We start from the raw sequence: 117,112 nt of genomic DNA on the forward strand, positions 1-117,112 counted from the left end.
ATAAATGATACCTAGTGTGCACGAAATGTAATGCTTAACAGTACAGATCGTTGGACCAAGTATGCCAAGTAGTTACTTTTTGTTTCATAGTGATTTTAAAAGGGAATTTTTCAAAGACAGAACTAAACATTTTAATGAAATAAGAAGTGATGAAAAGGATGGCATCACCATGAACCTAGCTGCACTCCATAAAAGCAATCATTATAATTTAAATAAATTATCTCATAAAATGTGTTTAGATAAACTTCTGTATCCTTAAAGAGCGTCTCATAAATAATATTTTTAATAAATCGTAGATAATATTTTTAATAAATTATTAATAATATTCTTAATCCATGACTATCTGGTCAAATGAATGACAAAGTACAAAAAAAAATCACCCTAACAGTTTTTAAAATTGAAATGAGTTTTTAAAAAATTCAATAAAAATGCTTGTTTTTCTGATTTTAAATTGTATTAAATAAATCATTTGACTCAAAAATCATTCATTTCTCATTTACGTTTGCCTTTAAAGACGCCAGGGGATTCGAACTCGAGTGTTAGACCTCCCCGAGTCCGAAAAACATATTTTTTGGAATGATGTCTGCCTTTCTGTGAAGACAGACATAATTTTAAAAAAAATGTCTGATGCTGTGATAAGACTGTAAAATACATGTAGTCCGTAAGACTACAAACACGAGGACTCGAAAATGTTTTCATAAGTAGCCGGATAAAATGTGGTATATGGACTTTTCAGAAAAGGCGTAGATTTTTATGACATGTTAACTCAATCCATTCAGGAGGAGTCTGCCTGTAAGAAGGCAAGTGAACATGATAGCATCGAAATGCGAAGAAGTAGCCTGATGGAATGGGATACGCAGGCTTAGATCTATATAAGATTTGAAAACGAATAGGTCAGGGAATGGACCGTATGTTGGTCCATCTATCTTTGGCATGCATTGAATGGAAAGAGTCAATAACGTTACAAATGTAGTAAATGAAATTGAATTCGCAGTTTTATATTTCTTTCAAGTTTCCACCCAGATGCTGGACTCTCTGTCCGTCTGTGAATCCGGAGGCATGTAAAGGAAATAATAATAATAATAAAAAAAAAACATTTGAGTCATTGGGATCTGCCGACTAGAAGGATCGTTCCATGCCACATTTTAGTTTTAGTAGATTGGATCATAGGCGTCGAAAATGAATATTCCACATTTTATGTATGAACCGCATTCCATCGCACAGTAGATTCTGTAAAGACGACAGGCTCATGGCAAAATGGATATTTCGTAACTGCTCTTCGCTAGTGCCATGCAATTAGAATGCATAAATACAGATTTTCTTTAACATGTTCGAAGCGCACCATTCTTATATGTTTTCCGAAATGGAAAGTCTGAGTATTCTCGGCCCTCAAGGTACACAATTTTAACCGATATTGGGAGAGGGGGGGGGGGATGATAAACTTATATTAGAGAAATGATGCGAGAAACGTTGGGGAAGATCGTACTTACTCATTTATGATTTAAAATCTTTTCTTATAATAAAGATGAATGCGTGTGCGTTTTGTTGCTCTGCAGGCCAGACCGTTCGGCTTATAGCTACAAAACTTGGCACATATATACTTTGAAGTGAGTAAACGCGAACCTCGAGGTGATTTTAAAAAAAAATTTAATGAATTAAAATTGAAGTGAACTTTTGTCAACATCTTTCCATTATAACTTTCGAAAGTATTACAACAGAGAAATGGTTTTTATGTGATCTTAAAGTTTAAAAAATGACCTTTTCAAAGATACTAATGTTTTAATTTATAAATCAAGTTTATATTTTTAATAAATTAAAAATATTTTAACCTTATTAACCAACAATTTATTTTGCATAAAATAAAATTTTACCTGCGCGAGTGCATTAGGCGAGAATGGAAAAAAAATTAACTTTTATCAACGTGTTGCTATCATATTGAAGAAAGCTCAAAATAAAAAATAAGTTAACTGTTATTGTAAATGAAATCTAGAAAAGTGTCATTTTCAGCACGTTTCTGTATGAAATGAAATAAATATGAAGTATGATATTTTCTAAACAAGTAAATGCAAGGAAATGTTTTCTATAATCTTCCAACTTCAATATTATTAATTTAATAAGTCGGTTTTATTTAAGGCATACATGATTTTATACATACAGGGTATCCACTCTAAAACGAGGTTCAACAGCTAATTAGTTATCTTTTGGTAATAGGAATGCATCTGCTAACAAAATCGTTTAATTGAAATAAATAATATTTTTTTATACCACTTGATTCAAGAAACGTTCTGACGAATTAAGGAATTAAAAATTTTTTTTATATAGATCCTCTACACTGTGAATCATATTTAACGTTCTTCAGGCACTAATATTTTAAATAAAAAGAATTGCACTCGAATCCACTAAATAAATCATTAAAACTTACTAATTAAAAAAAAAATCTGAATATTAATATTCTATAAAAAAATGGATCATTTTAAACCATTTCATGGACCATCTCAAAGAAGATACGCCAATCAGCTCGCAGGGTTTCTCATGGCTGATTGTCTTAAGATTATGAAAATGTTGATTGTTCTAAAATTGTAATATTCAAAACTTCATAAATCGGTCAGATTTGATGGCAGAAGATAGAAAATGTTTATTCATTTCTGTAGAAGTTGGAGCGTCAAGAACATTTTGCAGAATATGATTCCTTAAGACGAAAGAATTGTATAAATTTTAGATTTCATAATTTATAGAGCGAAAAAATCGAATATTATTATTGACGTCATTTAAATCCTTTTGAAACAAAAACTAAAAACTGAATTTTATGATGAATCAGAGAAATCTTTGTTGAATAATTATTTGAGATATTGCATAGATTATGAAAATTATTCTACAGTGCGTGCGCATAAGACTTCGACACCAAGAGACTCTGATTCAAAACTCACATTTAAAAAAACATGCTTGGTTTCGGTAAAAAAAAAAAAAAATGTTTTTTTTTTATATTAATTGCAGTTTAGTCATTTCCTCTTTAATTTAAAATTTAAATTTTACGGAGGTTGATAGAAAATTTAGGAGAGATACATAGTACAATGAACAGGCTCTTAAGGCCGCCATAGTAGTAGAAGTGAATTATATTTCTATCAAAATTTGTATCTTAAAATATTTTAATGAAGAAGTTATTAAGTGACCAATCTATTAAGTGAAGCTATTAAGATATTTAAATGAAAATTGTAGCAAGCATTGACAATGGTGAACTGGCTGGTCGCCAAAGGCGGCTAGTTAATTTAATAAAATAGAATACTTAAACAGAGCAAAATGGATGTAAAAAAGCACCATATTTAATATAATATATTCTGAGCCTTTAAACGATCCATGAGATAACTTGATTATCTATGTTATCTAGATCTGTTCTATTATGAAACTTTATTAAGTGTTATTTAGAATATGCGGTTCAAACATATTTTCGTGGTGACCTTGAATTTTCAGATAAAGTTTATTCGAATATTTAAAAAGATGATGAAATAAAAAAAGAAGCGGAAATTAAACTCGATTGCATGGCACATTTCACTGATTTGTTTCAAAAGTAGATGATTGAACTGTTCTTGCTTACTAATACTGAATAAGATAATGATTGTCGAAACGATATCACTCTACACTTTCCCTAAATTCATACACTAGACGGATGCAGTCATTTAAATATTGACGCAGTAGGAAAAAGGATGATGGAGTCATCCAGTCCCTCTGTAAGTATATCTTAATTGCATTTTGAATAATATTATCTGTCCAATTTGAATGCAAACAATCGTATTCATAAAAAATGTAAAAATTGAATTCATTGTGCACTAGTGCAGTGTAGAAACAAAGCTTTTTAGGAAAGTAAATACAATATTTCAACGTTTTATCTGTTCTTATGAATAAAATGTCACGGATAGATTTTAATGACTACCACACTATCACTGCATACAAAGAAATGAATAGTTTTAATCATAATTTGAACACTGGCAAAAGCACGAAACTGAAAAAAATGTGATGAAGAAATGAAATGAATTTAAATTTTATTACCGCTATAAAATACGTAGTTATAAACTGCATTTACATCTTGATACATTTAAAAAAATTTTCCAAGAAAATTGCAATACTGAAACATAGTATTACAAGTGTCAATATGTGAATTTCAACCTAGTACTACGATTACAATGTATGAATTTTAAGTGGTGTCAAAATAGACGCATCAAGAAGTAATAAAACCTAATAAAACTACAAGTTGTAGGATTTTTTAATGACGTCAGACCTCCTTGAACTTAGAATATGAATGCCTTAAATGATATTCTTACGTCTAATGAACGTTTTTGATGAGGAGAATGTTGCGAGCGAAAAGAGATCGCAGCAAATCGCAAACTTTCAAATTTCTTTTTAAGATGTAGAAACTTCCAGATTTCAGCATACTGCTGAAAATGTATCGAATCATATGTTATGCGATTTATTAATAACATCAAACGGAATTCAATAAAATTAAATGGTTCATAAAGCTCTGCTGCCACCAGAATTGAAAATTATTCAAGGAAGATATTTTTCGAAATAAATTTTTGATCTCCTTAATGAAAGTGGACAAAAAATTTATTCACTCAGCCGCTTTGTAGATGAACATATCACTTTCAACCACTAAAAGAGTCCCACCTCGTAATTGAGAATGAGAATCTTCCGGCATGGTGGTTGGTTCCTCGCCACCCTTGTAGGACACGAAAAGGTGGGGGTGTAGCTCCTCCCATCGATGGCGGAATGTACTTCCTTAAGGAAGGGTTGTACTGTGACCGGTGACCGGTAAAGACAAATGATAATCTTAAACTGCTAACACTCATATTAAACACTTAGGACAGGTTTAATACGCAAAAATTTGTGCTTAAATTTGTGTGTTTTCGCATATACAGGGAATAAATGTAAAGTATAATTTGGATCAAAAAATTATTACTGAATAATTTATCTAATAATGCTTCATACCTGAATTTTTTCATCGTATGCGATATTATAATAATTACAATTATGACAGGTAAATCCTATGAAATGTGAAGCATTTGTGAGAAATATTGAGCACATGAACAAGCATTGAACAAACACAAATGATCCTTTTTCTTGTTACGAAATACGGAGTTAAGTTAGGCATTTAATTATAAAGAAAAATAATTTGGCAAAGTATGCCTGTAAAATTAATGATTAAAAATTTTATAAATTATTTGTTCGAAAATAAAATTCCCCCTTTTTTTGACTTCTTATATTCTGTAAATGACATTCTGTGAGGAGCAGACAAGTAAAAATTCCAGTTTCCTATATGGACAAGGATTATCCTCCACATTTAAATGCATAGTCTATTAATAAAAGATTGTGGCAGCAGATTATATATATATATATATATATATATATATATATATATATATATATATATATATATATATATATATATATATATATATATATATATATATATATATATATATATATATATATATATTGAAATTTGTGAAAAATGCATCATTTTAGGAACAATGCAGAAAACTTATTGGAATGGAAAAACTAAAATTTTGCTTGCTTACATAAATGAGTTTTGTACTTTGACTTCTGTCCAAATTTAAGTGTGTCACCGATTAAAACTTTTAAAACTCTAATTCTGAATTTTTTTAGAAAATTATTTTTTAATAATAAATGTACGTACTAATACATGCTATTGTTGTCGTTTCTAATGGCACTTGTCATAGATAAGCTCATTGACTTTAGAAGTCAGTGATTTTAAGCCGAGGGTACGTATCTTGTTTTTCTTGTAGCGCCATCTAGGGCCAAGAGTATGACTTAGCTACATACACGTCACAACTCTTTTTACGGGGCGGACGGGGTTCGAATTCGCAACATAACGCGAATCCTACGACCTACCACACAGGTTATCCCAGTTTGCGTACTAATATATGGAATACTTTATTTTTTTAAGACAAAATAAGTTTAAATCAATATATTATATTATTTTTTAAGATGGGTTAACGAAGATTATTAAGAAAAAAAAGGGTGTTGCCTTCGGAAATGTTTGAAAATGTTTCTTTTTTTTCAATATGTATACAGTTACGCATGACATTTTTATTTCAGAAATCTTTAAAAAAATGCCTGTTTGAAATGACAGATAGCCAATGATCCTCACTTCTCCTTTTCGGTGAGAAAGCACCTATTTGTCCAACATGTCACACCAATAATAATGTGAAGCATATTTTAGTTGAGTGTTCATCATTTAATTCTTATCGCCAGAACTTCTTTCATTTGTCTTCAAGTCATCTTGCTTGACTTGGTGTGTGAGAAACACCACCCAAATATTTTTTAACTTTTTAAAGGCTGTTAGTTTTTTTAAATACGCATTTAATACTTTTTAACCTCGTTCATTATTTCTTGCATTGCAGCATGCAATTCGTATTTCCAAATCATTGCACATATTTTATTCACTAAATATTAAATTTTATAAAGTCACTGTTGTACACATATTCACAGTGTTTTAATATTGCTTATAAATCTATTTTTATATGGCCAGATGTCAAACCATTTGTTTGGAGCAGTATGGCCAAGGATGGCTCTGGTGCCAAAAAACCAAACCGAAATCTAAAACCCCACTTGTGAATTGTAATATGTTACAATACGTTGTATTTTTTGTTTAAAATTCAACTTATCCTACAACTGAAGGATTCACGAGCCGAAGGAAAGGGTTTTCTAAAGAAATATAGCTTTCATTTGCTTGAATGGAACGGCACAGTATGAAGTGCACTCTTTCTAGCTAGAGTATTTGGAAAAGGGTTGATATAAATGGTTAATATTTACAACCATTTTATAATATTATATATAAATGGCACTTATGACTCTATTTTCTTCTAGAAAATCTGCGTTTTCTCAAAACGAAGTTTTCCTTTATTATTTTCACGAATAAAATAAAAACCAAGATACACAGATTCTGGAATATGCATATTTTTTTTTTTTCATTTAGAGAAACTAACTTGCACGAAACAGGCGACAAATGTAACTTTTTAAAGAATCTGTAAATTTAAAATGATTGCATGATTCATTGACGAAGACGACAAACAAAATTGTCCCGATTCTCATTCTGATATCAGATGTTGTATGCAGAAGAACATTCATTACTTGCAAATACTCAACACACTGCCTTCTTTTTATTTACGTTTTGCTGATTATTTTATTCCAACATCCCGACAAACCATTTGAGGGATTATTTTTTAGTTCCACGCCACTCCAAACTCTAATTATAATCTTTCATTGCAATTGGGTCTTGTTGGGTTGGCGGGAAGGGGAGGTTGAATGTTTTAAACTTTAAAACTGATTTACTGTTTCCAAACAATTCTAACTAATAAAGAATGAAATAAGATGAACAGATATCTTGAATACTCTCAATGAACGTCCACTCAGCTACTTCCCCGAGTGGAATGTAACCATTGTTTCGTCGCATGATAGGTTAAGACGTTTTTCTAACATAAGATATGCCTTATTTCAAATTGCTAAATTCTTTTATTTAATTAGTTCTCTTATTCACCATTAAATTTACAACCTTAGTCGTATAAGCGCATAATGTACTAATGTATTTGGACACAAAAAACCCAACATGCATCTTTTCATTAGGAGCAAATCTATTTAAAATGACCTACAGGACAAACACCAAAATAACACCAACAATTTTTTCAAAAGCACAGTCCTCGTATTTTCCCCCCTCCTGCTCCTACTAAGCATTATTGAGGAGGAAAGTTGGAATTAAATAATCGTAATAAAAAAAAACATTGTTGAGTAATATGCCTGTCAGTCAATCAGTACATTTAATTTCTTCAACATTAATGAAACTATGCTCGAGAGTTAAATAATCAAGCAATTATAAAATCAATTGTTAACAAAAAAGTCTACAAACACATCTGAAATTATATTTTAAAACGTGATGACCGATAAATCGAAATGCATGATTCTTTCAGAGTGGCCGCCGAGAATACAAGCGCAATTCAAAACTTTCACAGAAATAACTGTTAGAACTTCTCATTCAAACTCTTTTTAAAGTGGCTTCAAATAGTGATAAATCTGACAATTGACGAGCAGGTTCAACATAACTTCATTACATTTTTTTTTAGACTATTGAAAAATTAATATTTTTTATTGATATATTATTATGAACCCGTCCTCGTTTAATATACGACATGCACTTTTCATTAACAATACTAAAAGTGAAAATTTATATACCTATGATCTTTGTACGGCTGAAATGCGTTTTGGATTGTAGGAACTTGTAACTCAAAGCGATTTTTCAAAACTTTTAGGTGAGGTTTAACTAATTCGAAAATGAAGTGTCATTTCACTTGTCTTGGTAAAATTTACACATAATTACACATAAATATTTGTTATACCGCCTGAAAATGTAAGAAAAGTCTTTTCAATAATATATATATATGTAAGCCTTATTTTGTTTAAAGCAGAATGTAGGTTGGAAGACATTGAAGAGACATTTTACCTTTTAAAATTCATTTTAAGGTATCCCGGGAAGCCAATTTATTGACAAACAAGCAAAAATTTATTTACGCGGACAGAACACGTCCACAACAGCGCGGCACAAAAGTAGAAGTAAGGAAGGAGCGAAACAAATGATCACTAGTCTTATAGAACATGGGATTTCCGGCCACGTGTCAATTCAACACTCGTGTTCACCTTGGCAAGAGAACTGATGGCGCAGTCATTTTTACACAGCTTCAGTTGAATTAAAATTGGAATGAGACCAGGAAATAAGAGAATATTTTAGACTGACACTAACATGGGCCGATTTAGGCAAAAATTTAAGAAATTAAAAGAAATTAATTTGGATTAAATTAGATATTAAAATATCATTACATATATATATATATATATATATATATATATATATATATATATATATATATATATATATATATATATATATATATCTTTAGTTTTCGATGTTGAAATTTAAATTCGGCTTGTTTCATTTTTTCATTTTGAAATTTATATTAAATTAATCGGTGTGATTTAAAAATTATATTTAAAATTCGTGTTTATAAATATTTACACACATATTATAATATGCTGGGTGTGGCGTAAATTCGTGCAAACTTCAAAAAATCATAATAAAAAAAGTAATGCTCTAAAAAAATTGCGGTTTGCGGGAATATGTTCAGACAGCCTTTGGATATCGTTTTTCCATTAAAAAATGTATTTAAAAATGACCGATAGATGGCTCTCACACGGTCATATCGAGATGGTTTATGCAAATCAGTTAAACAGAGCACAGTAACATTATAGTACATTTTATTTTAAAGCAAAAGATGCTTAACATGACCGCCACCACAAGGTATTAAGCAAGTGAGGCGCGTAACTACGCTATTACAGCTGCGTGTAACATGTCGGCATCAATGCCACTAATGGCCAATTGAATGGCACCTTTCAGTTCCATCAAAGTGGCAGGAGAGCCCCGGTAGACACGAGACTTCAGGTATCCCCACAACCAAAAGTCCGCTGGAGAAAGACCTGGTGATCGTGAGAGCCACTCATTCTTACATCCTATGCTTATCACTCTATCCTCAGTGAATGTGTCTAGGAGGAACGTCTGAACGGAACTAGCAACGTGGGGCGGGGCACCATCCTGAATGAAGATGACGGAAGATAACGCACGTTTTTCCTGCAAAGCAGGCATAACGTGATCTCGCAAAAGCCTAAGACAGTCTTCTGCAGTGACGGAACAGGTTTTCCAACCGGATACAGGACAACGCTCTTCAAAAAAGAAAGGGTCGAGAATGAAGGACACAGTGAAACTGCACCAAACAATCACATGTGGAGAATGTAGTGGTTTGGCCGTGTACGCACGAGGGTTTGATGCTGCCTAGATACGACTGTTTTGTGTATTGACGTCACCATGCAATGAAAAGTGGGCTTCATCTTTCCACATGATGTTCAGTAACCATTGTGGGTCACGCTCCATTTGTGTGAGCCCCCATGTTGCAAAGGCTTGTCTTTTCTCGCAATCTGCCGGCAACAACTGGTGAAATGCCTCTATCTTGTACGGATGCAGTTTCAAGATTTCGTGCAGAATGCGTCGGATCGACCTTTCCGGAATTCCTGTTACTTTACCAGCTTCACGTGCATTGGAACTCCCCGTTGAAGTCTCGGATGCCACATCTCTCATGACCCTTTGAACAATAGGGACGCGGTCAGTGCTGACGGTTGGTCTGCCACTTCGTGGACGATCCTCTAATCTTCCCGTTTCCTCAAAACGGCGAACTACATTCAAAATCCCATTCAATGAAATTGGATTTTTCTTCGCCTTAATTCTTTTCACCGTCCGTAACTGTCGCAATGCTTTAGTCGCGGATTCACCGTTCTTATAGTTATTCACCGTTCTATAAATACTCAGGGCAATTTTGCAAAGAAGAGGCTTAATAATATTTAATAATATTTGTAATAATATAATATTAATAATATTTGTTTTCACTTTTGATTTCCACTTCCAAGGACATGTGCCTTGATGACATTTCTGTCATTTTCCCGTTTTTTTTTTTTTTTTTTTTTTTTTTTTTTTTGATAAATCCATTTACGAAGTGCTAAAAATAATTCCGCCGTATTGTTAGATAAAATCTTTTAACTGATATTTTAATATGAAATTATATTCTTAAGTTCCATGAAATAAGGGCAGAGGTATTAGCAAGAGCTAGAAATTTTTGATTAGCTTTAAATAAAATGAAAACAACAAACCAACACTGAATAAGTATAATCATGACCCCCCCCCCCCAAATGAATGGTACGTACAGAAAAATCACGTAAGTTGATTCAAATTGTTACAATAATATAAGTGAAGTTAAATTATTGAATATTACGAAATATATCCTAACACCGATTCCATTTTTCTGAAGTGAATCATTTGAATAAAAGCACTGATTTATTTGAAAAGAATTACATTCTAAATTTAAATATTTTCGATATTCTGTGTAGTAGCATATAGTTTCTTAGATGTACGTTATCATTTTTTGATCGAAAACGATTTCAAATGTGATATTTACATTTTTTTTATTAAAATGTTTCAATGATAATTTTGAAAGTTTAGATTTGGTCACTCCAAATACATGGATGAAAAAATGGCACACCCGTGTAGCTTTGTTATTTACTTTCGCATTTTCAAAAAATTGGAGTCAATTGTAACGAATCAATGAAACAAGTTTGTTCCAATGAATAAACTCATTCATCGAGTTAAATCTCCACATTTTTCTGTAATAGAGAGGAGACTTTTCAATCATTCGATTGAAATGTTTCATCATACATACCTTTTTATACATACTACAAGTGACCATACCTTATCATACATAGCATGAAAAAAATGAAAGGGAAAAAAATCAGTCCTATTCAAATAATTCATTTTTCATAATGCTTTCTCTTGATTTATGTCATGAACAAGCATCGTCAAAAGTGACAACAGCACATTTAAAGTGTGAAGTAAAGTATTAAGTTTCAAATATTTCTTCCAACAGAATTTGTTACATTATTTTGTTTGTCAATGCTAAATGAATTTACACAAGGTGAGTTATATAGCAAGTTTACATTATTATCATTTTTCAATATATTTTTTCTATGAAACTGTCCAGGGTAGAAAGATAAGATTTTCATCCAACCATAAAATCAGTTCACAGAGAAAAACAGCGTGACCTATCTGGCTTTGAGATATTGCTTTCACATATATACTCCAGAATATAGAGATGGCCTGCGCTTTGACATACTCTCTCGGAGACTACTGAATAATCACTGATTTTAGTATAAAAGTCATACATTAAAATTCCTCCTTCAATATCGTTCTGTTTCAGTATCATCACATTCCAATCCGCATCCATAAACCTCTCCGAATATTTGCCATCCGATGGAACTCGAATTTCAAACATATCGGCCATTCTAACAATAAAAATACATGTGAAATTTTCTTTACCTATTTCATGGTTTGATTTTTGTCACAAGGCTCCTTCTTTAGGCTGTTCGCCCCTAAGACCGAAAGGCACAATTCTAATTTTGAGAGACATGACCGAAACACTGCTTTACTTTTCGTTGTTTATGAGAAGTTTGAAAATCCTAACCACAGAACTGGTTTTAAAAATTGTCATTTCATACGCACTCTTATGACTTCTAAATGCACCATGAAGGGTTGCCTATCGTGTAACGCTCTTCATTTTTGTCTGAAATGAAGAAATATCGTTTCCTTGCCCATTCCTTGTGAGTCTGCTACTATGAATGATCTACGCCTATATGAATATATTTTTTTGTAATTAAGACAATAAATGTTATGTAACGACACATTTCATTCACTGTATCTTTTATGTATATTTTTAAACGAAAAGAGCTAGTGCAATAATATTAGTGAAATGAAATTTCTAAGCTCCGGTAAGTAAAATGATAATAAAATCAAGTAAGTAATGATAATAAAATCAAGTAAGTAATGATAATAAAATCAAGTAAGTAATGATAATAAAATCAAGTTAGTAAGTGAAATGATAATAAAATCTAAGCAATTAACATCATTACTATAGCAGTATTGTTATTTTTTTACCAAAATAAATGCCAAAACGAAAAGAAATGAGAAATTCTTTGAAAACATAAATAACATAAGCAGAGATTTATCGAAATGTCGGAAAATAAGAGAAAAGTGTTAATTAAAGCAAAAAGTGTTAAAAACCTTTCCAATCAGTGCTTTTACTTGGAAATTCTTATACGGATTTCTTTGACAAGTGTGGATTTAGAGAAGGAATCTTTGATATCTCTGGAAGGAATGCTGCAGGCGTTAGGGATTTTTATTCTGCAACTTAAATTTTAAGAACAGTATTAGTCATTCACTTTTGAGAGCACATTGTTGGAAATTTATATCAATAAAATTATAAATGTTCATTTATTCAAAATCTTAAATCTTCGAAAGTTCTTCACCAATGAAAAACCTTACACTTTTGAAATTTTGCCATAAATGTTGCATTCTAGCATGCGTATGTTTTTATATACTATTTGTATAGATGTCATACCTGTGACAGGTAAAATGACGGCAATGTTTCTGATTTAAGATTCCATTTCAATGTTTCCGATTGCATTGTCAAATTGAATCTTCATAAATTTCGACTTATTTTCATTTTTTTAATTATCTCCTGCAATATTGCGTTGAAGTGGAGCTGTGTTATTTACCATAGCGTTCATTTAGTGAATAAAGTTTTTCTTTTTTCATTGTTTTCTATTCCTTTTTCTTTCTCAACTATTTTTCTTACTTCTCAGTGCAACTAGTGATGAAATTAAACTGTATCGATGATTTTCATTTGGATTCAAATTATATCGGGAAATTGACCTCTTCGGAGTGATTTCTTTGCGATTGAAAATTTTCATTTTTCATTCCGTTGGAATTGAGTTGTGTCAATTGATCTCCATTTGATTTGACATATTTCACTTTTTTGGTTTCTTAATTCGTATTTTTAGCACCTTTTAAAGTGTTACAATTTTTCTATGCTTTTTTAAATAACTTTTTTTTTCAGTGCAATCAATCTGCTTTAGTTCATCAAAGTTATGCTTCTTAGAAAATCAAACTTAGATCGTTGTACTCGTGGAACTGAAGCAGTGTGGCGAGTTATTGCAAATCAAATTGGGAAAGAATGGATATGAGGGAACGATCGAAAAAGTCAAATAGCTTAAATACGTAACAAGGTAATAACAGCGCGACTTGCACGGTTGAGAGCGCTGCGATCTTGTGTTGCAACTTCAGATCTGTTTCATTCTCAACAGAATAAACGTGGCATTCTAAGAGTGGCTGAAAGCGACAGAGAGAAGCAGTAGACCATCATCAAACAAGCTTTCGTGCATCACGATACAATCCAGTTGATGATTACAGTTTGAACCGGTATGTTCACATCGGCACTGAGGCTGAAATGTGCTTTAATTGCATGGCTCTAAAATGTAAGGGAGAAACGAAAGAAATGTGTTGCTTCGTCAGAATTATTATAAAATTATTAAAAATTAAACTGCCTGAACATAGAGAAAAGCTAGAGTTGTTAAAAGCTTTGCTTGTCGGATATAGCACAGAATGAACGTATTTCCTATCTACCACCAGGGAATATAACGCATATTTCTAAATGACGTCGTTCGGAGCAGAGCTCGCAACAGCTAAACTTATACCTACTTTTAAAGTGATGGAACAAATATATAGAAAAACCAGTTCCCTGATGAGTTCACAGACGATCAACATAAATTCCTAAAAATATATTTCATCGGTGATGGCAATAATGAATCGAATGCACAATGCAGAATTTCTATGAACATAAAAAGATCTCCCTTTCTCCAAATACAAGAGCTTCTTTTAAAAAAAAAGGCCTGTTTAGTGCGTTTATTGAAACGATTCCATTTCATACACACAAGTTTGTTATATGGACAAAACAGCAGCTGAGGAACATGTGCTAAGATTCAATGCTTCAATTATGGACGAAGTGGCAATTGCGGCGATTATTATACTCGGAGACAACCTAGAGTTCTTGTTCTTCATTGCAAAAATGATCAATTGACAAAAGTCCTTAAAAGTTAAATTTAAGCAATCCTTAACTGCAAATTCTTCGATCGACACCAGCAGACGAAATAAATGCTAGTCAGAAATACTCTCATTTGTGTCGAAATTAACTACAAATATGCGTATCCAACTGCTATGGGATCGATCAGCTGAAGTGTTCTCATATGAGTTGCTGGAAATTAAGAAACAAAAAGTGCCAGTTGATATGATTAGACGAATTGAGACGAAATTTCATTGCTTTATAAATTCTGAAATTTGTGACATCAAAAGAAGACTGATTCAAAAAGGTATTTCCCAGTATTCAAACCACACGGTTAACCACGAGCTGTTCCTGTGGCCAGGAACAAAGACGCCTACGAACTTAACAGTATTATTCAGTCTAACTTTCAAAGCAAGGTAGTCAAATTCAAGTACGTCGACACTGTTGAGGAAGCAGGTGAAGCGGTTAATTATTCAACCGAATTTTTATGGATTCATACTCGATTTGTCAAGAATGCTACCAGATATTTTACAATTGCAAATTGGGGTGCCAATTATCATATTGCGAAACATCTACCAACAAATCGGCTTTGCAAGGCAGGCGGTTTACAGTAAAAATATTAATGAGCGACATCGTTGAAACAATAATCTTGATGGGACGTTTCAAAGATGAAGATGTCTTTACTCCCCGCTTATGGTTTAAGCTGATGTGCCATTTCAATTGAAGAGATCGCAACTAAAAATTCTGTTGGCATTTGCTGTCGCCATATAAAAGAAAACACAAGGCTAGCTAGCCCTTAGAATGTCTAATTTCAATTTGGACATGGACGGAACTTTTCACATGGAAAATTATACGTTGCTTGTTCTAGTGTCAGCAACTGAAACAATTCATATATCTTCATAGACAATGGAATACCGAAAAGTATTGTATATTCATAAGTATTCTGATACTAAACATATTAGAAACGCGTGTTCTCTCTTTTCTTTTTCATTTAATCAAAATGAATCATAGCAACGTTAGTAATTAAAAAATGTGGGATTTGGATCAGTAAGTAAGAAAAAATTTAGCCATGTTACTTTATTTTAAAAGTAAGATGAGCTAATTTACGAGGAAAAGTAGGACATTATTTATGATTAAAATTAGATTATGAAATATCATTATGTATATATAAATATATACCCCTACAGAATGATGAACAGTAACATCTAATCTTCTGAAACCAACTTGGAAATGGGTAATGAAATCTTAATCAGAGCAAGACAGTAAACGTCCGTTTTATCTAAACAAAATTTTAATAATATATTTCAAGCTGCCATGTAGCTCGAGCCCAAAACTATTTCGGACAAGCTATCAAAATTTATAGAGGCCGCATCCAAACAATTTTAGTAATTAAAGATTTAATCAAAATCATAACCTCTATTTCCGGAAGTGATTTCCATCTTCTCCCAGTTGAATTTTCACACAAGGTATTATAAATATCTGTCAATAAGCTCAAATATGCCTCTTTCGAAAACCCCACTTTCTTCCCATAATAGCGAATTTGGCATCTCCAAGCACACCATAATAGCGAATTTGGCATCTCCAAGCACAGGAGCTCTTCATAAAATCCCGAAATAAGATAAATTCCTTCTTTTGAGGTGTCTGGCCAATACATGGACAATTACTTGTGTCTGGACACATCTTATCTTTACCAAGTCTAGCTATCTTGGACAATGTATCTAATCCTCACACTTCACTTCATAATGTAACTGACACAGATTCTGCACGTTCTATTACATCTGCAGATACTGGAAAGAAACTTGATTAACCGAGAGGAAATGTGGGCCCAGTTCGAGTCAAACAGGCTAATGGAACATTCCAGTTAACACAGATTTGTGATATTTATTCGAAAATTGGCCAAATAAACAAAAAAGTAAAACTATGTCAATAAAAAATCCTTTATACTATATGATCACAAGTATCCCAGACTGTAGTTTATATAAATTAGTTATAGGTTGAAATGAAAATAAAATTTCGAGAAATAAAAAATATCTTTACAAATATGCATACCAACAATAAAAGTCTTTATATTTGGCAGAAAATACTAGTGACAATCAGGATAAGGTAGTGAATACCTCAGAGCAGCGATTCTCAACCTGTGGGGTGCGCCCCTAGGGGGGGGCGAGCACACTAGAGAGGGGACGCAAGAATATCCACGAAAAAATATTATTTTAAAAGATTGATTAACTGACTGAAAGTAAAGCCCACATACACATAAAAAACAAAATACATTTCGACATATTTAATAACTTATTAAAGTAAAACAACTTACTAAATCAAAACTTACTTAATCAAAACTTTCGAAATTAAAACAAATTTAATAATTATTAGTGACATCCTGGGGCCTGTCTTGCAGAGCAAAGTTATTCAAAGGAAGGCTTAATATTAGAAATAGCCATTCTCAGTTCTGCGGAGATTTATATTTTGTCTCCAAGTAGACACAGCAGAAAATTCAGTTTCACAAAGGAAGGATGTTGAAAATGGTAATAGAATGCGAAATGCCCTTGTCTTTAGTGCAATTAAAATCATCCTCTACTCCTGCCCAAAATTCAAATAGTGATTTGTTACTAAATTGTCTTCTAGTTTCGCCACTTGTCGTGAGGTCTGTGAATTTTTCTTCCTCATCAATTGAGAGTTCTTCAGGAATCTTATGAAATGGATTCCTAACTCACTCGTAACTTGCTATCAGTTTGTCGTTAGCAAGAAAATACATTTTAAAATTCTTTGCCAGCATGGCTAAATGATTTTCAGTGGTTACAAAAGCAACTTTTACATGCTCTTCTTCAGCCTTGTAAGTTTTAGTATAATCATCCACATTTGCAAACATTGTCAGATTTCTTTGCTTAAAATTTTTGCTCCCCAATTCCACTTTTCCACAAAAAGAATAAACTTTACCACTCGTATCCAATTTATGTGTATTTGTTCCTTGGAGGTGAAGATTCAAGTTTATTGAAATTGAGCTATTTGGTATGTCGACCAAGTAGCTCAATTTCATCACAAATAAACCATCGCGAAAATTCTTGGCCTCCGGTCTGTTTTCTTCTTCTAGGAAAATGGCGATTTCTTCTCTTAATTTATAAACACGTTGCAAACATTCCACACGTGATGACCATCTTGCCTCGCAATAAAATAGTAAAGCTGAATGTACTGAACCCATGTCTTTGCAAAGTGCGTAAAAGATTCTCGATTTCAGGGGGTCTCATTTTTATATAATTTACTATGGACACAACCGTAGTTAACACAATATTCAGACTAGGACTCATTTCTTTCGAAGCCAAAACTTCTCTGTGGATCATGCAATGTGTCCATACGCACTGAGGCGATTTTTGTTTTACAAGTGCTTGTATTTCTTGGAATCTTCCAGACATTGAACAAGCACCATCGGTGCATATTACTACGCAATTTTTCCATTCTATGTTTGCCTAGTTCATAAAATCATTTAAAATAGTAAATAATGCGATGACTTTTGTTTTGAGTTCTATGGTTTGCAGAAAAGTAGTTCTTCTACTACTGATAAATCACAAAATCGAACATAGGCAATTAAATGAGCATCTTTATTACTATCGGCTGTTTCATCAAGCTGTATTGAAAACAATTTGTCGCAACTTCGAGAAAAGCTGATACTGTACATCTTCAGCTATATCACCAATTCGACGAGCAACAGTATCATTTGAAACCGGTACGGACTGAAATTGTTTTGAAAAATTATCTCCAAACATAGTTTCTACAATCTCACTTTCTGCTGGTAAAATAAGCTCTTCACCGATGGTGTGAGGTTTTTTACATCTAGCTATTTTATATGAAACTTTGTAAGATGTAATAAAAGCTTTTTTATTCACAGACAAAATTTCTTTAAAAAATGATTTTTGCTTTTTATATGATTTTAGTTTCAATTTGAAGAATTTTCTGGGTTTGTTGACGTACTCACTATGAAGCGTTTCCAAATGTCGTTTAAGTTTATTAGGTTCCATGCTGTCTGCGGCCAATATTTTGAGCAAATGATACACATGGGCCTTTCTTCTTCATTTACTTCAGTACTGGTAAACCCAAAATTTAAGCATTCTTGAGAATATTTTCTTGATTTTATTTTCAGAACCATGCTCGTCTGTGTACTTGTTGATGCTTGACTGTCGTCTAATGCTCGCTTACTTCTGCTAAAAAAATTTATCCACGAGTCTGCATAAATCTGCTGCCGTAAATATTTAATATGGTGAATTGCAATTAACACGAAAACATATATAACATACACATTCACGATATATTCGATAGCGATAGAAGGATCCACTCGAATGAGACTGGCTGGAATTGAAACTTGCGTTATCAAACATTTTCCTTCTTCCTGTGAGAAAACATCTGCTCATGCTCGAGACGGCATCGGACGTGTGGATTCTCTTCCACAAATATTATTTATTTTTTTCTCTTTTGTTTAGCCAGACTTCTGTTTTATTTCTTTTATTATTCGAAAAAATATATTCCCAGTTTCTAAATTTAGCTCACCCCGTCTAGGTTAACTTTCATTAACGAATTTTCCTACTTTATTATTCTTTTAACGTTATCTCCCTGTTTGGCTTTCATTTCAAATATAATATTTAAATTTTCCCCGCTTTCATTCGCTTCGTCTGTTCACTGCCCGCTTTGCAAAATGCCAGATGTGGTTTCTCGCCAATGTTGGCTCGCTTTTACTCTTTTTTTTTTTTTTTTTTTTTTGGCAGTTAGTTAAAAATAATTTAAAAATAGATTACAAAATGCACAATATACATTATCGCTGTATACTTTTTATTGTAATCTGGGGGGGGCGAAATGAAAATTATGATTGAAAACTGGGCCTCGAATACTGAAAGTTTAAGAAACGCTGCCTCCAAACTATTACTATTTATCTCTTGTTATCTATTATTACTATCTATTGTTACTATTCATCTCTTGCTCCGTGTTAACTCTTGATTCAGAATATTCACATGTTTTTGAATAAAAAATAAATAAATAAATTAATTAATTAATTAATAGATTAATAAATAAGTATGATTTTTGCAGAATCTTATTGGAGTCCCCTGGATTAATTTTAAAGCTGATTTGCCGATTTCACGAAAGGCTTATAGACCTTTAGCTACCTATGAAATTGAGATAGATAATCAGATTAAAAAATTGTTTTATGCAGTGTTAGTAAAAGAATCCACTAGTAATTATTCTGTAACTTTAGCATATAAAAGAGATGAAACTAGCAAAGTCTTTTCTTGATTAGCTATCGTAAGATTAATTCTCTGCGAAAAGGGAAAGGAATAGGGTGAAATTTGACAGAGAACCTCTTCCTAAAATAAATAAGTATCTAGACAAATTAAGTAATGCTAAAGTTTTTCATCCTTGGACCTTGTGTCTGGCTATTGGCACATACTTTTACATGAGCAAAATTAACCGTCATTTCCTTTTGTAGCTACTAAATGTTTACTCAAATTTCAAGCACTATCTTTGGGCTTTAAAAGTGACCTGCAATATCCAATAGAACTATTCGCATAATTTTAAATAAATTTTAAAATTGCCATGCTATTATTTTGATGATGTAATGGTATTTACTAATTTATTACAGGAACATTATGATCATTGCAAGTATATCTTCCAAATTTGTGAGAAAGAAAACATTAAGCTAAAATTTTCTAAAATTTCTTGCTCAAGAATAGATTAATTTCGTGGGATATGAAGTCAAAGAAGGATGTTTTCTCTTGATGATCACAATAATGAAAGTATAAAAAAAATCACAACTTTCAAAAAATGTATAATTCTTAACAAAAAAAAAAAAAAAAAAAAAATTAAGGGGAAGCTTATTTCTTTGGTCTTTACAATTAACCATATTTGATAATGAAGTTAAATATTTAAAAACAACAGCTAAGGTTAAATATGTTATCGAAGCTTTCCAGTATCCTGTACATTTATTGTATTTGAAAGAGAAAGAACATTATCAAAATTTAGATAATTTGGATAACATTAATTATAAAAATAATCATTTTGTACTTAAAAAGAAAAATCGGTTCAAAATAGTCGTATCTTTTTCTCTTAGGAAAAAAGTCTTACAACAATCTCATGAACAATTGAGGCGTCTAGGCATTCAAAAGATGATAAATCTAATTGCTCCCCAGCATTATTGGCCTCATATTACTCAAGATATTTCAATTTTAGCCAAATATTGTGATGTTTGCCAATTAAATACAAAGAAAAGGTAAAAAAGATTTGACATTTTACAGGCTGTGTACCGATTTCACTCCACCCTTCTCAGATCGTCTCTTTGAATGTGTTTCTGTCGATATTGTTAGTGGATTTAATTATTATAACTCAACAAGAAAAAATTATTCGTAGTAATTGATCCTGCAACTAAATGCATCTAGACATTCCTTTCCGAAAATTAAAATTCTGAAGCTTAGTTCAATATATTAAAAAAGGTTTTTCAAATTCAGATACTTTTCAAATTATTTAATGACAAAATTATGGCTTTTATTCATCCAAATTCAAATATTCCCTCACAAATGACAGCACCATGCATCTGTTAACCACTTCAAATCACCTGCAAATTAAGGGGAAATATGAATGAGAAATTCAGTCAATAATAACTAGATTAAAGTGCAAGTAAATTCTTCTACTATAATTATTCGGAGTTAGAGTTAAGTTAATTTGTGTTTTATGCCTCAAAATTCACTTTTTGCAAAGCTGTGCCACACTCATGGTAATAAAATATTTGTATCAATTTATAATAAAATAGAAACATTGGATGTCTGCTGAATTGAAAATGTAAGGAATAAAAAATAAGGAAATGTAAAGCATGAAAATGTATCAGACATAAAAAAAAGCACATCAATGATGTAAGGTGAGGGCAGTACGGGAAAGCATGGCTAAAGGTTATAAAGAGATTGTCCAAAATAACGGAAAAGCCTCACTGAAAGCAATGACTTTCATATGTGATAGTATAGGATTAAATTAAATGCGTAACTATCAATGTTTTTGTGCTACATTGTTGCTTCTAGTATCAAGGGTATGCGAGTGAATTGTACATCATTGTCTGCTTAGTTTTTGTTTCGGGTGACGCTAAAATGGAGACTTGTCGAAGTTCCAAAGAAGGCAGATAGTGGGAGCCCGTCTGGTTGGTGCATCGATAACAACAGTGACACAGCTGTTGGGGGCAACAATAAACACAGTGTAAAAGGACATGACAGCATACAACAATCACGGCAAAACAGCATATGCTAGAGGAACTGTGTAAGAAAAACAAGTGGCAGACGGACATTAAAGAGGATTGTAACCACCAAAAGAAAGACCACGGCAGCAAAAATAACTGCTTAGCAGAATGAACATCTATAGAACTCAGTATCAACCCATACCGTTTGAAGGGAATTGCATAAGCAAAATATTTTGGCAGGACTGCGATTGCAAAATGCCTTGGGACAGATGTAAATCGGAAATGAAGAGTGCAATGGTGCAAGAACCATAACATCTGGACTGCAGATCAATGGAAACATGACTTGTTTTCCAATAAATCCAGTTTCTCCCTATTCTCCTCTATGGGACGAGTGAATTTCTGCAGAAGTCTATAACTTAGACTACCTTCTCCCTATAGTGAAGCATAGGGATGGATCCGTAATGCCTTGGGGCTTCACCTTTTGGTTTGGAGTAAATCCTTTGTCTCCTTACATGGACAGGTCACTAGCAATTACTATGTCCCTTTTTTGGCTCGCCAACTGCATTCTACGGAGCAGACAATGTTTCCGTCTGTAAATTGCACCTACCAAGAAAATAATTCCCAAAAAATAATTACCCGAGAAAATAATTCATTAGAGTCGAACTGTTCAATAATGGTTTCAGGAACATGAGGACTCGGTTACACAACTTACGTGGCCCGTCCAATGATCGGAGTTGGATATCATAAACCCCTTGTGGTCTGTTTTGGAAGAAGGAGTGAGATCCCGCATCCTTCTCCTGCGTCTCTCCGGGAATTAGAGCAGTTTCTGAATAGGAATGGTACAACATCCCCCTTATCATCATACAGAACTTGCATATGTTCATCTCAAGAAGGATTCAAGTGTTTTTAACTGCCAAGTGTTCAAGGATTCAAGTGTTTTTTCCCCACATCCTTTTAGGGGAAAATACTTCTTTTTTGTATAGGGTTCCTTTATTTTGGACAACCCCATCCATGCCCACCCACAATAAAAATTCATTCTTATCACATTAAACTGTGATTTTAGTGTCTTTCAATAAAAATATTATTATCCCCAGTATAAAAAAAATGTAAAGGTAGTCAACGCATAAATGAATTTTCAATAAAAGCAAATAGTCTAAAATAGTATTAATATTTAAAACAAAAAGAGTTACATTCAAGACACTTCTCTGAGGGGCTCCTTCAACCTGTACAAAAACACCAGACAATTTTGATCCCAATTTATCTCTGAAAATCCTTAACTTCAATAAATTTTGGATAAAGATTGGCAAGTTTCTTTTTCAATTACAAGGGTATAGGTCCTTCAAGATGCCAAAGCGTCAAGCTGTGTCATAGGCTTTTGCAATATCAAAGAAAATAGCCACTAAATATTTTCTAAGGAGAAAAGCATTTCACACATCAGTTTCCAGATTTAAGAGATTGTCCATAGTTGATCTTCTCGCCTGAATGATTAACATTTTGTTATGTTCCAAATAATAACAAGTAAGCGATTAACAATTATTCTATCAGTTTGCCTAAACAATTAGTCTATAATTAGGAAGGTCCGAAGGAATATTGCCAAGTTTCGGTAAAGTATGACGGTTGCTTTTTGCCAAATAATGGGAAAATATTGTTCTTTCCAAATTCTATTATACAAGAAGAGTAAGTTTTTAAGAGAAGATGTTTAAGTATATTAAAACTTATCAGATCCAAGTGTAGACTTGCCTACACTATTGAGGCAATTTTTAATTCATAGAGTGTTAATGGTTGTTATACAAAGCATCTGTTGCAGTTTGAAATTCTTTTTTCATTTAATTTTCATTGTTTTGAAAGGTTAACTATTATTTATGTGAACGAACGCCGAAGCTATCGAGTTACCTATATTTCATTACAGGAGCACGATTTTTAACAAGGTTGGAATTGTATGATACATGTTCAAAATTTTTTAACCCTATTCCAAAGTTTCTTGCTGTATAATGAAGTTCTGATGGAGCTCAGATATTTCTCCCATGAATCCCTTTTGCTACCTTATTGAATCCGTCTAAATTTGACTTTTGCTTTTTTAAAGTGAATGAAATTTTCAGTCGTGGGATACCTACAGAACGTATCCCAGGCTTTTCTTTGCATCTTATATGATATCTGCAATCATTTTTCCACCACACCTTGAGCTGCTTCCTAAATTTTGTAGATTTTTTAGGAATCGTAGCATTCGCCGCAGTTATCAAAAGCTGTGTAATTTTGACAACTGTTGTATCTATATTAAAGTTATTCACCATTTCCTCTGTAATATTGGCTAATGAAGTGAATTTGGTCTACTTGGCTGTATCATATTTATATCTTGGAGACGACTGATGATGTCTATTATCGTATAATACCAAAGGAAAATGGTCACTGCCATGTAAATCATTATCTATTTGTAAAGTAAAAAAGAGGTAAAGGAATGGAGAACGTATTGCTAGATCAAGTACATAAAACTTTTTGTCGGTGAATGAAAACAAGTCTAATCAATAACTGAAAATAAGTCTGTTAAATTGCTAATGGTTATAATCGTCCAAAACCTGTTCTCTCTGCCGACCTCTGCTGTTAGTGTTATTGTTTCCCTAAGATGATTGTATCCATTAAGATCACCTAGAATAATGAAGAGTTCAGGCAGTTGGGAAACTAGATTAGACTGATCAATGTATCTGTTTGATGGTAAGTAAAGACAGCAAACAATAATTAGAGAGTGCTTGTGGATTCGAGCTGCAACAGCTTGCAGTGAAGTGTTCAGGACTAATGGCCATGAAAGCACAGAATTTGAAATAAAGGGAGCGACTTTTTCTGAATTTACCTACATTTTCGCCAACATTGGCTTCATGGAGAGCATTATAGTCAAGTAATAAAAGATATCACAAGATTTTAAAAACCTCTCTTGCATAGCAATGCAAGAAGGTTGATAAGAATTATTCAAGATCAGAATTTTCCTGATTCCCCCCCCCCCCACGACTCCCATAAAATGAATGTAACCATAGTCTGAAACCAGAGAAAGAAGAAATAGGGAGAAAAAACGAGAATGATAACTGTTCTTTGGACAGAGTGGTGGAATAACACTCTTGGACATTCAATTATCCTCAGATGAGGGCATTTTGAGAGAACCATCATCATATCTTACTTTTTCTATACTATTGGATCATTTTATAAAATCTTAAAATGATAACGTTTGTTTTTTTAAATGTTTGTATGAATCATTATTTTTCTTGGCGGAATCGACCAAAGTTTGTCTTCTTCTCCTCAATTTCATTCTTTTTTTTTTTTTTTTTTTTGCTTATACAAGTTTTTAGAAGATGTACTTGGGAAAGAATTTCTAATTTCCGATAAAGACGAATATCCGAAAGCAGGCCAAGTAGAAAAATCTGCTGCTCAAACATTGTATTGGATGGTGACGAAGTTTGAGAGGATATAATAGAAACATCAGTAGGCTGGGGCAAATTACTTTTCATAGATTGAATTTTTTCTTAGTTGGCGCGAATACTCTTCAATCTCAATAATTTTGACATGCTAGGATAAAAATAACATCATCATCCGCCAAAGTAACATATTTTGGCAAGAGTTATTTCAGTCTGCGTATCTGTAGATGCGATGGAAGAGTTTAGAGTAGATGTGTAAGATTTGTCACTTGTTGAGGTTCTACTGGTGACTCTTTTACGAGCTTCAGAAAATAGATTTTGTTTATTCTCACATTTTGGGTTTTTCTCTTTTGAATCATCGTCGACAGAATTTAGAGAAAGTTGGTGAGTTCCACTGCAATGAATGCATTTTGGAGAGGATATGGAACATATTCCACTTTCATTCCGAATTTCAGAGCATTGAGCTCCTGTCTATTTACTTCGTCAACTTTGTACGGTGTGACCAAATTTTTGACATTTGTAGCAGCTTAATGGGTTTGTAATAAATGGTCGAGCAATTGTAATATACGATTTTATATGATTTGGAGAGGACAGATTGATTAAATGTTAATTTGATGCATTGTTGTAAGGAGCATCTCATCCCATTTAATTTTAATTCTTTCCACTACTCTGACGTTTTGTGATTTCAAAGCTTCTAAAACTCTCTTTGAGAGACAACTTTGCAGCTCCCTTTGAGAGACAATGCCATGAGAAAGATTCAGATAATTATGCGGAGAGACTGATACTTCATGCCTTCCGAGGATTTTTAATTGCAGAATTTTATTAGCCTCATCAACTGATGAAGCTTTAACAAGAAGGTCCCCAGTAAAACGTTTTTGATATATTTTGAATTAAAAGCCATATTGACAATAGTTTTGTGAATCAAGATAAGGGACATAGTTTTCAGTGTATCAGAAAGAGATTTAACAGTAAAAAAAACGAGAATAATCTAGACCCTGATACTCAGAAAAAGTACCCATGCAATTAGAACAAAAGTTTGAATCCCAATGGCGCCACCCACCACCGAACCCAACAGGGAAAGGCATTTGTCGGCTCTGGGCATTCCCAGCCTCGTGATTCACCTTGGTGCTAGGCATGACGTATGCGCTGAGAGCTACTTCCGGGAACATTGACCACCCTTAATGCCGAACCGCGGAAGTTGACCACTTATGATCGCCTTACTCAAAACAGCCATATGCCGGGATACCGGCCGATTGATAACCAGGGATCTAAATGCACCACCTGTCTAAAGGTTCACCATACATGGCCAACACGTGGGGGGTATATTGCTATCCGTGAGAAGTTATCAGCAAACAGAGAGGTAGCAGCGGTCTACCATCAAGGGAAGAAAATAGAAAGCAAAAACTCAAATGGAGGAAAAACTGAGAAAAAGAACAGACTCTAGCGTACCTCGGGGCGTGAAGTCAAACATACTCTTGAGGAGAAAATTTCTTGGACTTGATTTTTAGAACAAGTAATGATTGAATATAATTTAACACCCCATTCTATTACAAAATGTCCACCTGAATATCTGTTATTTGGAACTTTACACCTTATTTTCTTCCCTTCATTTAAAAGTTTACTATTTTACTCTAACTTGATAATTTTGGTGAGTAAAATTTCTTATTTAAGGACACATTACGGATAGGCATAAAATAGAGACCTTCAACCAACCATCTTCACTAGAGACCTTCACTGAGTGAAAACTATCTGCAGAAAAGACTATTTCCAGTACTCATTTTATTTTATTTATATTTTATCTTTCTAAGCTTCTAAGGGTCTTTTAAATTTACAAAAATTTTTTACAACTCATAATAATAATTTTATATCTGTTCTTGTTTAAAATTATTTTTACCTTATTGTAAAGGTAAGGGAGCTTTGGATATCACTTTTAATATACATTTAAATTAAAAATTAAAAGCATCACTGCGAAATAAGTTGTGCGTCGAAGGGTCTCGGCGCATTGAAACGTCCTGTGGTGGAGACAGAGTTGTAATATCTCTTAATCTATCCTAAAATCCTAATTCATTTCTTACCTTAAATTAGTTTATATTGCTTTATTCTAAACTTTTCTCTTATTTCCTAATCCAAATTCCACATTTTTATTTAATTATTTTCAATATGCGTTGCTCTATAAAGCAGGTGAGAATTCAAGAGAAGGGATAAAAATCCCTATGTCGGCAGCATGTAAAACCCGCGGCATAAAGTAAAAAACACATGTCAACTATAAGAATCTTAAAAAAAAAATGCATTGTGGGAAAATAATTTAATACTTTTCTCTTGTGCGAACGGATGTGTTTCCACATATAACCCTTGCCCTTCAGTATGAAAATAAAAAGAAGTTCGATTTCTAATTTGACTTCTTGTCTGCAACTCTTCTGTAAAAATGATGTGACAGATTATTATGACGTCGTTTAAGTATTTATATTTCATTTGACGGGAGAATAGGGATAAAAAAGGTAAAGTAAAGCTTTAATGAAAACAAAATTATTTGTTAATTAATTTTAGATATATCGCTTATAGCAACACTAATGAATATCTTTCCAGTTAGTATACATTTTTCGAGTCACTGTCATTTTTCATCTCTCGGCGACCAATCGTCTTATTACCGAAGCATGACGCGTGTAAACTCTGCATTGATTTTTTAAAATAGTAATGGGGCGTCCAGCGATAGCAGACGAAGGAAAAATGGGAAGAAAGACAGAGCGAGAATCTGCGAATTTGAAAAGAAAACCTCATAGTGCAGCTGCTACGTTGACGGCAAAACATAAAAAATGGAATCAATATTTAGATAGTTGAGATACGAGAAAGAATGTTCTCATTGTGAGGTTTTAAGTTCTTTATCTAAAGTAGGCGGATCGGCAAATATAAGTTGTCATCCTTTCTTTCAACTCCTTCCGGCTTTCTGCCTGCAGAGCTACGCTTAAAGCTAAGCTGCATTTTAATGTTGCTAAGAAATGTGTGCGTGAATGATAGGCTTTGCAATGGTTCTTGGTTCGTGGTCAGAAAGTGTAAGCGTTTAATTTTGCCTGAGGAGAAGTGGACAGGTCCCAACAAAGGACAATTGTTCATATACCACGTATTACTGCTCATTCAAAGAAGGATGCAGATGTGCCATTATATTGAAAAGATTGTAATTTCCAGTGAGACTAACACTCGTCATGATCATCAATAAGTAACAACGTCTGAGTTTTGACAAGGTTGGTCTGATAATTGATGATCAAAATTCAATTTTTCACATGGTTAATTGTATGTAGCATTGGCCAGAGCAGACCTAGATCTGGAATTAGAATCCAGGAAGAAGTAGGCAGGATTTAAAATATTGTTTTTAAAAGTGCTCATCGTAAAAATTAAAACAACAACAACAACCCATAAAATATTATATTAGTAAAAATCTTTTAATGGTTTTAATCCAGTTTTTATTTAATCTGTTTAAAAGTTTTTAATTTCATGTTTTAATTCTTCATTTCTACCAAAAAAAATTATGATGAGATTTCTATTGAATTTAATTAATACTAAGATCTTTTTTTTTAATTTGTAATTGGAATTTTTGTTCATGACATTTCTAAAACAGTTTGTTTCCATTTACTTCTGCAGTCTGGAGGAAGGAAATTAATTTCTCAGGAAATCCCATTAACCTGATTAGAGTAAAATATCCTAGTTAGCGAGAGAAAGTAAATAGGAGGTGAAGCCCCTTATTTGTGGGAATTAAAAAAAAAAGGCCCAACGAGTTTCTCGACTTTCAGCATCCAGCCAGTGTCAAACATTTTCCAAGTAGAACTTCATTAAGGCTTTTTTTTTTAACAAAATAATGAATGATTTATATACAACTTAATAGACCAGATATCTCAGAGCTAGGACGAGCGATGTCGTATGGCTTAACATTTAGTTGCTCCACTTGTGCAACATGATTAAATAGAGCGAAAGACTGATCTTCAAATGTGATAGTTCTACATCAAACTTCCAAAATCTCAACAGACAAATACAACATGAAGACACTTGAAGCGCATATTTTTCTCCTTTCTGGTCATGATACAATGAAAATATGCATATTTTCCTTTATTGTTTGTAATAATATTAATATTATACAGGACTTAATCGTTTTCTTGCATCAAATAAAATTAAGCAATGAAAGCTCATTTACTGATACTATTGTTTTCATTTTACATTGTTGTAGTTCTTGGTATTGCTCGCATATAGATTCCGGTGGCTGGAAAAGTCATGACTCCTTGGCATATCACAGGTAGAGGGTCAATAGTCTTTTCACACGCTTCAAATCTGAACTTTTTAATCAATCTAAATATTGCGAGTTTTGCTTCTGCTAGAGCAAATCTCGCCGCTATGCAATTTCTCCTGCCGATTCCAAACGGCATGTAGGCCATGGTATTCAGGGATGCTTTGTTTTCGGGCGAAAAACGATCCGGATCAAACTTCCACGGGTCTGGCCACAGATCTGGATCGTGATGGATGTCCCAAACTGGAGCTTCCACGATAGCTCCTTTCGGTATTGTTACTGATCCTACCTGGTAGTCTCTAATACACTCTCGAATTACAAAACCTGTAATTGGAGGATATAATCGAAGAGATTCTGTTAAAACTTGGTTGAGATACTGAAGATCTGCAAAAGATAAAAACTAAAATTTAGTACACAACTTCTGAGAAAAATCATGATTAAAAACATGTAATAAATTGTTTAGGAATATTCTTCACATTAAAACATTTTTGTTATGCGATTTTTGCAAAGTTAGTTTCACTTTTATTTTTGGTTAAGTAATGCATTGTTCCTCTGAGTAATTATTTTTCGTTTTATGATGGTCAAAAGACAACCCCTTGCATCAGAGACACGAGCTTGTCACGTTTACAGTCTTTCTATTCGTCAGAAGTTTTGTATGAAAGTCATTTCCAGCCATGCGCAAGTGTTGTATAGGGATTGGGCATCCCTAGATCTTTTGGCTTGTGACTGCCACGAAATTCAGGCATCCAAGATTGCTTGAGAATCATGTTTAATCATCATATTAAGTATAAAAGTGACATTTAATAATTACTCTACAAAATAAGATGGATTATTTATAGAGAAGGATTTTCATCCTTAACAATCAAGACCCCCAAAATAAAGAAAAACATCTTTTGAAATTGTTATCGTATAGCTGGATATTAACTTACTGATAGGCCACTTCTGGAGAAGCAATTGTATCAAAATCCTCTAAAATCTCTTTGGCCTCTCCCTCAGACACAACATTCACTAGATTGTGGAGACATTTTATGAAGTAACTATTAACTCTATAACTAAGGATCGAATGGCATTTATATTTCTATGTATCATTAAGTGGGCAACAAAAATATTTTTCTTCATATTTATGTCAAACTAAATACCTTTTTATAAATTTAGAATTCAAGTGGTAATACTAGAATGTTTACTTAAAGACTTTTGATTTTTCCTCTATGTTTTTTGATATATCATATTAAGTAAAAACAGTTCATAAAAAAAGTCTTAGAATATATTTTTTAAAATCCATTTAAAAACTTTCAGCTTTATTTCCGTATGTGTAACTCTAATGCTGAGGAGGGATGTAATGCGAAAAGATTTTGTTCATTATTGAGGATAAATATTAATTTGTAAAATATATATGCATATTTATATTTCATGAATGAGTTCAACTATTTTAGAGAACATAATGTATGGAGAATCCGCTGTACCATTGAATTGTTAAAGTTTTTTCTAGAATCGACCTAACGAATTGAATATCCAGCAACTGATTCGCATACTTCCAGCGTCTAAATTCGGTAAACTGAGACAGCTTTCGATATTGAGTTTAAAATATTATTGCAGTGAAAATTTTTAAGAAATTACAGTAAAAGAAACACGGCAAAATTCAAACACAACAAAAATCAGTTCGAGTACGATTTAAGAAATTAGGTTCATTCCCAAACAGCTTTCCAGCCATCATTTTTGTGCTAATTAAGATTGTATTTCTTGCATGAATGATCAGCACGCGTAACACCTCCTTTCGAAAGGGCGGGAAATCTTTTCTAATGAAGATGCGTGAGGAAGGCGAAGCCCGGGAGCTTCCTATGAAAGATAATCCTTTATTTTGGATTATCATATTCCATTTTCATCACCTTCCATGATGGCCCAAAGAATACATGTGTTTTATTCCTATAAAACTATGCTGCATATATTTTCCATAGATATGGGGGAAATGTGACCACTTTTTTTACGGTTATCCTGAAGAACACGCTATCGAGAATGAACAACAGAACAGAAGGACAACGAAACATTCATTTTGAGGTATGGCATTAAAAAAAAGCACAGTTTGCTTTGTAAAAGAATATGACCTTTTAGTTTTGGAAACAGAAACATTCTTGAAAGAAAATAACAAACGGAATAAAATTTTAAAAATTAAATAAAAAGGATAGAATTTCTATTCTAATTGTTTTCAGTGTACTTCATGCCACATATCGCTTCTGAGACATTTTATTATTTAACTATGGACTTGTGCACACATTCCATTTTTTGGTCAGATGCCTATTATTTGGCACAAACGATTAGCAGCTGGACGTACATTGATAGAGATGACAGGTTCGAAACGACAATAGCGTGGGAGGCATGTTTGCATACACCCCCCACTCACTATCAAAATATTTGACATGACTCATTGCTTCATCTACATTTTATAGCAAATAATGTGATCGACTCAAAATGAATGTGTGCTCCAAATCTAAAAAGCCCTGGTCCTTTTAATTTTTGAACTTAGATCATACAATGAATGAAAGTTTCAACACATGCTTCAAATATGGATGTCGGCAAAGAAATGGGACGGTTATTCCCATCCATTTTTTTTTCAAGTTCAGTGTTCAAATCAATGGACCTCTTTCCTAATCGACCGCCCATTAGACTTTCTGCCCTTGATTTTTATTACTAGCCAATAATCCATCGACTGCCATAGGATTTCACAATAGTAAAATTATCTACGGAGTAAGGGTGTCACGAGAACTAAATGCTTATTGGTAACATCACCCTATAAACAGAGAAACAAAAAAAATTTAGCTGGAATGGAACAGTATTCTAAAAAGAAGGACTGAAATGGGTGCATTGCTGATTATTTATGAGGGTATATCCTTTCACAGATATTTGAAGGAAGATCATTACAGAAAAAGATCCTTGGCATTCTGCTTACTTTGAATGGTGTGGTAACTGTCGTCTTCTGCCCGCTCCATCTCTTCATAAAGTTTTTCTTGAATCTCCGGATGTTTCACGAGCAAATGGAAGGTAAATGCTAACGATGTGGAAGACGATTCGTAGCCACCCAGGATAAAAAGAAACACATTATGAAGAATGTCTTCATTGGAGAGTCTAGCACCCATCTCATCTGAAATGAAAATGGGCATACATTTAAATATGGAACAGCCATTTTACATCCAGAAGAGAAGTCGTTTTATTTTATAAATTTGTATAAATTTGCTCTTTAGAAAGCAGAAAGAGTAGGTAAGAATGAGTTTTTAACTGCTGCGAATTTATTTGCAACATTTTATTTTGTTCGGAAAGAGAAAATATTAAAGATTTCCATTTATAAGAGAAACAATTCCCTAAATAAAAAAATACATTTCGTAACTAAATGATGCGAAAGTAAGAGAAATGAACTAAAAAATAATAGGATGACGCATCTCTAAATGTAAGGGCGTTACTTAGACTTTATCGTAGGACACAATTTTATGATGGGAAGAGTATTCCCTGTCGCTGCTTGTGTTCGTTCACGACCCATTCATAGAGCAACGAATCCAAAGGCGTGAATTTATTCGTTATACAAATAACAGAATGTTCATTTCGAAGCAGTAGTCTGGCAGATTCTAAACGGGTTGTAATGCGACTCCAACTCAAATGTGCACTTTTCCTGAATTCCCTTCACTTCCTTCTTTTATCAATAGAATGTTAACTATTTTTAGAATACAAAAAAAAAGTTTAAAATTCTTATGTAATAAGAGAATTTCCCCATTTTTTTCGAAAAATGACTCATAAGAAAGGCCAGAAACGGATCAAGTTACTTATTTTTATCAAAGAATTTGTCCATCTCGAAAATTTTTTCCGTTTGGAAATGATATCTAGAGATTGCTTGATTCGAATAGAAAAGAGCTGAAGTAGACATGTTTCTGAAAATGCTTGTGAAAGACGCCCTTGTGGGAGTCGTCACCCCGGATCTACCTTAAAAACAAACGGCATTGAGAGTTGAACAGCAGATCTCTGTGCACTTGAAAAAAATGTCACAAGTTCAGATGAAAAAAAAAAAAAAAATCGATGAAGGACGTAGCTGCAGAATAAGAAACAGGTGCATACTTTTCGACTTCTGCGATCTTATGGTTCGCCCTTCATAGTAATTAATAGTATTCAATTACTTAGACGATAGAGACATTAGGCTTAAGATAACAAATGGCTTATAGAATTTGCGAACATCTCATTCACTTTAGCATGTGACTTTGGAGATTTTGGTTTAGCTATATCAATATCTTGTTTTAAAGCAACTCTAGAGCTATTTTGGGTCCGACTTCGTAATGTTGAACCGCACTCAGATAACAAGGACGACATTGAGCTCGCACTCCCCCTCTCCACTCTTCCACGCCACACCGGCAGGAGGACGTTTGACTCCGATGCAGTTAGCGTGCACCAGAACCGCTTATTCAATGGCTCTTTGGAGGAATCGGGCCTCGAACCAGAAACCCTCTGGCTCCGCAGCCGAGACTCTACCATTAGGCCACCACTGCCCTATTAGGAGTGAGTGCCGGGATAAATTCGAAATGATTTTTTTTTTCAAATCGTGAGAGTAAAATTAAAATATCACGCTGTCGCAAGTGATCATGAATATTTAAATTGGAACCTGTTTATTTAAATTGAAGTGATCAGCGTTTTCTTTGCTTTCCTTACTCTGAAAGGCATCAGATCTGATTTGGAACAAGCGTTTTTTTCTAATTAGTATTATTTTATTCTAAAATTTGGTACGTAGCAATTGTTGGAGTACTACTAAGAAAACGTTGTAGAACATAGCAACGATACTTTTCGATGCAACGCAGTTAGTGTCATAGATTTAATTTCTCGAATCGTTTACCAACAACAAATTTCTAAACCTGTAGTGATAAGAATATATTTTTCGATGAAAATGTTTTTTAAAGGTTATAAATAATTTTGTTTGAGAAAATGTATGCATTACTGAATAAATTGCGAAGTCTAAATTTGTATAATATCCTTGGTATTATAGGTCATAACTAGTGAAATATTTTTGATGTAATAAAATTTTAAACAAAAGAAAAAAAAAGAAATAGAAGAAGAACCTCTCTCTTCCTCAACTTAAGCTGATGGAGGTAAAAAATTTGTTTCATTATTTTATGTTCAGTCAGCGGCTACCTCATTGATGCGGAATGTGTTGATTGGCGCATTCTCCAGAAAGTCGCCGTTGAAATGGTACAAAATAGTATTATTCAAAGGTCTATTTTTTGGTTAATTTTGACACAGAATAGTGGTTAATGCGTCACGTGAATTACTAGTGTAAAATGTTAATGCCTTAAACATATCTAATTATAAATAATCTATTTAAAAATGGAGAAATAAGTAAAACTTAAATAACAATATTTTTTAAAATTATATTTTTGATAGAAATAACATAAAATGATAAAATTTTGATAGAAATAACATAAACATTTCTTGGGTCATTGCGAGCCTTTTTTTTCTCAATTTCAAATATATATCTTTATTTAATAGCTTAGATATTAGTTGTTGGATCAAGAACAGATTGAGGACTGCTTATATAAATTCTTTTAAATGTAAATATATATAAAAAACGCACAAAAGCATTCCGACATTAAAAAAAATTATCATAAAATGCGGCTTTCTTTAAATCGGATTTGTGTTAACTATTGTTGGAATTTTACAAGACAACATTAATAGCAAATGGCCCTTCGTTCAAAAATAAAGAAGACAATCGTCCTGCGTTCGCGGTCAGCAATTGCTGTCGATACTGCTTGGAGATGGCAATAATTTTTGACCTTTGAAGCAATAATTTTTGAACAGTTCTTATATCAAGTAATTGAACCATGCAAAATGCGAATTAGCGGCCTTCTTTAGGAGAATAAAATGTCGTTGGTTTCAAGAAAGAATGGATTGAAAAGCGAAGCCGTTCGTCAAATAGCGTGTGTACTTATGAACACAGAATGAAAAATGCTTGGTTCTTACTGTTCTCTCGTCGCTCTAGCATCAGCTGTAAAAAGTCCATGCTCTTGATTTCCGGATTCTTGTTCCTTTCAGTAATGGCTTTGCTCACGCTGCTCACGACGAGATCCATCATTTTTTCCGCTGTCTTGAGTTTATTGATAAGTTTCATGACGTACGCTATGGACGGGAACATGAAAGTATAATGCGTGGCTGTCTTGTGGCTTCGGCAAAGATAACTCTGGACCTGTCAAAAATGAGTTGGAAAGGAAACAATTTAAATGAGGCGTTGTTAATCAAATTGGGCAAAACTGCAAATTATTACAATAAATGGAATGAGAGTGAATATGAAAGATGATGTATTTCATATTATAGCAATTTTCAACTGACACATATCCAGTATTCTTAATATTTTAGCCGCCTTTGGCGACCAGCTTATTCGCCCATATTATAGTTTTTTTATTGCCATATTTAAAAAAAAATATTTATAACTATCATTGCTTGAATTCATTTTTTGTATGGTTTAACTAGCCTGTGTCAGAAACGGCATTCTCGTGTCATGGTTTAAGTAAAATAATTTTTTTATTATAAAATGTCAATAACAACACCATAATTTTTACAGTGAGAAAATCAAGTAACAATTTATTGTAATCAATGAAGATTATTTAATTGAGATGCAGATTCAAATGAGATTGATTTGAATTTTAGTTTAATAAACATTGTTATATTCGAACCAACAAAAACATTCTATCTAATAAATACAAATAAAAGTAAATTTTGAAGAAAACTATACACTTGGGGGTACTTTTTATAATTCTGGATAAGGAATAGCTTTTCTCCACGTTGGACGTAGGAGTGATGAGGAGCAAAAGTAACATCAATTCTTGTTGCCTAATCATCATCTGAAATTCTATTGATACACTTAAAATTGTATTTTGCAATAGTAAAACGAAAAAAAAAAAAAAAACTGAGTCATTTAGTGTTTTGAAATATTTTGAATGCCTAGGTATGTAAAATATTTTTTTAAACAAAAGCAAATGAGATGCAATGGCAAGATGCATATATTCATGTCTGTTGAAAATGTATGATCACACATAAACATAAATCATTATTAGTAAAAAGGATGCTTTGCCATTTCTGATCTGCAAATAATATCTTTTTTTTCAGAGAGAGGTTTTCAGTCTTTGATTTTTCATTGTTTTATGTGGATCACGTAGACCTAAGGGCTCCATTTCATTGTGAGATCATGTTCTGTAGAAAATATCACATTTCTTAAATAAAAGAATTGCATCATAGTTTCTAGAATAGAGTTAATGGAAAAATATTTTATAACAATGAAGAAACAAATAAGCCATTGAATTATGTCTACGCTGTAAAAAATCATTATAAAAAAGAAAAGATTAGTTACATTAAATATCTGCAGTATTTTAAACTTTTTATTATAGTTCCCATTTTAGAAAAAAATTATTTCACATAAGACAGTAACTCACAGATGTGAGTAAAGCGTCTTGCGGATTGTCTTGGCAGCGTGTTTTCATTGCGAGGGCGCAATCGGCTATAACATCCAGCGTCAGCCCTTGCACCACCTTGTACATGTCGAAGGCTTCGTTCTTCTGCGCTTTGCTTGCAACGACATCGACAGTGATGTCTACCTTCAAAAAGAGATAAAATGGCACCATGAAGAAGCATTCATTATATGAATTTCAATAAGTTCTACACTATTTACACACTCAGAGGAAAAAAAAATTGCAGATTGATTCAAAATAACTGACAGTAATTTGTAAGAGACTCTGGTGCACAAACGAGTCTTTTTTGCATATGGACATATGGGCAGAAATAGCAATTATTGGGATCTCTGTGACAGTGAATAAGCGTAATTAGAGGACACCATGCTTTCTTTAGATCTTATCTGAAGAGAGGTTCTTCCGTCAAGTCCTGAGTCGCGAAACAATCTGCAGAAATGCCAGCCCATACATTGATAAAATATTCTTCTGCATCGAGCTGTACTATTGCATGTGGACTCGTTGGTGGTCTTTTTGAGAATTATGAATTGAAAATACGGTTTCTTAAAAAATACTCCTTAGGCAGGGAAATCAACCAATGCAATGACAGGCTTTGGCATAATCAAATGATGCGTCTAGCCATCCTTCGCTGTTTTTATGCCCGCTCCCATATTTCCTCCTTTAACATTACTTGGCTTTGACAAGGTATTACAAAATAGTGTTGAAAAAGCTAAGATTAGATCAGGCACATTAATCACAGAATTAATCATTTTCAACTAAGAATCACAATCTAAGATTAGATCAAGCACAGAATGAATCATTTTCACAATAGAACTTGGTAATCCAAACACAAAATTTAAGACCTACAGGAAATTTTTGTCCGAAGAAAAAAACCCAAGAAAATGAAATGAAATGTGCATTGCAGGTTTAATAGAGTATAAATTCCCAGCGGTTCAATAATGCTTTCTGTTAAACAACATTAATAAATTTGCGCAGCATTTACGAAAACAATGGCATATAGGGCTCAATAGCAGCGGCAAATCTTTGGAATAGTTACATTCAAAATGCAAGATACTTGCTGTCATGAGACGAATATGTTTTATATGATGTTGTTATATGTGATGCTGTTGCAAATTTGAATTATATTAAAACTAGATTGCATTCATTTTCCTGCAAATAATCTGATGTTTCAATAGCAATTTGAGTTTGGGATCTCATGCTCTTTCTAAAAAAAATTACTTATTCCTGTATTTCTGAAGTACCCTTAAAGACTGCAAATGATACTTTTATGCACCCTGAATTCTTGGCCTCTTTGCAAATTACTGAACAATCGATTTGAATCATCTTGCAATGGCAAACTACAAATCTAATGCTAATATATTAAGATCTTCAATGAATGGCTTAATATAAGTGGCCTACTTTTCGTCTGAAAATGTGTGACATGAACTTGATCTTCCCCGAACTAAAGATGGGAGAGAGAAAATTTCTCACATCGGTCCAACGCTTGCCATTTAATCCAATAAGTGTTTCGCTCAATGGTGGTAAATCTATGAACAGAGGTCGATTGCGAAAGAATTCAAAATCTTTGATGAACATCTGTTGGAACAAAAACAATAAGAAACATGAATATATTATAAATGCACTCTTTTTTTTTTCAGAGAGAAAATGTACTAAAAAATAAAAATAATTAAGGGAAAAAATCTATAATTCAAAGCAAAAGTTGTAAAAGTTTGATTATAAAATTAAAATTATAATTACTTATCATAATTATAAAAATATTAAATAAATCAACATTTTCTTTACATTTATAATAGATCTCAATTTTTAATAATGTTTTCAAATATGTTTTTTTATATTCCTTGTGATATGCATTAGGTAACTTTCTTACCGTAATATTTGCAGTGTTTCATTCAGTTTAAAGTTTGTTTTAATAATTTAATGTTCGCATAACAAAAAAAAAACTGTTTTATAAATAAAATAGTGAACGCATTTTCAATTGTCTTGGCATTTTTATTATTTGGCTTATTTAATCTTTAATATATTTCATTATTTATTGCTAAAATTATTTCCGAATAATTTCTTTTCTTAATTATTATTATTCCTTAATTAATTATTAAATATTATTAAGTTAATAAATTAACTTAATTAATTTCTTAATAACATTTCCGATAATAACTTTCTCGAAGTAACTGCCTAACATCACTTCTCTTATACAATCAAAAATACATAAGAACCAAGAAATTTATTTATTATTCCGCTATGAAAATACAGCAATATTATATTGTCATCAACAAGTGCACAACAGTACAGAATCTAGAATTCTAATGCAACCGAAAATGAATCTAAAAGCGATTGCACAATTCTACCATCACAGAGCTGAACGATTCAAAATAAGTACAGCTTGTAAAAAAAATGCTAAGCTCCTTTATGGAAATGGGCAACCATATTCCTGCCAAAAGAGTTCGTATTATTAACTTATTTTAGTAAAGAGTAAAAATAATTCTTTAATTGGTTTTGTGCCCTTGCTGCAAACTGCTGCAGTATAGGAAGTGATAATAAGGCATAATAAGGAATATTTGTTGCATCTGAAAGTTTATCGAATAATTTTATAGAAAGCCGAAATATTTCATTACTTTATTGTAAACATTTACTAAAGGTCAAAATAGTTTGCTTTTCCATTCTCACACACAAAATTAGGAATAGAAAGTGTTATAATCATAAGAATATTCTAATAGAAATCTTGTGAATTTCTGCATTTTCGTATATGTTTGTAATTGCTAATCCTTTCTGTAAACACATTTCGTAGAAGGATGCTGTAAAGAGGAAAAATATATTTATATTCTTCTACAAATAGGACAGGATTACGATTATACCCACCTTAAATAACCAGCATATCTAAACTTTCCTTGTTACTGACTATTATTCTTTTTGAAAGTATATAAGTGCAAGCATAGTATTTTATTTTCTTGCAGTGCATTCTCTGAGATATTTTAAATGTTCAGTATCTCAAAATTCTTTTCCATTTTCTTCTTCTCGAATTTGAAACTGCCGAAAAATCAAAGTGGGCAGTATTTTGCATGATTAGAAAATTTTCTTAAAATCAAAATGATAGAATAACGTACCACCTGACAAACATTTACTTACGACAATTTCTTTTGCACTGAATAAGTGTTTACTAACTGACACTTTTATGCTTTCAAATTTCTGCTCATATCAGAAGCAGCGAACTACCAGATGAATAATAGATTAAGAAAATTCAACAATAATGCGAATTAAAGATAAGCAGAACAAATGAGCGAATATTTAAAATGATGCTCTGAGATTTGCAACCATGTCTATTAACTAGCATATATCCTGCACACGCATCTTCGTAATACATTGTATTGAATCTGAACGCCGATAGAACAAGAGAGAAAACTCATTTACATTTATCAGTGAAAAAGACGCACTATTATTTTATGTGCTCCTAAAATAAAGTGATGTACCCTTTCTATTTTTGATGAGAAGAATGCAGATCAGAAAAAGAATGCAGATCAATCAAGTGTTTTTTCTCTCTCTCTATCTAACTTTAAAATTAATATTTATTTTAAACAATAAAAGAATATATTAAATATTATTTCTTCTGCTGGTATAACAAAACTTTCATTTTGATGTTTTCAGCTTAATGACAATTCAAGTTCAGGTGTAATTTAAGTAAAACTTTGAATGCCCTTGGATATTTCTTAGCGGAAAAGAATTAAACTTCAACCCACAAATTTTCACTCTAAATATTTTATCGTGCATGAAGTAGCAAACAATTTTATAACGTAGATTGAAACTTTAAATACTTTTAAAGTACTACAAAAACAAAAATATATTGTTACGAATCTGTAATGCTGCTTCCCAGCATAGTTGGTTCCACCATCAGAAAGACAGTTTTACAGTAATCTGTATTGGACGGAGTCCGGGTGTCGCGTCGGAGGCGCCGGAGCTTGGCGACCATTTGTCGACTTTGGCGCCAAAATAGATTATACCCGAAACATCGAGGAATTTCCCGTTCCGTCCAGTAGGAACCGAGATGCGCCTCGAACGTTCCTGATTGGTTGAGAGGCTTCTAGCCCCGCCTCCAGAGACCTATAAAAGGAGGCAGCCGCAGCTGCCAGAGTAGAGTAGTCGGAAGAGACAGAGAAAAGTAGTCGGAATCGACTGTGAAGAACTGGTCTTCCAGAGATTAGCAGAGCAGCGACGGAGTCAAGCTGGTGACTGGTGCTGAACTAAGCTGTGCTCTACTGTCTGCAGTAGAGTCTTGTTGTATGCTGTTGTATACTGCACATCTCGGCTGAAGATAATCATCTTCTATGCTGTATATAGTGTCGTCTTTGTGCTATCCTGTGTGTCTTCGTGTAAATAAACATCGTAGTTTTATTTTCTACTGCTGATTGCGCGTTCTCCACACCATGTAGCTTCCACTATCCAAACGAACCCGGAAATTTCGTATCAATATTATCAACGACATTCAGAGAATATATAAATATTACTCATCTAAATATGGAAACAACCATTTCATTAAATATGTTAAATATTTTTCGATGTTATTATGGTATATTAACCAAAATGTGTACTCTATATAATTTTTCCATGCGAAATTTGTACATAACATAAAAAAAGGAGTGTTACTGTTGGAAATTTAAAAGTTGGAACAATTTTAAATACGTGGACAATCCCTAAGAAAATTTTATGCACGTCTATTAGTATATGTTACTAGATTTTGAAAAGTTATTTTAGTTTTCCTGCGCGATGATTGATAGTAGAATAAAGTTGGGTGGCTCCTTTTTCCTTCGGCATCTGTACATAGATGTATGTAAGAAAAATATTTAATAACTAAGAGGCTCTGGGAAGAAAGTGCCAAGACACATTTTCATGACATTATTCCAAAGCGTATTTATACCATTGCCTATTTTATTTAGCGAAATTTTATATGAAACTATCATTTGGAAGTATATGTCTAGTTACAATATTTAAGGAAATAATTGTCTGCGGGATACACATAATACGGTGTTATTCTGATCTCCACGCACAAACTTCAAGGGGAAGTAGAAAACATCAACAAAATGAAAATCACATAAATACTCAGAATCCTGAAAGAATAGGTGCCGATGTGAGAGCGATCTCGGGTTTCTCTTTGAAGCCGGCGACTGAGTGAGATGGAAATGAATCCTTTCATTAACGCTGAATATTTAGACGATATTCACTTCGTTTATGGCCCAGGTAATGGAGATAGACGCACTACTGTAAGGCTGTGTCAGGAAAGGTTTCCAACTAGGCTAATACCAAATCACCAAATGTTTCTTTAGAACCTGTGTGGGCATGTTTCCTTCAGATTTTCGATGCAGGACACCTGGTGGTTTTCGAGCAGTATGAATAATCGACTCAGAAGAGGTCTTTTGAAAGCTGTGCACTAAATCCCAGTTTCAGTATATATATATTACCGCTATACATTCGCATTATTCATACGAATTATGCATACGAATTATGGCGAGTCATGCACAGCGAAGGCTTCTATCGTTTTCATTTTCAAGTAATCAAGTATTTCAGGATGAAGATGATCTTCGACGTTCGCACAGTGGTTTTCCGTGTTTTGTTTAATAATGAAGCACAGTCAGACCGCTTCTTCGATATGAAAGTGCGGGCGGGAATCGGTCCGTTCAACTTACCACCTCGAATGCAGATCTTTCTTTCAACTCTCTTCAGAAGGTCCTTCCGGAATTTCTAACAAATATTCATGCACAAGTTCGATGCCGAATGGGGTTTGATAACCATTGGGCTTCATCTTATTATGGAATTTTCGTACGTGATTATCTGGCGGTAGATGGAATGGGCATGGTGGTCACGTCGCATAGCCACCAAAACCTCCTGATTTATCAGCTTTTGATTTTTAGTTGTGTAGTGTCCTGAAGGGCAATGTCTTGTTATAAGAATCGCCACAGCTGCTGCTAGGATCCTCGTCAGTATTTTTGAAAATGTTGGCCGATCCGTGCACCTTAAGTGTCGAACGTGCATGAACGTTGATGGGCGTCATTTCAAGAACTTCCTTCGATGCTTTTAACTATTGTACTGTATTTTTGTATAATAAAGAATTTAACCCTTAACTGGGGAGGTGAAATTTTAGGACTTAACTGGGGAGGTGCGGTCTAAGAGACCGCATTTCATTTACATTCAAATTAAATTTTCTAATGAATGTATTAGTATGAAAAACTGCCAGTATATTTTGCAGATATTTTTTTTGATATATAGTTATGTTTTAGAAATTTTTCAAAATATATTATCATTGAAAAAAGTAAATGCTTTGGAACATATATTTTCTTCTCAAATTAAATTAAATACAATAAATAATATTCTTGAAAAGGCCTATTACTTTTTACTTTTTAAATCATATTTACTTTTACAGTATATGAAGGTATATAGAAGACAATATAATGTAAAATTCAACATTTATATGAAAAATAAAAAAAAATGACAATGTGTAAAATTGGCCCTTTTTTTTATCGGCTTGCATGACTTTCTTAGCACAGTTTTCTAGGGCATTTTAAACATACAGGTAAATATCTAGTATAAAAATCAACCTATAAATTCTTTATATATATCTTTCGGTATATTAATATATTTTATAAATTTTTCAAAATACATTATCACTAGAAAAATGAATTATGTTTGAACATACATATCAAAATCAGTTGAATGCGAACTTTCATTGAAAAACTTCTCTGTATAATTATCCTTATCACTAAAATCACTTTATGCTTCATTTAAAAGTGACTGGAGCACTGCTTCATAATAGGATCAGTAAACTGGATGATATTTCGGGGCCCAAATTTTAGCGGCATCTGCTAAGCCTTCTTTATCAATGGGACACTAACAGGGAGATGCGGTCTTAGAGACCGCGCTAGAAGAGATAACTGAATTATTTTAAAAAGCATCTGCTGAAATCGGTTGAAAAAGTACACGTGTATTGAAGGTCACAAGACAGGAAGCTACAGGGTCAATTGAGCTAAAAATAGAATAGGGGAGACGGAAAATCCATCGCTAGCGGTCTCACAGACCGCACGTCCACAGTTAAGGGCTAAAACTGCCGTCTGTACTGTGCCCTACTTTGTCTTTATGCTTCTTTATCATTTAAGGGAGGCATTTTGCACCCAGCTTTCTTATGTAATTTTGATTCCTATTGATATTTTCTGCCTCCTTGCCAATTTTATACATGTAAGTGAGAAACATCTCGCATATATACATATAATAACTTTACTATTTATTTCAGCTTTGTAAATTTATAAGAATATATTTGCACTTTTTTTTTTAATGCTTTCAACTTGAGTTCAGCAATGAACTTTATAAGTTATTTACTTTTAACTTTAATATTAAATAATATTAATTTTCAAATGTAAGTAACTGGGATTCGTATAAAATCAAGCTAAAACAGCATATATAAATAAATTCACATAAAATAATAAAATGTTCGAACAAGATCAAAAGAGACTGATTCGACTTTGACTAAATAATAACCATTCAATGTGGGTTCCTAAGTAAGCTCGATGCTGATTCTCTGTACTTTAATACACGCGTAAGTGGCGCCAAATTGAAAACTATCGATGTCTTGGTTAAGGGAAGAGTGCAGGAAGACCAGAAACAAGTTCTGAGTGAGTCTTTCATGCATAGGCCAACAAAAAAATTTAGAGAATTTTATTTTTGTTACATTTTTTAACATCATCTACATGCCTCTTTTACATGCTGACCTCCATGACTCCATGTTAATTATTCTAAGCAAACGCATGCAAAATTAATGAACAGAAAGAAATCGCCTATCGCGTTGACATGGAACATTTCACAATTAACAACTGTAACGAAAAATTTTTGAATTAAATTTTATATATCAACTACCAATGCAAGTCAAAGTTGATAAATATTACATAACATCAAGCCTCCGATTTTCATTTGAAATATTCGGTGAATTGAACAGCATTTATAGAAGTATTCAACAAAAAGTAAAACGTAGCAATCAGTCTCACCTGCTTTAACATTTCCAAGTCCTTCACTACGACGAACGGCACTTCACCCAAAAAATATCCAAATACGTCTCCGTATTTCTTGAGCCACGCAGTTATAGTTTCGTTTTTGGTTGGTTTGTACTTCATGTCTTTTAAGTTGCCCCACCAGAACGAGGGCTCGGGACCAGGAATTCCATAGCGCTTGAACAAGTTGTGGTTTTTCTCTCTGTTTCTTGCCCAAAGTACAATCATAACCGCAATACAAACAATGAGGGTCGCTAAAAGTAGCGCGGATGCATCCATTCCTGTGAATAAAAAAAAATTGAAGTAAAAAATCACTTTGCTTTAAAGAAAGAAAAAGCCACTGAAGAAGAATTTTCTTTCCATGAAATTTCATAAATATTTTATAATTTGATATTAAAGAAATCATACAAGATCATTAGAAATTCTTTGTTTGAAAATTTTTATACTCTATAAAAAATAAGATGAATTTAAAAAAATCCGGAGAAGTAAATTGCGAATGGTTTTGAAATCAGGGCTACACATTAAATTTTCAAAGAATAACTCGTCAGATTCAATAAAAATAAGTTAAGCCCTAACGGTTTAACTATGATTTAACGATTGGAAAAATTATTAAAAATGTGGAAAAGGGACAATCGCACGTTCACAAATTTTGCTTTGAAAGCTTATAGAAGAATTCAATAAAAAAGATAAAAGTTTTTTTTTTTGAAAGAACAACTTTCAATTATTGGTCACAGGTTTACATATTTAACTAGTATTTCCTTCACCACTTAGTCTATTACATGCGATGCAATAGTATTTATTTCGATTTATAAAGAAAATGAATGTGTGTTATTTGCATTCTACGGAACCTAGGGCTATCAGACTTGCCACTTTAGAGAATGGGAATGTGCACTTTGGAGCTACGTGTTTGAAATTTTAATTCAAAAGTGAACACAATTGATGTTTTTCCACGATGACTATCAAATATACTACAGTACAAAAATAATTTTTATTTCATTTCAAAATTCAAGTAATTTTCACTTCAATTATATCGATTATTGAGTGTTATAATTTATTTCTCCATTTTTATTTCATTTAAAAATATATTAAGATAATTCCTAAGAGCATAATATATGCATTTGTGGGGAAATAGGCTCAGTCCAGCACTACGTAACAAAACGCATCGAACTCAGAGACATTAGACTCACTATGGATGCTAATTTTAACGCAATATTTCAATAACCTGAAAATTTGAAAAGATTAAAAGAAATGATGGAAAAGATTTCTAGCCGTTTACAAACAGTTTAAAGATTCTTTGAATTTTTGTTGGCCGTTGTTTTCTTAGGCAAAATTTGGATAGTTAATGAGCATAACAGCCAGTTACAATAATCCCTGTTTGTACGGCTAAGTGCTGTGGTAATAGTGTGACTGGCTGTAATTAAAAAGAAGCACATTATAGCCAAATAAAAGTAATATACATGTAATATGTATGTAAAATTTAATATGCATGGATGTGTAACACTTTCATGGAAAAAAATTATCTTTAATCAACGTGTTCCTCTATGATGACAAAAATGGAAATTAAAAAATTATTCTGTCTGCAAATTTACCCTAAAAATTTAATTTTTAGCACGTGGTTGTATAAAGTAAAAAATACGAAACATGATATTTTATAAAAAAATAAATATATGGAAGTAAAAAAATGACAGTAGCTTTTAAATATCTATATTATAATTCAAAATTCAGTGTTATTTAAGGCAAACATGGTTTAATATATATAAGATATTCAAGTTAATTTGGGACCTAACAGCTAATTTCTAAACTACTAAAAACAGGCATATATATTTTATAAAAAATAATGGCCTAAAGAAAGCTTTAGGCCATTATTTTATAACTTGAATTACTCCATTATTTGTATAACTTGAATCAATAAATGCTCTGATGAATAACGGAATTATACAGACTCTGGGTCCTATGAGTCATATTTAATAAAATATTCTTGAGTCTCTAACAAAAGACAATTTAATTCTTTTGTCTCAAAAACTGATTTGAATTACGAAAATCTAAAAAACCCTATTTCATGAAAATCAGCGATTTTAGATCAATACGTTGACCGTCTTGAAGATATGCCCATGAAAATGAAAAATGAAGTATTTATTATGAAAAGGGACAATAATTATTTTACGGAATTGTAATTTAAATTTAACACATATGGATTTTCAATTTTTGACACAACATATTATTGGACCCTTCAGAAGGAACAATATTCAAAAATTGCCTCTTTATTTTCATTAGCATCATTCTGTTATTTGCATCTGTAGCACTTTTTATTAACGCTGCTGCAAATGCTAATATTAACTCTATTTGCTAATTTCTATCAATTTTTCACAAACGATTCTCAACAGATGATGAACTTACACAAAATATGTTTATTTCTGCATGCATTCTACGCCATCGCTTCAGTTCTCTCTTCCTTTTACAACGAATTTTCAAGGGCAGAGAGCAACAAAAAAGAAAATACAAATAATTGCGTAGACGACAGACAACCTGGAAGTCATAGCAATGCTCCCATCTTCGGAGAAGAAATAATCTACATCTTGCAATACGGAACATCCATTCCTGGGTTGAAATATTATATTCAACAACTCTTATCACAATTCACAACAGTATATAACAATAATATTTCGATTCTAAAATTATATTCTTTTAATTACATACAAAAGGAATTGCACACTTTATACTACACTATTTAGTACAAAAACGAAAACAAATAAGAATAAGAATAAAAATACACGGCATATTATACACATTTAATATTTGGATTGATCCCTTTTTTGATATTTATTTTTAAGGAAAAAGAGACCACACAGGTCAATGCCTACTTAATCAAATATAAATCCTAGAGTTATCCTTTATTTGGGTAAAACTCCCATTTTCTGAGAACAGAGTTTAGGGTTCACTCTGAAACACCGAATGCAGTCATGAACTATTTTTCAGCATAAATTTCGAACGTTCAGCGCCCAATAATTGTGTCTGATTTGATATAGCAGGGTTTGGGGACCGGAATGTAAGTACCTTTCATGATAATGCTGTATTTTCAATTGAGTTAATTTGCGTTTGGAAAGGAGGAAGTATAAATGGATGTTTATTGTCAAGATTGATAGAATTAGGCAATATTCCGCCTACTCTGATTACCCATTTCATTAAAGGGGAACAAAATATTTAATTTCCTTGAAGGTGGGGCATTTAAATTTTTGCACAAACATTTTATACCATTTACAAATTCTGTTCATTGAATACTCTCAATTAAGAAACTCTCTGCTACCTTTAGCTCCTCAAGACTGAGCATACCAGCCTTTTTACACATTGAACTCATAAAGTTGTTGGCAAACCTGAAAATATAAGCTAAAACGTAAAATTTTTACATACTTATTACTCGAACAATTCAAGAAATCAGGAACACTGAGAAAGCGTTATATTAGTATCTCAAGTCAATTCAAAGTCCACAAAGTTCTTTTTCATTTCGAGAAGGTATTAATTTTCCGAGATGCAAGGAAATTCGTTTATGGCAAGTAGGTCATCAGGCATCAGGAGGAATGGCCTTTCCATTTATTTGGAGTTATTTGGAAATGACTCGGCGCTAATTCCTCTGGTTAGTAGATAGACGGGATTGTCTTCCTTACCGGAGCAGTGATGCAAAGAGTCTTTGTTTGTAAGCACTTGTATTTCTTTCATGCGGTTCATGACAAACGCTTTCCATCTGCTACTAGAAACTTTAATCCAACTCATAGTTGAATCGATCCAGAAGTGACTTGTTGTAGTATTTTTTTCCCCTAAAACTCTAGTAACGTTTTTTGTCAGTCTTATGGTAAGCAACATTCCCATTATTTCCAGGGGAGGAAGGGTTATTCGTTTAAGAGAGACCACACGGCTCTTTGAAGCCAAAAGTTGTTCAGAGATTTCGCTGGAAGTTTTCAGTCTTACGTAGGAAACCACTTCATATACAGGAATGCTGCTGATCTCAAACAGTACTGAAATCAATGAACTGAAGTCATTGCTTATTACAAAATGTGCGATGTCAAGGGACTTTACAAATGTCACGCCAGTTCACTACAAGTTGAATATAAAGGCTTAGATCGTCAATAACTGATTACTTAGCTTTGGTAAAGACTTAAGGGGAAAGAAATTATTTTCATCTTTGCCACCTGAACATTTCATAGCAATCTCCTAAGTTTGAAAAATACAAACTTGGGGTATTGTTGTAAAACTCTGTTCTATTTTTTTTTCAAACTTCGGGTCTAACTTGAAAGATTACTTGATATTGTTATTGAAAAAATGGAACTCAAGTTCCCAAATTCATTTACACTCGATATGAAAAACAAAGGCGGATATGTCTCTGAAAGTTGGAATTCTGAACAACATTCCAAAGTTATCGGAAAATGTTTCGATTTTTCAGGAAAACCGATGAAGATAAAATTGATAAAATCACTGCAGAAGAAATGTTTGTGGTTACTTTAGAGATGACTGTAAATAAATTTGTCCAACTTGCCTTTTCCATTCAGTATTGAAAATTTCCAAATTTGGATAATGGTGAGCGAATATTTAACGATAAGAGATTAGCGCAGAACTTCTTTAAAGGTAAGTTGGGTTGTGAAGAAGAGGCAGCTGCCTGTTAGCAAGAGAAATTTCAAAATTAATCTAACATTGTCATACCTTATTTACCAGTTTATAGAACCGTATATAAATGTTCAGTAATGCAGCGATGATAAGCAGCGCTATGGGTTAATATAAGTGTTTCTTCCTCTTTCGTCTATTGTGGCTTAGCAAATGTAAATGACGCCCGACACAAATTATTTTTTCTTGATAAAAGTGAAGCAAATGCATTTTCTAGCAGCTACGCTTCTCTCACTGTTTTCACATATTTCCATTGTGCTTTCAAATTCTTCAAGTAGACGGAAGTGTATGTAATTTTTTTTCTAACAAAAAATGAAACTAATTTGCAAGGGTGTTTTTCCTAAGAAATTTTACTATAAAATAAAATTTCAGAGAAAAAAAAAGCCTTTCTTCATATATATATATATATTTACTGTGTTTACAGATAGATACACATGAAAAAAGGTGCAGTTTTAAAGACGAGAAAAAAATGTGCTATTCATTTAACCCAATAATTTTCAATTTAATTTAATAATGAAAAATAATTTATCGAATCAAGATGACATAAAATTACATATAAACTACATATCCTTACCCTTTAAATTATATCAAAGACATATTTTTCTTTAACGAAGGCAGCGAACGAAGCAACAACTCTGAGATGAAATGTACAATTTGGAAACTTTTAACACTCCATTAATACTCCATTATTTACCATGACTCAGACGGAATGGGTAGAAAATGACTGAAACATTTTCCATTTAACATCGGTGACTAAGGTTCTTTATTAAGTAATCACTTCTTAATGAAGCTTTCCTTTTTCTTATTAATTCAGGAACATGCACTTTAGCCAGTAAGACTTAGAATTTTTTTATGTAGTCTACTGAAAAGAAAATCACGAGAGTAAGGTTTGAGGAAATACGATTGGCAAGAATATCTTGTATCAGTGATCTTTTGTTTTCACAATAACAGTTCTTTTTCATAAAACGAACCATAAAAGTCTTTCATTAAAATCATTACAGAGCTTGATAAAACTTAGAAAGTATTTTTAACATGATAGATTTAACATGTTAACATTTTAATATGATGCCATTTAATATTTTTAACGTGAAAACATTTTTAAATATGTACTTTTAAGCCATGTATTATGAAAATTGCATCATGCAAAATTTTGCCCTTTACTAGAAACCCGATTGGTTGACTTAGAGCTACAGAATTTGCTAGGTAGTTACTACTTAACAAGTAGGTTTTTCATTTAAAAAAAGAAAAAGAAAGAGAGAAATTTTCAGTTAATTAAAAATTTATTGTTATTTAGAAACCATTCTCAATAACTCCACAACATTAACATCCCCATGCTTGAGGAAATTAATTAAGATATACATTAAATAAATTGCTTTATTATTTTCCTAAGCAAATTTTGCACCCTTTTAAACCTATGTAATAAATAAATTTATTTCTAGATACAACTTTTCAAAATTAATTGTAGTTAAAATGCGAAACTAAAATTTTTTTTACATTTAAATCCTTAATTGTGTTGGTAAAATATCTATAAGAGTTTTCGTTTTTAAGGAGTGCTAAACAAAGCATTTTAATAGTAATTATTTTAATGATTCAAAATTAATCAGAAAAATTAAACAGTTAGGCTGTACAGAGTTAATGAAAAGAAATCTATTTGTTTAGTATGATATTTTCTGAACCATTAATTGTTCCACATGAGCAATTAGATATGCCGGTTGTGTGCAAAGCATGCCGTTTCTGCACAGAAGAATAAACGATTGTTTCTACGCCGAATATTCGAAGGAGGCGTTCATAGAAAGAGTTCATCAAGAGAGAGAGAGAGAGAGATAGAGATTTCATCTGTGATCAATTAATAAAATGATTAATTAGGCGAAGTGTTAATTTCAATTCTTACTAAAATCTAATCAAAGAATAATTTGTAAAAAAAAGAAAGGAAAATAAAAAAAAATCTTACTTTTTATCATTGTCTTGGATGAATTATGCAGGGATACTGAAAATGTATAAATTATTTTAATAACGACAACGATAACTTAGGGCGTCAAACTATTAAAAGCTTCAATGGTTCATTTTGAATCATCCAGCCATGGAGATTTCTGAGCGCATGACATGATACTACAATTTAGTTATTTATTTACTTTTGTTGACGCATCATAAAAAAGAATAGGAGAACAATTCTCTTATTGCATGCTAGAGCATTTGTTTTAGTCATAAAGCCAAGTTTCTAGTAATATTTTTTGTTAGATGGCCCAAGAATGCCTTATTAATTGTTAACCGTTCATATTTCAATATAAATGATTAATGAAATGATTAACTAAATAAAGATTGGCTTCGATAACTGTTGTCACACATCTAAACCAGCCACAGGTCTCATTTTTCTGTCAAGTTTTTATGACATTACAGATCATTTAATTCTACTTCCGATTTCGATAGTGTTTATTTCCTCTTTAAAAACTCTTATTTTTGATGAAATGAATGAGTGAGATTATTATTTTCCTTAACAACGAAGAGAATGGCTGCTTATCCTCAATGAAAAAAAAACTCATGGTAAAGCATCAGAAATACTATAGAAAAATTCTGCTAAAAGAGCTCTATCCAGGTACATTTTCACCTACGTGATGACAATTACGAGACCGTTTCGAATTGTGATTATTGACCTATTGTACGTCTACGGAGATCCAGATAGAACAGCAGTGGCCATTGTTTTCCAACTTTTCTCTTATCCAGTTGTTATGTACTCTCTAGCGAAAGAAATGGACAATTTACTACTGCCATCCGAAACCGGAAAAGTTGTGATTGTGAGAGATGGTTTATTTATTTAATTCTAGAGGATTCAAAATTCATCTATTATAATTTTTCAAAGATATCTGGAAAGGAGATTTTTCATGTCTGCTTCTTCTTCTATGAATATTCTTAGTTAACTCATTTTAGCTGCATTTTCCCGACAAACACAATCTGAAAAAGTCAGCAAGTTCCTTAGTGAAGCAGAAATGATTTTATCGATGCCTGACACTTAATCTGGTGTGATGTAAGAGAACTTCTCCAATGTCATGAATGAGTAAGACTCCATTCGGGTTAAATGGAAAAATAGCCATTCATTTTCACTATATATAATACAAATTTTGAAAGAATTTGTATAGTAGAACATTCAACTGTCAAATTGCACCATTCGAGACTTCTTGGAATACCTTAAAAATAACTTTTTTGCTAGAAAATGCGAAAGGAATAATCTCTCATCTTAATGAATCATCCTTGACTGACTCACGATATCGCTTATTTCATCATAAAGATCTTTCTTGCGTAGGTGACATCTGCGTTTTTTTAATTTGAATTGTTATTTTTTATATTTAAATAAGAGAAATATTTGCTGAATGAGTAGAATTCATATGATGAAAATTCTTTTTCCTTCAGTTTATTCAGTCAAAGACCTTGCGCTTCATAAACAGACTCAATAAATTGTTCACCTAACCACGGCAGCTAAACTCAACTCAGTGGATGAACCTCACTCATTCCTACTTTGACTAGTTTATTTGTATTATTCTCTTGCATTTACTTACTTGTTTATTTTTTAATTTATTTTTAAATGTTTTATTCAAATTTATTTTATGACTTAATTTAACATTATTTTCTTCTGTTAGCTTTATTATTTTTGAAAATTATTTATTTTCTGCAGCCTATTTCTTACTTTGTTTTTATATTTCTTTATCTATTTCTTATTGATATTTTCCTTATACTTCATTTAAATCTTATTTTTACGTTTTTGGCGCTTTTTTCTTTCTATTCTAGTTATTTATTTGCTGATATTTATATACGTTATTTCTTATTCTGTTTCATTTCACTCTCTGACGTAATTGCTCTGCATATCATGTGATTTTTATGCTGATGTGTGCATATATGCGCTTTTATGTCTTTATGCTGAAGATTTGTGTTGGAACGGCCTGCCGTCTCCCTGCTGAACGACTTGGGTCTGATAGAAATTTCTTGATTGACTATACAGCCAAAGGATTGCATTAGGCTAAGTTCTTTAAAGAATTCTGCTGAATGTAAGAAGAAACGGAGCGTGAATGAAAGTCCTGAATATCCAGAAAGGTTTGAGTCATTCTTTAAATCTACTAACAAAGACAAATTTCTATAAATAGAATCTAAAAGTGGCTGGCAAGATTCCTATACTTTACACAAGTCTGTTAGAAGAAAATTGAAAGTAAATAGCGTCTTTGTTAGTCATATGAATTAACAGGTTTAAACAGAGTTTAGTAAATATCTTATCACTCTCCCAGTTTAATGCTAGATATAAATTTCTGCTCACTTCCTTATATATTTCATTAAGATATGCTTCAGAAGTACCTCTATCCCTAAAAATGCTCAACATTTATTAAACTTTTAAATGTATGTTTTCGAAAAGAGTTTATTAAGAACTTCATTCAAAGAAGGGTACAAATCTCACCCATGAAGAGAATAAAAGCAGAAACTTTTGATAATGATAATAATTTGAAATAATGTGTTGCTAAGCCATTCAGCCGCCCATTGAAAACAAAAATATGGAAAGATTTCATTCAGGATACATTGAATGGTGCGCGAGGGACTGAATTGAACACAAAGCGCTACATTATTATTTTAGATGCATTTTTAAGGAGGCATAATAATCTGCGTTCTCATAGTATTTAAATAACACTTATTGCTAAGGTAGTGTCAAACCAAAGTAAAACATGGATAAATATTTACGGAACGAAACTACAAAAAAAAAACTTAGTAAAGCCTCGATTTAAAACTGGTGATGTTTCATCATCAGCAAAGAGAAATTAGGATTTGTAAAAAGGATGCGAATAAAGTGGAACAAGCGAAAACTTTTCGATTCGATTCATTAGGTAATCATTTGTTTTGAAAGCGGGAGGTTTGCCGGAGAAATCGTTCAGGGTACTTTTTACTAGCATGAGCCTTACAAAGTAATAAATTGCAGTTACCGCACTATTCTGAAAGTGTGGAAGAATAAAGAAAAATCTCATTAATTTTAAAACTATTCTAGGAAGTTTAATAGGCGAGTAAAAGATGTGAAACACATAAAATAGGAACATATATGAATTATGTAGTTAGATAAAAAAGTTTCCCTACCTGAAGCTTTTGAGTCAAAACATGTTTTTCTGGATTACAAAATATGCAATTGCATTGCTCATCTTCCTACGCCGAATGGCGAATGGGAAGTCAGGTTCCAAAATTCTATCTTTCCTCATAAGTGGGGTTTAGTTCAGCTTATTTATATTAACGTCCCGTTTTAAAGCAACACTAGGTCTATTGTGGGATGGACCTTGTAACTTTGAACCGGATGACGAGGACGACAACCGAGCTGGAACCCCCCTCTCCACACTACACCGCACCGCTCCAGCGGGAGGTCGTTTGGCCTCGACGGATTTAAGGTGTATGTACACACTTGAAACTTCGAAAATCGTTCAAAATATCGAATATTTTTTTATCACTTAATAATGTTCTCTGATCCTTTAGCTTTCAAACGGTACCAAGATGTTGTCAATATTCGAAGTATTTATCGAGGTATAATTATTTTTCTTGATGTGCTTTCGTTAAAAACTCTAGTGACGGTGTTTTTAAAACTCATTTTATGAAGAATGATATTTTTTTCACTATGTTGCTTCATTCAAACAATCATAACTCAACAGGAAATGAACCAAACACAGTTATTTATATATCAAAATAATCTGTATGAAATAGTGGATGTTTTGTGCCTCAATCAAAGTTATATTTATAGAAATAAATTTTTAATAACTGTTTAAATGTTAAAATGACAGAAAAAATCTCGCTTTTTCTATTCATCACACACCAAGTAGAATGTATTATTATTCATAAGAGAGCCTAGAGTTAATCCTTCCGCTTTGCATTTCAAATCACTAAAATCGAACTCAGACAGATTATCTCCTGTCGCAATATTCCCAGTGTCTTAAGCAGAGCCGCGGTGGTAAGGTCTCAGCTTTTGAATTGGAGGGTTTCAGGTTCGTGACACGATTCCACCTAGGAACCGTCGTGTGAGCGGGTATGATGCACGTTAAGATGTACGTACACACTTGAAGGCTTTTTTTTTAATTTTAACTATTAAAATCCAGTTTTTTCACAGTAGGTTATTAATATATGTTTAAACTCATTTCAGTGAGAAAAAAAATATTACACTAATTATTAATTAATTAAATAATATTTAATGAGCTAATTAGCCTATTTACGATGTGTCGGCAGACACATTCTCAAAACAGCTATCGAGCATTGGTGAAGGAAAAGCACCATTTGATAATACCACACAATGTATTTCATTTCTATTGAACTTTTGTGCCATCCATCGGACAACTTATTCAGAAAGTGTTTCCGCAAATTCTCACCAATTATAAAAATTGAAAATGACTTTGCACCAAATTTTATTTTGACACCAAAACACAACGCCGTCATTGTAATTCAAGAAAAATTCCAGGCGATTCTGTTGCCTAAAAATCGATCGGCAGCGTCATGAATGCGGAAGAAGTTGTAAACTATTCACTAGAGTTTTTTAATTTGTTGGATCTTCCTGGTGTGCCACCGCACAAATTGTCACTCAAAGTCGGCGTGCCAATAATTCTCTAACTGAACATTAATCCATCCTGGATTGTGCACTGGAACAAGATTCTCTATACAGAAAGTCATGTCGAAAGTCATCAAGGCAACTATTCTTAACGGAAAGTCGAATGAAGGAGATGTGCTCATTCCACGCATTCTCTCACCGACATGAATTTTGATATTCTCGAGTTCTAATACATTTTTGTGACTGCACTTCGGTTTGTTCTACAATCAGAATTTCTATAAAATAATCGTCGAAGAAACAATGAAGAAATATTTTTTTTTCTCTTCATTTAATGAATATACTTAACTCACCCTTAAATGAAATTTTCTTTGCTAAGATTTAAGCACTGCTATCCTTTAGAGATGAAATATGTTTTGTTAAAATGTATCTAGTTTTAAGAGACACGGCAATTCCCTTTCATGCAGTTATTGACAAAATCTTGCAGGATTTTGAGAATCAGCTATTTCTTTTCGGTTTGAATTCTAATTAAGAATTTTCTGTTGTTTTATTTCGAATTAAATTAATTTACGTTGGGTAAAATAAATTTGAAAGACCGGTTCAAATTTATTATCTAATTTGAAGTTTTCCAAAGAATATAGGGAATGAAACAGCCCATAAAAAGTTCTTGGTAGGTTCAATAAATTTATTGAAAATTTTTCAGCAAAGCTTAATTGTTGTTAATATAAACATATATTTACTGTTTTCATTTCTACAATTTCATTGTTAAGTGTTAAATAAAAGTACTATACCAATGAGAATCATTAAAATGGTTTATTAAAATTATATAAAATATGCCATGTCAATACACGAAGAAATTTCCAAACATAAAAAAAGAAATTACTATTTCCAAAATACTGAATTTGAAATAAACTCATGACTTAATGCTACCTCGTCACAATGACCTCAGCTTCACAGACTTCAATAAAACCTTAAGAGTTGGGAGAAAGTCCACATCCCTCAGATAAGTTTGCATTACAGCAATGCAAATTTAGAGGAAGCGCTGTGGAGCATTTTTTAAAATTTATTAAAATGCATTACAAATATATCTATAACACTTAACAAAATGTTTTCTTGATCATTTACAAGATGCAACTGCTTTATAAGTTCCTTTATATTAAAAATTATACATAGGAATGCAGTGAATTCTAGCAATGCCATGTAATAATTTTTCAGGCTAAAGCAGTTCGTGGTACAGCTCTCAGGTAAACGCCATTACCTGGATTGATAATGACAGTTGGGCATATCAAAGGTAATGGATCGTCAGTCTTTTCACATGTCTCAAACCTGAATTTTTTCACCAGCCTGAACAATGCCAATTTCGCTTCAGCCTGGGCAAATCTTGCACCGATGCAGTTCCTCCTGCTTATGCCGAAAGGCATGTACGCCATGCTGTTAAGAGACGCTCTGTTTTCAGGAGCGAATCGATCAGGATCGAACTTCCACGGTTCGGGCCACAACTCTGGATCGTGGTGGATGTCCCAGACTGCAGCCTGGACTACAGCTCCTTTAGGAATTGTCATGGATCCTACCCGATAATCTTCGCTACAGATTCTGGATATGAATCCTGTGACCGGAGGATAGAGTCGAAGGGATTCACTGAAGACTTGATCCAAATACTGGAGATCTGTAAGAGAAATTTATTATTTCATGCACTATAAATTTAATAAATGGAACTTAAGAATATAAAATGCTGTTTGTTAAAAATATATATACCATTTTCATTCCCTTTTGGTGTTGACAACACTAAACAGGATATTTTTTACATGCTATTATTTCATATGACTTGTTTCATGCTTGTATGAATGATTTTTTTTCATTCACAGATGATTCAGCAACAATAAAATACTTTAATATTTTCAAAACTTAATTATCAGTTAATTCTCTAATTATATTTTCTTTTTATTAAATACTTGTGATGACATTAAAAGGGAATTTCAAAAAATTGATAACGAGTCTCTTTATTAATTATTGTCTTGAATTATGAAAAATATTAAAGACTGAAAAGACGAAAAATGAAAAAAAAAATATAGAAATGTGTTTTTATTACTACAATAAAAAATATCACTTTTATTCAAAATCTGTGTGTCAAAGCAAAAACTATAAAGCATTATATGTTAAAACATTTGATAAGAGAAAAATCTCAATGAATGTGAAAAGAAAGAAAATTGTGGTATTAATTAATAATTTAAATATTATTACGAATCTATAATATATTTTCGTATCGTGCTAGTCCTATGGTAGTAAGGAGAAATTCATTGATATTCTTACTGAATGCTTAGTCAATCATGGTGACCATTTTGCAACAAAAATGAATGATCCAGGAAACTGAGATCTGAGGATTATTCAGGAAATTTCAATATGACGTCAAGTCCAATTGAAATATATATATATAACCGAAGTACCCAAGCAAATTCACCTCTAGCAGTTGCTTTGTTCATAGCGCGAGTTACTGCAGATTGCTCTTGATATTGCTGTCACTGTTACTTAATTATTGCTTTTTCGGATAATTTATGCGAGTGACGTTCTTTGTGTATATATATTACCTTGACTTTAATTTATCTTTTAATTTTTCCTGGAGTATCAGTGGTCTTTTAGATTCTTAGGTGCTGTTTCATGTTATTTAGATTTTGTGTTCTAACCACTATACACACACAGTTTTGTTTCCGCTACAAAGTGCTTATGTATGTGTCGAAAGCTTTCATGAGTTTCGCTCACAACTTCATATTTTTAATTTAAAAAATCTATTCTAAAGTTTAGTACATTAATATTATTAATTAATTAAGCCTTTTAAATTAAAAAATATTATTTGTATTGTTCACGTTCCCGTACATTCCTGTTTATAAAATTTTCTAATTTCATGTTTAAAAATTTTCTTTCATTTTAAAATTTTATATTAATGGCTATAAAACCTAATATAAAGTGATGAGGACACATTCACCTTTATGTCTTATGGGAAGATGATCTATTAATTGATCACATTTCATGGGCAAAACTGAAAACATTACATCTTTAAGATATATTAACCTAAATGAACACACATTTTTTTTTGTTTTTTGCCAAACGTTGAATGGATGGTTCGAATATGCAAAAAATTAACGCATATAAATGACTTAAGTGTTTGTTTTTATAAAAACAGTTTCATTATTCTAGTTAACCATTGATTTTTATAATTTTAGGCATCCGTAAGAACATTTTTCACAGTTTTACCATAGCGTTTCCATTCTTACCAGCTAGTTAGTAACGATGAAACTGGAAATAAATAAGCTGACAAGACTGTTAATTATAGTATTTTTCAACAGATACCACATTGCGTATGATTATAAAAACATATATCTCGATACTTTTTATAAAATATGATTAATTTTGTGAAATGTATGAAGCATGATTCTCACTTTGAATGGAGGCATAGCTGTCATCCTCCGCTTTTTCAATCTCTCTGTAGAGTCTCTCTTGAATTTCAGGGTGTTTTATTAATAAGTAGAAGGTAAAGGCCAAGGCAGTAGCAGTTGTTTCATAACCAGCTAGTAAAAAAATCCATGCATTGGCAATAATTTCTTCATCTGTCAATCCAGTCGCAATTTCATCTGATATAGAAAAAAAGTTCCATTAATGTCTGACAAGAGGACATTTATCGAAAATATGATAAAAATATAACCTCTTATTACATTTATTAAAGATAAAAAATAATACAAATATTTGTCTAAATTTTTATGTTAATTAGAACTTTTAGCTCTCCGCTCAGATGTGTCTATAACTTATTCGCTTAAAAACAAAGCAGAATTGAAGGCATTGCTTAAAAAAATGAAGGAAGCAAGCATAATTCAATGATATAGTGCACAAAAATTTTATTTATTCAAATGTCAAAACCTCATGCTAGAGAGTTACGTGAAACGCCCTGGCGATAAGAGGTCTTACCACCTACTTCCGGATTCGAAACCTGATTATACTGAACGTGTACGAACATCTCGTACGCACACTGAGTTAAATTTCCTCCCGTGTGGGTGTAGAACTAAGATTTCGAATAAGCAGGCTTGACACTGATGACTTTAGTGTCATGCTCCTTTATGTCCTCCTTCCATGGTCCAGAAGAAAAGGAGTCCACATGTTGCTTCCATAATTGGACATTAATGCAAAGCTGAAGATCAAAAGTGGTAAATAAGGTGTGGTGAAAGCTTATAAGCCAGATAACAGATATTATACACGAGCAATTGCTTTTGTATTGTGGTCTTGTTACTCGGCTGCGAACTACAAGGTCCCGGGTTCTATCCTCGCTCAATTCAATTCTCCAAAGGCAGGTGGCAAAAAAAAAAAAAAAAATCAAAGACTGTTTTTTAAGTTAAAATATCAAGAGAGCAATACTTTGTAATACGCTTAAAATAATAAGCGTCTTATATTCCTCCACGTGGTTCAAAATACTGTATGAGTCACAAAAAATGATGCACTCAGATCTGATTAAATTTTTATTTCACAACTTTCCAGCATTTTTGATTTTGGTTCTTACAATATTTAATGTTTTTAGTCTTCAACTAATTAATTAATCTAAGAAATATTCAGAGATATCCTTTTCTTTAATATTGCCTCAGAAGAGATTTTTTTCAGAGATATTATTTCGACTTCCTTTCGTTTCCTCTTCTCATGGTGAATTCATTGCAATCTCTTTCTTATGTTAATTCCGCATTGTAAAATTGTCTATTAATGACAATGATATATACAATATCTACCAATAAGTATTTGGAGACCTTTGCAAATAAGTAAACCTGCTGTCCTGATATACTTCATTCCTTCTGTACTTAAATATCGTGTCGGAAAAAGCACTGGAATTAGTCACATGCAAGATGCCATGTAATTCAGAGCTGTCTGGCTTCGAGAAAGGCATAAATGTCGGATATCATAGAAATGGCCAATCCTTAAGGAAAATATCTAGAGAGTTAAACATTCCAAAATCGACAGTGGCTTTAGTGATTAAGAAGTGGAAGGTGAGTTTTGATTGTCGGAATGTGCTTCGACCCGGGAGACCCACGAAACTAAGAGATAGAGACTGGCGATTGCTGTCCAGAGAAATTCGGAAAAATCGCACCAAACTAAAAGTCCACATACACCAGGAGTTCCAAAAAGTATCCCCACCTGGTCTTTCGATAAATACCATCTTCAAAGAAACGCATTTGCTTGGTTTCCATAGTTGTACTGCCGCCCATAAACCTTTTATTATAAAATCCAACACGCTTCTCGGTTGAAGTGGTGAAAAGCACGTCGAATTTGGACAGTAGACCACTTGAAACCTGTTGTCTGGATTGATGAATTAAGGTTCAATCTCTACCAGACAGATGGCATAGTCTGGGTTTGGTGTATGCATGGATAAAGCGTTTTGCCAGAATGCCTTATGCCTACAATTATGTTTGGCGTAGGTGGAATTATCACCTGGAGATGTTTCTAATGGTATGAAATGAGACCTTTGGTCTCAATTCATGGTAAGTTCAACTCCAAATCCTACTTCACTTTACAAAAACAACAATTTGCTACCGTCGTTGTGGCAATTTTACGGGTTGGACCATTGTTATTTTCAAGATGAAAATGCCACCACTTGTCATGTTGAGAGGTCCATCATGGATTGGTATGATGATAATGATGTGAACCGACTGGACTGGCCTACCAAGAGTCTAGACTTGAATCCTACGGAAAACATCTGGAATGAATCAGATCGCCTAATTAAGGGGTGCAAGAACCATCCAAAATCTGTGAAGGAATGTGAATGTCTTTTCCAAGCCGAGTGGATGAAAATACCATGCCCCGGAGTGTTCAGGCTGTAATTGTCCCAGGGGGAGGTTCTACATTGAATATATTATGTATCTGAGTATATTGTATATGAATATATTGTGTTTATCTTTTTTTATCACAGGTGCCCAATTACTTGTTGGTAGATAGTGTAGTTCAAATTAGTTGGCACACATAATCGATTATTTTTATACAGTTCATTCAATGAGTTTGAAATATTTCTGAGAAGTGTTTTCCTTTCTTTCTTAATTACGATGCAAACTCAGTCAAAAGTGTTCTTTTATTGCATTCGAACCACAAATGCTCTTACCCTTCTCTCTGTGATCTATCATTAACTGCAGAAGATCCATGCTCTTGGTTTCTGGATTCTTTCTCCTTTCAGCTATGGCTGTGTTCACGCTGTCTACTATGAGGTCGGTCATTTGTCCGGCTGTCATGAATTTGTTGATGAAGCTCATAATACTAACCACGGAAGGAAACATTATTGCATATTCTACAGCAGGATTGCTTGCATAGCGAAAATAATTACGCACCTGAAAAATTTAAATGTTATTTGGTCTCAAATATAGTTTTTATACAAAAAATAAATTATTTGCACTTTAGAACATGATTTTAATAGTACTTAATGTCTGTTTATTTCATTCTCATTATTCTAGCTTTTTTGTTTAAGCAATTGTGGATCATCATTAAGTAATACAATTTTCTATATTATGACAGATTAATTTGTATTCTTGACATAAATGAGATGCTTATAAAATGCCACGCAAATCCGAAAGATTCTAAAAAGTTTATATTCTTTTCCAAAATTCATATTCTAATTCAATTCAGATTATGGACATCTACAATTTCTTTAATCACTTACGGAATCGAATCAATCACTCACGGAAATAAGAAATATGTCTTGGGAATTTTCCTGGCAATGCGTTTTCATCGCGAGGGCACAGTCAGCAATAACATCCAACGTCAGTCCTTGAACGAGTTCATAGATGTCAAACATTTCTTTGTTCCTTGCTTTTTTCGTAACCACTTCAACCGTGATATCCACCTATAAGAAGTAATCCATTCTATTAATAACATTACATTATATATATCGGAAGAATCAGTACGACTTCATCCCGTTTTAAGTTTGAATTATAGAAGAAAGAAATTATTGGAATTTTCAAAAATTCAATCAATCAGTAAAAATGCATCTAAAATGCATACTTAGTTTTCTATACTATGCTATATTTACTTCAAAAGGTCCTTTACGGGATTCTGAAAATAAAAATCACTCTTGGTTTTCATGGCCTTGGGTAGAGAAAAAGATATTCTTTACTAGGAAGTGTGCGAGAAAGTGTCCGGAGATCCTTCCCTCTTTTTAACAAATACAGATGCACTGTTTACATTTAGTTGAATTTTCGTGCTCTGATAGTCGATTTCCCAAATCTTCTGTAAACGGTGCTGATTTTTAAGAAAATCGATACTACAGTGATTTAATGCAACGTATTTCAATATAGAGAAGTAGCTTCCATAAAGAAAGAAAGAAATAGACGTTTGAAAAAGTACAAAATTTTTCAAATTCACTTTACGAAGTAATTTACAGAAATAATTCTCCATTACATTTCTGCTCCTTCTAGAAAATTGTCCCATACAAGAAAAAAAATAAAAACAAAACAAAACAGTGTGCTTACCAAATGACTCAGGAACAAATACAAGCTGGTATTTTCTTCTTTGTACAGCCGACCACCCTGCCACTACTGAACGAAGCAATATCGACAGGATTTGCTGCGGCCGACTGCTGTCTGTATCATCATCCATCCATGTTACTGGCAAATTCTCCGAATTGGCATCCTCTTCGAGGTGGCTGGCCCTTAGCCGCAGGTAATTAATTACTGACCTTCCTGCTCATCTTCCTCTGTACTTGTCATACTGTTTTACGGGCAGCAGGTTAGCGCTTTGAGAAAATATTCCTCTGTATTCCTCCAAATGTGCGTTCCCCAATTGAATAAAGTCAAACACTTTTTATTAATAGTTGGTAAAAAACTGTCAATTTTGAACATCATGTCTCTCAGTATTTAAAGATTTTCTGGCACCATTAGTACTGAGCTTAAGTTATTATTTTAAGCTTTTAGGTTCTTTCTTAGTTCTGATATTTCCATATAATTCTTTAAATAATGGTAAACACTACCGCTTCCTCCACAGATACATTTATTTTCCTATATTTTTCCAAATATTTGGAAAATATGCCAAAAATCTCCCATGTCCTGATATAATTGATTATCATTGAATGGTTTTTTTTTCTTATTTTTATTTCCGGGTTAGGAATAAAGTCATAAATTACTCTTCCTTTTTTGGACATATACCATTGATCAAGCCATTATAACTATTTCTTTCCTTAATTCCCATTTTAAGACACTATTTGATTTGGGAACAATTATATCAGTACTCTCTTTCTGTGCCGCAAATATTCCAATATGGGTCTTAACTCAGTTCAACTTTATCCACTTGTTAATTTTTACATTTTTTTTATCGCCCATATTTTTCTATTATAATTGTGAGATGATTGTATGACTTGTAGGACTGACAGAGAATCTGAAAAAAATTGAACATTTCTATTCACCCCCCATCCTTTCATAATATTCAATGGTCATCTTTAGAGTTTCTACATGGGTACTCGTGGCATGCTTCGGTAATTTTACAAGACTTTTACCGATCTCTCTCCCGTTGTAAAATTCAATTCAATTAGGAATTAAATTCAATTTTGGAAGCTTCCATTGATTTGAAAACGCACCTAATTCTAACCACTTGTTTTCTTTCTGTTCATTTCAGGAAGAATCTCCATTTGGAAGTTGTTCAATCCAAGTGTTTTCTGTTTAGCCATTTTATTAACCATTGTTCTTATATCATTTATTGTGAATGCTTTATTATTTTCTTTTGTTTTATATTCCTCAATACATTTTCTTATTTTCTTCTGCTTTTTATTTTCTTGTTGAGACTGTTTCCACTTTGAAAAGACATCTTACAATAGTTTCAATTGTATTTTTGACTTTTGTTCCTTTCTGTTCCTTGACACCATGCCAACACCATATATTTCTTTTATCTGCCAATAATTTATATGGGAGTTCAAAAGGGACCAATCTTATTATTTCGCTATATAACTTTTAAAAGCCTTCTTTACTTTCCTTTTTAACATTCCTCTGTATATAGATTCTTTTTTGTATATATAAACTGGTCTTCTCCTCATTCTCTCTTCAATGTTTTTACATCGTCGGTTCTATTCTCAAGGCTCTTGTCACTTTTCGTTGTTTCTCCAGCTCAGTGTCACACCAGGAGATCCTGAGGTGATGTGTCTCTTTACTGTTTGATCTTTGGGTAACTCCTTGGATGAATTTCGCAATTCTTTAACCCATCATTCTAAATCCTTCTTAGTTTTTATTCTTTTCATTGTTTCTTTTATATTTGCATATTTTTCAGCCGCTTGAAAGCCATTTTGTCGAATTTTCCTCTTGTTTAGTTTAAATCTTTCTGCTGAAAAAACTTTACCACCCGTATTCATTTGAAAATCTAAAACTTCATGGTCATTCAGCATACTTTGGATTACCTTCAAGCCCACTGATCTGTCACGTAGGTCTTTAGTTGATAAGGTGACATCACTGCAACTTGTTCCACGTGCAGACATAAACGTTGGCAATGATACAAGCTGATACCTGAAGCAATCGCATGCCGGGAATCTAAAATTTGAGAAGCATTCTGTCTTTCTGGATGATGAGCGTAGCCATCCTGTTATGCCGTCACTTAGAGAAGGAGAAGAAATGCAGTGCGATAGTGAATAATTGTTATCGAGGAACTTGTGAAATAATTTTGTATGGTAGATTTCTACTGGTAAGAATAATTTTGTACTATTTTTCGAATTTCTTTTTCTTAATATTATCTTTAATCCTTTTCACCTTGATATATCAATTTATCTTTGGTGTACATATCGATAATTTTCTCTTTTAATATTCCTTTATTTCTCGCTTCACTTGTTTGTTTATTTTTACTCTCATCTTCCTTGTATATTTCTTTTTCTTGTACCTATTTTTATACATTAAAATTTCTTGTATTTCCTAAAATATGACTATATCTGTCTTATTTTTTTAAAATATTGCTTTAGGCACTTTAAGTTAGATATTTTTTATGACACACTTTCTATTTAAAAATACAGTGAGCAATTCTTTAATTTGCATTATTAAATTTTTTTATTGATCTAGATTTTATATCAACTAAGTTATTATAAAATCCAAATCTGAAGATTCGAATTAATTAACTAACGCAGGCCATCCCTGAAAAGGCAAAGTTTTCACGATTTCGAATTTCAAAGTTATATGCAAATGCCAAGAGAGGGGAAATTGCTATGAAAATGAATTACGTAGAGCGTGGTTTTATTATGTTGAAATTGTGCGAACCAGCGTGCTTGAAAATATCTCGCAGATTTGTTTTGCGATGAATTCGAATTTCTTCCTTCCGGTTTCAATTCCCCCCCCCCCAACGCTATCAGAGCTCTGTTTATCGTAGGTAAATAAGATGCTCGCAGTGCATCTGGTGCGTTTGGGCACAGAGCTGCTCGCAATTGGGAGTAATACAGAGAATCTGGGCAGAGCCGTTGTACTTTTAGAAGTTGCCAATTTAACAACATTAGCTTTTTAAAATTGTCATTGCAAAGCACAAAATTTTGAATATGTCTTACCTTTTTGCTGACAATATTCGACATTAATTTGATCTTTCCCGAGGTGAAAGTTGGGGTTAGTAATGTCCGCACTTCCTTCCACCTCTTGTCTGTCAGTCCAACAAGCGTCTTATTGAGAGGTGATATGTCCAAAATTAAGTGCCGGTTGCAGAACAAGTGGAAATCCTTGATGAATATCTATCAGAAGGAATGAAAAGAAAGCTTTAACAATTTCACGCGGAAATTTAGCAATGAAGAGTCTTTAAAAGGCGTTCTGTTTTCAAATAGGGCCCAAGTCTCGTCAGTAACGAAAGGAATTACCCATCCTATTAGTAGTAATGATGAAATTAAAATTGTATAAATTAACCATAATTTTATGTTTTATTTCCTATATAAAAATTTTAATGAAGCTTAATTATTAATTATTAACCATTAAATTTAAATAAGACTGTCAAATTGAAAGTGTTTTACCAAAAATTTTTAATTAATAATGTCAAATTTAAAATTATTTACAAAATAAATATTTTAGAAGGCATAAATGAAATTTTGATTTTCAGCATTGAATCATTATAAATCATTTATAAAGGCTGCTATAAAGGAGTTAAAATTAGCCTGAAAATAAATAATTATTGATTTCAGAGGAAAAGGCGTTTCATGTAATTCCAACCACAAATGGTGTGGGCATTTGAAAAGATAAAAACATGTGCAACCAAAATACATTTTAGCTTTGACAAATTTATCAAACAAAACAATAGCCGGTCAAAACATTTAATATTTTAAGAACAATCTCCTTATTAGTAAAATCAAATTTAAAAGTATTTTACAAAATAAATTAATTTAGAAGGCAAAATTGAAGTTTTGATATTCAGCACTGACCATCATAAATCATTTATAAATACAATTATAAACGAATTAAAATGAGCATAAAAATAAATAATTATTGATTTAATCCGTAAAGACGTATTGCGTGTCATGCAAATCCAATCTAAAAAGGGGGTATTTAAAAAAGGTAAAAGAATATTCTAGCAAAAGTCATTTTAGTATTGATAAATTTATCAAATAAAAAAAGTACAAGTCAAACCATTTAATATCTCAAAAGCAATCTCCTTATATTATTGAATGTTTTTGGTCAAAAATAGATTTCCTATGCAATTTTTTGAAAATTAAAAGTCAAAAAGTAGTTAGCATTTAAAAAGTTTAAAAAATTATTTTCTGCATTTTAAGACGATATAAATATTATTTTCACGTGATAAATCTTTCAAAGAAATAATGTACTAGAAATATAAAATTTTTGCATGCTTCCTTTGAGTGTGCAAATTAGTTTTGCAATAAGAATGCCAAGATATTTTTTTTTTTTTTTTTTTTTAGAATTTGTTGTGTAACTATGTCGTTTTCAATAATCGGATATTAAGTTTTGCTTTATCATAGTTATAGTCCTATTTCCGTGTCGCTAAATTGGAAATTACCCATTACTGACTTCTCTTTATAAATAGTACCTTTCATGCATGGGAAACAAAACAAGCGTAGTACCATTTATACATTTCAGCAAACACTTTGAAACGCAAGTGTATCCATCTTATATAACACATAGCTACGATTGTATATTATTTCCTATCTTTCTATATGTAAGCAGTCCTTAGCTATGTAAAATTTTGGTCTCTTATTTCTCCGTTTCTGCTAAGGGAAACGACTTATCACAGAAAATGGGAGGATAACATCCTCTGCCTTTTTGATACTGAAGCGAGGAGGAAGAACACTGGGGAAGTGAGTTCATCTGCCTATAAATAAGCAGCGAATTCCATTAAAACACTACGAACCCACATTTTTTTATCAAAATAATAATTAAAAAACATACGATGACTGTAATTCAATTAATAACACTATACTTGAAGAAATCCACCTTCTAAGAATAGATAAATTTATTTATTTCATTAAAAGTCTACATGCGTGTAAAATCAGAGAGAATAAGAAATGCCCAAATAGTACTCAATATATAAATTTTTCTCAGTCAACCCAAAATGTTTATTTTTAAAATTTAATTAATATTTCACTACAGTGCAGTAATATACTGACATTATCTTGAAAAAATACTCTTAATTGTATCTGTATTAGCAGCTTTAAATTTGTAATAGTCAAAGTTGTTCATTAAAATTTCAATTATGCGTCTTTTGATTTGCACATCTTCTTAATCATCCTCATGGAAGGCGTATAAATGGTGTTTTAATTGAAATACATCAGTCTGTGAGTATAAAATCACACCAAATTCCAAAATGGAACGAACTAAAGCGATGAAATTTTTAAGGTGAGCATAACAAAATAAATGGTAGTCATGTATAACATTTTAGAATCCATTTAGAAATGAACATAATAAATCAAAAAAATATTAAGTTAGATAAATAAAATTTGAGATATATGATATTTACACCAAATTTTTTGTTCTGTGTCAAATACAACCCCCCCCCTCCCAAAAAAACATCTAGAAGAGACACTGTAGTCATCTGCACACTCGAATTTCTTCATTGTAAAGAACTCTCTTCTTGCCTTATTGTATATAAAATTTCTTGATTCATTTGGATCTCAATTCAGTGCTCATTGTTTTACAAAGCAATTAAAAAAAACATTATTTTCAATAGAATGTTTTAAGATGGTAATATTAAATAACAATGGACACTTTTATTATGGAGAAAGTTCTACCAATGCTGAAAGGCGTATAACATTCACTTAAAAACCAGTCATTTATTAAACCTGAATAGCAGCATTCTAATTTTCCCACTTCAAGTCTTTCATATATTATTTTGAAGTAACTGATAAGTTTTCATGCAATTATATTTTAGAATTATAATGAAAACTTCTCTTCGGGAATATAATTTTGAACCAAAAACGGATTCAATTAAATGTATGCAACATTTCACATTTTTGGTTCTTTTTTTTCCCCTTCCAGTTTCTTCTAGGTGTCTATTTCGATTTGGTGTATAAATATTTAAAAGACCCAGTACAAACTTTTCACTTTTATGATGGCATAAAATAATAAATAAATAAATGAAAATAGAAGTCCTCGAAGTTTGGGAGTCAGTATTTATGACCAGTTAGATGACAATGCCACACATCTGTTTCAAAAAAGTAGCAGCTGCTTTCTGAAGAAAAACTGGTTCTGTATTAAAAGAAAATCATTCAATTCATAATAAAAAATAAGATGACATTTGTCTACCGCAAGCATCACGTTTTGTAGAATCATAAATAAATATAGACATGTCTAACCAATTCATAGCATAGTAAAAGAAGTCTGAAAAGTAAAAACTTCTGATGACAATACATATTTAACTTTATTTCAGGAGAGAACTATTTTCTATGGAATGTGGGACCAATTATTCTGAATGTACAGCAGGGTGAAATGGAAAAAAACTGCTTTCCAAATGTCTCATTCCAATAATATTCAAAAGTTACGTTTTTCCAATTTAAATAACATAAAAATCATTGAAAAAAAATATTTTGCTAATCTTCTATTCTCGTATAAAACATTTTTTTAAATAACATCAAATTTACCTTCAGGCTAAAATTAATCGGAACATGTAATTTTTTTAAATATTTTTCTGTTATCACATTGTAAAAAAGGAGAAGTTTCAACGTATTGAATTTAAGATGAATAGAAACCAAATATTATGATCAGAATTTAAGTATAAAAGTAAATTAGGGTGAATTTCAACTTTTTCCAAATTTTGCTGGCTTTGCATTCCCCATTTAGTTAGTAGTTTTCAGCTCCGAGGTAAACATAGCCAATTTTTGACATCCATTTTCTCCATTCCAATAACGAGATTTACTTGCAAAGACAAATGTTGTGCTATGGGCGGTTTAACTCTTGGAATTAAATTTTAATCTCCCACTTTCATCTGTTGAGACGATAACCATCTATTAGTCTATCCTGGATATTTTTTAGTGTGGTCATGGTGCAACTACGATAGAGCATTGAATAATTATAGTTGAAGAAAAAGAAAGAATTTATTGTGGATGCACCTTGTCACGACAGAGCGTCTACACAAATAATCTATGAGTAAGCCAAGGACAATGCACGCACTTGTTTTAGTATGTCCAAGTCTTTTACGATGATGTAAGGCAATCCACCCAAGTAGTATCCAAACACGCTTCCGTACTTTTTCAACCAAACCGTTATCGTTTCATTCGGCGTCGACTTGCTCTTGATGTCTTTCAAGTTGCCAGTCAAAAGAGCAGGGTCTGGACCCGGGATGCCGCAGCGTCTCAGCAGCTTCTGACGTTCGCGTCTGTCTGAGACCCATTTCATGGCCATCAACGCAATACTAGCACATGCGATGACGACGAGAGTGAAAAAAATTTCCATATCTGTCAATAAACAAAATAAATTATAATTATTCAATACCATAAGTTTTCGTAAGGAAACTTTTCTATAAAAATAATTGGCATTTAAAGTGCAAAATGTGATTCCAAAACTGCTTTTTTTCAGTTTTAGATGAACTAGAATCATGTATCTTCTTGAAAATATGCGAAAATATGAGAATTTTTTTTAACATTGAAGCCTTGCTAACTGGAAGTTTTCTCACATTTCTTTCACATTAATAAATTAAAATTATTTAATGAATTGATTAGTTCTGAAAGTATAAAAATACTTTTTTATCACCCGTAATATACTCTGTGTACAAACTTGTGTCATCATCTAATGGTGCACAGAAATTAACTAATGATTAACATATCATTAGTTAATACATTACTAATGATATATGATACCATTAGTTAATGCTTTAAGTTAATACTTCCTGATAGTATTGCAAATCACCGGGAAGTAAATAATCGACTTCAAGAATCCATTTTCACAAATACGAAGAGCAATGTTTTTTTTTCTTCCAAAACTGCCAAAAGCAGTCGCTCCACAAAATCGAAATTTGATAGGGAAGGGAGGAGGTTCAAAATATATTCAGTGTACATCAAAATATTGAGAATACGGAGAAATTCTTTTTAACATTAAAGACCCGCTAGATGGAAGTTTTCTCATCATATTTTTTTCCAAACATAAATTTATAAATTAAAAGAACCAATAATAATAAAAAAGTAGGAAATCAGCTGCAATGCGATATATGTGTCTCGCTTCTGAATGCCTACTGATCTTGGGAAACATTTGTCTTATGAGTAGAAAGTAATACATTTCTTTGGTAATATCCCCATTGTACCTAATTTGCGTCTGTCAGGGGCTCTTCTTCTTTAGAGCAGACAACACGAGGTACCTTGGGATCTCTCCTTTTCATTTCTTTTTCATGGTGTTTGGTAGGTATTACCCGCTCGCGCAGGTTTCTCATTCGGACGAGGTATGCTAATATTTGGCCACCTATGTGGTATGCAGTTAATTGTGGGCGACTGCAAGTTCTGATATCATCTCTTGGCCAATATGAGCTGTGCTAAGAAGAAAGGAAATTTCTACACTGCTTCGGCAGTGGGTCGAGGTTTGTGGTTTTTCTAATAAATAAGTGTACCCAATCCATTCACAGAAAAAGATGTACCCATGAGGATGTTCTAAATGAAGTAACTAATTAAGTTTTATGTGACCAGACAATAAATGATCTGATGAATTACGAATTTTAAGTTTTTATATCGATTCTGCCCTTTAAATCATATTTATGAAGCACTAATATTTCAAATAAAAAGAGTTTCCATCAATAAAACTGATTGATTTATGAAAATTTGAATATCACTATTTCTTAAAAACGAACGATTTGGATCCACCGTCATAAAGAAAATACGCCAGTCTTTTCCCGGAGTTTGTCCAAGGCTGATTGCTTAAGTATGTGTGTTTGTGCTCGCGCGCGTATGCATATGTTGTGGCGCTCTGTACGCCAGATTTAAAAAACCGTTTCCCACGTATATTTTGGAGGATGGGAACGTAAAGACCTCACATAATAAAATAAGTAAATACGTCACACAAAAACTGATTTTTACATCATCTTAAAGTTCAAAAAATAATCTTTTCAATGATACCGATTTTTTTAATCAATAAATTGTTTCTAACTTTAATTAATTCTTTAAAAAATAATTTTATCCTATTTCACAACAATTTATTTCGAACAAAAATAAAATAAAATTTAGCTTGCATGAGCATGTAATGAGTGCTTGGGAAAAATTAGCTTTATCAGCGTGTTGCCATCACGTTGATAAAAAATCAAATTCAAAGATTAAGTTAATTCTTAATGCAAAATAAACTTAGGAAAGTGCAATGTTCAGCACGTGTTTGTGTGAAATATAATAAATTCGAGATGTGATATTTACTTAAAAGAAGAATAAGAGAAATTGTTTTCTGTGGCGATTTAAAATATGTTATATTATTAATGAAATTTTATTTAAGGCATTCAAATTTTAATATATACAGGATATCCATTCTAACCAGGGAACTACCATTAATCTAAAAACAATTTTAATAATTGGCATATATATCTAATAAAAAAATGGTCTAAAAGTAAATAAACAATAACATTTTATGTGGTTTGAATCCGTAAAGGTATTGATGAATTAAGAATTTCAGATTTTTATACAGATCCTCTGTTCTGTAAGTCATATTTAATAAAATATTCTTGGGACACTAATAAACTTTAAAAAAAAGTTTCACTCCTTGGCAGTTAAAAGTTATTTAGTTATGAAAATTTAAATATCTCTATTCTATAAAAATGAGCGATTTTAGACTTCTCCATCGACCATCTTGAAGAAAATACTTTCCCCAAGACTGATTGTCTAAAATAATGCAATTGCTGAAGATCCTAAAATAATGATATTATATTAGGACTCGGTCAGACTTGATTTCAGAAGATTGTAACTTAAGATTGTCAAGATTATAGAATCTAAGGAAATAAAATTTGAACTTCATAATGTTTTCAGAAATACATTTATTGATTGCAATAAAATAAAATATTATTTATCGCATCGAAATCTTTTTGAAGGTAAAATTGAATTTTAGGATGAATCAGAAAAATTTCTTTTGAAAAATTCTTGGAAATATATGTTTGATTTCAGTTAAAATGTTTTCGAATTTTCTGAAGTTTTATCTCTTTTATTTCAAATTCCAATTTAAATCTTACTGGCGCTTACAGAAAATGAGATAGATATGTAGCACGATGAACAGAATATCGTAAGGATCCTAAAATCGTATGGCTATCAAGATTGAAGTTTAAAAATATTTTGCCGAAAAAACTACTAAGAGACCAAAATACATAAATATTTAGTGGAAAATTTTAGAGAGCATTAAATCTGGCGAACCAGCTGATCACCAAAAGCGACACATTCTAAAGATGAGTGCATCACCGATCTAAGGTTTGCATACATGTAAACCTTGTTTGACTTAAATAACGGAATTATCGAATCAATAATATAGAAAAGTCGCAGAAAATTTTTTCTTCCAATGATTTTTCTCCAAAGTATCGCTTCATATTTAATTCACTGCACGCAAACATGTAAAAATTTCACTTTTCTACGGTTCATTGCAATGAGAGCTCATTTAATCTTTTCATTTCAGCTTAGGTCAACGTGATAACGATAAAAAAAAATTTTCTTGGGGGAAAAATTTTTTTAAAAAAATTTATTCACGGGGGCTATTTTTGTTCATATTTTATGTAAAACATACTGTTGAAAAATATATCTAAAATATTTATTTAAATGATTAAAAATTAAAACAAAATATATGGCAAAAACTCATTATTATTTTTTTGAAATGATTGCAGGAAAACACTAAAATTTTGCTTCATTTTTGATTAATTGAATTTCTAATTATAATTTTTAAAAAATCCTTTCAAAGTGCTTATTCTAATTGTTCAAAGTACATCTACGCCAAGTTTGGTGGTTCTACATCAAATTGTCTTATACTATGGAGAGCCAACTTACATACATTTACACATTTAGCTTTATAAGAAGAGATGCCCTGGAACAATAATTAGATTATGAAAAGAATTCTTTGGATAAAAAGACAAGAAAAATATATTTGTATCTTGAGGTTTATATATATATATTTCTTAATGTGTTTGCTCAATTTTACTCCTTTTTTCTTTTCTTTTAAACTGCTATACTATTATTTATTTCATTACCATTTTACAAGTAGCATTTTAATGATGCTTGCCAAAATAAATGTACTGCTTAATATGTACTCTTGTAAAACTATTTAAATATTTAATTTTTTTTAATTCTTCAGCTCTATAATTTCTTTCATTATATACAAGAATGTTTAGCATGAGAGGTAATTGTTTATTTTGCAATGCTTTATGCATTTTATAATAACACATTGAATAAATTGAACTTAGGATATCAATATATTTTATGTTAGATTTTAATTTAATTATATTATATTGAAAATGAATGCTTCCTTTTACAATTCATATTATAATATTTTTAAGAACAAGGCTTTTAACAGTAAAAAAGAAACATTGGAAATAGTTTAATGATTTACTTTTTAGGACATCAGTTAGATAATATATTAAGTATTACCTATCAAATATAATTAGCACTATAAAAATTATTTGATCTGAGAGGGATATATTTTGAAGTTACATTATTACATTTTTTGAATAGGGAATTGTGACACTATTCACTTCAACCCAAAGTTTGAAAGAAGGAAAAGTTCCCTTAACATCTCCATATTTGTAATAAAATGAATTGTAATTAATAAATTAGCTGGTGTTTAATGGTCTATTCTTTTAGGCTATAAAAACATCCTACACCTAAAGTGATATATATATATATATATACTAGCAATGATATTTTTTAAAAAAAATTTTTGATTTATTTATGAAAATCAATTATGTAGAGTCATCTGTAATATATCTGTCATATTTTCATCAGTAGTGAAATATATTCTCAGTATCAATTAAAGGAAAATAAAAGTTAGAGAATCAGTAAATAGCAATGCAAGAATTGGTTCCAAGATAACGAACAATGTGAACATTTAAAAAGAATCTCAAATTGATTGAACCATTTCACATTATGGTCAATCAATGGTCAATATGCTTTTCATCAATCTAAATTTATTTAGAAGCAACCTCAATAGAGGCCGCCACCGTGCATGGTGGAAATTAAATCAATTTCGTTATGCAAAAAACAACTTTATTAACTTTTAAAGAAAAATACAACTTACCACTACAATTCAAAGATGATAAATTTATAGTATTTTTTCAATGTATTTTTTAAAAATTCCTTTTAATATATTTGAAAAGATGATCCTTCTCGCTTCGTTTCTTCAGGAAACGATAAAAAAGGGGAAGAGAGTGATAATCATCTATAAAACAATTTCAGTTCTTTTAGCACAAAGCTGTGTAGAGTGCCTCACTTGATTCAGTACTCGTCTATTCTGAATGCACGTCTTTAATAGGAAGATAAGCTGAGCAAATTACCTGGGAGCTGCACAGGAAAAAGTCAAGGAAACTGGTTTAACTCACACTTTGTTCTGTAATCAACGACTGTACCCGTCAGAATGAGGTTTTATCAATTATTAACTGATATGCAGTACGAGGTTTAATCATGACACTTGCACTCGCTTTTTTCGCATTATGTGTCAGTTAGAAAAAAAAAAAAAAAAGACCCTGTGATGACAATGCCACGTGACTAAAATGGAAACAAAAGAAGAGGGAGAAACAGAAAGCACTGCTCTTTTCCTCCTACTCTGCATTAATCAGCAAGAAATGGAAGCGTGCGATGCGTCGAGGTCATAACGATTTTCTCCAGTGATGATGACGCAAACCGGTGACCAGATTGCCTGAACTTCAAATCGAAAACGCGTTATCGCGTTACAGGGCGCAATATCTCGAAAGAGGAGATACTGGATGCAGTCCAATAAATAAAATAAAATTAAAGAAATGGGTAATAATTGAACTAAGTACTTATTCAGGAGCGTTTTTTAAATTATATCATTAAATTTTTTTCGTTCGAAGAAATTTGCTTGATTGCACATTCATCGTATATATTTAGAAACTCGAAAATCAAAGGCGACATTCAATCTCTTTAGTAGGACGCTGGCAGGCTGCTTGCATCTGCTTAGTTTCGCTTTTGAATAGCTTCGTTCACTAAGGATTTGAACATCGCAACGAAAATAGAAAATCAGCGAAAGATTTTTGATATTAACAATTATTCAAAGTTCTGGATATAAGAGATAAATTTGCAAAATCTTTTGTTCAGCAATTATTAAAAGTGCAAATTCGTTGATGGTTGACTACTCAAGGGAAATTTCATGTAACACTAAATGTGTTAAAATTCAATTGTAAAATGCTACTGAACGTATGCTTTCCATTCTATGAAGTTTCCTAAGTAGAAAATTATACTAACAGCAAAAATGCTGTTGTTTTTCATTTATATTCCATTTGAATTTATCTGAACTTAAAATGTTCAGATGCCCTTTACAATGCATATAGTAAAAAAAAAAAAAAAAAAAAAAAAAAAAAAAAAAAAAATGCAGAAAGATTTTATTTCCAAAATAATTATCTTTCTTTCTTACTTTGAAATACAAAATGTCGAATACCTATAATAAATCCTCATTTCCCATTTATATAAAAATGCTTGAATTTAAATGCTTTTAATAAATGTATAAGAATATTAATCCTTTATATTCTTATTAAAAGCCAAATGCTTGAATATAACCTACAAAATCAATCAGTATCTATTACCTCAATGCATCTACTGAATGCATGAACTATTTACTATAGTTCGTTAAATGCGTGTTCCTACTTTTTCAAGTCTTGCATGCAAGAATTTTGAGTGCTATTAAGCTTATTACTTTTGTGGAAATAGTTTTAAATCTAAGCTAATTTTAGATAAATGCTGTCTAAAAATCAATGAAGTATAAATACAAGCACATAACCATCCAATCCGCTGAACTCTCTCTAAACCACTTATAATTACATACTAATTGCATTCTTGCATATAAATGCTTTAATATAATTGCATATAATTTCTTATTTTTTTCTGCATTAGATTGATTTTATTGAGCTATTGTGCTTGTTTCAGAAGGTATCATATTTCATGTATTGCATCCACGTGCAGAAATTTCATCTTGCCTTCCGAGATCGTTGTCTGCTTGTTCACTTCCTTTCCCTTCTTCGCAAACATTTCTTGACACAATTACTGGGAACCCCTCATACTTCAGTTAAGTCGAATGTTATATAACATGAAATATTTCATTATCTCTAACTTCGCATGCTTTCAGTTTCAATTTAAAGTGTCAAAATAGGTATCTTTCGCACATAACGTGTCGGAAACTTTTGTATTTAACATTATATATTTAGATATGATCTTGCTTACGAGTTAATTTTATAACAGAAGATTTTTCTGCTTATGACAGTTATTAAACGAATTTCGATGAAACCAGCATAGAATTTATTATTTTAATCTGTCAAAGAATCCTCATTCAACTCATAATTTTCTTTCTTACTTAAATGCAAAAAACATGGGATATTAAATTCATTTTAATTATTTTTCAATCTTAGCAATACAGTTTTAATTACAGTTGTATTACAGATAATTATATTGTTCATAGTGCTGGATTTATGTATTAGCTGCAGAAAATGCAGCTAAAAAAATTTACTTTCTTGGCAAAGAGTTTTAAAAAATGGTACGTTTATATTTTTTAATTTAAATAATTATCTAATAGAAAGAGGCCACAAGATGCAGTCACATTCATCTTATATTGTAATAGCTCTCGGTATTGCTTTCAGATAAACTCCATCGGCTGGGAAGGTAATGACAGCGGGACATGCCAATGGCAAAGGATCAGCGGTCTTTTCGCAAGCCTCGAATCTGAACTTTTTCAAGAGTTTAAATATTGCGAGTTTTATTTCTGCCAGAACGAAGTTCGCCGCTATGCAGTTTCTCCTGCCGATTCCAAACGCCATGTAGGCCATGGTATTCAGGGATGCTTTGTTTTCGGGCGAAAAACGATCCGGATCAAACTTCCACGGGTCTGGCCACAGATCTGGATCGTGATGGATGTCCCAAACGGGAGCTTCAACGATAACTCCTTTCGGTTTTGTTACTGATCCTACTTGATAGTCTTCACTGCACTCTCGAGTTATGAATCCTGTAACTGGAGGATATAATCGAAGAGATTCTGTTAAAACTTGGTTGAGAAACTGGAGACCTGAAAAATATGACAACTTAAATTTTGAGCAATTTTAAAATAAATACAAACGTTGTTGATTGCATATATCTACTACTAAAATATCTTTCATGTGCAGTTTCTAAAAATGTTTTCGTAAATATAATTTCAGCCTTAATATCTTATGCGCAGTAATATATTTACTTTTTCTGCCATCTTTTAATCTTACTCCTGCTGTGGGTACACTTTTGGAAAACGTTATTTCAGCATTTTGAACCATCTCATGAGAAATCACATTTTCCGTGGGGATTTACATCACGCCACTCATTGCTACTTGAAATTAAAATTCATTGCACCTGAAGTATCTTTAAGATTTCATTAAACATTATTTTGTATACCTTCCTTGTGTTTTGTTGTTTGAATTTTTATCATTATTCTTACTCAGGGCATTCGTATCTGAAGAAAAAGATCGTTAACTCAATGTCTATGATGCCCAAATAGCTGTTATTTAGAGTTCACACACACACACACACACAAAAAAAAAAAAACTCTAAAGCTTCCTACACTCGAAAGAGTGGCATGGCATGATCAAACGAATCAAAATTTAATGTATACAAAAAAAAATTAAGTCTGCTTTGATGAATTTCAAATGATCGAAATGTTGGAAATGAATCGAAATGTTCAGTAATGAATGAATTTTCAATATTGTCAAAACCTAATGATCTAGTAGGGCCAATTCCCACATTTTCAAACTACGACAGGATTTCATTATTTTTGAAATATTGTTCAACAATGAAAACACTTTTTTCTATCGTGTAACGTTTCATTTTTGCCAACCCTAAGCTGTCAGCTGTCAAATGGTTTTCTTACAGGGTTGCCAACACATTACTGCAAGAATGGTGGCAAATTCCAATCTTGTGCTAATTTTGGGACACACTTTATATCTTTTTATAACGTTGTCAGCTTTTCTTTCAGACTCGAATGGAAGTATTAAAAGTCTGATTTCTTTGGCAGGATTAATAATAATAAAAAAAAGATATGAATGAACTGTGATGGTGAAAAGTGTATCATTTACGAAAGGCATGTATAGCGAAAGACAAGCGAATGTCCAACTTGCTTGTCACTGAGATCTTACACCGAAGATGTTGGAAACAACAAGACGTTGTATAAAATACACGACCTAACAAATAACGGAATGGCGTTAACAGCTTCTCTGGGAGAATATTCAGTGTCTAGCAATATCAGTATGCGTAAAATGATAAAATTTGTTTACAAATAACATAAACTAAGTCTTGCTCTAGTTTTCACCTTGTCACGGTTTCCCATATATCATTTTGGAAAAGCGATAAGCTGCATCAAGGGCATTGATAGCGGTTGAGCATTGTAAGATAGCCCTGATTTCCCTCGAATTTCCGACCGGAAGTCTTATTAATCAGTGGTTCGAGATCACTCAAGATTTGTTTACACAATCCAAGTGCTAATAACGCATTTCACACATGTCCTCGAGCCTAACCCATTTTGTCACTAATGGCATGTTCGATAAAAACTGGGTGTATGTATCTGGTAATTTTAATTACTAACTTTTAAAATGAGGACCTGATGAAATCTCAAGATAGAAATGTTGACAAAAGAGACAGGACAATTCTTCCCTCTCCCAATAATAATTTCCAAGTCAACAGAAAACAAGACGAGGAAATCTATTCTTTCTTCTTTATGAGACAAGAATTCGTCAATCACATTCGTTTGATACAATAAACAAGATAACAATATTATCTGCTGAATAATAGTTTTACAAAGATCAGTTGCCTGATTACTAAGACATTACATCACAACATGGGTAGAAGAAAAAAAAACAATCTGACTGATTAAGTATCTGAAAAGAAAAGAAAAAGAGGATGGCACAAATAAAGAATGTGTTGATGTAATCAAGATGAATCGCATATACTTTGGGGGGATGAGTATAAATGTCTTTCGTAGATTTCACATAAGCAAAGATAATTAAAAAAATGATCGACACTGAGGAAGTCTTTGGCATTCTGCTTACTTTGAATGGAGTGGTAACTGTCATCTTCCGCTTTCTGAATCTCTTCATAATGTTTTTCTTGAATCTCCGGATGTTTCACGAGTAAATGGAAGGTAAATGCCAACGCCGTCGAGGTCGATTCGTAGCCACCCAGAATAAAAATATAAGCATTGGCAACAATTTCTTCATCAGATAATCCCACGGCAGTCACGCCTGAAATTATAAAGTGGAAGAATTCAATTGTTGAATAATTATTTTAATTCCAAAAAGTTAAAGATTTTATTACATATTTGAATTTTACACTAGGCAAATGAAGCAAAAACTAATCTTTATTATTTGTTGTTCTATTTGCAATATTCCTTACGAAGAAAATATTTGGTGATTTAGCATAATTTTATTTTATTATTAATTAAATATAAATTTTATTCTTCGAGAAAAGAAGTCTCACATTTAATGCATATAAATTAATTTTTTATATACAAGAAAACAATACATTTCAACAAAGAGACTCTATTCCTTGAAAGAATTGAGAAAGAGTTATGGGAAAATAAAGTTAAAAAAAAGCAAAGGAAAATTAATTTTATGTGTGAATCTGTAAATTTAAAGCACAACAGTTCGAAGCATTTCTTGTTGTCCCCTATGAAATAGTATTGACAAGAGTCTAAGAACACATCTTTTGCGCCATAATTTTTTCAACAATAGAAGAGCGAATTCGAAATCTCCACATCTTTTAATGATAGATATGTGAGAATTAAATTCGAAGTAATCATCTAATTCGACTTAAGTTATTCGAAATGATGTGAACTCGAAGTTATACAATTTCAATTCCATCTCCTTCCTTTTTTCTTTAAAGAGTTATTTTCTTTACCTGATTACGAAAGCCCCGATCGCGAAGCATCCAAAAATTTTTTGTCTATTTAAATGCATTCTTCCCTATGCCTTCTATTTCTTTTTTCCCTCAACTCCAGCGAGGTAGTACCACGACAGACTGTAGGAGATTTGCTTGTTTTTCATGGACAGTCACAAATTTCGCTTCTTGGCTGTGCATAACAAACCATTACAAGACTCGGGCATGATGATCCCCGGTGCATTCATCCGCTTGTTAACTAGCCACTTGCTTGACTAGTTAGCTAGAGATCAAGCAAAGAGCAATTACTTTTCTTTAGTTGGCGTTAATTGTGGTTACTGTACCCAGGAGTAAGGCTGTACTGATTTTCGATTTATCTAAAAAAAAAAAATCGATAGCTTTAAAAAATCGATTTTTTGATTCCGGTTTTCAAAAAATATCTAACTACCAAAATCATGATCCTGAATAAAAGTTCCCAATAAATCGCGATACAATAAATTGATATTCACAATAAATTTGGTTTTTCTATTTCGTTTTGGTTATCGGTTAGTGTTTATTTTTGTTTCTTTTCATAATTATTGACTATCATATAAAATTTTTGTTAATATTTCTATAAATACTGTCATATTCTAATATAAAGAAGTACTTGTTTTAAACGCCATGTTAAAAATTGTAACATGCAGACATTGCTTTGGCATTGACAGATTTTACTATCCCTTTAAAGGCCATTTTTTTCCAGTCATGGTATATTAAAATATTTTTAGAATTGAGATTAGCTTAAGAAAAATGATTCATTTAGCTTATCAGATAAATTTAATTTGATTAATTAATTAATTTAGTTAGTTAATTACTAATTTAGTGACAAATCAAGACACACCATTTTGTGTGTTATAAGGAACTGAAACATCTAAGTATCTGTCATATTGAAAAATTTGTAAGAATTTTTTCTAATCCAAATAACTTCATAAAAATATTGATGAATTTGGTGGGAAGTATACTTCCCATGGCCCCAGAAAGCGTTAAAGTGGATTTAACAAAATTATTTTCTAACTATTTTTATTTGAAAGGAAACAAATATTTTTATTACATAAAGTGAAACTTCCTTTTGTTTGGAATCTTTCTGATCAGTCAATAGCTATAAATAAATAATGATATCGCGATACGTCAAAAAGTATCGATATGTGTCGGACGATATATCGCGATGACGAAGTTCCGTCATCCCAGCCCAACCCAGGAAGTGACTCAGAGTACAAGTTCCGGTTAGTACTGTGGCTGAGGCGAAGGTAGATAGAGCTAAAAACTGACATCTACTGTGAAGCTGTGTGGTGAGAAAAATCATCGGATCTAAATAACATTGATCACACGGAGGTGTGAACTACTTCCTTCAGCACGCACCGAAAGGCTTCCAATTTTTCACCTAATGAATAGCTGATTCTTTTTCTTTATGAAATGCCCCTTCTTACAAAGGCGAAAAGTTTGACATCATTCGATCATTTTAATTTTAAATGGTCTCATTTGTAATATTTTTGATGCAATATCCAACGAAACGTTCTGTTCGAAAATTTGCATCTAGAAGCTTCTTCTCTAAGCAGGCCCAGGAAATTCAGAATCTAAAAAAAATTAGACACCAATATTGTTGTAGTTTGTTTCTTATGGCACTTCTCACAGATAAGCCCGCTGACGAAGTCAACGATTTTAATCCGAGAGATGTAGCATCTTTTGTTTTCAGTAGCGGCATCTGGGACCAAAAGTACGACTAAGCTACTCATGCGTCACAGCCCTTTTTACGGGGCGCACTTCATTCATACATTTCATTCACTCATCCACAGATTGTAGTTCAGACCTGAATCAGAAAATGATCTCCTCTGATCCAGTACCCCCAATGGTATTGTCTCGACTTGGGAGACTTTGTGGTCACGACAGATTTATACGTGCACCAGCCATCTTATAGAAGGAGTGTCTTCTGCCGGCTGGATTCGAACTCACATAGGGCGTTGACGGGATAGCCTGGCTGGTAGGGCGTTGACGAGTTCAACGCCCTACCAGCCAGGCTATCCCGGCCTAGACACCAACATTAATCACCTTTAATATATTCCCCCACCCATCATCTCAAAATTGGACATTTCTTAAGGAAAGAGAACTAGTTCACAACACACTGCAAGAGAACAAGTTCAGGATAAATAAGAAATAAACTCTTCTCGCCATTTTAAAAAATGTGGAGAAGGAAAACTTCTCCATGCAAAGCCTGTTTTCCTAATCTTCCAATCTACTTCATTGCTGTTATCCATTAAAGCATATTACTAGAAGTTACAACAGGAAACTCTTGTATTCCAAACTCGCTTCAATGTTTTTTATTGCCTTCATTTTGGACATTCAAAATTTGCTTGTTCTCGAGACTCTTATGTATACTCGTTCCAATGAAAAAGATGTAACTACCTAAACACTTTGCACATGTGAATTGCAAAGGAAGCCATGCCTTCTTTCCTCACTCGTGTTTAACAGGGAAATTTAATTAAAAGGTTATCGCAGCTGAAATTATAGAATTTTTATCCTGAAGCTAAGCATAAAGTGCAAATTCTAACCTTTACAGCTAGATCTAATTATGTATTTGCATTCGAAAGATATTCTTTACGATGGTGTCTCCTATAGACGACACGTGCAAAATTTCTAAGTTAGGTTTGGTCTGTTTGTGGTTCATTGATGTATGAGTCATTCCACAGAGCGAGACTTAAGGTTGAACCCTCATTTGTTTAAAAATCAATTGTGCCAATAACTAGAAGCACTAGAAAGATAACAAAATGACCAAATAAGAAAAGATTTACGAGCGTCGAAAAAAAAATTAGAAAATGTAATTAAATAAGAGATTAAAATCCAATGGATTTGAAAGAGGGAAAGAGTTGGTTATGGGATGTTTTATCCACTAGTGTCAAAAGGGTAACGGAAGTTGTCTGAATGCAATTCAATTCCTTGAGAGTTTAAAAATTCCACCAAAATGTGAAAAGCTGACCACAGACTGTGAAAGTGAGGGTACGCGGTAGCCTTCTCTCCCATTTTCAAATACCGGTGAGTGTCCAGTGCGCAATGCTTTTAAGATGGAGTCGCTTTTTCGATTTCTAAATAAATATCAATGGTTTTATTGCTTGCAGTTTATTCTTTGTTTCATCAGACCACTAGGTTTACCAGCGTGAGAAAAGAGTAGCCTTGAAATGTTTTTTAAGATTACCTAGAGGGATGGGCATAGTCAGCTGCAAAATATTTTGTCTTGTCGGCTTTTCATTTCTGGTTATTCACACATCGGTTGGTGTAAAACCTTGAAAGTTTTTAATAAAGTTCTAAGATGTCAAAACAACAATGACTAATGATTCAACAATCACTGATTGTAAAACACTCAATGAATCAATGCAGATGATATAACCAGCACAATGTCTACTTGAAACGTTAACTAGCGCGAAGGAACAGCAATGATTTAAGTGGTAAATATGGAACATGAAAAATGGATTTTAAGGCCTAAAATTTTTTTCGGAAAAACTACTGCAAATGAAATGCCAATGGAAGCTTTCAATCCAACAGTGAATATAGAAATGAAACGTCGACAATGTGATTGATCTTCAGAAAAGAGATTCTGGTCAATAATATATATTGTGTTAGATTTTGAGAAATTTTCTGAAGAATTTGAGAAATAAAATTTTCTGTACAAACTTGTTTGGGATTTGTATTCAAGGTAGAAAACCAGAATATATTTCGAATTTTAATCTTATTAAAATATTTTTTAAATGATAGAAAGCTTTTTCAAAAAAATGAAAAAATATTTCATAACAATACTAATAGATGTAAAAAATTAACGCTAATACAAATTACGTTCTTCAAAAAAATAATAAAAAAATTTCTATTGCATTGTATAATGTACAATGGTAGTAGATGATCACAAATTGTACGCTGATATATTGTATCTATATGTTTGTAATTTCTCTTCCAAATTTATGTTATTTCTGATGGGGAAGTCATGTGTCATTTTTCTGAAATAATAAGTGTTAATACCTTGATACAGTTTTTTAAAATTTTAAATAAAAGTATGGGTTAATCGTTTCTCTCATTACATAACCACCGATTGTGAATATTTATAAAGAAAAGTACATCTCTCCTCGAATACTTCGCAAATATTAACGATGTCAGGAATAAAATTATCATGTCATTCTGCGAAATTACAGACTAGTGACAAAATAATGCTAACAACCACGAAAAAGGCACGGTTCATTTAAAAAAAACGCAGAATGTGCATGCTATTCTGCGCTCAAGTCTGCCATCTAATGGTTATGAAAGAATAAAGTATCAATCTCTCAACATCAATCATAGGTACTGTATGCACCTAACGTACTTTCTGAAAAACTCAATTATGACTCACCCGTTAAGAGTGCGAAAAAAGTAAGATGGATCGAATGCAATGTGTGGGTTGTTCTGTGACGGAAACAGCCTATTATTTAAAGCACTATATCAGCTGTTATTGCAGCATTTAAGAAATACGGTCATGTGGCATCTACGAAGCCCAACAGTGGACGAGGGAAAATCCTTTCTGAGCGGGATAAAAGAGTATTGACTCCCATAGCCGCCCGAAAGCACAAGAAATCTTTATCCCAGTTAAATTCTGAGATAAATAGTAACCTCAGAAATATCATTTCAGCATAAAATGAAGGGAACTTTCAAAGGGAACTTCTTGTTTCAAAAGTTTACGGAAGAAATGGAATTTGAAAATCATTGGTAACAACACATCATGCATTTTAGCGACCCAAATTGTGTAAAAAGCACAGAAACTGGTCTCCACAATAGGGGCATCTGGTCTGATAAATACACATTCAGCATATTTCAGCCAACTGAACACGTTTATGCGTGAAGAACACCCAAAGAGACATTTTCGCATGACTGCCTCTAACCGACTGTGAAGTATGAAGGTAGTTTCCCTTATGGTATCTGGTGCGAAATCTAGACGTGATTTGAGCCGCATACTATTCTGCATGAGAGGGTTACAACTGCTCACTCTGTCGATATTTTGGGGCATAAGGTGCCTCTTTCCTCTACACCAGCGTTTCTCAACCTTTCAGTATTCGTGGCCCAGTTTTCAATCATAATTTTCATCGCCCCCCCCCCTTACAATAAAATGCATACAACAATAATGTATATTGAGTATTTTGGATTCTGTTTTTAAATTATTTTTAATTAACTGCCAAAACAAGAGTAAAAGCGAGCCAACATTGGCGAGAAACCACATCTGGCATTTTGCAAAGCGGTCAGTGAACAGACGAAGCGAATGAAAGCGGGGAAAATTTAAATATTATATTTGAAATGAAAGCCAAACAGGGAGATAACGTTAAAAGAATATGAAAGTAGAAAAATTCATCAATGAAAGTTAACCTAGACGGGGTGAGCTAAATTTAGAAACGGGTAATACATTTTTTAGAATAATAAAAGAAATAAAACAGAAGCATCACAAAACGAAAGTGAAAAAAATAGGAATGTTTGTGCAAGGGAATCCACACGATCGAGGCCGTCTCGAGCTTGCGCGGAGTAAATGTTTTCTCATAAGAAGAAAGAAAATATTCGACACGCAAGTTTCAATTTCATCCAGTCTCATTCGAGTCGATCCTTTTATCGCTATCGAATCAATTGTGAATTTGTATGTTATATATGTTTTCGTGTTAATTGCAATTCACCATATTAAATATTCACGGCAGCAGATTTATGCAGACTCATGAATAAATTTTTAAGCGGAAGTAAGCAAGCATTAGACGACAGTCAAGCATCAACAAGTACACAGACGAGCGTGGTTCCGAAAATAAAATCAAGGAAATATTCTCAAGATTTCTTAAATTTTGGGTTTACCAGTACTGAAGTAAATGAAGAAAAAAGGCCCCTGTGTATCATTTGCTCAAAATTGTTGGCCGCAGACAGCATGAAACCTAATAAACTTAAACAACATTCGGAAACGCTTCATAGTGAGTACGTCAACAAACCCAGAGAATTCTTCGAATTAAAATTAAAATCATATTAAAAGCAATAACAATCATAACAATTTGCGTGACAAATTGTTTTCAATACAACTTGACGAAGCAACAGATAGTAATAAAGATGCTCATTTAATTACCATGTTCGAATTTGTGGTAATATATCAGTAGTAGAACTACTTTTCTGCAAACCAATAGAACTCAAAACATCAGCACTCGCATTATTTGTTATTTTAAAGGACTTTATGAACGAGGCAAACATAGAATGGAAAAATTGCGTCGGAATATGTACCGATGTTGCTCGTTCAATGACCGGAAGATTTAAAGGAATACAAGCACTTTTAAAACAAAAATCGCCTCAGTGCACACATTGCATGATCCACAGAGAAGCTTTGGCTTCTAAAGAAATGGGCCCTGGTTTGAATACTGTGTTAACTACGGTTGTAACCGTAGAAATTATATAAAAATGACACCCCTGAAATTGAGAGTCTTTTCCGCACTTTGTAAAGGCATGGGTTCAGTACATGCAGCGTTACTATTTTATTGCGAGGCAAGATGGTCATCACGTGGGAAATTTTTGCAACGTGTTTATGAATTAAGAGAAGAAATTATGATTTTTTTTTATGAATTAAGAAAGAAAAGTTTTAGAAAGAGAAGAAAAATTTTCGCAATAGTTTATTTGTGATAAAATTGAGGTACTTGGTCGACATATTCGAGAACTGAGACTGACTATTTCTAATATTAAGCCTTCCTTCGAAAAACTTTGCCCTGCAAGACAAGCCCAAGGAAGTCACTAGTAATTATTAAATTTGTTTTTAATTTAGTATGTTTTGATTAATTAAGTTGTTTTTCTTCAATAAGTTATTAAATATGAAGAAATGTATTTTGTTTTCTATGTGTATGTGTGCTTTCCTTTCAGTCATAATATTTTCTCTTTTAAATAATATTTTCTCTTGGATATTCTCGCGCCCCCCTAGGGGGACGCGCCCCACAGGTTGAGAATCACTGCTCTACACTTTATTTCTAGGAGATTGTCCGCTTCATCAACTCTCCTATCCACACAACTGATATCGTCCAAAAATGGTTTGAAGATCACGAGGAGGAATTAGCACGTCCTGCTTCGCCATCTCGGTCTCCTGAACTCTGTGGGGATACTCGGAGTGAAAATTTCTTGCACGATTTCCTACACTATCTACGCTTTCGAAATCGCTGATGCAATCCCGGAAGAATGCCTTTATGTTCCACAAAATGTTGTTCGTGGCCCTAAGCAATTCCTCCCACTCGACATGCGATGTGCAATTAAGTCAAAGAGTGGTCCAACCCCTTATTAATAAAGCTTTTGTCTTATTTCATGGATGTATGTATAATTTTTTTACCCGTATGTACGCACTTTATCAATGTACATAATTATGTAGTATTAAAAAAAGAGAGAAAGAGATCTTGGAAGATTTTTTAGAGAAGATCAGTTCTTTTTTCAAAGACTTTCTATGTGTGATTTCCTACTTAAATAATATTTAACGTTGATAACGATAGGTTTTCTCATCTACCTTGTGCATTTTACTATTCAAACTAAATAATATGATTATTTTATTATAAATTTTTAATTAACTTTCTTAAAAGATTTGTTCGATTTTAAAACACACACAAAAAAAATTGTGGAAAACAGTAAAAACTAGTGAGATTCAGGAAATATATCTAACATTTCGACCGACTGAATCGGAGCTTTTGGACAATAGAGTGAAATCAGTCTCATGCAGTATAATGAAAACGAAATCATTGAAGAAAGCTTTCCAGTTGTTAACGGCAACAACAACCCTCTACAAACTCTACCTCCTCTAATAAAATTACCCTGAAGCAAAAATAAAAAAGAGCCATTTTGATTAACTGATCGCAACTTTTTTTATAAATGGACTTTAAACATTCTGTTTATAAGAAATATTTTAAGATATCGGATATATTGAAAGACCACAATGATTTTTACGACAGTTTTAGGAAGTTTAGAAGAAGTATTGTAATCGTCAAAAAGTTTGCATTCAAGATTTTGACGAATCTCCATGTTTCTGACCCCCTGTCAGAAAAACACATTTATAGCATCATGTCTGTCTCTTTGTAAACACGATAACTTAAAATTAGCCAGGCTAATTGGCTGAAATTCGGTATATGGAATTTTGACCCAATTTTTGGATTGCAATCAAATTGTGATGAAATATAGTCACAGAAAGTATACCCGTCTTACTGTTTGAATACGTGAACTCGGTAGCTACAAAAAGCAAATTACATAGAATTTGGAATACCGGTTTAGAATCGAAAATGCAGATATACATTTTGTTCTAAATCCTCCAAACGGCTCACCATCTCTTAGTTTATAATTTCGCATACACGCAAATGCCAAAACTTATAAAGGTAATAACTTAAATCAATGAAATTCAATATGCTATCTTTTGACTGTAGTTGTATGTCAAATTTTGGTGTCGAGCTGCGGGAAAAAGGCAATATATCTTCTCACAACAGATTCAGTAAAAATGCTAATTTTATGACAAATATCTATATTTCGTATTTATCGTTCACTAATGCCATGCAAAGTATTCATTGTATTATCCAAGGTCTACAATTTTATGTGGTGGGAGGACCTTTGTCAGAGAGTATTCTTGAAATTTTCGGATAGAACACTACTGTTAGTTTGTTGCATGTTTTTTTAGTCCTGGTTAGAAGTTATAATTTCCCTTAATTGGCCGTTTATTTCTGCTTAATGCATTGGGGGAAAAAGTTTTTTTTTCCTATTTTGACATTGACAATTGTCATTAAAAACTTCATTAAATTGTTATTTAATGAATTAATTCATTAATTGTTATTAATGAGTGAAATAACTCAATTTTCTCCGCTTTGTTTAGTTATAGTATTCATGTGTACTCTGACAAATAGGTAACCTTTCTTTAGATGGATTTAGCCCAAAATATGATAAACATATAAAAATTTGGGGCTAATGTCAGTTATCGTGAGTGATCGTGAATTATCTTTTGAATGATCGTGTTCACAGACAGACAGAATAACAATTTCGCTTTTCTTACTTCATATATGAGGCAATAGAAAAATTGTATAGGTAAAAAAAAGGTTGTTTTAAAACTAAATCTTACTGTTCTCTCGGTGGTCTAGCATCAGCTGTAAAAAGTCCATATTCTTTATTTTCGGATTCTTGCTCCTTTCAGCGATGGCTTTGCTCAAGCTGCTCACAATGAGATCAGTCATTTGTCCGGCTGTCGTGAATCTATGGAAAAAACTCATGATGCGAGCCACAGATGGAAACATTATCGCGCAATCTGTCAGCGAGCCATGCGCGTGGTGGAAATAACTTCTTGCCTGTCAAGAATGAATGAGTGAAACAATGTAAATGAGGCATATTGAACCAAAAAGAATCAATGCGCAAATCATTAAAGGGAAATGGAATAGATCTGAACAGATTGTTTATGCTATATAATAACATTTTTCAAGTGGTTCGTATTCAATGTTTATAAAGTATTAGCTGCCTGTTGCGATGAACTTGTTCATCCGGAGTATAGTTTCACGAAATGGAATCTTAAAGGCATTTAACACTGCCAAATTTTTTTTCTATGCTTAAGTAGTTAATATAAACTAACCCATCATATTAGTTGAATAAGTGATATTTCAAATTTTAAAAACTCTTTTTTGTGCAATATAATTTTCCTTAATATTTAATTAATTAAAATTATTTTTAATACTCAAACAATTGTTTCCAAGTGCACTCTCCAATGTATGTTAACGTTAAATAATGTCATTTTAGATCCAGTGGTTTTGGCCTGTAGAGTGGTAACAGAAGCAAAAAGATATACATAATTATTATTAAGGCTGCTTACTTATTTTGGTCAATTCTGGTTCCCCATCCAATATTTTTTTTGGTGTAGATATAAACTTGCATTGTTATATATATATACAACATTCTGGGGCAGCACAGTCATATGTGGATGATGCATCATTAAGGACCAGCCAGTATTTATTCAATTCCTTAAGAAGTCATTTCCTCTCATATATAAAACTAAATACGATTCTATTCGTGCAAATTTTTGTGCATGGGATCATACTCATGACTTGATTTAAAATGGAAAAGAATATTTCATAATAATTAGGAAGCAAATAACCTATTTAGTCCAGCTAAATCAGCAAGCAGAGAACAATCTTAACAGCATTTGCAACTTTTTAATTAGAAATTTTTCCGTACTAATTAAAAAAATATATATTTCAAACCAAAAAAAAAAAACTTACAGATGTGAGAAAAATGTCCTCTGGATTGTCCTGGCAGCGTGTTTTCATAGCGAGGGCGCAATCAGCTATAACATCCAACGTCAGCCCTTGCACAACCTTGTGCATGTCGAATGCTTCGTTCTTTTGCGCTTCCTTTGTAATGACATCAACTGTGATGTCTACCTTGAAAAGGAGAAAAAAAGGGGCACCACGAATAAACATTTTGTTACATGAGTTATTACAATTTCATCACTGTTTATACAGAAAGAGAGTCGATTGATTTCAGTCTACAGATTTATTCACGGTAATTGATCATTAATTTGCTTGGAACTTAAGCTTACATGGATAAACCACAGTTACTTCGGAACACGTAGTCAAAAATGTAGCATATGTTAATTACAGGGCTTTCTATGACAGTAAATTAGGAAAAAGAATGTGACATCAGAATTATAAACTTCAGTGGTAATGTGAATATAAACCTGGACAAACTCTTGTAGCACCTCCTTCCAGGGTATCGATAGATTCTCCTGTTGAATTGTGTTAGCGATTAGTTTATTCCCAAAACCAACCACATAATGCAACACCATAAAATGAAGTTAAAAATGTGTTATATATTGTGTTACTTTATTGTCCGATGGACTAATTGATAAGAACCAAGCATAATCTCCAATACATGTAGTTTCATAAGTTTAAAAAAAAACGAAGTGGAAAATAGGATTATGGAATAATCTGCTTTTTCATTGCCAGATTTTAGCTATTGTTCATTGATTTTGTACCCTTTTCCCTTTTTTCTCTATTATCATTATGCCCGGTTCTATGCAAGGTCTCCCAAAAGACTGTTGAAATTTCAGATTTTCGTCAGAGATACAGAAAGTACTCAGCTTTGTAATATAACATGCCACAGAATCATTAAAGCAAAATGTTAGCCCTACAGAAAATTCTTTGTGGGTAAAAGTGACACTACATTCTATACATATTTATTGGAGTACCAAATTTGTAACAGTTCAAGAACATAGTTGCATGCAAAACACATTATAAACTCTAAACAGCATGAAAGTAACCAAAGCATATAGGATTCAATGCGAAAAACTAAGTTTTGGAATTATTAAAATGGAATATAAAATGTGCTGTCCGAAAACACGTTGCATAGAATTTTATTTATGCTATTGTATCGTGTTGGTCTTGCAAACGGCATTCTTTTACCCCCGAGTCTATAAATAATCCCTTGGAAAATGAGAAAAGTTTTAATTTAAATCAATTATTTCTTTATGAAAAGCTTCAATGAAAATAAAATACATTTAATAATATTTTGTTACATGAAACGATGGATTTATACAAGCAATGATAATTACAATATATTTATAGATATGTGAAACAAAATACGACAAATATGAAACTGGAGTAAAAACGTTCTAATGCAAAATTGGTTTATGAAGTTGAGCTCCTTTCCTTCATATCGAAAACTAAAGCGTTGCCATCAAGAAAGTAGAAATTTCTCTTCGGATTATAAATGAGGAAAGAATTAAAACCTGAAAACAAATGTACATGATGAAATCTTTTGAGTTCGAACACTATTAAAACTGTGTTTCATACTTTATTCTGTACATTTCGTTTTCTTATTAATTAGATGTCAAATGACTCCTGGAAAATAAGGATACTTTTGATAGTCCTTATTTGACTTGTTTCTGGATATCTGATGAGACAGAAATGAGGAGGTTTGTAAATGACCTTTCTGGACATCCTGTGCTTTTGGTCTCAGCGTTTCATTGAAATCTTAAAGCAAGAAATTCCAACTTGCTCCAAACTATATGACATGTGATGATATGTCTTGATTGATATATGACTTACTTTTCTGCTCACAATGTGTGACATCAATTTGATCTTCCCTGAAGTAAAATTAGGAGTAAGAAGTCTTCTTACTTCATTCTAGCGCTTGCCTCTTAATCCAATAAGTGTTTTGTTCAGAGGCGGCATATCCATCACAAACGGCCGATTGCAAAACACATGAAAGTCTTTGATGAATATCTGTTTGATTAAAAACAATAATTAGAATTTTAAACACTTGCCTTTAGTAGCTTTCTGAAAACTAATAAATAATGCATCTTGATAATATTTTTAAGATGGTTCTTTTTATTATAGATTGCGTGGTGCTCGAGACATAAGAATTTGTTGTTGCTTATCCCATTATTATTATTATATATTGCACCAAGTTCAAGAGACGTGCTACCCCTGGGCCAGGACGCTGGCGCTGAAGAAGTTATCGCGTTTAGTTAAATCTTAGAAAAGAGGTGTCCGATTTTTTTTCGAAACATTGATGTTAATTTCAAAAAATCGTCGAAATTTTAATGTTTTTTAGTATATTACTGCACAAAAAATTTTTTTTTACCACTTTCAAATTAAAGAAGATACAGCTTTTCAGTAATACTAGTTTTGTTTCGTCGAATTCATACATTAGTTTTAATAAATTATCAAAATTAATTTTAGCCACAGTTTGTTAAATAATTCTAATTGTTTTGTTGAAATGCAGAATAAATCAACAGTTCCATGCACATTTTTTTTCTCTCATGCTTTAACTGGAATTAAAATTATGATTTAAGAAAAAAGTGCTTTCTTGAACATAACTTCAGAATCTAATTTACATTTCTTCCTTAATTAATATGATAATTATTTTAGGCTGACTTCTTTTCACCAAATTTACAGATTTAAAAAAATTAAACGGAGAATGTGTGAATACAGATGAAACCAACCTAAAACCTCATAGTTTTACAATGTTTTTTTAACCTATCTAATCTAGAATATCGAATGTGCTTTAAAATTCTTTTTGATCCTATGAACTGGCGATGAATAAAATGTGCGTCTTTATAATAAGTTTCAACCTTTGCATTTTCTTTTATAAAATAATTCATGAACCACAACTTGATATTCTTATTGAGTTTCTGCCGATCAAAGAGAAATCAGTAAAATAAGAGTATAAATATTTTATGTAAATTGAAGTTATATTTTAATTCTTAATTTTAAAAGGTTTTCTTTCTTTTGATACTCACTGTGATTTAATCTGTTTTCAATGCATTGCTTTCAAAATATTATTTTGACCAGCAGAATTATTTTTTTTATTTAAAAAAATTATTTCTTGCTTTATAAATACACTCGTAGAAATGTATTTTAAAATTGCAGTCTTTTTTTATTACTTACACTTTTTAATCCTTAAAATATTTCAAAATTTATTCTAATTATCATAAAAGCTTTTAGATTCAGCTTATTTCAAATTCGATGCCAAATGTTGTTTTTCCTGTGAAATAAAAATTAATTTAAAATTAAATAATAAATTGATAATTCAATTTAGATATTTCTGAATATTATTTTGCCATCGAAATACAGATTTGGTCAGAATTACGCAATTTTAGTTTATCAAAAAGCGATTGCAAAATTCAGTCATCAGACACATGAAAGAAATCTAAAAAAAGTAAAAGCAAATAAAAAAACTCTCACGATTAAATGTTTATTAAATCATTGGCGTTATCTTCAAATATGTGACTAAAATGAAATCAGAAATGATATAGGATATATTTATAAAACCATAAAACGAGGAATTTAGGTTTACCTGTTTCAGCATTTCTAAATCTTTTACTACGACAAACGGTAATTCCCCCATAAAAAATCCAAATACATTTCCATAATTCTTCAACCATGCGGCGATGGTTTCATGTGGAGTCGGTCTGCTCTTGATTTCTTTTAAGTTTCCATTCCAGAAGGCGGGTTCCGGGCCTGGAATGCCGCACTCTTTAAACAATCTGTGCCGTTTCTGCCTGCTCCTAGTCCAGCTTATAATAACCGTAGCAATACAAACAGATATGGTTACCAAAAAAATCGCAATAAATTCCATTCCTGTGAATAAAAGAAGAAAGATCATTTTACGTCAGGGAGAGAATATATATATATATATATATATATATATATATATATATATATATATATATATATATATATATATATATATATATATATATATATTCTCTTTGTTTTGTGTGCGGGGAAGTGAGTGAGGGGGGGGGTAAATAAAAAGTAATGCATTGGTGAATGAATAAAAGAGACAATTTTGTTTTGATGAACAATGAACACATTCGATTAAGAAAAAAATGTTGAATTGGCGGTGAGAACTTATTACCTTTGACTTTAGAACTGCATTCCTTTCCGTATTTATGCTTCTACTTCCATGTCTTTGTATTAATCGGTGAATTGCTTGAACGGACATTAGTAATCTGCTGTTACTATACAATCGCACTTTTTTTTTTGGAAAAGGTTCTAGTTTTCAGGAAAGAACTCATCTCTGAAGGAAGAAACAGAATTATTAAACTCATCTGTCTATTGTGTATCTATCTAAAGGATTATTATCTGCCATCCTCTAATCTTGTACTATGAATCCTCTCAGCATTTGATTTACTACGTTTTTTTAAATCCATATTTTTAGCATTCCCACCGACACATACCATAACAAAATGTAAACAATTATGCACCCTATCTAGGTTTATCATATTTTCACTCAGTTCAGTTTATAATATTTACTAGCTAAAAAGTCTTACAGAAATTCACGTACGTGTGGCACAACAATTATTCCATGTTTCAATTCGGTCTCAAATAAGTTGTAAAGCAGACAACACATCTGATGCATTCTGTATATTTTAGTATGGATTTTGCATCTTGTTGTTTTAAATTTCAATCCAACTTATTCAGAAAAAGAAAATTCTGTCTGTCTGAGTACAAGTGAATTCGATAACTTCAGAGCACAAGGAGCTGGACAGATCAAAGTTTGGCATCTAAAACATAAATGCTTATCGAATTAAAATTACTAAATTGAATTAAAAGTTACTAAAATTTTCGATTAAATACTTTTTCTAACCTGTTCTGTATCGCTCCTTTAGCAAAATATTTTTAATCGTCAAATTTTGATAATCATATATCTGATATAATTCATAGCCATACGGGAGCTTATTCTATTCCTCGAGCTGCCCCTTTCCTTCATTTGTTTTATCGCTTTTCTTAAAATTGGAATTTAAATCGGGAAAGGAAGTGATTAAACTTCAAACAATAGAAAAAGTTTCTTTCTTCCTTCCTTCCTTCGATAAATAGATACAAAGGAAAAATAGTTTTATTTATATAACTTTTTTTGTCAGTTTTTTCTCTTTTTTTCAATTAAAATAATAACTGGGGAAGACCGCTATGAATATTCACTCCCACTAATAATAAAAGCGAATGTGTATCTGTTGGCGCTTTTATCGAGAAATTGTTTAACTGGAGTTGCAAAGTATGGCATAAATATATTTTAGAAAATGAATGTATACACATTGGAGTAAAATTTTTTGGAATTTTAATTAATTAAAAATCATATATTATGTTAGCCTTTTGGGCGATAATTTGTGACAATATTAATGAACAAAAATAGCTTTTACATCAAACTAAAATGCTGAGAAAAAAATTATCTTTTCGATATTATCAATTAAATATTCATTTAATATTTTTTTCTAATTTCACTGATATTTGAAAATTATTTTCAAGCATATTTTGCTATAATACTTTTCATCGTTGTAATAATAATTCAAAAAGCTTTCATTTCTTATATTTGACAGCGTGTATCTCTTTAATTGTTGACAATCTAGAAATGAAGTTTTTGCCTTTTCTTCGATTTTTTTGGTAATATCATAATGGATTTTATTTTCTTCAAATTTTTATGGAATATCTTAACAAAGTATTATAAACCGATATATCCAGTTACCTAAATTAATATTTGCTACATTTTAAATTCTTTTATCAATAAAAATGAATACAGTTGCACGTAAAATACGCAGTATCGTTGTAGTTCCATATTTCAGTACACATTTTGGATGAAAAATAAGAAGGTGAAGTCCGCACTGCTTTTATATGTTACAAAAAGTCACACCGAGTGACTTGAAACTGTTAAAGACTTTCATGAAAACAGTGAAGGGAAAAATGACAAGGCTGCTATACTGACATATAGTAAATGACTGCTACAATGTGAAATTTAAAAATTCTTTGCTAAGGAAATCATGAACTTGAAATGACGCACGAGAAATTCAATAGAAAAATTTTCATTTACCACTGCCGATGGACTAACTGATCACCAAAGGAAACTAGAACAAAATAAATATATCATGAAGTTCACACAGCCTACATAAAAAATAAACCTACAGGAATCGGGATTTTCCCAAAAATATAGAGAGAAATTGTTTTTGAAAAAAATGTAATAAATTTAAAGAGTTTTTACCTTTTTTTGAGCCAAGCAATCAATTAAGATCTTTCCGCAATTTACAAACACACATTGAATTTCAGATCGTAAGGAAGTCTGTTACGCTACGTTTCAATGACATTTCCGAATCACGTATTACCGTTTTCATTGAAAGGATTTGAAACTAGATTTTAAAACTCACTTTAAAATCATTGACGACAATGAATCATCTACATTTCACGATCATGCATTTAGAAGAGTTACAGCTTTATGAGAAATTGCGGTTGAAACATGAGTAAAGAGCTCGAGACATTTACCAACTTCCTTCCGAAATCATACATTAAGGAACACCATTTGCCTTTCTCGACATCACTTTCGTCTTCCTTTATGATCTGAAGTCAAACAGTTGCACAATTTTGTGCGATTATTTCTTACAAATGAAATAATTTTTATTTCTTAGAAAATTACATAAATAACTACTTTTTTTTAAAATCAAACATTTTTGTGATTGCATTTCAGTTTGTGCTACAGTCAAAATATCTATAAAATAATCTCAGAAGAGACTATAAAAAAATTAAATTCTTATTCCTGATTTTATAAATATACAAGTTGTCCTGAAATAGACTGTCGATTTGCACAAAAGAAAAACGGTTCAATTAAAAAAAAAAAAATCTTGCAGCAAATTCATGTGACAGGGTATAAATTTTTCCTTCCGCATTTTTTGGTTTTAGGTGAAATAGTTGTCAATAAATGGCTCTGAAAATTCCTTTAATTGTTTTACTCGCATGCAAATCATCAATACGCAGCCTAAGCCAAATTTCGACTTTAAAAGGAATGTTCTGTAACTAGACCAGCAGTATAGGACTGCACAGCAGATTCTGTTGCTAAGGCTCCGAAACGAATACAATAAAGAAATTGTACGAGAAATTCAAACGAACAAGTAGTATTGTGGACGAGAACGTCGGAGCTGTTGAACAACTACAATCGGCTATTACAGAAGCAAATGTACAGGCCGTTGAGAAAACAATTGCATGCTTCTCTAGAAAATCAGTCCGAAAAATTGCATGTTACATGAGGCAAACGGTGATGCATAAGGTAATGAGTGAATGCAGAGCCTTGTTCCTGTACAAAATTCAAAGACAGCAACCGTTTCATACTTATCCGTAGAGAAAAGGAGTATGCTTGCGAATGAATTGTTAGATGTGATTGACGTTGGCAGTATTGATTTGAATGTATGATTTTCAGATGAAGCACATGTGTTCCAAAATCATTCTATTCTAAAAAAAAGCGACTGTATGAGCAGCTATTTCCAGTAGAGGTGTAATTGGACCCCTTTTTTTCTACATGGTATAATGACTTCAAAGTGATATATTCAAATTATGCAGGATTTCGTGAGCATTGAAAATGCTTTAATCGAATCTTCCGCAACATTATAATTTATGCAAGATGGCGCGATGCCTCGGCCATCCAGGCCTCAGCTGATTTTTGCCGTTTTTCAGCGGAACATTTTTAAAACCATGAAAATATTGAACTGCCATTTTCATTTATTAAAAGATTTCGAAAAATTATGATATTATCTTTAATTATTTCTTAATTTATTACCCGTTTACTGTCTGCAGCTCCATCTATCTACAACTTTTTGAACTAAAACTAAAAACCGTGGAAGAAATATTTATTCTTTGTCGCATGAATTCGCTGCAAGAATTGTTTTTTTTTAACCTTAACCGTTTTCCTGTTATGCCTTTTTGAAAAACATCAGTCTATTTTAAGACCCCTGTACTAAATTCAACTTTAAATGAAATTGTCTTTGCTAAGATTTGATTTTTCTATCCTTTAGAGATTATATATGTTCTGTCAAAAAAAAAATATATTTTTAAGAGATTCCACAGTTTCCTTTCATACAATTGCTGGCAAAATCTTGCACCATTTTGAGAATCAGTGATTCCCTTTCGATTTGAATTCTAATTAAGAATTCTCAGTTGTTTTTTCGAATTGAATTAAAATATGTTGGGTAAAATAAATTCGAATGACCTGTTTAATTTATTATCTAATTTGAAGATACCCAAAGAATATAGGGAATGAAATAGCACAGACAAGTTTATGGTAGTTCAGTAAATGTATTGAAAATGTTTCATCAAAATTGAAAATGCTGATTATGATTAGTATAAACGTATATATACTGTTTTCATTTCTATAATTTTATTGATAAGTAATAATGTAATAATTAAAAGTATTATGCCAATAAAAATTAATTAAAATGTTTATTAAAATTATATAAAATATGCTATGTCAACACAAGAAAAAAATTTCCAAATAAACAAAAAAAATACTACGTCGAAAATACTGAATTTGAAATAAACTCATGATTTAGTACTACCTAGTCATAATGAATTCAGTTTCAGAGATTTAAATAAAACCTGCAGAGTTAGGATAAAGTTCACATAATTCAAAAAGTTTGCATAAAAGCAATGCAGATTTAGACGAAGCACTGTGGTGCATTTTTTTAAAATTTATTAAAATGCATTACAGGTATATATATCTCGCAAAATATTTTCTTGATCATTTATCTGATACAACTGCTTTATAGATTATGTACAGGATTTCAAAGAATTCTTGAAATGCCCTGTAATAATTTTTAAGGCTAAAGCAGTTCGTGATACAGTTCTTAAGTAAACACCATTACCTGGATTGATAATGACATTTGGGCATTTCAAGAGCAATGGATCGTCAGTCTTTTCACATGTCTCAAACCTGAATTTTTTCACCAGCCTGAACAATGCCAATTTCGCTTCCGCGTGGGCAAATCTTGCACCGATGCAGGTCCTCCTGCTTATGCCGAAAGGCATGTACGCCATGCTGTTAAGAGACGCTCTGTTTTCAGGAGCGAATCGATCCGGATCGAACTTCCACGGTTCGGGCCACAACTCTGGATCGTGGTGGATGTCCCAGACTGCAGCCTGGACTACAGCTCCTTTGGGAATTGTCATGGATCCTACCCGATAATCTTCGCTACAGATTCTGGATACGAATCCTGTGACCGGAGGATAGAGTCGAAGGGATTCACTGAAGACTTGATCCAATATTTGGAGATCTGTAAGAGAAATTTTTTATTTCGTATTTATTTTTATTTTATTTCATAATTATTTTCATACTAAATAAAAATAGAACTAAATAGAATTTCATATATAAAATACTGTTTTTACTAAATTTATTAAATTTTCCGCATATAAAAGGCTGTTAAAAATATACCATTTTCATTCCCTTTTGGTATTGATAATACTAAATAGCATATTTTTTTAAACGCTATTATTTCATATCAGTAGTTTCATGCTCGTAAAATTTTTTTTCCTTCACAGATGATTCAGCAACAATAAAATACTTTAATATTTTCAAAATTTAACTATTAGTTAATTCTCTAATTATATTTTCTTTTTATTAAATACTTGTGATGACATTAAAAGGGAATTTCAAAAAATTGATAACGAGTCTCTTTATTAATTATTGTTTTGAATTATGAAAAATATTAAAGACTGCAAAGAAGAAAAATAAAAAATATATATAGAAATGTGTTTTTATTACTCCAATAAAAAAAATATCACTTTCATTGAAAATCTGAAGGTCAAAGCAAAATCCACAAAACATTATACGCTGAAACATTTGTTATGGAAAAAGTCACAACGAATATGAAAGGAAAGAAAATTCATAAATATTAGTTAAGAATGTCTGTAATATATTTCGTGTGTTGCTAGTCTTATGGCAGTAAGGAGAAATTCACACAGTTTCTTACTGGATGCTAAGCCAATCACGGTGACCATTTAGCAACAAAAATGAATGATCCTGTAAACCGAGATCTGAAGTTTCTTTAGGAAAATTAAATATGACTTCAAGTCTAATCGAAAAAAATACATATAAAATTGAAGTAACCAATCGAATTAATTTCTTACAGTTGCTTTCTCCGTAGCGCGAGCTACGATTGAGTGTTGTTGATACTACTGTTACTGTGACTGTTAATTAATTATTGCTTTTGTGGATAATTTATGCAAGTGTCGTTCGTTGTGAACATCTTATCTAGACTCTAATTTCATCAAATAAGGACTTTCATAATTTTAAATAGGATTCAAATAAAATTGAGTATTTTTTTTTTGTTTTATTAGGGGTTTTACCACAAAAACCCTTTCTATACAATTTTAGAATTCAAATATATAGCTTTTCAGGTGACAATAAATTCGAATTTCTTATTTTTTTCTAATTTTAATAAACTGTTTAAAGCTAATTTTAAGCCATATTTGTAAAAAATGCTATTTATTATTTTAGTCAAATTCGAACTAATTTTATAATTTGATCAAATCTTTCACTTCCGAGACTTTGTTAATGTCAAGAATAAATTTAAAAAAATTCTGTTGGGATTATTTGGCATGAGTTCTCAAACAAACGTTTCACTTTTGTTTTTACTGGCTTGTAAATGTTTTTCATACATGATGCACTTTTTCTGGAAATTACAAGACATGGCAGGCATTAAGCACAGAATGCCATGCTGTAACCAGACTACTGCATTGTGACATTAATGCAAAATAATTTATTCAGACCATTCATCTGAAAATATTATTTTTCAACAATGTTTCGGACCAGATATTGAAATTTCTATCATTTGTGCAATTAGTGCAAAGAGAAAATAAATATTACTTTGTGTTATAAAGTCAATGCGATTGTAGTGAGCTAGCTTACTTTTTTTAATATTTAATCATTAACTTATAGTATCTAAATTGTTAATGCATATGCAGTTGTTTCAAAACAATTTATTTTGCGATGCTTTTTGTAAAGGAATGATAGCTGGAAGTGATAGTGAAATGTTCACAACTTATTATTTTGCTTTTAAGGAAAATATTTCATAATTTTATTCAGAAAACGTGATTGGTATCATTTCAAGGAAAATCGTGCACCGGATTAAATGATGAAAACTTAGGTTTCTCGGGCATGCAAGTTTTCCGTGATTGTTTCTGAATTTTGAAATTTATTTTTATTTTGTTACTACCTTCATTAAACGTATGATTCATTTTCCAAAATACATTAAGCTAAACACTACTAAATGATTTGAAACAGTCATGACGGTTAGTTAAAATAATTTTTACAAAAATAAAAAAATAGAAGAATAAAAGTAATGTAGCAATGAAAATAAATAATTTTTCTCTATCTATACGAACATTTCGGGATCTATTCACATATTTTTACTTATATTTCATAAAGAACAGAATATAAAGAAATTATTGATAATACTCCGAGAGAAATAAACTTAGCAGCTTTTGTGTCACTTGGTAAGTTGCTAAGTATTCGAAATCGAAATTCAGCACCATTTCAACCCTCGGTTAGTCTCCATTTAATTAAATGGACGCAATAAATCTCGCCGATATTAAATTTATTCTATTGTATTGTATTCGATCTTTTCCTGCATATCTATAAAAATGATCCTAATGTGAATGCAAATGAATATTTCGTAAGAAAAATTCACATTGGAGTGCATTGAAGATATTGAATAGATACAAACTGCAGGCGCATCTTCTAGACTGAAGGAGGAGTCACTTCATGCAGAAAATATTGAAGTTCATCTGCCTGAATATTCGCTAATCAAGAATTTAAAAATCAAGTATGCGGGAGAGAAATTATATCCTTGTTTGAAATGACTTATCGTGGAAAGATGAATGAACAATTACAAAAAATAATTATTATTCTCTAAAATCTTGAATTTAATAATGAGTACCATACATTTAAATGACAGCAATCTCTGAGAATAGCAAGGAAAGTAACCACTCGGAACGAAAATTCCGCCAAAAGGAAAGCGTAGGTGTAAAAAATGAGATTCCACTGACCAGCATATACACGTATATAAATGCTGTACTAATACGGCTGACCTTATACACAAGGCGCATTTTACCATCCCTCTTTATTTATATCTTATTTCTATTCATCTTGCCAAAAAATGCCGTCTTTTTAATACTTCGGCTCGGCGCGAAGAGAAATAATTGAACTCGTTAATGCGATCACTCACTTTGAAAGATCCACACTCAGAAAGGAGCCTGCGTTTATTGACTCAAAATACTTCTTCATGAATCCAACATCAATAGATAGAAATAATGGTTTTAAAACAAAAATTTATTCCATGTGGCACAACACTAAAAAGAGCATTATAATATTTTCTGCAAAAATGTTAATAATATATATTCCATTTTTGAGAAAAATTTTAAATTATTAAAAATGATGAATTGCCAACATTGCTACCTTCCGGTTATCTTCCCTCTCATAATTTATCCTAATTTTGTAGATAATTTTTACTGTCATTTACTCTTTTTGATTGTTGTTCATTTTTGTATATTCCTTTTAAATGCAGTAGTTCCTTCGTTTATTTTCTAATCGTAGCAGAAACTTACATTTTCGAAGATATCTACCTGAATTCATTTTCTCATTTTGCATCAGCTTACACTTGAAATATTCTTGCATTTTATTAGAACGTCATGTTGAAATAACTAATGCATTTATTGTTTAAAATTCATTTAGTGATATTCAAAATATAAAATCCAAAAATGAAAGTCGCTTATCACACATAAAAAGTCATCCATTTTATGTTATTCAATGATTCCATAAATCTTAAATCTTATTATTATAATATGATTCATTTAGACATGACTAGCCGTCTTTGGTGACCAGCTTGTTTGCCCAAAAAATTGACTTATTTAGCTGTTAAAATATTAATACGAAATACGTTTATGAAGTTTTCTTGTTATTTAATAAAAATGAAAAATATGAATTATATGGCATCAGTCTACTACTCAAGACAAAGCATGTCAATGTTATCGTTATAAAGTATAATTTTATCATTTCATAACATTCTTAATTATTTGTTATCTTTCATTGAGTTCTTTAGTTTATGGCTACCCAAATATATTCTTTAGTAAATATTTGGCAACCTTTCTACTGTTTGGTACAGATTGACGAACATTCTGTACCATGGTACAGATTGACGAACATTCTGTACCATGTTCCTTTATTTTTATTTTACCAACAGCGAACCTTTTTTCTAGCGTATAAAAATCAAATAAAATTTTACAGTTCTATTAATTTACAGTTCTAAACAAGTTAAATCTATTAACAGCAAACAGTATTGAATTAATTACAGCTATAAAAGCATCCAATGAGTTAATCTGAAACGTTCGTAGGATTTGTTTACATTTGATTGTTGCCATTCGACAACAAATAAGTGTGATTTCTTTACTACATACGTTAGCATATTATATATGTGCGGGTTGAGGTTCGAACCCGCAACGTTAGTGTTCATAGCCGAGTAACATAACCACTAGACAAAAGAGTACTCTCTTCTCCGGAAGTTGTTATCTGGTTTATAATGTTACCACTACAATAGTCCCCCACCAGTGAGTCGGTAGAGTTTATCGCGCCAGTTATGGCGAGCGACGAACGTGATTATCGCGCCAAGCGTTATGGCGAGCGACGAACGTTGTTATCGCGCCAAGCGTTATGGCGAGCGACGGCGAGCGTGTGTGAGTGGTTGGTACCGGTAGATGGAGCCACGACAGCTGAATGAAGGATGCGGTTATTCAGAACCAGGGTCACCAATGTGCGGGTTGAGGTTCGAACCCGCAACGTTAGTGTTCATAGCCGAGTAACATAACCACTAGACAAAAGAGTACTCTCTTCTCCGGAAGTTGTTATCTGGTTTATAATGTTACCACTACATATATATATATATATATATATATATATATATATATATATATATATATATATATATATATATAGAGAGAGAGAGAGAGAGAGAGAGAGAGAGAGAAAGAAAGAGAAACAGAGAGATTAAGGAAAGTAAAATAATATGATATCTGAAAATGTATTATTGAATTTATTTTTATTCAGCACATAAATTTATTTTACTTTATTTTTTAACTGGATACAATTCCGTTGTGCCATAAAGATCCTAAACAATTCAATGAATTATTACTGCTCTCGCGGAAAATTCGCCCATTGGCTATTTTGTAAAGATAATTACGCCACCAGAATTAATAAATTTTTTGTAAGTGGTCAACTAAGAACAGTTTCTTATCATAAAAACCGTAAAATATATGTCGGTTTATATTTGCAGCATTACACCTATATATGTAAGACATAGCGATAGTAAGATTGATAAATATTTGATTTAGGATGTAAATTATTCATTACGATTCACAGAGATAATGAATTTAATGAATAATTGAGAAAATTAATTTTTTTTTTAATTGACTTTCTCGCAGTGGTTTAGAAAGTGAAGAATAAAGAGCGAGGTAAAAAAAAAGAGCTTTAAAGAAAAATACTAACAATTCGATCCTGGCGCCATCTGCTGGTTCTAAGATAACTTATTTTTGCAAAGACAAAGATGAAAATAAAAAACCTTAAACACAACTTTGCGCATGGGGCCGCCAATGAACGACCTGGAAATTAAAATAAAGCGGAAGAGTATCAGAAAGTACTGCGTTTAAAAGGTGTTTGCGAACGATCAGTAAACTGAAATGGATGATTCCACTGTAGAAGTTATGCAACTATTGAAAATTTAGATGTCATGTATTCCTAGGATAATTTTAATCAAAGACCTATGCTTCTTATTAGGCTGCGGATGCAAGTAATTAGGGTTAACAAAAAAAATTAATAATTAAAAAAAATGCAATTTATTAGCATTATTTTAAGATCTCTATCATTTCAAAATACTCTACCCATATATAATAATTAATTACAAGATCATTGTTGAAAGATTTCCGATTATAAAACGGAATGCTTTTTTTTTTTTTGGCAAATATTACTAATTTGTAAAAATATTTTTAATTTTTTAACAATTTTTATTTTCTCGTGCACCTTGAAAATTTTATAATCACCAAAAAATCCAAACTCGAGATTCTGGCGAATCTCCACGTTTTAATTCCAAAAACACGTTTTTAGAAAATGACAGTCTATCTGTGAAAAATATAACTCAAAAATGCTTTGAACCACACCGAGGAAATTCGATATTTTGTCTTCATTCCTTAAAAATAATGACATTCGTACATTCCTGTCAAGTTTTGAATAAATTCCGTTCTGAGTAAGTTTATCTGTCTGGCTGTTCGAATACAAGTTAACACAATAATTATGTAACGAAAATAGTTAGGTAAATAAAATGAGTTAACATCTGTAGCATGCAGAAGAATCCAAATTTGAGCCGAATCCGACAAGGGTGGACCGCCTGTCGAAATTTTCAGAAATATGTAAATGCGATAACTCAAAAACGGAATGACTTAAATAAGTCAAATTTGGTATGACAATTTATGACTACAAGTGTAGTTTTGTGTCACATTTTTGCTTCAGGTGTTGGGCAAAAAGGCATTTAAAACACAAATTCGATTTTTGTATACTATTAGCCGCATGCCAGAAATGACTCACCCCCCCCCCAAAAAAAAAAAATCACCAAGGATGACACAACAGATTCAGTAGAAATGCTCAATTCACGCCAAAGACTCATATCTTGTGACTATTGTACGATCATGCCATGCAAGGTTTTCTCTGGGATAAAAACCTTTCTTCAAGAATACGCGAAAAAGTTTGGGGGGGGGGAGACCATTCCGGCTGGTTTTGAAAACGAGGGTTGGGAAGATTAAATCCATTTTAAAAGCAATATTATTCGCAATCTTGCATTGATATATCCAATCATTCTGTCATGCTATTTTCCATGAAAAAATAGTAATAAATCTTCAAAAATTGTAGTAATATGTGAGACATTTCAGATTATTATATGCCCGTAAGAATATATATTGGAAAACTAGCATTCATTGTTTTTCGTTTCACAGTTTTAAACGATTGATAACTGAGCTAGAAGTTTTTAATTGAAATAATCTAAAACGCGAAACAGGAATTTCATTATATATATGTAAATGGTATTTGTCCCAACTCTTAGCACAGGCATCTTGATCCCTGCATACTGACAGGGTGAGGTGAAATATTTCATTTGAATTAAATACAATTTCCATGATACGTTAGAGATTTTTAATTGTTGCTCTTCGCATTTTTTCACGCTTTGCCGATTCTTCATGCGAAACAATATTATGAAAGCATATGTTAAAACTGCAAGAATAAGAACAGAAAAATATTAACACGTTTCGTGTGCAGTTGAAAGAAATGACTAAACTAAATGAAAAAGGCAGACACTAAAAGTGTCTAACTATTTCCAAAATTAAGACTATATGAAACTGGATGCACTTTATGGTGTTCATCAATTTGAATATTATAACAAATTATTTTACATGATAATGAAAATGAGTGCTGTAGCATTCCCTTCCACGAAAGTATGAGTGATGTTACAAACACCCAAATGTTGAATATAAAATCTGTTCAGAATCTGAACATAAAATCTAATTCAGAGAAATGAATAAATTATTACTGTTATTGTTGTTGCTGTCCGATACAACCCAGAATGTGAACCGATGAAGCTGGATGGTCACAGCATTTCTTACAAGTGGGATGGATATTTCCACCACTTTCAAAGGAAAGACACTTAAGGTGGCCACTTTTCAGTCTAGCCGGAGCAGTCTGGGAGCCCCGGTCACATTTGATTTCCAACAGAGTGCCAGGAGATGTTCCCATGTACCACTGGTACGCAGGTGGAATACGCCATATTAAACTGTGTTTAGATCTTTCATTTGAGTATAGTTCTTGATAAGTAAGCAAAGAGCCAGTGTCCGTTTCATTCTCACTATTCTCTTTGGCCAATCCATCAGTGACCTCATTACCACTAATGTTTACGTGTGATGGAATCCATTGGAGATGGACGTCGTGGTTCTGAGAGATCTTCTTCAGTATTAATTCCCAATAAAGTATTAAAAGAATTTAATGGTACTTTTTTTATTGTTTTTTGTGAGCATAGTTTATCGTAAAATGCATATTTTTGTTTAAAATTTCAGTTCAAAAAAATGAAACTGTAGCGATTCAACGATTAATCACAAGGAAAGGAGTACACATTACAGAAACGCGTTTTTTCAATACTGTTTAGTCAAATGTTTTCTGGCGAAATACAGCTCTCATCTTGAACTAGAATTGAACGAGGCAATATGTAATTCACTGTTTTTAACTATGGTATTTTGAAAATAGTTTTTATAAGCAGCTATGTATACTATTATATATATATATATATATAATGATATTTTAACTCTAATTTCAATTTAATTAATTTTCAAGATTTTATCTTAATTTAGCCCATAGTAACTTCATTCTAAAATATTCTCTTATTTCTTGATCCAATTTCACTGTCTCTGCTTAATTAATTCAAGAGAAGCTTTGTTAAATTGATGAATCAGCTAAAATCTAACTTTCCCACACTAAGCGTGAAGAGATAACATACCGCTGATCAAGCAAATTCTATTATAAAATCTCCCTGTGTTTCCCCTACCTTGTCCACCCGTATAACGAAAATCCCTATCGAAATCTCATAATACATTAGCACTGTAAAGAAGTATTTTCCCTATCCAAATCATAGGTTATTTAAGACCAGGGATAAAATGGCCAAGAGATTTTTCACTCATTCCGTTTCTGTGTCGCTCTGTGTGCTCATCGCTTGTATATATGCCTGCTTCTTCAAAATGAAATAAAACGACGTCACAAAATTAAAAGTATCTTCATTGTCTTCAAACTGCATCATGTTTCACAACAAATAATATTACATATATACATATGATTTTTTTTGTTTTTATTTTCAAGAATAACAAACATCATGACAAGAAAATTCTGGCATTTTTTCCCTTGAAAATAATTTCTATGAATCAAGAGACAAATAATATTTTTCTTAAAAAATCGTACATCTAAGATTATTTTATGATCCATTACTGAAAATGACAAACAAAATATTCCTATTCTTATTCTGATATCAAATATTGTATGAGTACGGAGTATTGTTACTTGCAAATACTCACCAAACTGTCTTCTTTTTATTTAAGTTTTGCTGATTATTTCATTTCAACATCCCGACAAACAATTTGGATGGTTATTTTTTAGCCCCACGCCACTTCCCCCTAAATCTTCCATTTGGTCTTGTAGGGAGGAAAGCAGCGGGGAAGGGTGAATGTGTTAAACTTTAAGACTGATTTACAGATTTCAAAAACAATTCTAGCTAGTAAAAAATGAAATAAGATGATTAAAAAGCATTTTTGAAGACTATAGAATTATGGCAGCTCAGTCTTTTTTATGGAGGGGATGTAATAATTGTTTCATCGCATAATAGGTTAAAAGATCCAAAGACTTTTTTTTTAATATTAAGATATACCTAGTTTAATATCTAATTTATTTGATTATATCTCTTTTTCACTATTAAATTTGTAATCTTAATCTTAGTTGCACATATGTTACTCTTAAATGCGTAACGTATTAATATATTTGAACATACACAAATGCTTTTTTTAATTCCATCAACATTCATCAATAAATAGTCACAATTAAGTATTGAAGGCCGTTTTACAAAGAGAAGGCTTAGGAATAAGAGTGAAAATTGAACTCAATGAATTCTAACAAAGGCAAAGGCAAAACTATTCTTTTTGTAGGATTATTGCTATAAAAAGTAGCTGCCGGCAAAAAGAGACAATCTTATTCTTAATTATAAATGCGTTGGTTGTGGTAATACCAAAGTAGGAAAAATAAGGGGGGGGTTAGAGCTACTTGCCCTTTTACGTTTTTGAAAGAATTTTTGTTATTATGGATTTTTCATTGCCAAAATTTTAAAAAAAATTGAATTTTTTTTAAAAGAAAAACGTTATTCTGTTGAAGAAATGTCGACACATTCCACATGTTTTAATGAATCAATTCCTATCTAATTTAATATTAACCAAGCAAAAAATCATAATCATATTTTATATATAAAATTCAAATGAAAATTTGAATAAATAAATTTCTTCATTAACGTTCAAATGTGTCATTGTTTTCTTTTTTACTATTTCTAAAAGTAAAGAAAACTGAGAGGAGCCGTTGCACTCGTCTTGCTGATAAAAAGCTCAGTTCAAAGCGAGTTTTGAGATCACAATGCAAATCTACATATTATATAACTTTAAGAGCAAACGACGGAGACACCACGATTCAATCTGACGACCTCAATATGAAAAACTCGATATGGCTAGGGATTGCAATAACGGACCAAAATTTCAATACCGGTATTCGGTATTTTTTAGATCTTAATACCGGTCATAGAAATTTTTGAAAAAGATAGAAAACACAGGTGTTTCTTTGTTTTATTTGCCAGTTTTGTTAGAGAGTGTAAATATCACAAAAAATAATTTGTAACTTATAAATTATAACAGTATATAAAGAATCACAAAAAAGTAAAGGAACAACTTATTTATTTAAATCACAAAAAAAGTGTAAATATCACTATTCAGTCTGTGGTACTATGACACATTTTTGAAACGTGATCTTAAAAAACATAAAGCATCAATTGTACTGTCATTAAGCCTGAAAAGTAATTTTGTGAAAAAATTATCTGCTGTCGAAAACGCTCTTTCGGCATCTACGCTAGTGGGTGATACTGTTAGCAATGAGCGATATATTTTTTCCAAGTATTTACCTCTAAATCCCTCATCTTCAAATAAATCGATTTCTCGCCGGATGGTTTTGGATATAGCTGATTTCTGTATTGTATTTTGGTTCGTTGAAATTTTTTTATTTATCGCTAATTCTAATTTTTGTTCAAGAGTCAATTCCTTTTCACTATCGACAGTAGTGACATCATAATCTTCGATAATTGAACAGAATTCCTCTGAATGTGGATAGGGTGGCGGGTAAAAAATGTTAAGAAAATTTACTCTAAACTTAATCAGATTTGAATTGGTTATTTTCTTTTCTTCCTTTTCATTTTTAAAATCATTATAAGCAGGTAAATACCATAAGACATTTTCTATTTCGGTATGCCTATCTTCTGTGCGATTTTTCAATGTAATATATCATTCTTCAGATAGTGATGTGTGCTGTTCTTTCATGACTGCAACATGAAATTTATTGTTGCATTAGCTGTTAATAAATTAAAATCTCTCCGACATAATGCCTCTATAATCAATTTTATTGGAAGTGGAGCCGATATAGTTCTGGATATTAAGTCGAATTCATTATCTGAAAAATTAATTTACAGGTTTAAGTCGATTATTGCTTTTTGGATTGGATTTCTAAATTTCCAAAATCGTTCCATCATTAGCGGTAAACTGTTCCAAAGTGTTTTAGAATCTAATATTAACATATATTCTGTTTTATTTTAAGTTAGTATATATTTTTGCAATATGACATTTTTTGTAGGGGAACGTTTAAATATCTGAACAATTTTTCGAACTTTATAAATTATAGGGAGCAATTCTTGATGGGTTAATATTTCAACCACATTAGCAATATCTCCTTCAACAATTACATTGTTATTATCTTCATTGTCACTCACACTCTCTTCAAAGTCGGAATGCGAAGTTTCTATATCCACAGTATTTGGATTCTTCTGCTCTTTATTTTTTTAGTATAATACATCTATTACTCCTAATTGAATTCCACGAGGAGAGCACAATTGCTGATTTGCAGCAATCAACTTTCCAACTTTTTTCATAACTGTTGCTCTATTAGTCGTTATGGATACAATATCTTCTTTCAGGGATAATCCATGTTTCACTAATTTAGATTTAAGCCATTAATTAGCTAATTAATTTCGCCCGTTAGGGAGACATAAAAACAAAAACATATACTATTTTGCTATGTTGGCGATCCCTGAACACATAGTGAAGACAATTTTAAAAATTTCTAGTAAATACCGAAAAACCGGTATTTAAACTTGTGAATACCGGTATTACAAAATTGTACAAATGGCTCAAAATACCGGTATTCGGTATCCCGGTATCGCAATCCCTAGATATGGCATCTATTCTTGCCTTTTAGGCGATCTCTCTTTCTTTCATCTTTTCTTTTGCCATTCCTTCCATGCTTTCTTTTAGAATTTCTTTATTATTTCACTTGAAATTTATCACCGAATCTTTTAACACATTTTAAAATGTTTAGCTATTTGTACAATTTTAACTAGAATTTTGAATTGAGATAAATTTTCTTTTTGTATTAAATATTTAGAATATAATGTGATCAGCAATTAAATTTCCATGTTCAATATTATATTAGTTCATGTAAGAGCATTTTATCAAGTGTTTTGAATTTCATGCAAATTCTTAATATTATATTTCATTCGAAATCTATATTTGTTTTTAAGCAACTACATCGGGAGCGGAATTATTAAATAGGTAAAGTAAGCAACTGCCTAGAGTCCTCAATATCTTTTTTAATGGCATTTTCAAAGTAATTTAATTCGGTACTTTTATTTAACGACAAGGGTGGAGTACTCAAAAAATCTTATAAATTTTGGAACACTGTTCTAACGATATTCCCAATGAAATACATTCTAGAATTTTTATATTATATAGTTTTACATAGAAAAGTTATTTTATAATTAAAAAGGTGTCCAATCTTATAATTATATTTAAAATAATGGCATTTTCTATAATTTTGTATGAATTTTTTTTAAATTTACAATTTAAATTATTTTATATGCAATGAACTATGGAAAAAATGGGTCACAATTGAAGCAAAATGACACACACAATTTTCTGAACAATCTGTAAGGAATTATGTATTTATTTGGAGGTTAGAAGAAATTACTTTATTCTTTTTAATTCGTTTTAAAAAAGTAGAATTTAATTTTTTATTTAAATATTTATCTTCAATTAAATATTACCATGTAGCTTTAAAAATATATAAAGCTATTGGCTAAATAATTAATTGTCTAATTAAAGCTATTGGCATACATTAGATATGTCGTTTTATTTGGGGGTTGAATATATTATTATTTTGCACATTTAAAATTGCTTCAATTTACGTCTGAAGTTAATAATTTTTTAAAAGAATTTATGCAACTAGAATTTTTATTTAAATATATTTCTGTCTCTCTTTATTTAATAAATTATTTGAAATCTTAAATATATATAAGAGAAAATAACAGAAACTTAGAAATATATTAACCATATTAATTAATATAAATGGACGTTGCAAACTTTAACACAAAACACACACACTTCAAATAAACTTAAGTAACGTTTATTATATGCAATTTAATTTCGCTATATTTTTTCTTCTACTTTTAAAATTAAACCCAAAAAAAAAGGGTCTTGCGAATTCGTATATCATACATACATCCTTGGGCCGGGATAGCCTGGTTTGTAGGGCGTTGGATTTGCATCCCTTAGGTTTCGAGTTCGAACCCCGCCGGCCGAAGACTCTCCGTGAATATGGTGGCTGGTGCACGTATAAATTTATCGTAGCCACAAAGTCCTCCATGTCGAGAAAATACCACTGGGGATACTGGATCATAGGTAATCATTCTCTTATCTAAATTACGATATGTGGATGAGGAAATGAAATGTATGAATGAAGTCTACCAGTGAATAGCTAAGACGCACCCTTAACCCTAGATGGCGCTCCTGAAACAAGAGACACTAAAACTCGGCTTAAAATCGTCGACCTCATCAGAGGACTTGTCTGTGACAAGTGCCATTAGCAACAATATGCATCCCTTTTTTGGCACACATCTAATCTTTATCAAAATACATACCGTTTGAAGTCTTTTGCTGATCTAAATTTAGAAAAAGCGGTTTCTCCGCCTTCCCGCTCTATAATGTCATCATGGACATTACTATTTCTATTTTTTGAGGAAATGGGAGGTTTCTGCCTTGTTTGAAAGCTGCCTTCGGCTATTTTTCTGTTCAAAAACCAGTTCCGACGAGAAGAAGCTAGAGCTTGTTCTTTCCGATTCGAGGAACATTCGTTTGTATGCTAGGCCTTTTATCGTTAACCACGCAACTCTACGACCAGAGGGTCATTTCACACAAACACTGCAGTATATCTAAGTGAGCAACGGCACTCACGAGCACAGTCACATTTTAGCTGAATCAGAACTCAAAGGAATTGTCGTTTTCATGAAAATCTCTTCCTTTTGACCAATTCTAGGAAGAATGAATAAAAAAGCAGGAGATAATGACTATTCTGCTAACATTTATTTACATTTAAACAAGTAAACTGCTATTAAAACATTTTAACTTTATATTAGTTGCTCGGCTATGCATTCCTAAAATTATTTGATTTTGCTATGCATTGAAAATTTCTGTTTTTCTTTCTTTTTTCATCTAGTTTCTCCATAGAATTTTTCAGAACAGAAGTCATTTCTTCAATTTTCAACCTGTCTGATTTTAAATCATTTAATCCTTTTTTTATTTTATTTATCATTTTATGATTGTAAAGTTTGCTTGCATTTGTTTTTATCATATCTACAGTGGACATTTTTTTTTTGTGATTTGGAATTCTTTTATGACACCAATTTTTTTTCAATTAATCTGAAAATAAACTTTTTAAAACACGTGTCTCCTGAAAGGCTTCTTCTTGAACTTCTAAATATTTTGGTGAAAAATTATCAATTTGATTTTTACACATTTCAAATTTTAACTGAATTGCAAGACACTTCATTTAGACATTTGTTCAATTTTATCAAAATAGAATCATGTTCTTTTTTACTATCGTCACTTGTATTTAATAAGAATATAAAGAAGGACTTCCATCTTGCAAGAGTTCGACAGTTTTCTTCGGATTAAAACATCTCATACACCTGACAAGTACGTAAGTGAGAGGACGGTCATCCAAAACTTTATGAATGAAGGTATATGCAAAATCCTGTCATTTATTTTTCAAATTTCTAGCTGTTATCGCGATTTTTTTTTTTTTACGATTAGTAAACCTTTTTACCATTTTGTCCTGACTGAATAAGTTGCTGATATCAGAATGCAAATATTTGCTAGAGAAATCGAGCTTGAAAATGCTATCTGCAGTAGTTAGGTCTCCAAGAGCATCCGTTTTCATGTTGCTGAAAGATTTTGAACGCCAGTTATCATTTTTCTTTATATATTGCTCTAAAGATAACAAAACTGGACAGTTCCTCCGGTAGAATACTAAAAATGGTTAGATAATTTTAAATGACAAATGAAACTTCAATTTTACTGGAAAAGTTGGATTTTAACTACATTTTGCTGTGATTTATACGATTTAGAGTTCGTATAGGAAACTTGCCCTTTTCAATGTTCAGCATCAAGTTGACCCACATTTTGAATGATCGTTCGACAGCCAGAATGTTTTTTAGATACCTCATTCTGAAAGAGTTTTGTGGAAGTTTCCCATTTTCTAAAAATTTTAATACTCATCCATTCTTGGGCTTACATTTGAACAAGTATTATGCACGAGATAAAAATGGATCAATATCCTATATGTATATTATTTCGACATGTCTAAATGAATTGTCATCAAGTTGGAGGCTACAGTGAAACAAATTTATAAATAACGTTCAAAATTCTTTGTTTCAACATTCAATTTCAGATGGATAAAACCTTTCTGAAATCCAAATTTTTCATTGCAATCCCCTGTGGACTGGCCATGGAAATGGAAGCCTCATACTTGGTGCCGTTCTCCTCGTTTTTTTTTTTTTCATTCCAAAACCAGATGCATAATTACATTGGAAACAAAATTTTGTAGAATTTTGCAAGCCATGTTGTGGAGGGACGACTTTATTTGTATTGCATAATTTGGAAATAACTGATGTGCTCTTGAAACAGTAATTTTTTTTCTTTATATAAAGCGCTAGCGCACGTGACACAAAAATGGTTCTTATTACTTATTGCCGGATGACAACCAACAAAGTCGTTCTACCTAAACTTCCAATCAGAGAAGAGAAGAAAAATAGGTCTCAAAGAAAAAGTTTGACGGAGTGTAAAAAGACGCTCAATCATCGTCACATGAGTTATCGCTAAGGCGCATCCGAGAAGGTCGACGATCAAAGCTTCCAGAATTATTAATCTCGGAAAATAGTTCTTGCATTATCTTAAAATTGGAAAATTTATCTTTTACCGATATCAGTTTTATTTTCTATTTGATTTTCCCCCTTATC

The 117,112-nt window shown here is 32.0% G+C and overlaps 3 protein-coding genes across 3 annotated transcripts; all 3 read right to left on the minus strand.

The window, feature by feature from the left end:
• Window positions 1–29,292: 29,292 nt before the first annotated feature.
• On the minus strand, window positions 29,293–76,322 carry LOC129964198 (uncharacterized). The gene is made up of 15 exons (XM_056078919.1): window positions 75,761–76,322; window positions 70,700–70,983; window positions 66,649–66,825; window positions 62,827–62,988; window positions 62,254–62,476; window positions 59,564–59,755; window positions 57,347–57,795; window positions 49,066–49,138; window positions 48,595–48,942; window positions 44,930–45,213; window positions 38,310–38,486; window positions 36,879–37,040; window positions 35,413–35,635; window positions 32,372–32,563; window positions 29,293–29,811 (listed from the first exon to the last, which is right to left on the minus strand). Exons 2-15 carry the CDS (start codon window positions 70,979–70,981, stop codon window positions 29,357–29,359), a joined length of 3,399 nt encoding a protein of 1,132 aa, XP_055934894.1. The 5' UTR covers window positions 70,982–70,983; window positions 75,761–76,322; the 3' UTR covers window positions 29,293–29,356.
• Window positions 76,323–78,296: 1,974 nt separating this feature from the next.
• LOC129964201 (cytochrome P450 3A2-like) lies at window positions 78,297–95,715 on the minus strand. Its single transcript, XM_056078920.1, has 5 exons — window positions 95,434–95,715; window positions 91,854–92,015; window positions 90,710–90,932; window positions 80,754–80,945; window positions 78,297–78,751 (listed from the first exon to the last, which is right to left on the minus strand). Exons 1-5 carry the CDS (start codon window positions 95,713–95,715, stop codon window positions 78,297–78,299), a joined length of 1,314 nt encoding a protein of 437 aa, XP_055934895.1.
• A 4,946-nt stretch (window positions 95,716–100,661) lies between these two features.
• On the minus strand, window positions 100,662–104,132 carry LOC129964202 (thromboxane-A synthase-like). Its single transcript, XM_056078921.1, has 2 exons — window positions 104,117–104,132; window positions 100,662–101,164 (listed from the first exon to the last, which is right to left on the minus strand). The coding sequence occupies exon 2, from the start codon at window positions 101,058–101,060 to the stop codon at window positions 100,662–100,664; it is 399 nt and encodes a 132-aa protein (XP_055934896.1). The 5' UTR covers window positions 101,061–101,164; window positions 104,117–104,132.
• Between the last annotated feature and the right edge of the window lie 12,980 nt (window positions 104,133–117,112).

Source organism: Argiope bruennichi, chromosome 3 (genome assembly GCF_947563725.1).
Source record: "Argiope bruennichi chromosome 3, qqArgBrue1.1, whole genome shotgun sequence".
Taxonomy (NCBI): domain Eukaryota; kingdom Metazoa; phylum Arthropoda; class Arachnida; order Araneae; family Araneidae; genus Argiope; species Argiope bruennichi.

Excerpts from the sequence above, each read along its gene's own strand:
- LOC129964198 (XM_056078919.1), bottom strand. The coding sequence starts at position 70,981 with ATGGAAATTTTTTTCACTCTCGTCGTCATCGCATGTGCTAGTATTGCG. Across the intron at positions 62,989-66,648 it reads CGAATATTGTCAGCAAAAAG|GTGGATATCACGGTTGAAGT; the intron begins GTAAGACATATT and ends TACTTCTTATAG. Across the intron at positions 35,636-36,878 it reads AAGACGCTTTACTCACATCT|GTCCAGAGTTATCTTTGCCG; the intron begins GTGAGTTACTGT and ends CATTTTTGACAG.
- LOC129964202 (XM_056078921.1), bottom strand. The coding sequence starts at position 101,060 with ATGACAATTCCCAAAGGAGCTGTAGTCCAGGCTGCAGTCTGGGACATC.
- LOC129964201 (XM_056078920.1), bottom strand. The coding sequence starts at position 95,715 with ATGGAATTTATTGCGATTTTTTTGGTAACCATATCTGTTTGTATTGCT. Across the intron at positions 92,016-95,433 it reads ATTTAGAAATGCTGAAACAG|GTAGACATCACAGTTGATGT; the intron begins GTAAACCTAAAT and ends CTCCTTTTCAAG. Across the intron at positions 78,752-80,753 it reads CAGTTACCACTCCATTCAAA|GTCTCCAGTTTCTCAACCAA; the intron begins GTAAGCAGAATG and ends CATATTTTTCAG.